The 144,179-nt window shown below is 44.2% G+C and overlaps 1 protein-coding gene across 8 annotated transcripts; it reads right to left on the reverse strand.

The window, feature by feature from the left end:
• Nucleotides 1-21,923: 21,923 nt before the first annotated feature.
• On the reverse strand, nt 21,924-71,411 carry LOC121554508 (peroxisome proliferator-activated receptor gamma coactivator 1-alpha). Of its 8 annotated transcripts, none has more exons than XM_041868115.2 (13): nt 70,362-71,411; nt 66,877-67,056; nt 46,189-46,380; nt 45,074-45,196; nt 41,659-42,976; nt 40,762-40,807; nt 40,483-40,556; nt 35,386-36,649; nt 31,693-31,797; nt 30,880-31,000; nt 27,933-28,057; nt 27,432-27,583; nt 21,924-25,018 (listed from the first exon to the last, which is right to left on the reverse strand). In XM_041868115.2, the coding sequence occupies exons 1-13, from the start codon at nt 70,407-70,409 to the stop codon at nt 24,915-24,917; spliced, it is 3,852 nt and encodes a 1,283-aa protein (XP_041724049.2). In that variant the 5' UTR covers nt 70,410-71,411; the 3' UTR covers nt 21,924-24,914. The 8 variants fall into 8 exon arrangements, with proteins under 8 accessions (XP_041724049.2, XP_041724047.2, XP_041724048.2 ...); XM_041868113.2 differs by having other exon boundaries at nt 46,189-46,383; XM_041868114.2 differs by having other exon boundaries at nt 27,933-28,054; nt 46,189-46,383; nt 70,362-71,410.
• Between the last annotated feature and the right edge of the window lie 72,768 nt (nt 71,412-144,179).

Raw genomic sequence — 144,179 nt, forward strand, 5'->3', positions numbered from 1 at the left:
TCCAATGCTTCCCACAGTTGTGTCAAGTTGGCTGGTAATGGATCTCTACTCCGAATAGCTTGTTCCATCTCATCCCACAGATACTCAATTGGATTGAGATCTGGTGACTGGGCAGGCCACTGCAGTAAGCTGAATTCTCTCATGTTTGTGGAACCATTCCTGGACAATCCTAGCCTTGTGGCATGGGGCATTATCCTGCTGAAAAAATCAATTTGCAGATGGATACACTGCTGCCATGAAGGGATGCATCTGATTGGCAATGATGTTCAGATATCCTGTGGCATTCAAACCTTGCTCCACTTTTATCAATGGGCTCAATGTGTGCCGTGAAAACTCACCCCACACCATCACCACCAGCCTGCAATGTTGACAGGCGGCATGATGGATACATGTACTCATGTGGTTTTCTCCATACCCTAGTCCTCCCATCATCGGGAAACAGCAGGAACCGGGATTCATCAGACCAGGCAATGTTTTCTAATTCTCCAGTGTCCAATGTTTTAGTTCCTTAGCCCATTGCAACCGCAGTTTCTTGTTTTTTTGCTGAAAGAATTGGAACTCTGTAAGGTCGTTGGCTGCCATACCAACATTAGTGTCAAGGTACGACGAGTTGTGCATTATTTTATGGGTCTTTGGGCACCAATGTTGTACTGGACTGTCAATTGACTAACTGTAGCCCGTCTGTTGCTCTGCACAATTCGTGTCAGCCTCCTTTGTCCTCTTTCATCAATAACCCGTTTTTGACCACTGGCCTACCGTTGGCTAGAGGTCCTTTGGATGGTGGACCATTCTTGATACAGACGGTTAACGGTTGAGCGTGAAAAACCCAACAGCGTTGAAGTCCTTCACACACTCAGACCGGTGTGCCTGGCACCTACTACCGTACCCCGTTCAAAAGCACTTCAATATTTTGTCTTGCCCATTCACCCTCTGAACGGCACACATACACAATTCATGTCTCAATTGTCTCAAGGCTTTCAAATCCTTCTTTAACCTGTATCCTCCCCTTCATCTACACTGATTCAAGTGGATTTAACAGGTGACATCAATAAGGGATCATAGCTTTCACCTGGATTCACTTGGTCAGTTTATGTCATGGAAATGTGAGGATGAGGAGGGAGAGATGAAGGGGAGGGACATCCAATGACTCATTGCGGTCTCTCGCTCTCTCTCAATGTGTTGTACACTCAGTGTATGTATATATGAGTGTACAAAACATTAAGATTACCTGCTCTAGAGAGGGGAGGGGGGGGGCTGCTCTGCTGCATTGAGTCATTGGACGTCCCTCCCCTTAATTTCATCCTCACATCACAGGAACATCTGTAGAAAGGCCCATCGGCTGAGGGTGTGTGTGCCTGTGTCATGATCGACTAATTGAGCCCCTTCAAAATGACAGCCTTCACAAAACCAAATGGCATCATCATTCATCTGTGGTGTCAGAGGCTCTTCCATATTTAGAGAGGAATATCTATTTCACTGCAGAGGTGAGAGTCAACGGTATGGGTCACAAAAGGAAACTGCGATGGGTAAATCAAGTCAACAAATCCAATCCTATACAGCCCAACTGTATTCCAGACCAAATAAATGGATTATGCCAAGAAGACCAAACTAATGGTTGACGCTAAGGATAGTGTTGCAGTTAAACCATAAGGATGAAATAATTACACCATCCTTGGTTGTCTTGACAGTTATCTGTCAGGTGGATTGAGCACTATATTCAACTCGGTGTCGATCATTTACAATAACTATCATTTGCAATGCTATATGCAACAGCACGTTAACAAGTGAAGCAGGCAAGGTGTTGTCACAACTGAAACAAGTATACAGTACCAATGAAAGCTAGGTTGTTTGGAGGTTCTAAGCCCCTGTAAGCAAGACTACACACAGCTATGTCGCTACAAACTAAATATTGTACTGCATAATATGTATAGCAGGAGCTACCCAGCCGCAGGACTTTGTTCCAAACCGTTCTACAACACACCTGATTCTACTAATCAGCTGCTCCTCAGGACCTTGTTTAGCTGAATCAGGTCGGTTACAGCAGAGCTGGAGCAAAACCATGCATACCCACTAGCTCTCCCATGATGCAATGCACTAAATAACTGACTCTAGTAACAGCAACATGTGAGTTGAACCCAAACAGGTCAACGTGAATGAGCCGGTGCCTAACATAATAACAAAAGGCTCTCTTGAGGTGAGCGCGTCGCTTTCTGCACACCTCCAATTCAATCATTGGTAAATGTGCCAAATGTGCTATATCAGCGACTCTTCAGTGACAATACTAGGCATAATATTGCATCCAGGGACAGACAAATGAGTGAGTGAGTGAGTGTGTGCGTGAGAGTGCATTTCTGTTTGTATGTTTGTGTGTGCCATTGTAAAATTGTTACTAGACAACAATGTATAGGCTACACCCAGTAAATATTCAATTATTTGTCACAATGCATTGGAGCTGAAGTCGAATGGTGGTACAGTGTGACAAGCCTGCCATGAGAAGGGTATGTTCAGCCATACAGCATCATCGGTTTTAACAGTGTGTGTTTTCACCAAACCTGAATGTACAGTCCTAGAATATGGCATATTCCACTGGGTTTGAGTGGCTTTCTTCAGAGCAGAGTGCACTCAGTCTTCAAGAGCTGTGTGTGTCACCTCTGCAGACTCTATACACAAGCGTGCACACACACAGAAATGCACTCTCACACACACACACACACACACACACACACACACACCCTCTCCGCCTTTGTTTGAGGAAACTACAGTAAGTTCAGTACCCAGAGACCGAGCCTCATGCACAGTTAATGTTTCTCCTGTCTAGATGATTAACGTTCCCTGATCTCCGCTCCCAAACGGTCCCCTCCCGACTCACCTTCTGTGTTCGACACACTCCTGGGCCCCAGTAAAAATAGATCCTCCACCCCTGTTCTTCACTTTGTTCCAGCCTCCTGTCAGCTGCTGTCAATACCAGCTCTTTGTCCACTATGACGGCAGGCCTGGGAGATATCGAGAGAGAAAACAGAGAATGTTTTAAAATGTCACGTTTGTTTGTTTAAGCTATGTGTGTTATTTTGTTTAATGACATACAGTACCAGTCAAAAGTTTGGACACACCTACTCATTCAAGAGTTTTTAATTTTTTAGTATTTTCTACATTGTAGAATAATAGTGAAGACATCAAAACTATGAAATAACACATATGGAATCATGTAGTAACCAAAAAAGTGTTAAACAAATCAAAATATATTTTATATTTGAGATTCTTCAAAGTAGCAACCCTTTGCCTTGATGACAGCTTTGCACACTCTTGGCATTCTCTCAACCAGCGTCACCTGGAATGCTTTTCCAACAGTCTTGAAGGAGTTCCCACATATGCTGAGCACTTGTTGGCTGCCTTTCCTTCACTCTGCGGTCCAACTCATCCCAAACCATCTCAATTGGGTTGAGGTCAGGTGATTGTGGAGGCCAGGTCATCTGATGCAGCACTCCATCACCCTCCTTCTTGGTTAAATAGCCCTTACACAGCCTGGAGGTGTGTTGGGTAATTGTCCTGTTGAAAAACAAATGATAGTCCCACTAAGCGCAAACCAGATGGGATGGCGTATCACTGCAGAATGCTGTGGTAGCCATGCTGGCTAAGTGTGCCTTGAATTCGAAATAAATCACTGATAGTGTCACCAGCAAAGCACCCCCACCCCTCCTCCTCCATGCTTCACAGTGGGAACCACATATGCAAAGATCATCCGTTCACCTACTCTGCGTCTCACAAAGACTAGGCGGTTGGAACCAAAAATCTCAACTCATCAGACCAAAGGACAGATTTCCACCGGTCTATTGTCCATTGCTCGTGTTTCTTGGCCCAAGCAAGTCTCTTCTTCTTATTGGTGTCCTTTAGTAGTGGTTTCTTTGCAGCAATTCAACCATGAAGGCCTGATTCACACAGTCCCCTCTGAACAGTTGATGTTGAGATGTGTCTGATACTTGAACTCTGAAGCATTTATTTGGGCTGCAATGTCTGAGGCTGGTAACTCTAATGAACTTGTCCTCTGCAGCAGACGTTACTCTGGGTCTTCCTTTCCTGTGGCGGTCCTAATGAGAGCCAGTTTCATCATAGCGCTTGATGGTTGTTGCGACTGCACTTGAAGAAACTTTCAAAGTTCTTGAACTGTTCCGGATTGACTGACCTTCATGTCTTAAAGTAATGATGGACTGTTGTTTCTCTTTGCTGGTCTTTTACCAAATAGGGCTATCTTCTGTATACCAACCCTACCTTGTCACAACACAACTGATTGGCTCAAACGCATTAAGAAGGAAATAAATTCCTTACTAACTTTTAACAAGGCACACCTGTTAATTGAAATACATTCCAGGTGACTACCTCATGAAGCTGGTTGAGAGAATGCCAAGAGTGTGCAAAGCTGTCATCAAAGCAACGGGTGGCTACTTTGAAGAAACTCAGATATAAAATATATTTTGATTACTACATGATTCCATATGTATTATTTCATAGTTTTGATGTCTTCAATATTATTCTACAATGTAGAAAATAATAAAAAATAAATAGAAACCCTTGAATGAGGTGTGTCCAAACTTTTGACTGGTACTGTATGTAGTATTAACATATGCAGTATCTCTATTCAGACAAACAATGAATGGAGACTTATTACACTTTTGACTATTTAATAATGAAGGAGGACCCAATAGAAACTCTTGTTTTCTTTGCAAAACGTTTGGAGTAAATGTTTCTTTTGCGAAACGTTTTGTAACAGACTAAACGTTTTGCAACAGAATTGCCGTAATGAATACACCCCTGTTCTCTTCCAACTAGCTGACATCTGACCAATCAGAATAGACAAAAGTAGTTGGTAGGTAGATAATCACTTACCGTTACAATTCCAAACAACTGACTCACCATATTTTTTAACTACACAGCATTGACTTAGAAAATTATACCTCTCCTAAAATTATTCTATACATACTACAATGCAGGGTATGTTAGAGAAGATACATGAAAAATCTGTGTAATTGTGCATCAGTTAGACAATCAGCATTAGTACTCACGAAAGGCTTTAAAATGGATCCCTTGTGATGCATGGTGTAGCTCCATTGAAGTCGACCATATTTCAATAGATGTTCTGAGTGAATATGATAAGAATACAAAATAAATATACATTATACTAGATGGTAGCTTTTATAAAGCCAAAAAAACCAAGATAATCTTGTATTGTTTGAGTAAACCTAGACCATTCATAGATGCTAACTGCCTTTAGTGTCTATTCATGAAGATATCTTCTGGCCGGGGCAGTTTTGTCAAGAGCCCCGATGCTCGGTCTGAAGGTTAACACGCATTGCTTGCAGTCAGGTTTTTGGAAACATAAGAAACATACATATCTTTCATATCAGAAAAAATAAGGAAAAATATAAATTACTACATTTTTATATGGTTAAGGTTAGTGCTCCCACACGGCCATATCTCTATGTTACAACTCTTGTTTACGGAAGAAAGCCGACCACCTGTGCTAATTAAGTATTTAGCGTGCTCGAACACCTGTGTGTAAGTGTAACTGGGGAGGAAGTGTAGCAGAAGTGTGGTTGGTCGGCTGGAGGCACACAGCTGTATGGATCAGACCTGCTACAGTAAGTGCGTATTTTTTATTTGAAGGATTATTTCTCGCTGATATGAAAGGTAAGTTCCATATGTTTCAAAAACCGTATCGCAAGCGATGGTTATTGAAGTTTCTAAACTTTAAAACAGAGTGTCAGGATTGTAGTTCACATGATCCCACTGGCAAGCGGTGCTTATAGCTGAGAACCCTTGGGATTAGGCAGAATGCCTCGTTAATGCCTTGGGTTGTCGAGAGCAAGAGTAAACCTAGCTACTTTTCTATTGCTAACAGCTAGGCCATGCTACTGTCACGTTCGTTGTATAAAGGAGTGGACCAAGGTGCAGCGTGGAATGCGTACATGTTTAATATATTAAATAAACACTTGACAAAATAACAAACACAACAGAACGTGAAGTTCTAAAGGCTAACAGCAACAAGCCTAAACAGAAACAAGATCCCACAACATAGGTAGGCAAAATGGCTGCCTAAGTATGATCCCCAATCAGAGACAACGATCGACAGCTGCCTCTGATTGGGAACCACACCCGGCCAACATAGAAATAGATAAACTAGAACAACATGCATTCACACCCTGACCAACCTAACTAGAGACATAACAGGGCTCTCAAGGTCAGGGCGTGACAGCTACTCAGCTGTCATGCACAGGATGCACTCTCCAATCAACGCTGATGAAGTCCAGGTGTGCGTTTGTCCTTCCAAATATGGGAATCAACACAGATTCTCTGGTCTAGTGGTTGTTCCCATTTACACACTCACATAACTGCATCCTTCTTCTGGTTTTACCTGTCAATGTTTACTGTAGACAGACCTGGGTTCAAATACTTGATTTATTTTTTCAAATACTCTGAGTGTTTGCTTGAGTCTGCCTGGAGTGCCAACTTTTTTTCAAGTATTTGAAACTCAGGTCTGGCTGTAGCCTTCTTTTCATGAAAATGTGCATTGTGAAAAAATATGACAGTCAATTATGTTTTTTTTGTTTTGTTTTGAGCTAGGCTGCTGTAGGGGGCTCAAATACTGTGCATGTTGTCTTGCTAGTGGCACAACATGGCTTCTCATAGGCTATTTAATCACTGAAAGACAACCACATGAGCTTCCTTCTAGTATCCTGATATGTCCTGTCCAGTATCTGTAAAAAGTGAGAAGCGTACTCAAATGGAAGACTGTCTCCGTCCTTCACACTGTCTGATTTGCTTAGCTAAGGCGCTCAAATCTTATGTTAATCTGAATGACACCAGTGGAAATCTTGGCTCTGTTTCAAAGGGCTAGATCTGGGCTGGTCCAACGACCTTATTACTGATAACATGGAAAGTTTGCCGGCTCTGTATGTCACAGCCAGCACAAGCTCAGAGAGAGAACAAGAAATGACATATAAAATGGGTTGAAGCTGTCACTAATGTTTGTGACAGACATGATTGAAGTAGTGTAGTAACTAAGAATGAGTGGCTCATGGCAGACATGTTTAATTTGTTATTTTGATCATATGAACGCCTTCCAGCCATCTCATTGGGTGGGATTAATGTGTCCATTTCCGGCCCATTGGCAAACAAGCAAAACCATTCTTAAATATGAATACAATTTGTCAAAACTTTTAAATAAAGTGCACAACATTTTAAAGATGTGTTAATTCTCTGTTGAGGAAAATTATTGAAAAAATTTAAACATTCGTTAGCATAATTAGCATTGTCATAGACTTAATATTGCGGGTTAGCTAGTTAGCATATTATACTATCTATTGGTCGTTATCCATACAGGCTGTATTGACACATTTCAGTTGAATGCATTCAGTTGTACAACTGGCTAGGTATCCCCCGTTCCTTTCCTTTCCCTTTTTAATCAAAGATCAATGCTTGAAAGAGAAATGTTGTTAGACACAGAATATTAATGACAAAAGACAGAAACGGTGCCAAAATGTATTTATGTGTCACGACTTCCTCCGAAGCTGCCTCTCCTCCTTGTTCGGGCAGGCTTCGGCGTTCGTCATCACTGGCCTTCTAGCTACTGCCGCTCCATATCTCATCATTCCATTTGTCTTGTCTTGTCAATTACACACACCTGGTTCATATTCCCCTCATTAGTATGTGTTTAAGTGTTCACTCTGTCCCCTTGTCCTTGTGGGTGATTGTTCATTGTGAGGATTAGTAGCTCGGTTGAGCTCAGTATTTTGTATTGCCGGGGTATTTTCCCCGTGTGAATGTTTGTTCCAGTTCACCTGTTTTGCACACTGGACTGGTTACGCTGGATTACGGAATAAACTCTGTATGCTGTGATTTACCCTCCTGCACCTGACTCCTTCAAATCACGCATCACAGAATCACCCACCCTTCATTGGAGTCAGCGGGAGAGGAGCACATGCCTGGAGTCGTGGCACGGGTCCAGGAGCATTCAAAATGCTAGCCAGCTTGGGAGAAGCGATGGATCGGGTTCTCCAGGTCGTCCAACGCCTGGAGAGGAGAGGACCCGATCTGTCGAGACCAGCTGGGCAACCGGATCCAGCCACCCACACCCCAGCACCCAGAGGGATCCATATATCCCGACCACGGGAGTTCAACGGGACAGCTGCTCTCTGCCAGGGATTCCTCCTCCAACTGGAGCTCTACTTCTCTAGCATCAGCCCGGCCCCATCGGAGCGGGAGAAGGTGTCCGTCCTCGTCTCCTGCCTCTCGGGGAAAGCCCTGGAGTGGGCCATCGCGGTCTGGAACGAAAGAGGAGCCACATTGGACTACTACGGGGAGTTCGCTCGCCTCTTTCGGGCTGTTTTTGATCACCCACCCGAAGGTCGAGAGGCGGCCAAGCGGCTGGTCCACCTGAGGCAGGGGACGAGGACTGCGCAGGACTTCGCCTTGGAGTTTCGGACTCTAGCAGCTGGGTCCGGGTGGAACGAGCGGGCCCTTATCGACCACTTCTGGTGCCATCTGCGGGATGACGTCCGAAGGGAGCTAGCCTGCCGGGACACCATGTTGTGTTTCACGCAACTGGTGGATTTGGCCATCCGTTTGGACAACCTGCTGGGGGACAGATGACGTCCTGGAGGGGGTCTGCCCATTCCAACACCGGCCGACTTGGATCACGAGCTGATGGAGCTGGGTGGAGCCGCGATCCAAGAGAGCGGAGGATAACAGCGCCAGTGTCACTCTCGTGGCACGAAGGGACATTACACCGCACGATGTCATCAGCGTTCTTTTGGGTCTGGAGATGGCAGGCAGGGCACTCTCGCTTCACCCCAGGTATCGAATACTCACACTTGTTCAGAGCCCTCTGCTGCGCACTGTGCACTATCCATCCACTTTCCTGATCACATTGTAGTTCCCCAGTGTAAGACGCTAGTCGATTCAGGCGCAGCTGGGAACTTTATGGACAGGGCATTCTCACACAGTCTAGGCATTTCATTGGTTCCTCTATCCATTCCACTCCCCATCAGAGCACTTGACAGTCGACCATTAGGGTCCGGGTTTGTTAGGGAAGTTACCGCACCAATCACCATGGTTACCCACGAGACTCATTGCGAGCAAGTCACATTTTTATTATTGAGTCTCCTGCTTTCCCTGTGGTACTAGGGATCCCTTGGTTAGCACTCCACAATCCCACATTCTCATGTCCGCAGAGGGTTCTCACGGGGTGGTCGCGAGAGTATCAGGGTAGGTGTCTCGGTGTTTCCATTGGTGCAACCACGGAGGAAGGTCCAGACAGTACCTCCACCGTGCGCATTCCCCCCGAATACCTCGATTTGGCGCACGCGTTTTCCAAAACGCAGGCGACCAAGTCACCACCTAATCGGGCGGGGGATTGCGCGATAAACCTCCGGGTAGACGCTGTACCTCCCAGTAGTCATGTGTATCCCCTGTCACAGGCTGAAACGGAGGCTATGGAAACATACATCACCGAGTCCCTGCGCCAGGGGTTTATACGTCCCTCCACTTCACCCGCATCCTCAAGTTTCTTTTTTGTGAAGAAGAAAGACGGCGGTCTGCGCCCTTGCATTGATTATCGATCACTGAACAAGGAGACGACACGATTTAGTTATCCTCTCCCCCTCATTCCTTCAGTGATCGAGTCAATGCATGGGGCGCGCTTCTTCACCAAATTAGATCTGCGGAGTGCGTACAACCTGGTGCGTGTCCGAGAGGGAAGACAGCATTCAGCACAACCACGGGGCATTATGAATACCTGGTGATGCCCTACGGTTTGATGAATGCTCCATCCGTCTTCCAGGCCTTTGTGAACGAGGTGTTTCGGGACATGCTTGGTCGCGGTCTACATCGATGACATTCTGGTGTATTCCACTACGCACGCCGAGCATGTGTCCCTGGTTCGCAAAGTGCTGGCCTGACTGATGGAAAATGACCTTTATGCCAAGGCAGAAAAGTATCTGTTTTTCCAGCAGTCCGTCTCCTTCCTCGGATACCGCATTACCACCGGTACTGGCCCACCCCGATCCATTACTACCATTCGTAGTGGAGGTGGATGCGTCCGAGGTAGGAATAGGCACTGTCCTATCTCAACGCTCAGGCACGCCAACCAAGCTCCGCCCCTGTGCCTTCTTCTCTAAGAAGCTCAGCCCGGCGGAGCAGAACTACAACGTTGGTGATCGGGAGCTGTTGGTTGTTGTCCGATACCTGACCGTGTGGAGGCATTGGCTTGAAGGGGAAACACCCTTTCCTCGTCTGGACGGACCACCGTAACCTGGAGTCCATGCGGGCAGCGAGGAGGCTGAATCCTCTCCAGGCCAGGTGGGCCCTATTCTTCACCCGGTTTGATTTCACACAATCATACATCCCGGGTACGAAGAACGTGAAGGCAGACGCATTGTCACGGCTGTATGACACAGAGGAGAGGCCCAGAGACAACACCCCCATACTCCCAGCCTCCTGCATTGTGGCGCCAGTAGTATTGGCAATGGACGCGGATATAGTGCAGGCGTTACGCACAGAGCCATCTCCACCTCCGTGACCAGCTGGGCTGCAGTACGTGCCTGCTCTTATCCATGACCGTCTGATCTACTGGGCACCCACGTCACCCAGGTATCGGTCGTACAGTGCGCTGCCTGACCGGAAAGTACTGGTGGCCTACCTTGGCTAAGCACTGAGGGTGTATGTCTCCTTCTGCTCGGTGTGCGCCCAGAGTAAGGCACCTAGGCACCTCCCAGCGGGTAAGTTAAAACCTTTACCAGTTCCACAACGACCATGGTCTCACCTGAGTGTTGATTTCCTTACCGATCTTCCCCTCTCCCAAGGTAACACCACCATCCTGGTCATTGTGGACAGCTTTTCCAAGGCCGGCCGCCTCCTTCCTCTGCCCGGTCTCCCCACGGCCCTGCAAACTGCGGAGGCCCTGTTTACACAAGTCTTCCGGCACTACGGGATACCAGAGGATATAGTGTCTGACCAGGGTCCCCAGTTCACATCCAAGTTCTGGAAGGCGTTCATGGAACGTCTGGGGGTCTCGGTCAGCCTGACCTCTGGTTTCCACCCGAGTCTAATGGGCAGGTGGAACAGGTAAATCAGGATGTGGGTAGGTTCCTGCGGTCCTACTGCCAGGACTGGCCGGGGGAGTGGTCGGTGTTCTTGCCATGGGCCGAATATGCCCAGAACTCTCTCCGTCACTCCTCCACTAACCTAACGCCATTCCAATGTGTTTTAGGTTACCATCCGGTTCTGGCACCGTGGCACCAGTGCCAGACTGAGGCTCCTGTGGTGGATGACTGGTTTCGGCGCGCGGAGGAGACGTGGGACGCTGCCCACATCCACCTCCAACGCGCCGTGCGTCGTCAGAATGCCAATGCTGACCGCCACCGCAGTGAGGCCCCAGTCTTCGTACCGGGTGATCGGGTCTGGCTCTCGACCCGGAATCTGCCCCTCTGCCTGCCCTGCCAGAAGCTGAGCCTGCGGTTTGTGGGGCCATTCAAAGTCCTGAGGAGAATCATCGAGATTACCTATAGGTTATTACTCCCCCATGATTACCGTATTAACCCCTCGTTTCATGTGTCTCTCCTCAGGCCGGTGGTGGCTGGTCCGCTCCAGGAGTCTGAGGTGCGGGAGGTCCCTCCGCCTCCTCTGGATATCGAGGGGGCCCCGGCGTACTCCGTCCGTTCCATCCTGGATTTGAGGCGTCGGGCCTTCAGTACCTCGTGGAGTGGGAGGGGTACGGTCCGGAGGTCGGCGCGAGTGATATCCTCGATCCCTCCCTGTTGCGGGATTTTCACCGTCGCCATCCGGCTCGCCCTGCTCCGCGTCCTCCTGGCTGTACCCGAGGCCGGGGTCGGCGCACTGTTGGAGCTGCGCATCAAGGGGGGGCGTACTGTCACGACTTCCTCCGAAGCTGCCTCCCCTCTTTGTTCGGGCAGGCTTTGGCGTTCGTCGTCACCGGCCTTCTAGCCACTGACACTCCATATCTCATCATTCCATTTGTCTTGTCTTGTCAATTACACACACCTGGTTCATATTCCCCTCATTAGTACGTGTTTAAGTGTTCCCTCTGCCCCCTTGTCCTTGTGGGTGATTGTTCATTGTGAGGATTAGTAGCTCGGTTGAGCTCAGTATTTTGTATTGCCGTGGTATTTTCCCCGTGTGCATGTTTGTTCCAGTGCGCCTGTTTTGCGCAATGGACTGGTTACACTGGATTACAGAATAAACTCTGTATACTGTGATTTACTCTCCTGCGCCTGACTCCTTCAAATCACGCATCACATTATGTATATAACATTATGATATGTGCTATCTGTTGTGCCACAAAGCTAACTAGCTAACCCGCCATGTTAAGTGTATGAGAATGCTAATTATGCTAAAGCCGGCTTCCGAGTGCTTTTACCACGTGAAAACGCACATTTACATTTTTTCTATAATTTTCCTCACAAGATAATTACCAAATCTTTCAAATCATGTGCACGTTATTTAATAGTTTTTACAAATGTAATTTATATTTAACTACAGATAGGATGATGTCCATAGCGAATCAATGGTCTGTCAAGATAAACAACTGATAGTTCTAGATTACAGAAGAATTCTCAAGACGTAATTATAGTGAGTAAAATAAGTTTTAATCAAATTAGCCTTCCGGAGTAAGTTGAAACAAAGTGTTAAAATGGGGTTAATTGAATTTTAAGCCTTGTCACAGAAGATTATGAAGCCCATGAAACACCACTTTAATTACGTTATTACCATGTGGATTAAGGCGTGGAGTATTTGTAACCAGTAATTAGAGTCACACTGTCCATGCATTTTAATGCAGTTTAGACACATTGGTTTTGGTCTGCATTTCTAACGATCCAAACCTTAAGAGAAGTTCTATTCCAAAATAAACAGCCTCCATGATGCTTTGGAATAATTACATTTCTGTGTTAATTGTAAATGCACCCTCTCAATATCCCTGGATTAAATAGATATTTGGTGTTAATGAGTTATTAATGTGTTGTTGGCCTTGGTTTGATACTATTAGCAACACCAGAGCCTAGAGGACAGTATTATTCTCAAAAGCTGTTATTGCTGTGTGCCCAAACAGCATGTTCAGTCTTCCAGTCCAGGCAGTTCGGTCATAGAATAGTAGGTTTAGTAACAAAGTTTGCCATTCTCATAGTTTTTATATTTTTTCTCAGATTGCATATGTAGCCATTGCCATTGGCACCTAGTGGCTGGTATGAGATGAGGTGAGCAATGTAAATAAATACTGAAGCGTAACTCTCATGGAGCGAGCATTGGTTCCGCCCTGGAGGACAGGGAATGGTACACGTTCCCTGATAACACCGTTTGGCTGTGTTTGTCAAAGTTGGTCGAAGACTTGTGATTATTTTTTTATGTGTCTTCCATCCAGAGGGAGCGGGCACTCTGCAATATGCACCTAGGGACAAGACCTATGACTTTCCGGAGCAGGGCACCATTGAAAGGAGTGATAACTGGAGTGGCGTTAAGTGTTGAGGAGGGCCAACTGAAATGGAAGATTCCTGGTGTCTGCGAATCCCGCCGTTTGGTGTGACGTAGGCCCGGTGGACAGTGTGGTGAAACAGAGAAGACACTGTCTCTCCTGTTGAGTTTCGATGCAGAGTCTTTACCCGACAAAGCCAAGTTAGGATGTGTCAGTCATCCCGTAAGAGCTTTTGTCCCGAACCCATAACAATGTTTTAGGTGCCAAGCTTATGGTGCTTGTTGTAGCAGTGTGTAGGAGGGAGATTTCTAGATGTGAGAAGTATGCAGGAGGGCATGAGACAAATTAATCTGTAGTATCGGTGGAAAAAGCTGTGTGTGTTAACTGTAGGGGTGCCCATGTTGCTGGAAATCAGAAGTGTCTGGTGAGAGAAAGGCAGGTCGAGGTTGCCAGGATCAGAGTAGTACAGAAGATATCATATGCTGAGGCAGTGAAGAGAGTAGTAGAGGAAGATGGGTCCAGGGCGAGGGATCCTAAGAGGCTCCTGTGAGTAGGCCGAGGCCAATAGAGAGTGATAGGAATAACGTGTTTCAGTAAGGTTGGCTTCTTAGCGTTCATAGCCATGTTTATATACTGTACCGCAGAAACAGAACATAAATCACAGAAAATAGATTTTGTGGTGGCAGCTGCAGAGAAGTACAGCACTTGGGTGTACGAGATTTTACTGCAGAGGAGTTATAAGGTTTGTTGAACGATAGTGTCCCATCCTCCCAGGCTGCCGGCCTGGTGTAGGATCAGATAGGGCCAAGTAGTGGAATAGTGGTGAGGTTTTAATGGGTGTAAGGTTAGTCAGTCCTTTTCCCTTCCCTTTTGTGTCACAACGTGTAAGGAATTCACACTCAAGAACAGTAGGTGGAAACACAGGGCTAGATAAGATAAATAGTAGGCAGGGCAAACTGCCTTGGTGATTTTTGGTACATCATCAAAATAAATAAATCGCAGCACATTTTTGGACTCATTCAGCAGTTACCTGATTATTAATAAGTACAATACCATTGGAAATTAATGTTGAAAGTTCAATGCAGAAACAGTTTGTGATATATTGAAAACATAAAAGGTACTATCTACACATACATGTGCAACAATAGTCATATTACTTTTAAAAGAGCACCTTATAAACTGCACATGCACCAAAAACCATGTTGTTTTGACAAGTTGCAATAAATCACTCATATTAATTAAGGGGAAATCAGGTTGTAGGTCCTGTTAAAACTAACACAGCTCAAAATCCACATGGATTCTGGGAATAATTTGTATATCACTGGTAGAGGACAACTTGTAGAAGACAGCCAGCTACATTTTGGACTGTTGCATTTTGATTGAAGTGGGTCGCCAACGTGGTAAGTGTAATGCAACACTTTCTTGTTGATCACTCATATCATTACACGTTGAAATCAATAGAATGGGGACAAAATGTTTGGGTAGTATGCTCTGTTTAAACGTACATTATTCAAAGACCACACGGAAACTTGGAATAACCTATACATGGTTGGTTAGATGAGAATTTGTAGAAGGCTCATATTTATATTTGGCGGATGTTGATTTCGGGAGGCTGCCATCACGTTAAAAAGTTGACAAACCACTTTTACTGTTAGTTAACTTCAAAGAATCATGACCCGCCATAGGATATCAACAGTGACAATTGTTGGCTGCTATTTAAGTGATAGTTTGACTGTCAAATCTGTGTATTGGTGTGTGGCCAGCGACTTTTAGAAAGAGACTGCCCTGAAAGATCTGTGCCATTTGAGAAATAAAGTGGTAGCTGTGTCCTGCATTCCCACAGCACATATGACAAAATCAACAGTATAAAACCAAAGATATTGATCTGTTTTAAGCGTTTGATCTTGGTGACTATAAACTTTTAAACTAACATCACCAATCTGAGGTAAAAAGGATTTGTATTTCCCCCAATCCAATGTGGCCAAACTTCAGCTTGTGTAATGTAGTAACACATACTGTCCACATCATGGAAAGTATTGTGTATAAGTTAATTAGATATAGCAAAATAATATAATATCTTAATTTATAGTGACTGTGCAGCAAGAAAACCAACGTGTGCACAACTACGTGACAAAACAGATGGGGTTGGCTTCGATTGTTGACAACATGTAAACGACATTTATTCTCCAAACGTTTATTGAAAACATAAATACATTTTCACAATGAGCACTTGTTGACGCTGAAATACATTGTTACAGTTGTTGGTTAGCTAGCTAGAGAATTTTAGCCATATTAGCATGGATTTGACATGAGTCGATGCATGCGCATTTATTTTTGTGACGTTGTCAGCCATAGGGAGGCCGTGACCGGCATTACACTCCACATGCCGATACAAATTTAAAGAAGATTAAGAAGTTAGTCAAACTTTAGGTAAGTAAACTTTTGTTTATTGGTCTGTGAATGTTTCACTGCTTGCTAAAGTATCCGACAGCAATGTAAAACAACGATTTGTGTTTCAGTGACGGGTTCAACGTTGTTTTGAGATGTGATCAACACTGTCTGCAAGATGCAGCATTAACACCATTTTGTTGTTTGTGTAGACCGGGAGAGAGTATGGCTTCGCAACTTTAAAGGTGTGCGCTTTTAACTTTTTCATTCACTAATATGAATCGATTCTATTTGATAATGTTGTGTATTTAATGAAGTATAAAAGTTTTGATATTGCTATTTATAATTATGTTTAATTTTTTTCAGAAAGCTTTGGAGAAGCCTTTAGCTGCTTTTACTGTATCAGTTTGTGTCCCTCGCCTTCTAACACACTGCCCCACTTTTTCCTTGAGGCCCCCACACCGGCCCATTTATTTCCACTGGGCTAAAAATGGACCAACCCGTCTGGCATTTGCCCGAAATGCCAGATGGCCCGTCCGCCCCTGACAACAAAGCCAACAAAATGGCAACCATTTTCATGCCCTGGGACATGTTCCCAAGATGTGATGTATCATCTATATATATATATAGCTTGCATTTACTGTACTTAAGGTAAATTGTGCAAACAAAGAGTTTTTGTCCACTTCCCATTCTAATGTAAAGTGACGTCTAGTCCTGCGATGTGTTCAGCTCCATCTGAGACAGTGTGTAAGGATATTTGCTTCACTAGAAGAGAGTAGAGGGGGAGGCAGGGAGAGAGAGAGAGAGAGAGAGAGAGAGAGAGAGAGAGAGAGAGAGAGAGAGAGAGAGAGAGAGAGAGAGAGAGAGAGAGAGTCATGTTATTTGAATTTGGCTGTCTGTACATTTCCAAAAAATAAGGTGCATGAGGTCTCAGCTGGAGAGGAGGTCCAATAATATTATGTATCGCTGGAGCAGGATATTGCATCATCCAGTGTTTAATTGCCTCTAAACTGTCTATTTGCAAGAGGAAATGAACATATTTGATTTGTCAGATTCTTGACTCAAGTCATTAAGAACAGGGTGAGTCATGGAAATTATGCTAATAGCTATTGATGCCACTTGATGATTACCAAATAATTAGATGATATAAATGCACTCACATCACCTCATTTGCATATTTTATTCAACCCTAGCTCATCAACCATCACACTAAGTGAACACTGCTAAAACACCTCGCTATCAATATCATTCGCCTCTCTCACGTGCTACGGGCATTTCGAATTTAAAGTATCCGCGAGGCGGCTAGGCTACGTTACTTTGGCTCGTACAGCCAGGTAGCCCCAAAAAGCACAGGCCTGTCAAGTCGAGTCAATTCCTCTCTCACTCTGTTTCTTTCTCAGGTGATGCGCGCACAAAAAGCACACCCATCTGCGGCCAGAACCCTAATGTCCTCTGTCAGCCGGCTGTCCCCACGGTGGCCGTGGCGACTCATTTTTCTGCTGACGTCCCGGTGTGGCGGAGTTGCCAGCCCCAGCATTCTAAAAGACCTGCGGTGGCCCGGAGGCACGCTAACGCTGTGGTAACAGGCACAGCGCAGGTGCATCTCATTGTGCAATCGGCTCCTCCTCTACCATTCAGACAGCAGCCACAACTGGAGGCCTATCAACAAGGGAGGGTTCTAGCCGCGTCTGGGGCTTTTCGCTAATCCGCTAACGCTTGCTCTTTTTCCTCCCTCTCCACGTACAGTTGGGCCACATGATTCATTCTATCCCAACTTTCCCTTTTATGTTGTTCTAATTAATATGGTACGTCTTGGGCACACTTGAGGTAATTAGCATTGTTTTTAGCCGGCGACAGCAGATGGTGATTGAAAATAGAAGGAATGAGTAGCTCAATCAGCCACCATTTGTCTGTAGCCATTTATTATCTAGGAGAAGTATATGTTCATGGTCCCCAAAGTTGATAGTTTGGGAGGAAGAAGAATACTGTCCATCTGTTGCTCATTACTGTTTAAAAGCACAAAGTGCTGAAACAAAACTGTTGGAATGGGGTGCGTGTGATCATAATAGCGACATCATGGTCATCTCCCCATTACTCGCCATTCAGTAGACAGACGTCTTGAAGGCTTATAAAGGCACTGTTGCTACTGAATCAGTTCTGGAGCCTTTAGGGATTCATGGAGATACTGTATATAACCCTGTCAGTGCTCGTTTTGTGGCCCGAGGTTAGCAGGTTCAAATCCACTGTTGAAGGCTAGTCTAAATATACTTCTCAATAGATTTAGACAAATTGATTCTTTCAAGGGCAGTGATGTGGTAGAGGCCAAAAACATAATAATATACTGCACCAAAATTGTCCTTTGATATGATCCAATGAGAGCAATATGAGGTGGGAATCCCAGTTGTTAGCTCACGATGACATGATATTTCAGGCAAAGACATTTAGCTTCTTCCACCCATTTTGGCAAGACTCGTTGGAACTGGCAAGCACGGGATACGCATGAGTAGAGGTCAAAGAGTGTAGGACTTTGCCTGGTGACAAAGAGGGAACAGCACTGCTTATCAAATCTTCTAAAAATAAAACATAGGGGGAGGGGGGAGGAGAGTGGAGGTTGAGGGCTCAAGCTTAGGAAGCTTTGAAATAAAACAGGAGGCAAGAGAACTACGGAATCCAGGGACCTCACCTCGACCTTTATCTCTCGTTGATGTCATTCCATCATCACTAACAGTTCGCTAATCCTGCTTCTTGTCACACTCTAATTCAGTTTTTTTCCCCCGTACTCCCCAGTCCTAATGTTGTCACTGAACTTATTTTTATAGAATTATACAGGCAAATGATTTAACTAGAATGCCAGTTTCACACTATTAGCAAGAAAAAAAGTTTCCTTCTGAGATAGATTTTTTCAAATGCTTTTTCATGTGCTTCCCTGTGAATAAACTGCTCCTTACACTAAATTACGGGTAGCATTACACGTTCCACCCCAGAGCCTTTAATTAACTAGTCTTGTGTAGCCTTATCTTATTTTCAAGGTTTTTTCCCCCTTCCACCCTGACACTGTACGGGAGAGGTAGAAACGTGTGAGAAAAGGTAAAATGTTGTATATCTTTTTTTATCATCTAGATGTTGTTTGTCAAAAATGATACTGTCTTAAAAAGGTCTTAATGACTTTAACATATTATTGTTATACATTTAATGCAACTGTGATTAGACTTCATTTTATGTTGAAGTTTAATAAGTCTACTTTAGAATGATAAAACAAAGAAATCCACAGAGCCTTTGAAGACAGTACCAACCCTGATACCAGTGCAACTCAATGAAGTGCAGGAAGGACAATGGCTGCCCTGCAACTTTAAATAACATCTCCTGTTTGTCCTGGAGGGAACCAAAGCTGATCAAACCCCATTATCTGCAAGGCTTCCACTTACCTTCAACCACAGTCCAGATAGGTATCTTACTGGTTAATAATAATAAACACATAACAGATCAAGTCAGCCATCCTATCATGACGGGAAGGGAAGGTGGGGACAGGGAAAAAGCAAGGGAACTGAGATTTCCTGGGATAGTTTTATTCTGTGGAAAGGGCAAGCAGAGAGAGAGACCTCCTGCTGGAGTGCTGAGCTGAAATGAAAGCCGGCTGCCTCTTTTTTCTCCGAGGGCTAAATGGCAGCCCTTAATAAAAAACACAATCAGACCCCCAGCCTTAAAGTTTAATGCACATTCCTCCCATATTTCCCCTCACACCCACAGAAAAAGGTTTGGGGGCTCGCAGCGAGACGTCCAGCCACGAGGCCAACCGTTGGCCAATACAACGATGCAATCATCACCTTCGTCAGTACTCCGTCTGCCATTTTGTGACTTAATTAATAAAGTTGAGGGGACAAATTCATTTAACTTGCAGAGTCATGGTGCACTGGGCTAAAGTTGTAGACAACTAGGAGAATATATAGCATTTCTCAGGTGATATGAATATCAAAGAGGGGACAGCTTGGGTCTAATTAAGTTCTTGGTGGAGATTTGTAGATGAGGGAAAGGTATCCAGCACTTGAAGTCATTGAGATGTTATATGAGTAGACTTTCAATTCATATAGTCTATGATGGTAGAGTAACCTAATGCAGATAGATGTAGCTTTGTGAAACCTAAAGTAAATACTAACTACTACAGGCAGCATGGTCTCATTTCCAACATTGCACACAGTAAAACAGGTACAGTGGCTTCAGAGAGTGTCTACTCATATAACATCTCAATGACTTCAAGTGCTGGACACCTTTCCCTCATCTACAAATCTCCACCAAGAACTTAATTAGACCCAAGCTTTCCCCTCTTTGATATTCATATCACCTGAGAAATGCTATATATTCTCCTAGTTGTCTACAACTTTAGCCCAGTGCACCATGACTCTGAATTTAAAATAGATTAAATTGAGATTTTGTGTCACTGGCCTACACACAATACCCCATAATGCCAACGTGGAATTATGTTTCTTTTAAATATTAAATGTCTTGAGTCAATAAGTATTCAACCCCTTTGTTATGGCAAGACTAAATAAGTCCAGGAGTAAAAATGTGCTTAACAAGTCACACAATAAGTTTCATGGACTCACTGTGTGCAATAATGGTGTTTAACATGATTTTTTAATGACTTCCTCATCTCTGTACCCCACACATACAATTATCTGTAAGTAGCCATAGTCGAGCAGTGAATATCAAACAGAGATTCAACCACAAAGATCTGGGATGTTTTACAATGCCTCGCAAAGAAGAGCACCTGTTGGTAGATGAGTAAAAATGTTTTGCATACATTGAATATCCCTTTGAGCATGGTGAAGTTATTAATTACATTTTGGATGGTGTATCAATACACCCAGTTACTACAAAGATACAGGTGTCCTTCCTAACTCAGTTGCCGGAGAGGAAGAAACCTGCTCTGGGATTTCACCATGAGACCAATGGTGAGTTTAATGGCTTTGATAGGAGAAAACTGAGGATGGCAACAGCATTGTATATACTTACTCAATAATACTAACTAATACTCACAATACTAACCTTATTGACAGAGTAAAAAGAAGGAAGCCTGTACAGAATAAACATATTCCAAAACATGCATCCTGTTAGTAATAAGGCAAAAAAAATATCTAACATTTGTGGGAAAGAAATGAACTTTATATCCTGAATACAAAGCGTTATGTTTGGGGCAAATCCAACACAACACATCACTGAGTACCACTCTTCATATTTTCAAGCATGGTGGTGGCTGCATCATGTTTTGGGTATGCTTGTCATCGGCAAGGACTAGTGAGTTTTTTGTAGGATAAAAATAAACGTAATAGAGCTAAGCACAGGCAAAACCCTAGAGGAAAACTTGGTTCAGTCTGCTTTCCGACAGACACTGGTAGAAAAATTCATCTTTCAGCAGGAGAATAACCTAAAACCAGGCCAAATATAGACTAGAGTTGCTTACCAATACAGCATTGAATGTTCCTAAGTGGCCTAGTTACAATTTTGACTCAAATCGTCATGAAAATCTATGGCAAGATTTGAAAATGGCTGTCTAGCAATGATTGATAGAGCTTGAAGAATATTGTACAATCCAGGTGTGCAAAGCTCTTAGAGACTTACCCAAAAAGACTCACAGCTGTAATCGCTGCCAAAGTTGATTCTAACATGTATTGACTCAGGGGTGTGAATACTTATGTAAATGAGATGTTTCTGTATTTTATTTTCAATACATTTGCAAACATTTCTAAAAACATGTTTTCACTTTGTCCGTTTGGGGTATTGTGTGTAGATGGGTGAGGGAAAAAAACGATTTAATCCATTTTGAATTCAGGCTGTAACACAACAAAATGTGGAATACGTCAAGGGGTATGAATACTTTCTGAAGGCACTGCATTTCAATACAGTCAGTTTTAGCATGGAGGGTAGACTTCAAGGATACGCCATTACAGTCATGCAGTGCCGATTTATATTAGTCACAATGATGCTTGAATAACATACTCTTACCATGACAATGAGAGAGGAAGCAGGAGGGATGACAGTAAAGAAAATACGTACATGAAAGGAGGGTTCCAAGTGAGTTTCTTTCAAACACATTTCCCTTTATTGGCATGGTGAGGTTGATGATAATTGCACATAAAAACAAAATTCACAAGAAAGTCATACAATAGGTAGAACCACAAAGGCATTGGTAAGGACTTGGCAGAAGGCAACGTGGATAGGACACAAACAGGTAACAACCCAAAGCAATACCCCCCCCCTCCCACCCCCCTCTGCCCAACACACACACACACACACACACACACCTGCCTATAAACACACACATGCACACACACGCTCACACCATTGTCCTTCCAAAAGAAACATGATCACCCAACAAACGTTTAAGCAGTGGTAAATTCCTCAGTAGTTCACATTGTTAAAAAGTCTGCCACAGTTGACATTTTGAGAACCATAAGGGGTTATAATATATTACTACTCTAGGCAATTTACAAAGCAGATTTTTTTTATTACAATGATTAAAGCCACATCTATCAAATGGGACGGGACACCATTACCCACGCGCTGTACATAAAAGAAGAAAAAAAGATGTTGAAATACAGGTAGACGGGGGGGAGATTTCTCCCCGCAGAATTTGCCTCTTTGCATCAAGGAAATTAGCTAGTTTTCATCTACACAAGTCAAACTTCATGAAAGGTGGCCTGTGATCAGCGAAGCTTTCATACAAAAGAGTTCTACCTCTTGCAATGTAGGCTGGTTTTTCTTGTTACTTAGCTCGCACTATAAACAGGATATTAATTGCACCAGAAAGCACAAGGTTACCTTTAATGTCACGTTGAAGGTGCGGTGATATCTGGCATGTGTGGCAGCAGCGCCTAATAGAAAATGGTGCGGCGGCATGTGGTATTGAGTATTTCTCTAGGCTTATAAGATGTCATTCAAGTACTGCCATTTAGACAGGAGAGCCTGATATCCAAAGTAGTATGTGCTGTATCGGCTGTCATCATTTAATAGCCATGCGCTACACAGACAAATGTTTTGATGCTAGGATGCTTGTTGTTGAACACTACAGTTTTAACACTGTGTTTTCCGTTGTATTAGTTTACATTTGTACAGTTGCCACAAGGTTCTACACAAACTCACAGACCCGAATTCACACTAAATGGGTAAACATGAGTGTTGACTAGAACATACTGTAAGTGTTCTCTATTGGGTGATAAGGTTCATGTGACCATGCTAAGACACTGGAATGGAATCCCTGTATGTAGCCAGCGATTGGGTAATGGGTCAGGTCTAAAACCACACAACAATATCAGCTAAAATATAACTTTGAAAAATAATTTATTGCTTTTTTATATACTTTTTCTTTAATTTATATTATTATTAGTTATTTTTGTAATTATTGTGAATAATGTCAATATTATTATCATCATCATGTATATATATATATATTTTGTACATCAAATACAAGATTTTTAAAAAAATTCAGGAAAGGAAATTGTAAACTTTTGTTTGGCATTCACATAATCAAGCGTGTGTGGAGCAACGACAGCGTGGTACAACAAAAATACCTGCAAAATCATTTTATTGCTTCATGTTCTACTGTGTATAAAGGAACATAATGTGGTAGACATTTTGTCATGGCTGCAAACCACTGTTGTGGAGACAGAAATCACTTGGACAATGAGCAGCATATCTCATGAAGGGCCACTGTCGAGGAGATTATGATTTTTGTTATTGTTTCTGAAAGGCATAGAATGTAATATTCCCCCATTATTGTACACCTTACCCACTGATTGGAAGTTAAATAACAAAAATCATATAACAATATAAATAGCAAAAATGTGTGAGTTACGCCATGTGAGATGGAGAGGATAAATATTTTGATTCAAATATTAAAATAAATAGATAAATATGCATGGTTTATCCTGATTGAACAGATTAAACATAGTAGTCTTTTCTCACAGAGTAAAATTATCAAAACGAGAACCATAAAAAGCATTGAAATCAAAATTAATTGATATATATACTGATTGTTTCAGAAATATTAATAAAAATGGGGTTTGTTTCATTACAATCATGAAAAAACACGTTAAAAATGCATTTTACACTTGTTGTATAAGGGAAAACTGATTGAGAAACTTTATAAACAGATAAAACTATACATGGTTAACTTTTTTCCCCCAACAAAATCATTCTTAAAAAAGGAAATTTGTTCACATGCTCCCTCAAAATGAGCCTCCTACACATTTTTACAATCATGTCATGTCTTCTAAACTTCATGTAGGTGTACAATATGTTTCACATCATTGTAATAACTACAGATCGACATTCTTAATTGAGAAAATGTCTTCATCATTTTAAAAAGGCTGCATTTTACAGTGCATAGCTGTAACAAATAAAGAATTTTGTCTGATATGTACACAAAATAAAAATATTCCTTTTGATAATATCTGTATATACAGGGCTACATTTTTGTCCGAAAATTTTAACAGCAATGTTATCTCCAGCCTCCAAGATACGCTTCCCTATACTCTCGTTAATAATGTAACACCACATCCAAACACCAGATAAAAAAATAAAAAGAATAATCAAGGACAAAAAGAAAAAAGACTGAACAAGCTGCACATGTTCACCACTCAAAGCATAGTTGGGTGTTTGTAGTGCTTGGAGAAAAAATCTCATGAATGTTTTTGTCTTTCACTGACTGTTGTACAGCAGTAAAGCACACACATCTGTGCACAGGGTTATGAGGATTCACTGGCTTTCCCGGGAACTGTCTCTTCCCAGCTTCTTCAGCAGCTATGTTCATGTAAACGTTGTTTTTAATATACTTTTTTGTTATGTTATATATATATATATATATATATATATATATATATATATATATATATATATATATATATATATATATGTCTATATATATATATATTCATCTATATATACTCTCTTACATAGAGTGTAAAACGTCTGGTTGTCTTGTAGTCAAAGGACAGAAACAATAGTGAGGTATCAAGACATCCCTCTTGGTAGACAGCAGGTGCCACAGCACTTGTTACCTTCTCAGGCTGCGCTGGGCCTCTCTCAGCAAGCTGTCAAAATCCATGGAGTCATACTTGCTTTTAGTGGAGGCTGGATCAAAGTCGTCAGAATGGGAATCTGAAACCAGAGATTTATTTGGACATAAGTGGTCTCCTGTAATTCGCTCCGGATAAGAGTGTCTTCCAAATGACTAAAGTGTAATGTAAATGTCTCAAATTGTTGTCGCTGGACACAAAATACCTGTCTCACAGATCAAAGCAAGTGGCACGTCTGCATCAATCTCAAAGAACCCATCTGCATCTGTTACTTTTCAATAAGTCTGAAAGTTATCCGTGCTCCCCTCCAATGTTTCATATCTCTCCACAAATTAGGTCTTTAGACACCATCTTTACATAATTCAAATGCTCAGGGTGGAAAATAAAGCTTTCCTAATACCGAGTGTCAAAAACTCCCAAACTGAGCGAGTGGAAGAGGCATCTATTTTGATTGGTTGGCGCGATAATAAATAAGAGTGTCTTATCTCTCGTGGCAGACAGCTTCACAAATGGGGCCCCCACACAGGCTGCGGCACACTGAGAGCTTGAGAAATGGGAATGACCATGGCAAGCAGGAGATGCCAGTCGTGATCTAATGCTATGGCCAAGGGGTGGATTGTGTCATGCCGCGCACCTTGAGGGATGAAAAATACCCATGCGCACTACTTAGAACTAATGGACAGTGTCTCGGAAAACAAAACAAAAAGTAGAGACGAAAGGGCCATGCAAGATTGAGAGAAGGAACTGAGGCCGCTACTGCATGACATTATTCAAGTTCCCTCGCTTTGGACAGAATGTTTTTGTCTTCCCTTTTTATCCTACCCCCGTCATGGGCAGTTTGGGAGAAACTGAACTATTCTTTCTCTCTAAAAAAGAGAGGAAGCAGAATGAAGGTCTTTCTTTTCATTCTGAGAGACTGATTAGCAGCCTTAGGGCTCCATATCTTTTCTCAAGGACCTGGGAAATATACAATAATGCCTTTGTTCCTTTGAAGAAAATGTGATTTCTTTCCTCTGCCGTGACCTAGTGACCTCCCAGTGGCCCTGTATTACACATTCGCCATCTCACGCTTTGTCATGGAATTCATGTCGAGTGGAAAATGGGAGAAACTATACAGGCCCCACTCGGCATCTTAACCTCCATCATCAAATGGAGCAAATGATCTCGTGGCCACACAGAAGAGCATCTATCTTGATGGACTGACAGACTCTGGCTATTTAAACATTGATGCCAAAATGTCTACCCTCTTATTGATACTGGGGTTATAATATAGGTAGAGGATGAGAACAGGAGGGATGGAGATCCCATTTTCTATTTGTGTTTTCAACATCGGCGTCTATCTAGGGAGAAGCCGAGATTTGTATCAATGCCTTGCATTATTTATCAAATTCGTCATCTCGCACTATAGCCACGTCCATCTGAACATTTGAGTGCGTATACGGTTTCTTTTTCTGTACATGCATGTGTAAGTTGTGTACCATTTCCTCGATGAATCAACTAGCTCTAACCGTGCTTTTAAGTCGCCGGCACTTTGTAGGGCTGCTGTCTTAACGACCCGAGCCTGTGTCAGTGTCTCTGTCTATAAGTGTTGCATGAGGAAGAGATGTGTGATTATTAGTCAAATCAGGCCTCCGCTGTCAGGCTCGTTTCCTCATCTCCCTCGTCAACCCTTCATCCTTCTCTCAGTGGATGACACGCTGCTAGGTACCACAGCGAGGTCTTTCCTCTATTGAACACCACAACAGCTGGCAACAGATGGAGGCTCACCCAGGAGGGATGGGCTGATGGGACTTAACCTTGCCCCCCTCCTCCCTCCCCTTCATCCCCCTCCCCCCTACCCCTTCCCTTCATCCCCCTCCCATCTACCTCTCTTTACCCTCCAAGAGGACCAGAGCATAGAATATACATCCCTGTATAGAGGGTATCAAATCAAACCACAGATAAGCTTTTAAAGGTTATAGCGCTCTTTCTTTCCAATTACATACTTCCTGTGCATTGACTAAAGTACAAAGAAATAGGCTGTGAGCAATCTAATGGAAGAAGGCCTCTCGAATCCTCAAGATATATTCCTATATGGGTGGCGGTAAAAGAGCAGTTCTATTCCTGGAATTACATTTACATTTACATTTTAGTCATTTAGCAGACGCTCTTATCCAGAGCGACTTACAGTTAAGTGAGTGCATACATTTTTCATACTGGCCCCCCGTGGGAAACGAACCCACAACCCTGGCGTTGCAAGCGCCATGCTCTACCAACTGAGCTACAGGGTACACAGATTGAACCATGATGCCTCGAAGGTGAATTCTAAAGCTTGAGGGGGGGTGGTAAGAGTAAATATATGCTCTTTCATTTAAAAAAGCTTCACTTGAGCGTTTTTTGCTTTCCCAGCTTCCCCCCCTCCCTCCCTCCCCTCCCTCCATCACTCCCTTTGACAGTCCGCCTGTATTAGCCGTGGCTCTGGGGTTCTCCCCCAGCAACAACAAAGCAGAACTTACCCAAGTCTGTATAATTCGATTTGCAGAACTGCTTTTGTCCACCGAAGCACAGCTCGAACTGGGGCTCGTTTGACCGGCGTAAGGTATGTCCGTTTTCAAGGGCAGCGAAGGCGTCACAAGTGTAGCGGTAGGTGATGAAACCAAAATTGTCCCTGCGGTCGAGAATAGAAAAACAACGTCAGGGCCTCCTCTGTTGCGGACATCCACACTATTTATTTATACAATAAAATATATCTTTAGGGCTCTTTTTAGGCTAGGAATAGATATGATAAAATACATGATTGGAATGCAAAAAACTCTACACTCGACTTTGGCATAGAAGTCGATACAAAGCCCTGAAAGAGATGCTGCTTTTCTGTGTTCCACCTAACCCAGATGGTAGAAATGAATGAACACAATGTATTACAATGAATCCTATTACCCCCTATATAGCCAACACACACGCATGCACGCACGCACACACACACAAACACACACACAAACACCATCCCGGGGCCTTACCCGTCATCTCTCAGGTTCACGGCACACTCTTCGATCTCGCCAAAGACTTTAAAACGCCGCTTTAGCTCGGTTCGCGTGCTGTCAGACCTCAGTCTCCCCACGTACACCACCCGTCTCTCCTCCTGCTCATTAAAGGAGAGAAAGAGAGAGGGAGAGAGATAAAGGAGGAGTACATCCCTCTCATTTATCCTTTTTTCTTCCCTTCAGGTCCACTCAGTGGCCGTAATGAACTACTCGGAACGCCCGGTGGCGAGCACTGACGTGAGGCCACCCTTTTGTTGCTCCCCTGTTGTTTTGTTCCTCCTTGATTGGTTGGGCTGTGCTAAATATCTCCTCTTATCTGATAGGACAGCGGCTTTAGAACTCGCCTTAGATCTACCTTTTCATTCGCTTGTCTTTTCTGTCTTTGTTTCTGGCCCATATTGAACAGTATATTTTTTAAATCCAGAGACGCATATCAGAAGGAAGCCTTTTCTCTTTCCATAGCTCTTCCTCTTTCGTTACATGGTCTCAGAACTGAAAATGAGTCAATGTGTTGTTTATACCATACAGTAGGCTCCAGTTAATACGCCATTAGAGAAATCTGTACAAAACACCATTAAGAACAACAGAAGGCCATGGGGGGAAAAAACACAATGTTCCTCGAACCACAAAGGATACAAAGGTCACAGCGGCATAATTTTGGACCTAAAGCACGAGGCTGCAATCATGGTTTTGGGAGCAATTTAATTGCGTCTGCTAATCATATAATGCAGAGCAAGCTTTGGGGCTACGTTGTATCACTGGTATTATTTGCTTATTCACTAATTTACTTGCCGTTACTGGGGCAAGTCTATAGAGATCCATTCAAATGTTGAAAGCTACCTCAGGCCACTGGTAACTTATACATGTAAATCAGTTGCCTGGTACTAAAACTTAAAGTTCACCTCCACAAAGAAGCTAAACTAAGACTCTGTCCCAAATAGCACCCTGTTTCCTACATAGCGCACTACTTTTGACCAGAGCGATATGGGCCCTGGTCAAAGGTAGTGCACTATATATGCATCCTAAATGGCAAGACATAAGCTCCACTACTTAGAAAAAGAGAAGAAAAATACAAATTAACCGGAGTGTTTTTTTTCTGGCTCTTCTTCACATACAGTTTGAGACAAATACCTTTGCTGAATTAGTGATTTAATTGCTGACAGCTGATAAATATGTCGGCTTACCAAGACGGCACCCTAGGTAGAGTCCTGCGTCGGGTCTGATATCCGCGGTTCCCCATGTTTGACCCGCAAAAAAGCCGCCGGGTGGAATTAAAACATTATTTCAACCCGCGGGTCGGCTTGCGGTTCAGAACAATTACATTGCTGTGCGAGTGAAATCCCTGTTTGGTTTGGAAGGATTTTGGTTTGGAAGGACAACAACCTGGTAGATGGATACACAGCCTGCAGAAAGCATATATTTGTTTACAATAGGCTAATTCAGTTTATTATCAGTTAATTATAATGTTAATTCAGGCTTTCGTTCATTTAGATCATACGCAGGCCATATCAAGTTTAAACCGGTGCGGCTGGTAAAAGTTTGAGTATAGCATACTAAATAAATGTATTTTTGGCCTCCCAAACCTCTGGCCTCCCAAACCTCTGGGCCCCCCAAACCTCTGGGCCCCCCAAACCTCTGGCCTCCCAAACCTCTGGGCCCCCCAAACCTCTGGGCCCCCCAAACCTCTGGGCCCCCCAAACCTCTGGCCTCCCAAACCTCTGGGCCCCCCAAACCTCTGGGCCCCCCAAACCTCTGGGCCCCCCAAACCTCTGGGCCCCCCAAACCTCTGGGCCCCCCAAACCTCTACTGACAGCTTGGCTTTGCTGCCCATAATTGTCTCGGCTAAAATGTATGCAGGCTAAAGCTGTGCGTGTGCTTAATTTGACGTGTGCATTCATCAGTCTGTGTTAGCATGTTTCAAATGAGTGCAATATTAAACAGAGAGAGAGGTAGAGAATTGATATTCATCCCACTTTGATTGAATTCGAACTAGATAGATTCCTTATTTGAACAGTGTACATTTCCTTGGCGGTGAATTTCCCTTTTTATCCCTCCTCCCTCTCCCCCTCTCTTGCAGCTTCTAACATGTGCCCCTGTGGTGTGATTAATAAGATCTGACACCGTTCCCAGATGCCGGAGACTTTTAAAAATACACAACCTGGAGATAAAGAGAAAACGAGTGTAGCCCTGATAGATTCAGTGACTCACTTTGCATGTATTCATTCATTAGAGAGGAACAGTAGGTACGGCCACGGGCCCACAACTGTCTGCCCTGTCGAGGTAGTGAGACAGCCATGGCTACAGCTGGGAGATATTAATGCCAGGCTGCTGTTAGAAGGATATGAGAGAGAGAGAGCGAGAGAGAGAGAGAGAGAGAGAGAAAGGGTGGGTGGGAACGTAGAGAGATAGGCAGAGAGAGAGAGAGAGAAGGAGAGAGAGAGGGTGGGTGGGAACGTAGAGAGATAGGCAGAGAGAGAGAGAGAGAGAGAGAGAGAGAGAGAAAGGGTGGGTGGGAACGTAGAGAGATAGGCAGAGAGAGAGAGAGAGAGAGAGAGAGAGAGAGAGAGAAAGGGTGGGTGGGAACGTAGAGAGATAGGCAGAGAGAGAGAGTGAGAGAGAGAGAGAGAGAGAGAGAGAGAGTGGGTGGGGAGAGAGAGATAGGGAGAGAGAGAGAGAGAGAGAGAGAGAGAGAGAGAGAGAGAGAGAGAGAGAGAGAGAGAGAGAGAGAGAGAGAGAGAGAGAGAGAGAGAGAGAGAGAGAGAGAGAGAGAGAAAGGGTGGGTGGGAACGTAGAGAGATAGGCAGAGAGAGAGAGAGAGAGAGAGAGAGAGAGAGAGGGTGAGTGGGAACGTAGAGAGATAGGCAGAGAGAGAGAGAGAGATATCAGAAAAGAGAGAGATCAGAACAATGACAGGGGAACTCACTATTGCTTTTTGACTTTGTCTCTCCCTCTGCTCGGCCCTCTCAAACTCCCTCTTCTCGTAGTCCCGGCGGTACTCCTCCCGCTTCAGACGCTCGTGTTGGTATTCCTCGTAGCTGTCGTACCTGCGGAGGGACCAAACCAAACCCATCACTTTCACTGTCCCATCACTTTCACTGTCCTCCACCGCCCTTCCAACATCTGCCCTTCATTTCAATGTCCGCAGTTATGAAGCGTATCGGCCGAAAACCCACCAACGAGAAGGGCTACATTTCTCAGAGGGGTGGGGAAACAAACAAATGCCTTAATAAGAAGACGCCTCCTCCTCGCTGTTAAGGTTATGCATCCCGTAGGAGGCCCGCGGGAGAGGGTGGATAGCGGGAGAGATGCACAGTCGGAAGCTGGGCAGCTGCCACTGTCAGCACTACTTGACGTCATTACTTTCTGCTTATTTAGGGCTTCATCTGGGGGAAAGAAGTACAACTTTTCTCTCTCAACTTCCTCGTCAGATTTGGCCATGCATTGGAGAGATGGGAAGATTTGGGGCTTTCCTGGTGTCGCTAGGCTCATCAATGGCAAATAATTTTGGAGCTGGGAAGGAGTGTCAATATTCTACACTGCCTGTGTTTGTGCATAAGGACATTGTCCAGCGGTGCACAACTCAGGTCCTCAAGTTCCACAATCTTGCTGGTTTTCAATCAATTACTGTTTTTGGTTAAAAGGCAAGGATGAAAACAAGCATTAACTGCAGGGACTGGATCATCAGACCAGAGCTGTTTACCCCTGGTTTAGTGTTAGGGATGTGTAGGACCCTTACCTTGGCCTGCGGCTAAGGGGGGATCTGGACTGAGATCGAGACTGTGAGTGAGGGCTTTTGTGGGTCCTGGATCGGTAAGTGCTGGAGTCCATGTTGTGACGAGACCTGCAAAAACGGAATGTACAATAATCATCAAGATATCATCCAGGATATCACAAAAATGTGTACATATCTGAGATGCGTATCTCTAAAATCGATAATATTGTCTAGATATGCCAGTCACTGTCCCTTGGCATCCCTAAATCATAGCCTTTTCTTACAAGATGACAGACAGCCACAGTGTCAAATCTGACCATAAAAAAAAACACATAACCAAAAGTCCAAATAGGTTCTGCTAATTTTTCTTAACACTTACTTTTTCCTAGTTCTACTGAATTTGACATGCTATACTCTGCTTCTGCACAGTGCAGCTGGGAGATGTTCTCACCTTTCCCCCCACAAGGGCCAGTATATACACCTCGTATCTATGTTGAATGAGGGGAAGGTCCTTAGGCCACACGGCCTAACTCTAAAGCTAGTAGCCCTACACAGAGTACAAGCTCTCATTGCTTAATTATTGAACTGATGCTGATGAAGGGAGACTTGAATAATAGAGGGAGAGAAGTTAGGCTATGGTCAAACGTCCACAAAGTTGAGGAAGACAAGAGTTTGGAAGTAGAGAGATTTGAGAGAGAAAAAATTGATTTGTTGAAATTGTTTCACTTTGAGTTCTTGAGTGAGTTCTTGAGATTTAGGTACTTTTACTCAGGTAACCTTAGCCATAACCTTTTATAAGGTTATTTTTTCAAGTTTTTCTTCTTTCAAGTACTAACCCTGATATCTTTAGAAACCCTTTGACTTTTTTGGTGTACTGTATCATGAGGTTGGTGATAGTCATCAGAGTGAGTGATTTATCAAGGATAAAGGACTACAAAACAGAAGGAAAAGCTAACCTCCATTGAAACCTTTCATTAACCCAGCAAACAAACTTAAACTCACTTATGAGCTTGAGGGAAGTGAATGAAGAGTCTATCCAGTTTGCAAGGCACTCAATGCAAATTTGCTGATAAAAGTCTCCTTATATTTGTAGTCCTACTCAGTACCTATTTCCTTTTTAAAAAACACAGTACCCACTCTGCTCTGATCAAAGGGAACCATGGGAAATGTAGTTCCCCCGAGCTGCTGTGATAATACACACTGTTTTCAGAGGAGGTGGTCCAGAACTCAACTCACTTCCCAGATTTGGCTTTCATCTTCCGGGACAAAGGGGGGTTCTCCTGGCGCTCAGCAAAACAACAGCTGCAGCTTAAAACAACATGCACTGCATCAAACAGAGATCCCAGGAAAGCGGAGAAGGAGATGAGAGTGACAAAACCTTGCCATGGGAAACAAGGCTTTGACAACGTTGAAGCAACCAAAGCACAACGCCTCAGTCGCTTCTCATTTTCCTAGTTGCCTCTTTCTCAGATATACCGTTTTGATGACTAATACACCAAACCTGACTAATACACCAAATGTATCAAGCTTCTCATAGTAGGAGTGCTGATCTCAGATCAGTTTAGCCTTTTAGATCATAATGAATACGATTATGTACATGAGGGACCTGATCATAGATCAGCACTTCTACTCTGAGAAGAGTGATACATACAGCCTCTACTCTATAGTAAAACACTGAAAGAGTTGAGCTTGGCTAGCACAATCCACTGTCCAGTAGTCCAGCCTGTAAGGATTCTCCCTGGCCCTGCCACACTCTCCTATTGTTAAAGCCTCTTTCCTCTGGAACATAATGAGTCTCCCCCATGTTTCTAGTTCAAGCTGGGGATCCTGAAGCAGCTAAAACTAAAGGAGGCCCCATACTGGGAGACTGAAGAGACTCAGACCACAGCGCCTATCCTCTATTGACACGTTTCTGACGGCTGATGAGGCCTGTTGACACGACTGAGCTGTCCACCCCCTGCCGGGAGCACTGTCAGAGCCGCCCACAACCTTTATGCAACGCTCAAACAACGTTCGAACAACAGAGGGGAAATGGCACCCACCAGGAGGGAATAACTTGGCTGTGTTCCGATATCCACACTGGCATACTACTTAGAATGAAGCTAAGTAGTAGATACAGTGCATTCGGAAAGTATTCAGACCCCTTGACTTTTTCCACATTTTGTTACGTTACTGCCTTATTCTAAAATGTATTAAATAGTTTTTTCCCCCTCATCAATCTACACACAATACCCCATAATGACAAAGCAAAAACAGGCTTTTAGACTTTTTTGCAAATGTTTAAAAATAAAAAACGGAAATATCACATTTACATAAGTATTCAGACCCTTTAATCAGTACTTTGTTGAAGCACCTTTGGCAGCAATTACAGCCTCAAGTCTTCTTGGGTATGACGCTACAAGCTTGGCACACCTGTATTTGGGGAGTTTCTCCCATTCTTCTCTGCAGATCCTCTCAAGCTCTGTCAGCTATTTTCAGGTCTCTCCAGAGATGTTCGATCGGGTTCAAGTCTGGGCTCTGGCTGGGCCACTCAAGGACATTCAGAGACTTGTCCTGAAGCCACTCCTGCGTTGTCTTCGCTGTGTGCTTAGGGTCATTGTCCTGTTGGAGAGTCTGAGGTCCTGAGCGCTCTGGAGAAGGTTTTCATCAAGGATCTCTCTTTACTTTGCTCCGTTCATCTTTCCCTCGATCCGGACTATTCTCCCAATCCCTGCTGCTAAAAAAACTCCCCACAGCATGATGCTGCCACCACCATGCTTCACCGTAGGGATGGTGCCAGGTTTTCTCCATACGTGACACTTGGCATTCAGGCCAAAGAGTACAATCTTGGTTTCATCAGACCAGAGAGTCCTTTAGGTGCCTTTTGGCAAACTCCAAGTGGGCTGTCATGTGCCTTTTACTGAGGAGTGGCTTCCGTCTGGCCACTCTACCATAAAGGCCTGATTGGTGGAGTGCTGCAGAGATAGATGTCCTTCTGGAAGGTTCTCCCATCTCCACAGAGGAACTCCGGAGCTCTGTCAGAGTGACCATTGGTTCTTGGTCACCTCCCTGACCAAGGCCCTCCTCCCCGATTGCTTAGGCCGGGCGGCCAGCTCTAGGAAGAGTCTTGGTGGTTCCAAACTTCTTCCACTTAAGAATTATGGAGGCCACTGTGTCCTTGGGGACCTTCAATGCTGCATACATTTCTTGGTAACCTTCCCCAGATCTGTGCCTCGACACAATCCTGTCTCGGAGCTCTACGGACAATTCCTTCGACCTCATGGCTTGGTTTTTGCTCTGACATTCACTGTCAACTGTGGGACCTTATATAGACAGGTGTGTGCCTTTCCAAATCATGTCCAATCAATTGAATTTACCACAGGTGGACTCCAATCAAGTTGTAGAAACATCTCAAGGATGATCAATGGAAACAGGATGCACATAAGCTCAATTTCAAGTCTCATAGCAAAGGGTCTGAATACTTATGTAAATAAGGTATCTGTTTTTATTTTTAATACATTTGCACAAAATTCTAAAAACCTGTTTTCGCTTTGTCATTATGGGGTATTGTGTGTAGATTGATGAGGGAAAAAAGTAATTGAATCCATTTTAGAATAAGGCTGTAACGTAACAAAATGTGGAAAAAGGGAAGGGGTTTGAATATTTTCAGAATGGGCAAGATTTCTAAGCATCGTGGTAGTATGGACATGGGAACCTAAAGATTGAGACTTTACTCACCTGGAGGAGGGGCGTCCGTCAGGTGAGCTGGAGAGGGAGCGCCTCCGGTGGTGGGAGGAGGAACTGCGGGACCGGGACCGGGAGCGAAAGCGGGAGGAGGGGGAGCCCGAGCGGGGCCAGACAAAGTGTCTGGGAGAGAGGAGGAGGGAGGAGGGAGGCGAGACGGAGCCCCGTGAGGGGGAGCAGCTGGACGGCGAGCAGGACGGCGAGCAGGACTCGAAAAGCAGTTCCAGGGGGGTGCCCTCCCAGGGGTAGAGGAAGTGTCCCTCCACGCCGCGGTCCTCAAGCTCAAGTTCCTCGTGGAAGGGCGGGAGGCCCGGGTGCAGGTACCCAGTAGAACCAGACCCAGAACCAGGGAGCTTGCAGTAGTACTCGTCCCCAACAGGGCTCTCCTCGGACGGCTGCGGGGCTACAGCCTTCTCCCCTCCTCCCTGCCCCCCCTCCTCCACCACCAACTCCCCCCCCTTCTCACCCTGGCTGTAAATGGCTTGCTGGGGGCGGCCAAAGTGCTTGTTGAGCTCTGCCCGGATCTCCTGGTCTCGCAAGGGCTGCTTCCTGCTGGTGGAATGCTGGTCCCCTTCTGGGGTCTGTGGTGGGGGTGGTCTTGCCTGGGTGGTGGCGGTCCGGTCCTGCCCCCGAGCCTCCGTAGCCACAGGGGAAGAGCTCTGCTGCTGCTGCAGCTGCTTGGCCAAAGAGGATGAAGATGGAGGAGAAGATGTAGAAGAGGAGGAGGAAGAAAAGGAGGAGGGTGGCATGGCTGAGTCCTTACATGTCACATGCCTGTCCTCCGCAATGGCCGGATTGGGCATCAGAGGGGTTGTTGTAGTAGTCGTCATAGTAACAGTAGCGACAGCTGCATTAGCGTTAGCTGCATTAGCGGCGGCTTCCCGTTTTGTGCTGGCCGCCGTCGACTGACAATAGTCGTGGTCGCTGTAGCTGCGGGGCTGGGCACCCCGCTTGCCGTTGCCGCCGCAGTGCTCCTCCTGGCAACCCCCTGTCGTCGCAGTGACCACCAAGGTGGGGAGGGCAGTGGACACTTTGCTCAGCTGGGCATACAGCTCAGTCTGCTCGGGGCCATTCCTGGAGGGACCCCCGCCTAGGGCCGGGGTTAGGGTCGTGGGGCCGCAGGGGCCCGCCTCGCTCAGCCGAACCCTCTTGCACGCCAGGGCAGATGAGGAGCATGAAGACAACTTGGTTTTGAGTGATGCTTTGAAAGGGTTCTCTTGACTGGCTTTGTGGGGGGGCGTGGTAGGTGGTGTCAGACCTGGAGAGAGAGAGGGAGAGGCGGAGGGAGGAGAGGAGAGAGCGAGAGGGTTGATAAGAGAATGGAATTATAATGCATTCTACCTCTACACCTCCCTCCCTCCCCTTCCATTCCCCACAACCTGTTTATAGACAGTGGATACATACAGGGGCTTGATTAAAATATTCACTTTCATTCCTGCTCCTAATCCTGATCCGTATTTTATTGCAATCTTGACAGATTAATGTAATGCTCTGTGTAACTTAATATGGTGGAGCTGCTACATGGCTCGGCTACCACCGCCATCTCTCCCTCCCTCCCTGACCTTGGACAATCCCTCGTTCAGGAAGAAGAGAAAGCCACACATCCGCAGGGGACAAATAGAACACATCCTCCTCGACCGACCATCCTTTGAAAATATATAGCATCTTGACTTGAACCCTCAAATGTAGCCTAAAAAAAGCGAAGTGTCCTATAGCTCAGGCTTCCTCTCTCTACTGCCAGTCAAGGTAGCGAGATATGTCAGTATTCGGAGGTACATGTTGCTATGGCATGCCACTGCGCTGTCATACGATAGTGTCGGCTTGGCACTGGGGAGATGTCTGACTGGTAATGGAGGCTCAGTGTCTGCTGGGGTAATGGGTTGTCATTCTTCTCAGATCCTGCCTGCCTCTCTGTGGCTCGTGCCGAACCTGACCCCTCCTGACAGATTTATAGGCCGACAGATGGCAGTTATATGGGAATTCCTGAGATGGGCCCGCTTTATAGCACTGTTAATGCACATACACAAACAACCAGCGCTAGGTAGGCAGTCCCTTCCCTCTCGTCTCCCTCTTGTCTCTTCCCCTCCTTGCTCCCCGTCTGTCTTCCTCTCTGGATCAATCTCTCTGTCTCTCTCTGTCTCTCATCATCTCTCTTTCTCTCACTGTCTCTTTCTCTTCCAGACTAATACACAGCACACAGACACACATGCACCTTCACACGGACACATGGACACAGACACACAATAGCCGCGAACAGCCTCCCTCTCTGGAATGTATTTTAGGCACTTTGAACACCTGTCTTTGCAAATTTTATGAATGCACATTCCTCTCCCTCACAGTGAATTGCACCAAATGACAGCTATTAGTATCAAATCCAGTGTAAGAGTATTTACTGGGACGGCTCGGAGCCAGGAAAGAGAGCGTGAGAGAGAGACACGGAGAGAGAACAAGAATGAGAGAGGGAGAGAGAAAGAGCGAGAGAGAGACTGATACATTAAAAAAAATCTGTTTCGGGGCCATTTCCTGAGGCTGTCTAATCCGACCAGCTTATCATCTAGAATTATTATCTGGATTTTACGTTAAACCGAGCCGCAAACCCCCGTCCCACTTTAACAGTCAGACGTGGTACACCGATAGCGACACAGAGACTTGATGCAGCATTTCAGCGAGAGAGAGAGAGAGAGAACTGAGAAAGAGGGCTATATTTATCATTATGCCAATGAAATGAGCTATGAAAAGGGAAGGGAGGGAGGGCCAGCGCGGTGCCTGAGGAACTTCTGTTTCGCCAATGGAACGCCATCTGTGCAAAACAATGCGCACTAGGGTCATAAACTAGGAGCCATTAGCGCCGTGTCGAAATAAATCAGAATTAGATAAATATGCGCCTCTCAGTCAAACCAGTTGGTGATGGATGCTCGGCAGACACAAACACTTATCATATAGCCAGTTTTTTTTTGTCTTTTTCTTCATTTTTTTCCTAATCTGTTTCTGTCCGGACTGTAAATTGCAAAGAGACTTCCAAACGAATGACTCCGACTCGGGGATTAAAGAGTTGATCCGGTGGTAAGCCATGCAAATAGCAACACATAGACCCAAACCCCGGTGTCATGAGATACTGTAATTAAAGACAACACAGTGCAGAGTAAATCTATTAGTGAGAGGAGATTAGTCCTTCCAGTGAAATCCGTGGGCTCATTCAGAGTAGTGGGGTTGCCTCAGGTTTACCTCAGTGACAAAACAATAACAACTAAGGGCCTAGTGTACGGTTAGCGGTATTAAATCCTACTACGACAACGACTACTGCTACTACTAGTATTACTACTACTACTACTACTACTACTACTACTACTACTACTACTATGCCTACTACTACCATCACTACTGATAATGAAGAAAACCTTTCCCACCCCATGTCATGGAAAAGTTTACAACTGAAATGTTTATCTACTACTGGCCTACTATTACAACTCCTAATAAAGATATAAAAATGTCTCTCCTTCAACTTGCCACGGATAATTCCCTGTCCTGAAGGTGGCCCCTCCCCCTTTGTCTTATCTCCTTTTTGTTATCAATTAAATAACCATAATCTCCAGATCTACTTGAGCGGGGCTATTGGGCAGACATTAACTCAAGGGATCACAGAGATTTCATTCCCCACGTTTCTCCATATCCAGAGTTCCCAAGTCGCTTACCGCACGGGACTAGACTAATCCTAAAGCGGAAGGGGCTCAATATCCATGAGTTTTTCCTTCTAATTGCTTTTCCCTAATATCTAATCTCAAATCTGCAAAGGGCAGTGGAGTCAGAGTTTGGCTTTATTAACTATGGCTGGAGCAGGAACACAGGGACATGAGGAGAATGCGACAGGATTTAAGCCAGCAGTCAGAGGCACACCCACACACAGTAAAAATAAAGAAATATGAACAGTTTGATTGCTCCACAGCTCTTAATTCCCTATGGGTGTCCCCTCTGACCTCTGATGCTCATATACACACAGGGTTAAATGGCAAGTGGAGCAAGGTCAATTGGAGGACCCCCCTTGGGGCATTGGTGTCCCACAAATGTACCCCCTTTCCAACTCTAAAGAGACTGCAGATAATTCCTATTGGTCCTCGTTCCCAAACAAAACGTCACCTTGAGTCTCGGGGGCGAGTCTGGCATGTTACATCGTGGCCCATTTCTTTTCCCCGCTAGTAAATGAATACCAAAAGGCCCATTGCCGCAACACATTGTGAAGAAGAAGAAAAGGGCATCCATTTTGTTTTTATTGACCTGGGATGATTAATCTCAGGGAAGGAGGGGTGGGGGGGGTTGTGAAATAATTACCTGCATAATTCAGAGAGAGAGAGAGAGAGAGAAGAACTGCTGAAGCCTGGTGTTTTAGCTTTGGCTGACATTCTCTTTGACTGGCTTTTAATTACCTTTTGTCTGTAGCTTCTCACCGACACACTTAATGAATAAGTATATAATACACAGGGATAATGACAATAATACTACTAAAATCACCCCGCGTTGACCCCGTTTGGAAAATGGCATCCTTCCCATAAATATCAAGCCTTACCATTGGACATTACCTTCCATGTCTCTAATCAAATTACCAGACTGTCTGAGGAAAAAAAGAGACAGATAATATCGGTCGAAACTGAATTACGTGACAAAACCAATTAAAACAATAATAATGACACATCAATTGTCAGTGATGTATTGGTGAGCATCACAGTCAAAGGGCATTAAGATCGAAACTAGAGAGAGAGAAAAAAGGAGTGGCAGTATATTAACTCTTCACCGAGAGGGGGGATCTGTCTAATAAACCCAAAGGAGATTGGAAAACTTAATCAATAGTGAGGCATATAAAAAATGTCACACCGTGTCCTAGTCCTTCACCTTCAACTCTGAACTTTTATGGAACTATCAAGATGGTGTGAAAAGCCTTGAGGCAGTGACTGTAATTGAACCCCTAACTGGCTAAGTGAGAGAACTAGGGTTTCCATTATAACACAACACATTTTGTGTGAATATTTGCATCAAGCCCCACTCATTCATATATGGATCTTAATTCATACATTTCCTGAAAACACATGAGATGCTTACCTGGGGTTCCAGAGATCTCCACACTCAATGTGCGTTCAATGGTTTTGTTCTCAAACGGTGATCCCTTGTGGTCACTGAAAGACAAAAGGGATTGAACACACCAATTTACTCAACACAGGAAAATGTGACTTTAATAAAAGGGCTTTGTGATCTTAGAAATGGAAATGAGAGTTAACAAAATGCCTCATCTTGGTGCTAATTCTTTGTCTTTTTATTTGTCTTTGTTCTTTTTTGTTGTTGTCTGGTCTATGTAGAATGTTGAAAAACTCTTGCACTTACTTTGGAGACTCTGGGGTCAAAGGAAGTGGCAAGGTGGTTGGTTTGGCTGCAGAACACAAAGGAGCATTGGTAATTATTTAACTAGATAGATAACAAGTTGAGGCAGAAGAGATCAGGTCCACATCTGCAAATTGATCTCAGATTGGGGCATTCAAATCAGGTAATGTTACAAAACCCAACCTAGTACGATTAGAATAATGCTCTCTTGCTATTGGTTTAGAAGAGCAAATAACCAATAGGCTTTCTCTATTGACCCCATCTGTTCTTTTGGTTGACTGTTCACTTTGTGAGGCAGGATGAAGTGATGGCATTAGCACATGTGTTCAGAGTACACCGTTTGACACAGATATCCCACTCAATACCAAAAAAAAAATTGGGCACAAACAGTACACATGGCAATGAGAGGTGGTGGTGGTGGTGACCCCCACCCCCCATGAAGTAATTGTCGCATGCATTTGGAACCAAAAGCAGAGGAAGAAAGGAGAGTCAAGGAAGCTTGTGCAGTTGCCTGAGGCTCTGGCTGTCTCCAACTGCAGCTAAAGAGTGAAGCTCAGTTAGACATTAGAGCAGTGCTCTGCCGAGTCTAGCTAGGTAGACATTCAGAACACTCAGCTTGATCCAGCCAGATAGTTGTTTATTTAACAGATGCCATAATGTATCAACGCGTAACAGGCTACTACCCCTCTCCCACCTCCCCTTAAGTCAATCTTGAGGCAAGGGTCTGTACCAATTAGAAAGAATGCCTTTTGGAATAGATCGTGCATCTAGCAATTTATTTGTTGTTCTCAGAGTGATAGCTAGCGTCGAATTAGCATAGGGGTTAGTGTGTAGTCAAACTGGAAAGTGGTTAGAGCAGGAGAAGAGAGAGAGAGAGGGCGGGGATGCAGCGATGATTACCTAACAATGGCAGGCCCTGGTCATCGGGGTGCCTGCAGACTGCCTGCCTGTGTAGGTGCTGCTGCCCTTGTGTGATGGAGGGCGTGGGGTCTGGAATTCTAGAATCTGGGAAGAGTGGGCTTGGCAGGCCCTGTGAGAGCGCCATGGGGCTGCACATGGCATCATCATTGCGGACCTCCTCCCTGAAACAGCCAGCCTGCTCCACCAGGCCAACCTCCGGCCAACCGAAGCCCAGCTCCAGCCCCAAATCTAGCCCCTGGTCTGGCTGGCTAACCCAGCTGCCTAGGCCTAAGCTCTCGGCCAACAAGGGGTCCGAATCAGGCTCCTTGGCCTGTCTGAGACCCCTGCTGCCGGGATTGATATTGACAGTCCCTCTGTACTTCTCCTCCACCTCAATAGCCTGGCTGGGACACTGATCCCTCTCCAGGACTCCAGAGCTCATTCTTGATGAACTGCTCTTGCGGGGCTGAGGGGTAGTAGTGGGCGGGAGCAAGTGGGCCCGATAGCGGGCGGGCCTCTGCTTGGAGGTCAGCAGCTGGCTAAGCAACGGATGCCCCGGCTCCCCCTCTCTTTTCTTAATGGTCACTGTGATATGCCTACACGCCGCCGCACCACGGCCATGCCCGCCCCAGCACTCGCTAGCCTGAGTGGCAGTGCCCACCTCAGGGCAACGCCCACAGCTGCCTGTCTGACCCGTCTCTCTAGGAGGGAGAGAATAAGAATGCATGTACCTAATGAACCTAGCGGCTGCCAGGCGCCCCGCGTCCACCGCAGGCTGCGGACCTGGCGGCCTTCCTTCTTCACTGGACGGCCTGCGCTCCAGTTTGGGGCGGGCATGGGCACTGCCGTTCCTACGTGTTGGGGGGACAGGAGCGGGTGCCGCCGCGGGTTCGGACTGTCCCTCAGTGCCACCAGCCCCATGAGCGCAACGACGCCACTTCCCAGCCCCCACACCAGCCACACTACACTCGCCAGCAGCCCGGCTCTCACCTCGCTGGTGATGCTGCTGTTGCTGCTGCGACACGACGGATGACGAGGACGACTTCTTCTTGGAGGCGATCGAGGAGGAGGAGGAGAGCGAGGAGAAGGAGGAAGTGGAGGAGGAGGACGGCGACGAGGAGGTGGAGGAGGCGCCTAGCAGGCCGCCCTTGTCTTTGCCGCCGCCCCCCCAGGCGCTCTTGGCTTCGCTGGCTTTGGTCTGGAGGAGAATGTCGTCAGTGGCAGTCAGGTACTTGAGCAGCTCGGTGCACGGGCGCCTCACTAGACGGCTCTGCTGCGGACAGCCCCCCCTCGGCTTGCTGTTCCAGGAGATCTCCGTCTGCAGGGGGAGGTAGAAAGAAAGAAAGAGAGTTAAAAGAGATTAAGGAAGAGAGAGACTCTCAGATCCACCTCTACGCAGACGACACCATTTTGTATACATCTGGCCCTTCATTGGACACTGTGTTAACAAACCTCCAAACGAGCTTCAATGCCATACAACACTCCTTCAGTAGCCTCCAACTGCTCTTAAACACTAGTAAAACTAAATGCATGCTCTTCAATCGAACGCTGCTGGCACCCGCCCACCCGACTAGAATCACTACTCTCGACGGGTCTGACCTAGAGTATGTGGACAACTACAAATACCTAGGTGTCTGGTTAGACTGTAAACTCTCCTTCCAGACTCACATTAAGAATCTCCAATCCAAAGTTAAATCTAGAATCGGCTTCCTATTCCGCAACAAAGCCTCCTTCACTCATGCTGCCAAACATGCCCTCGTAAAACTGACTATCCTACCGATCCTTGACTTCGGCGATGTCATTTACAAAATAGCCTCCAACCCTCTACTCAGCAAATTGGATGTAGTCTATCACAGTGCCATCCGTTTTGTCTCCAAAGCCCCATACACTACCCACCACTGTGACCTGTACGCTCTTGTTGGCTGGTCCTCACTACATGTTAAGTCGTCAAACCCACTGGCTCCAGGCCATCTATAAATCACTGCTAGGCAAATCCCCGCCTTATTTTAGCTCATTGGTCACCATAGCAGCACCCACCCGTAGTCTGCGCTCCAGCAGGTATATCTCACTGGTCATCCCCAAAGCCAACACCTCCTTTGGCCGCCATTCCTTCCAGTTCTCTGCTGCCAATGACTGGAACGAATTGCAAAAATCTCTGAAGCTGGAGACTCTTATCTCCCTCACTAACTTTAAGCATCAGTTGTCAGAGCACCTTACCGATCACTGCACCTGTACACAGCCCATCTGAAATTAGCCTACCCAACTACCTCATCCCTATATTGTTATTTATTTTTGCTCTTTTGCACCCCAGTATCTCTATTTGCACATCATCTATTGCACATCTAGCATTCCAGTGTTAATACTAATTGTAATTATTATTATTATTATTATTACACACACTGTATATATATTTTCTGTTGTATTTTTTTTGACTTTATGTTTTTTTTACCCCATATGTAACTCTGTGTTGTTGTTTTTATCGCACTACTTTGCTTTATCTTGGCCAGGTCGCAGTTGTAAATGAGAACTTGTTCTCAACTGGCTTACCTGGTTAAATAAAGGTGAAATAAAAATAAATAAAAAAGAGAGTGAGGCTCAGCACAACGGGTCTGCCCAACTGTTTGGGAGGCGGTGGTGGGAGCGTCGCCCGCCCATCATCTTAATTGCGTGGCCCCCGAGCGGCACCGCAGCAGCTCTGTGCGCTCATCCCCTGTCCTGGGGGAGTCCTCATAGCTCCGTGCTCCAGAAATGGATGAGTCAAAAGCACGGTTTAAAAATAGACTTTCCAGAGATGTGTTAGCTCTGTGTGTGCACAACACAACTGCTCCCGTATGCGCTGTTTACTAGACAACAATGCTACCAACGCATTCCAGAAGTTTCTCTGAACAAGGACGAGTAATCGAATGCATTATTTATGTGCTATCGTACTAAATAAAAATCTAATCTTCAAGAGCATCCATCATGTTCCAATGAAATGCGGCAAGCAGCAAAATACTGGAATCACCTATTTCATTTAATTTGTATTCCTGTGCCCATTATACACCCAATAAAATACTACATTAATCTAAATGGAAAACCCATTCCCTCTACAGAACACTAACAGTAGATAGAGGGTAACCTAATGGAAACAATGAGACTGTATCACTAGATATTTTTGATTTAGTCATCAGCAGCAATCTTACTACAAGGAGCGCTTTGATTTTCGACCGACACCGTTACAGTCCCGATGCCTCGCCTGGAAAGCTGAACAGGCAATCAGCCTGTTTTTATTACGAGATGGCAGTGGAGCAGAAGTTTAACATCTTCCAAGGCCGGCAATGAAAAAAAAGACGAGAACATAGATGATAAACAAACATGGAGGGGCCCACGGAAGCGGTGCCTTTGAAGTGAGCGAACGGTGCAACTGGGTAGCTACCTTGACAACAGCAGGTGTTGGTCTGATCCGAAGGTTGCTGGCTGCATGGTTTTGTGCCTTGTCGCCTATGTATTGATTATAGCTGAGCTGGGAGTTTGCGGGTGCCAGAAGGAGCTTCTTCAGCTGCAAAAAAAAAACACACAGAACAGAGAAGAAAGGAGGGAGGAAGAGAGAATAGAGAAAAAAGCAGTGAGTAGAGTTTACCCAAACTGCCGTTGCCTCTGAAATTTCAACATTTCACTAAATTAAATGATCAGAGAGAGAGATAGTCAATGCTTTTGTAAATGTGTGACTGAGGATGTTCGATTTATCTTGGTGTAGTTGTAACAACAACACAGAAGCCCTCATGAAGACAAACTCATTACTATCTATCAAGCAGGTCTTCTTTCTCTTTATTTACAGTGTTAAAAGGACAAGTCAACGAGAATTACTGTGGCAGTTGTTTTGGAGTACACAATGGCCGTGCTTTACTAGTGTGGATAGGTTGGTCAAACGGAGCCAGCATGAAATACAATGGACTAGAACTGAACAAAATAAACATTCCTGGTCAAACCCCCTCAGGAAAGGCCAAATCAAAGGGGTTACGTAGTCATGTTGTGTGTTTCGTAACAAATACACCGGTATGACCAACTTTCATCAGGAAACAGTCTTTCTCCAATGATGGCTCTGGGATTAGTATGGCCCACTGACATTAGATGAGATGAGATGGATTTCCCTTTTCTCATTACATCCCTAGCTCGATTTCGAGGCCCGTGGCATAGCGTCGCCCATACCAGACCCAGCACTGTGAATGTATCATTACATTGGCGCAGCTAGTACACTACAATGTAATTAGCACCTCACAGCTAACACTGATCAATTTGATTTACTCTTTCATCCATGCATCTGCATCATGGCTCATCTCAGCCCACAGACCGACATGCACAAGGGGGGGCATGGGGGGTGGCGGCGGCTGGGCTGCCAAAGCTGAAGGCCTGCAAGGCACATATACATTTTTGGTCACCGGCCTGCTTCGCTCACAGCGCCTTATCTGGTGTCGACGGAGGCCCTGGCAAAGGGGGTGAAGGGAAAGGGGTGTGCTGGGGGATGAGGGAGGGGGCGGAACAGGGTCTTACCAAGGAGGGCTCCTCTGGTTCGGGGGTGGGTGGCGAACCGTCGGGGGTGCAGGGACAGCTCTGGTCGCTGGCATTGGTCACGTCCCCATCTGCCAGGGCCTCGAACGAAGGCAATCCGTCCTCGTCCACCGGGATGCTATCCAGCGTTTCTGTAAGCACTGCCAGCAAGTTGGCCTCATTTTCCTCATCTATCTTCTTAGGAGGGGAAGAGAAGAGCGAAGAGAGAGAGAGAAGAGAGAGAGAGAGGAAGGGGGATGGAGAGAGAAATAGGACATTTTAGTTTGGAGAAGTTGCTTTACCAGCATGTGTATTTTTTTGCAGAGGGGGTTGGGAGGGTGGGTGGTAACACACTTCTATTGTTAATAGAGTAGGCCAGTTTTGCAGCAGAGCGGCTCTTTTCTGGAGTCCTATTTCTTTTAAAACCACAATTCTCTCACTGCGCGCATGAGTCAGGCCTGTCACTCATATTTTAAGCATGCAGCTTACTGGACCAAAATAATATCTCCCCCCAAAAATCCATTAACAAGGGTGACACACAGCAAAGTATCTAGGGGGGAGCAGATAGGGACGAAGGGATGTTGAGTTGCTTCAATCCCTCAACTCTCCCCTCAGAAGAGGGAACGATAGGCTTGTCGACAAGATGTTTGCGAGCAATCCTCCGATAAGGCGAATTACCGCCTGCTAATGCTAAATTAATGGGGGGTTTTAAGCGTCGGGAAAAGACAACTGACGTCCGTCGAGAAGCGTGTGCGAGGGGAAAGTTGCCGTCAACATTTCTAAATAAAGTCCTGTTCTCGCCTCTTGTTCCCCTTTGAAGTGGATGTTGTGAGTTTGCTGCAGCTGTTTCCCCAGTTAAATGGGTGAAGAGAGAGAGAGAGAGAGAGAGAAAGAGACAGAGAGGGAGAGATGTGAGCTGCCTAGCATTGACAGGGGAGGTGTGTGAGAGAGAGGGGTATGGAGGGAAGGGGGGAGAGACGACAGGCACTGGAAGTTCCAGGACAAAACCCAGGGGAACCGAAAAGACAGGAAAAGATAAACAGCAATCGCCCCGGGACGCTCCACGGCGAGCCCAATAAGAATAAAATCAAATCCCTTTATGCCACACAGCAGGATTAGCATCTCTCGCCGATAGCATGTTGCGATCATCCCGCCGAGGGGGAACCATCCCTTCAGATAGCGCCACTTGCCTGCTCTGGCTTGGCTCCCACGTGCACACAATTACCCCGGGCCGCTTGCTCCCATTCAACCCCTATGAGTTTCTCACGATTACACACCACCGTAGATAGCTCTTCACAGGAGAAGCTTTAGAGCTTCTGAGATAGCGGCCATTTATATATTTTTCTCAATATTTTGGGAAGATGGCACAGATAGCCTAAGCATTTGTGTTAGCTAGCTGACAGTGAGGAGAATGTGAATCCAATGCCCATTCAGACAATATTTACCCTCTAACAACGTGCTCTCAGTCATTATTATAAAATTATAAAAAGGGACATAATTTCACAGAGATAACAAAATGGTGACTGGGGCCACGCCAGCACTGGCAGTAAACGGTTAGCAGGAAATTGCTCCCGAAGTGGTACCATGCTGTTTAATTACTTGCAAAAGAGCTTCAATTCAGCGTGCCGGAACCTATGTTGCCGTTCACAGTTTTCCGACATCCCACTTTATTAGCCGTGCGCTAAGCGGGTGGGTAATAACAGTTGATACAGCCTGATCCTTTTCTTAGAACCTAACATGCACTCCTCAGCTAGAAAATTGTAACTGGGATAATTTCAGATTATCTCAAATGAGGCTTTAAATGGAGAACCATCTGTTTGGATTCAACTTAAACAACATTTCACTGAAGGCTTGGGTGGCGTTTTTTTTTAACCTCCTTTCCAGTCTAAAGTCTTTTCCAGTATGCATATGCTTTGCGTGCGAAATCAAGACCACTGTCTGACCTAGTGCCAGTAGAAGTTCAAAAGGCCACCGAGCCTCATCGGAAGGGAGTAGTATCAGGAATTTTTACAAGGCTCTGGTCGAGTTAGAAAAAGTATTGCTAAACTTGAGAGGTAGGCCGTGTCCCACAAGATAACCCCCTGGGGGACTGTAATGCTGTGAAAGGGACACTTGTAAAAGCTCAAGTTGTGACGGTCATGCTACAGGCCTTGCTAAAGCTCCGGCTGGTGAGAGTCCCAGGCCAGTCAGGGGATTTTCAGGGGCTGGGGGGAAAAAGGAGACCTGAGAAAGTGGTTCTCCTCTTGAGAGAGCCCCTGTCCAGCAAAGCCCAGCTTTGCCATGCTAGCTTAAGACCATCCTCTCACCGCTTCACTGGACCAAAGTCAATCCACTACCCCTTGACTCTTCACCAGCCAAAAGCACCCTCTTGGGAGAAATCTTTCACTTGGACCGATTGGGTTGAGATATTCAACCGCAAAGGGGGGAGGCCATCGGGGCTAACCTGGCAACCCACTGACAGCCGAGTCCTCTTTTATCGATTACCACAGCAGCTGTTGAGAGAATGAAATGGGGGTGGCAGAAGAAAAGAAAAAGAAATGGCCTCGGTGGGAGCACCATCTCTCCCATCCTGGTTAATGGACCTCACTGAATTAAAGAGATCTTAACAATCCAAGGCTAATTGTGGGATCACGATATATTAACCCGCTTCAATTCTAAAGGGTGCCATTCATGGCTGTTTTACTCCAAGCACTTCAATTAGCCATAAAGCATGCTGGCAAGCGCCGGCAGGACCATTCCATCTCTCTCCCACCTCCCTCCTTCCCTCCCCTGCCTCAGAAAAAAAAGCAGCACACCAGTCATTATCAGGTGAGGTCCTTTGTTATCAGACAGGCTGTCTTTGAAATCGTCCTTGCTTTAACTATTTTATTGAGTTCCGCCGAGCCATTGTGTTCCAGCGATATTATTCATGCCACTGATAACGGGGTGTGTGTGTTTAAAAAAATAAACATACACTTTTGAACTGCGAGGCAAATAGCCAAATTAAATGGACTAATTGCTTCTTGAAGATTTGAAGCCTCCAAGCAATGCGCCAGGGATCACATTTCAAGTGCATCTTTACATCTTTGAAGGTGGGGAATAAAAAAAACACTCTAAAAGTTTCCACAATTGGAAACCTGATCATTCAATAAGAGAGAGGTGAATTTTATACAGACAATCGTGCACTGCTGTTATCTTAAAATGAAAGACCGTTACAACAGCCACTCAGGGAGAAGAAAAAAATCCTCTCATTCTAAATGGGTCATATGTTATTGAAAGTACTGTTTAGACTCTCTCCGCAAATAAGGGGAGAAATTTAAAAAAAAAGTCAGTCCACACAGACAGAAAACATTTCTTAATAAATTGGCCTGCGAATTGCTCGGGGTTAAATCCGCGCCTTGACAATTTAATTGTGCTGCTTTGTCTAATCAAAGCACAATCAGAAACGGAGGGGAATCCATGCTAGGAGAGGGGAGGTGAGTCGCTTCAACGTCACAACTCCACCAAGAAAGCAGCATTAGATTTGATAAACAAATAATGTCATTCTGTATTATTGCCCCAGATTTCAGAGGAAATAAATCAGTCAGCCGCCACTAAGGCGTTAGTCGAGCTGACAAGTCAGCTGGTCACAGTGGCGCAACATATGGCAGGAGAGGGGGGAGGGAAAGGGCCGATTTATGCTTGATCCGGCAATGTGGTGCGGAGGCTCCGTACAGAGAGTATGACGCAATTGAGGAGCCTCCGGAGGCTTGCGGAGGCCAAATCAAGCTCTGAACGGTGATGCCATGCACCTCCCAAATTTTATAACAATGTGGAGGGCTCCGTATAGCTCCGCATTTACATGATTGGTTGATGGTAGGTGGGGGCAGTAGGTCCTGTATAAACACAAACTCACTTCCTTGACAACTTCCATGACAACAAATATGGAGAACTTTGACGAAAGGCTATCAGAACAAGTTTGCAAATATAAACATCTTTATGATACCTCGTGTAGGGATTTCAAAGACACAAAAATGAGGGAGAAAGAGATCGGGGAGGTAATGGCGATGGAAGGGGACACTTGCCATAAGAAGTGGAGGCAGTTGTGGGACAAGTCCGTAAAGCAAAAATTCTTAAATGGTCTAAGTGGAGATGCAGGTGGGAAAACAGTGGCCCTTAATTTTTTTGTAGGGGGTAGATCAGCTTTAATATTGCAGATAGATTGTAACTTCCATCAATGTAATTGTCTGCATCACTTCCAATCCCCCATATGTTTTTTTCCCCCCTCGCATATATATATATATACATACATATATATACATACATATCCTTTAAAAATATATATATTTCCCTTTATTACCTTCCAACCCCACCATCCCTTCCCCAATTGGAGTAAACTAGCGAACAACAACGCTTAGGCCTCTACTTTATGCTCATACATACTATATAAATTTTATGGACACAGTCAATAATTATTTTTGTTTGTTTTTACTCCTGAACTTCCTCCGATCATTTTCATGATGTCCATCTGTTATGCTTCTATATGCCATATCTTTCTAACTGTGCTCTTTCAGAAAAGCTCACAATATATAACCTATATACTTATTATGGACACAGCATATCTTACACTAGTTATCTTGTTGTTAGTAGTTGTTGTTATTAGTCCCATCCTTCAGCTCCATTCAACACCTCCCATCTATCTCTTAACACCATCCATATTGGATTTCTATTTGCCATATATTTTTCAACTGTACTGTGATGTTTTACAAAAGTTCTGAACCTTTCTATTCTCAATGTTTCTACAGTTTGTGAAATGAAAATAAACATTTTTGCTAAAAGTATTATTATATTATTGATCGATTGACTATGACTTTTCAGATCACCCAGTAGTGCTATCTGCAGGGTCAGCTCCATGCAAATATTGCAATCCTTCAGCCATTCCTGGACCTGTGTCCAGAAACAAGCTACAAATGGACAGTACCAAAACAAATGATCTAATGATTCTGTCTCTTCACAGCCAAATCTGCAGAGCTGGGAAGATTGTATCCATTCTATTGGTAGCAAGAATTTTATATACAGTGGGGAAAAAAAGTATTTAGTCAGCCACCAATTGTGCATGTTCTCCCACTTAAAAAGATGAGAGAGGCCTGTAATTTTCATCATAGGTAGACGTCAACTATGACAGACAAAATGAGAAAATAAATTCCAGAAAATCACATTGTAGGATTTTTAATGAATTTATTTGCAAATTATGGTGGAAAATAAGTATTTGGTCACCTACAAACAAGCAAGATTTCTGGCTCTCACAGACCTGTAAGTTCTTCTTTAAGAGGCTCCTCTGTCCTCCACTCGTTACCTGTATTAATGGCACCTGTTTGAACTTGTTATCAGTATAAAAGACAACTGTCCACAACCTCAAACAGTCACACTCCAAACTCCACTATGGCCAAGACCAAAGAGCTGTCAAAGGACACCAGAAACAAAATTGTAGACCTGCACCAGGCTGGGAAAACTGAATCTGCAATAGGTAAGCAGCTTGGTTTGAAGAAATCAACTGTGGGAACAATTATTAGGAAATGGAAGACATACAAGACCACTGATAATCTCCCTCGATCTGGGGCTCCACGCAAGATCTCACCCCGTGGGGTCAAAATGATCACAAGAACGGTGAGCAAAAATCCCAGAACCACACGGGGGGACCTAGTGAATGACCTGCAGAGAGCTGGGACCAAAGTAACAAAGCCTACCATCAGTAACACACTACACCGCCAGGGACTCAAATCCTGCAGTGCCAGACGTGTCCCCCTGCTTAAGCCAGTACATGTCCAGGCCCGTCTGAAGTTTGCTAGAGTGCATTTGGATGATCCAGAAGAGGATTGGGAGAATGTCATATGGTCAAATGAAACCAAAATATAACTTTTTGGTGAAAACTCAACTCTGCTGAGTTGCATCCAAAGAACACCATACCTACTGTGAAGCATGGGGGTGGAAACATCATGCTTTGGGGCTGTTTTTCTGCAAAGGGACCAGGACGACTGATCCGTGTAAAGGAAAGAATGAATGGGGCCATGTATCGTGAGATTTTGAGTGAAAACCTCCTTCCATCAGCAAGGGCATTGAAGATGAAACGTGGCTGGGTCTTTCAGCATGACAATGATCCCAAACACACCGCCCGGGCAACGAAGGAGTGGCTTGCAAGGTCCTGGAGTGGCTAGCCAGTCTCCAGATCTCAACCCCATAGAAAATCTTTGGAGGGAGTTGAAAGTCCGTGTTGCCCAGCGACAGCCCCAAAACATCACTGCTCTAGAGGAGATCTGCATGGAGGAATGGGCCAAAATACCAGCAACAGTGTGTGAAAACCTTGTGAAGAGTTACAGAAAACGTTTGAACTGTGTCATTGCCAACAAAGGGTATATAACAAAGTATTGAGAAACTTTTGTTATTGACCAAATACTTATTTTCCACCATAATCTGCAAATAAATTCATTAAAAATCCTACAATGTGATTTTCAGGATTTTTTTTCTCATTTTGTCTGTCATAGTTGACGTGTACCTATGATGAAAATTACAGGCCTCTCTCATCTTTTTAAGTGGGAGAACTTGCACAATTGGTGGCTGACTAAATACTTTTTTTCCCCACTGTAATAATTTAAATTGAAAAATTCTAAGTTTTGAATCCGGTGTCGTTTTGCGTATCAGTTCATAAACACTATGCCATGGAATCGGTACGTCAAAAATGTATTCGCAAATATTTTGCAATCTATATGGGACGGCTGTCAATCTTTTGGTCCTTAAATGAAACTGGTAAACTTTTTTATTTATCACAATTTTCTTTAACCAATTATGTTCTGTAATGCAAGGCCGACAGACAAGTTCCTTACTTTTTCCCCCTTCCACTTTCCTCTTCCATTTTTGCGGTAATGCTGCAATTATTTGGTTGTAATTTTGGGTAGAGCAGTCATTTCCATATGTTTTTGTTAGCTGCATGTGGGACATAACTCCACCATTCCTACCGATAATATAATTTACGAAGGTTATACCTTTTATAAACATTTTCTCAAAAAAGAACGTTTTTTTTTCAATTAGTATATTTGAGTTTAACCACAATATTTGTTGCAATGCAACAGTGCCACTTTTTACTTCATGCTGTCTTGGCTGAGCTCCTATGTCAAGCACCGGGAAACCAACTCCAACATCTCAGAAGAGGTAAGGTCATGTCTTTTAATTTAGCCAGCTGCTTGTAAGTAGCTGGCTGGCTATAGAGATTAGCCCTGAATCACTAAGAGTGGTGCGTTTTAAGTGGTGCAGACCAATTTATTGGATGCGTATGACACACTCTGCTCTGCGGAGGCCGCATCGCCGTAAATGCTGTACGGCCACCGCATTTTCCGGTTTGACCATGAATAGGCTTTAAGGTGCAGCACGATGCACTGCGGGGACAAATCGTGCAGCCACCAGATATGCCAGTCATTTAGCACATTTACTGGGAGGGAGAGAGAAGGTGATTGTAACCTATAGGAACAACACAATACATAACAGTGCTGTATAGCTCTTTAGTGTGTGTGTGTGTGTGTGTGTGTCTGTGTGCATACATGCGTGTGTGTCTGGCTGCACTGTCTGTCTCAGTGTTACGAGTCATAAAACTACATGTTAAAACTGTCAAATTTGTCAAGGCCATGATTGGCCAGGTAACAGATGCCAGAGCTGAAGGCCGGTCTCGTTTTACCGTCTGGATACTGGAGTCAACAGTGCATCGGATTATTCAAAGTCCATTTCCCAAGCAAACGATCCCAAGCAAGAGACTGGGGTCTGCTTGCTTTGGACACAAGGCTCACCAGGTGGCATCGGTCAACACCTGAAATGGTTGTGAGCCAAGACTGTTGCCCATCTCCACGCCACACACAAAAACACACACACGCACACACACACGCCACACACAGAGAAATAAACACACGTATACTGCCCATTTACCCAGCAATAAAATTCCTTGACCGTCTGGGTTTTACATACAGATAAGAGTGGTCAAAACTGTGGGTCGTCCACTCAGCTGAAATCAGACCATTTCCCTCTCTGCTGAGCTAATGCCATAAGAGGGCTCATATCCTAGCTTGCCTAAGCTCTTAGGAATGTACTACTAGAGATCCTGGAGTAGTATTATGACCACTGACCGTTTGATCCAAATCAGAAATCTTGGCCCTACACACAGTTTTTCAGTGATGTCAGGAGTGATTTCAAAGGCAGGATATCACTGTCACGTCACTCCCATTGACAACCAGTGTGACAACAGTGGAAACTACATTCTGGCCTGTCGGTGAAGCCTTGGACTGTGTGAGGTAGAAGTGTATACCCTGAGGCCAGCACTGATGATGTGTGTCCTGGGAGCCATTTCAACCGTTAGAGTGCTATGTGTTGAGAATGGAGAGCGCGAGAGAGAGAGCGCAAGAGCGGGATAAAATCCTTTTGACCGATTCTCTGTCGAAGACCATCAAATCAGACACAACTCACTCTGATTCTGAGAGTAACCCAAACGTGTTTCGAAGAAAACGTCTCTTTATTCTAGTTTGTAAAAGGTTGATGGACAGTCTTTGACCGACAGCTCCAGCTGTCCCACCACAACTCTTGACCGAAACCCTGATGCAAAACATGCCCAGGTCTCGAAAATCTGCTGACGCCACCTCGTCCTACGGCAATTTTTAGACTTCAGCCTTACTGGTTGTGCAGTACCTCTGGGTCAAAAGTCAGGGGAGTCAGCAAAAGCTACGCCACCACAACAACATCAGCAGCCATGAAACAAGCCTGAATCCTTGCTCAGGATTCTCTAAGCAGGTGTACACATGACAGAAACAATCAGACATAGCTGCTCGCACACCGCCAACGGTGGATCTCTAAGGAGATCGGACTGTTGGACACCAACAAATGAAGAGATGGACACCAACAAATTAAGAGAAAGCCAGTGGTTGGTTCCATATGCCTCTAGCAAAGAGGGGGTGGGAGGGGGGGGGGCTGAAGGCCTAAAGAAACCCTCCCCTCCCCCAGGAGGTTTGGACTAGTCTGCCCACCACCACTGCTGAAGACAACTGGAGGTCTCCAGTGACTAGACTTACTAGAGTCTGAGGAGAGTCTTAGTCACAAGCGTTACAGGCCCAGGAGAGTCCCCGATCACCAGACAGCTGAAGCCAGACCATGAGGGGGGTTTATATGAACAGTGTGATTAGAGAATCCACATCTAAGGCCTAACGCAGAACTGCTGTTGTTTTTCGTCTCTCTCCTTCTAACAGATGGTCAGAGTGTTCCGAGCCTGTTCTTTTAAAAAAATAACGTAATTATACACCATCAAAATGTTTGGATGGTCTTTCGTGTGGTGGTTAGGGGTGGGGGTTTTCTGTATTAGCCAGGTTGACACAAGAAATGTAGGTGCTTGCATTCCTACTTAGTTGAAATGGGACTTCAGACACGAGAGCTTTGATTGTATCAAAAATCCCACTATATACAGAGTGAGAGGTGGGGAATATTTTCTGTCCTTTTTTCTAATGGCATGCAACTAGCTGTTTGCTTAAGTAGGCAGCTATGAATCTGCAGTGCTAAGCATCCCTCGGTACGTGTCGGCGTGTAGATGGTGATGGTCAGTAGACAGAGAGTGTGTGTGGGTGGGGCTCTGAAGTCCAAACCTTGTTAAAACGGACATTGTCACATTTCCTCCACCAAAGCGCGCGTTGGTACCTGTTACCATTACCGTGCGTGTAGCAAGACGAAACAAAAACAAGACACATTTTGTGTGGTGTTAGGGGAGGGTGTTTTGTCATGACATTTACAAGGAGAGAGAACAGCAAAAGCTTCTCCTTTTCTCACAGAACTGCCAAGGATAATATCCGCTGCACCCCTCCATCCTTCCCTCCTTTCCCCTCATAACCTTTCAGACCATGCCAAGCTCATCAAGAGCAGCGGGCCTTTTCATTTGTCACAGTAATATCTATGGAGGATACATGCCAGAGAAAGGAGAGAGCAAGAATGGGGTGGACAGATACAGTGGTGTTGTGTACCGGGACGCAAACAGGAAATATTTGGTATGCAGGGAAGCACACTACTGCGTCGATTGGGTGCGTGTGTGTGTGTGCATGCGGGTGTGTTTCTATGTATGCATGGGTTTGCGTCTATGTATGTGCGTGTTGGGAAAGGTATGGACCCAATATCACAAATTTATGGTAATTGAACCCACAGAAATCTTTTTGGAAAATGCAGTCAATTTGATTCTGTGGCAAAAGGTCACCCTATTCAATTTACACTCTATGCTGAGTACAATAAGGAGAGCAGAAAACACCTGAAAGCAAATGATCTTATCAAGCCTAGAGACCTCAGCACTTACCTACTGCATAAAAGCTATTTGCTGATTACTAAATAAATGCATTATCTTTTACCTTGACTTCTGTGCATGTGTGTGTGTTTTCCCCCGTTGTTTCTGGTCTGGGTGCTGCAGCAGGTAACCCTGGTCCGTGCCTTGACTTTGTGAGCAAGTTATCAGAGTCACGTTTCATCCACTGGCAATCTGATGCCCTTTCTGGGATGGCGGCACACTAGGCAGCAGGTAAACATAAGAGGACCTACAAAACCTTCACCAGTCTGAGTGGGACTATTGAGGGATATTATGTCTCCTCAACTGTGGAGCTACACAGACCAAACTAAGTAGAGAAAGTCTAAGTCCTCAGCATCAATACAGATGGGTATTAGGAAAGATTTCATAGGTGGACTTAAATAAATTGAAATACCCTTTATTGAAATACCTGTCAAGGAGTAGCCTTCACTGTAATTTATATGAATGTATTTTTGTGTGTTTATATATCTAGGATCATAAAATGTCAATTCATTATCACAGGTAAATCCAGTTAATAGATTTTTCCAATTTTTCCGGTTTGTTTGAATGTTAGATTGAGTGGAATGTCCCTTTAATTGTCAGCTGACTGCTTGCAAGCATTGCTAATTAGCTAAATGCATACTGACACACCTGTGGCCTCCTGCCTCAAGTGCTTCAGTTTCTTTAAATGGAGGATGGTGTTAAGTGTTTGAAGGTTACTGCTGGTATTTATTATGATATCACCGTCTCTGTCTCATAAATGTGGGAGGGCATCGGCCAGCTATCTAACACCATCGTTTATGAACTCTCCAAAGCTTGTACTTTCTCCCAAAGCACCTATTCACCTACCTTCATGGATTTGAAGGACAATTACTGGTACATGGAAACGCCCTCTAGCCCACGCCTACACCAATCCAATGCTTTTCAATTTGTGGGGAGTAGTGAACGAGTGCACACTTCAGCATGAAGGAGAGATTATTGGGATGCAGTCTGTGGATGTTTTGACATGACGTTGCCCATTGATATAGGCCTAGCTTATTCTGCTCCGCTAGCAATTGGCCAGCATAATTGACAATACTAGACAAAATTGTCTGGGTACAAAGCCTACAATCTGCCAGTTAATATAAGTAATGACAACACTAACGTGGTATTGGACACAGACAGGGATGGAGGAATAGAGGGATTTCGAGCTAGCACTCATTATTTTGACTGCTTAAATTAGGTCAACAGTCCCATCGGAGGACACGCACACTTTTCCCGAATGTGCTTCATAACAAATGTGTTCATCCTTCCAGTGAGAACGAACCCACTAATCTACCCCATAAACACAGCACACACACAGAGGCAAGCAGACAGGCAGACCCCCCCTTCCCTTTTCCACACACACACACACACACACACACACACACACACACACACACACACACACACACATACACCATCAATGTCCATGCTGCAGCTTTCTGCTTAGCCTACTGTCTGTCAGTGGTAATGATTGTCAAGCCAATGTGAGTCATCTCAGCAGCCACTCACTCAAGCACAAGGAATTACTTCAAGAGCTTTTTCAACTATTTAAGGCCCTGCCTGAGCCCAAATGTTCAAATAGAGAAAACAAGCTTGAACCATAAGCATGCAGTTCGCATAGCTCAATTGGTCTGAACGTAGTTCCGGAATGACCAGGGTTGTGAGTTTGACTTCCACATCAAAAGCATACAAGAAGAAGAAACACCGCTCACTCTGTGGAAGAACAAACAATCAAGACCAGCTACTTTTTAAGAGACAGAGTCCAATTTTTTCTATCAAGCCAATTATACATTTCCAGTGCAGTCAATAACATCCTATTCTATGAGTAGGGCTAGGGAAGAGAGAGGCGCTAGTGCAGAAATGCTAGCTGGAGCAAGGCAGGGCTGCCAGGCTGGGGAGGGCTACACACCTCTGATCGATATGCCTCTCCTGGAGAGGAGGATCACATAGGACTGATAGCACTTCACATCTAATCACTGAACCCATGGATTGAAGGCCTCACTCCTTCTTTCTATCGTTCACTTGCTCTCACTCTCTCTTTAATTCACTTTCTCTCCTTTCTCTTCACTCTGTATTCTCACTCTCTCTCTTACTCTACCTCGCTCTCTCTATCCCTCTGAAAAGCAAGTGTTTTTAACTCCCACCCGCTTGAAAGTATACAGTATTAAATAATACAGGAAGGCTTGCGGTTTGGGTTCATTTGTGTATTTGTGTGTATGTATTGTGTGTGTGTGTATATGTGTGTGTGTGTGTGTGTGGTGCGTGTATGTGTAAGTGTATGTGTGTGTGTGTGTGTGTGCGTGCAGGGGGCTTATTGGCTTAGCATTTCCGGCCAGGGTAAAGAGAAGCGGTCCTGAAAGGCTCTTAGTACAGATTACCCTCTCGCACTAAAAATAGCCACATACACACACACACACACTAGCTACTAGTATAGCTTGAGGAAGTGTGAGTGCCTACTTATTGCAGCAACAGCATGCCAACTTTACTCCTTACTCTTACAATAACAACAACATACACACACATTACAACCTCAGAGGAAACACAACCTATCCTGATGTAACAAATACAATAAACCAGCTATGGGGGCTTCACTCCAGTGGCTGGCGACCAGATTCTACTTTGACGAAAATGTGAGGTGGATGTGACCTCTTCATGGTTAACCTTTACCCCATGTTCTCTTTAGGGGTTCAGGAGGGAGACATACAGGACACTAGGTCACATAGCTGACCCAACCTGTGTTGGGACCTTATACAGTATATGGTGTCGTCAGATGATACTGTTGCTGGGTTTTCCATCCATGCACAGTACAGTACAGTTCTCTGTGTGAGATGGGACCCAAAGCTTTTTATCATTAGATACACAGACCCCGAAACATTAGACAGACAGTCCGGCTAGCGCTCGCACACATCCAAAAACTATTCGCCGTACCTCTGCAGTCTGATTGAACAGAATGGTGTGTGTGTGAGTGAGTGCGTGCATGCGTGTACAGGTGTCTTGTTAAGCAGAAATCAGCCAATATGTTTGAGGAGGCTCAGGTTGGGCACTTACAGTGGCTTGCGAAAGTATTCATCCCCCTTGGCATTTTTCCTATTTTGTTGCCTTACAACCTGGAATTAAAATGGATTTTGGGGGGTTTGTATCATTTGATTTACACAACATGCTTACCACTTTGAAGAAGCAAAACAATTTTTATTGTGAAACAAACAAGAAATGACAAAAAACTGAAAACTTGAGTGCGAATAACTATTCACCCCCCCAAAGTCAATACCTTGTAGAGCCACCTTTTGCAGCAATTACAGCTGCAAGTCTCTTGGGGTATGTTTCTATAAGCTTTGCCCATTCTTCAAGGTAAAACTGCTCCAGCTCCTTCAAGTTGGATGGGTTCCTCTGGTGTACAGCAATCTTTAAGTCATACCACAGATTCTCAATTGGATTGAGGTCTGGGCTTTGACTAGGCCAATCCAAGACATAAATGTTTCCCCTTAAACCACTCAAGTGTTGCTTTAGCAGTATGCTTAGGGTCATTGTCCTGCTGGAAGGGGAACCTCCGTCCCAGTCTCAAATCTCTGGAAGACTGAAACAGGTTTCCCTCAAGAATTTCCCTGTATTTAGCGCCATCCATCATTCCTTCAATTCTGACCAGTTCAGTTTCCCAGTCCCTGCCGATGAAAAACATCCTTACAGCATGATGCTGCCACCACCATGCTTCACTGTGGGGATGGTGTTCTTGGGGTGATGAGGTGTTGGGTTTGCACCAGACATAGCATGAGCTCCTGAGTGGCGCAGTGGTCTAAGGCACTGCATCGCAGTGCTAACTGTGCCACTAGAGATCCTGGTTCGAATCCAGGCTCTGTCGCAGCCGGCCGCGACCGGGAGACTCATGGGCGGCGCACAATTGGCCCAGCGTTGTCCAGGGTAGGGGAGGGAATGGCCGGCAGGGATGTAGCTCAGTTGATAGAGCATGGCGTTTGCAACGCCAAGGTTGTGGGTTCGATTCCCACGGGGGGCCAGTATAAAGAAAATATGTATTCACTAACTGTAAGTCGCTCTGGATAAGAGTGTCTGCTAAATGACTAAAATGTAAATGTATAGCGTTTTCCTTGATGGCCAAAAAGCTCAATTTTAGTTTCATCTGACCAGAGTACCTTCTTCCATATGTTTGGGGAGTCTCCCACATGCCTTTTGGCGAACAGCAAACGTGTTTGCTTATCTTTTTCTTTAAGCAATGGCATTTTTCTGGCCACTCTTCCGTAAAGCCCAGCTCTGTGGAGTGTATGGCTTAAAGTGGTCCTAATCTCCGCTGTGGAGCTTTGCAGCTCCTTCAGGGTTATCTTTGGTCTCTTTGTTGCCTCTCTGATTAATGCCCTCCTTGCCTGGTCAGTGAGTTTTGGTGGGCGGCCCTCTCTTGGCAGGTTTGTTGTGGAGCCATATTCTTTCCATTTGTAATAATAGATTTAATGGTGCTCCTTGGGATGTTCAAAGTTTCTGATATTTTTTTTATAACCCAACCCTGATCTGTACTTCTCCACAACTTTGTCCCTGACCTGTTTGGAGAGCTCATTGGTCTTCATGGTGCACCTTGCTTGGTGGTGCCCCTTGCTTAGTGGTGTTGCAGACTCTGGGGCCTTTCAGAACAGGTGTATATATACTGAGATCATTTGACAGATCATGTGACACTTAAATAAAGTCCACCTGTGTGCAATCTAACTAATTATGTGACTTCTGAAGGTAATTGGTTGCACCAGATCTTATTTAGGTGCTTCATAGCAAAGGGGGTGAATACATATGCACGCACCACTTTTCCGTTATTTATTTTTTAGAATCTTTTGAAACTTCACCAATTTGGACTATTTTGTGTACGTCCATTACATGAAATCCAAATAAAAAGCCATTTAAATTACAGGTTGTAATGTAACAAAATAGGAAAAACACCAAGGGGGATGAATACTTTTGCAAGGCACTGTATTTGCTCCAACCCAGCCCTCAATCAGCAGTGTTTCTCTTTTGGAAGACATACTACAGTCAGCCAGCCTGCCAGCCAGCCTGCCAAGCAACCACCGAAGGATATTCCCTCTTGCTCTTTTCCAAACATGCCCTGAGGGGACTCTTTTCTGGGCTGCCTCTCTCACCTCACTCCCGCTTCCCTCCCCCTCCCTCAGTCTGAGGGGAGAAGAGTCTGGGGGTGAATCCATATCTTTATGCCCACTGGATGTGAAGCGTTCTAACGGGGCTGTTTGCGGACAGCCTTTAGGGAGAGTGTATGTGTGTGTGTTTGTGAGAGCCAATGGAGTGTTGTGCCAGGGAGAGATATATAGAGAGAAGGATAGGATAGAGGGAGGAGTATCTCTTTACTGTGGAATGAATCTGACAGATGCTCAGAGACACTCAACCGTGTGTGTGTGTGTGTGTGTGTGTGCGTGCGCGCGCCTTTGCTTGCCTGTGTGTGTGAGTGAGTGCCTATACGTGTACATTTGAGTGTGCCTGTGTGTGTTGGAAGAAGGGGGTATTGGAACATAACATTTTGATCAGCACATTTGCAACACCCCTCCCAAAAAAATCCCACAAGGCTACTTTACAGTCAGAATGGCAGATCTGTGAGTCTGTTACACTGTTACAGAGACTGCCTTTGTTTTCCAGAATAAGGGGAGCCTTGCTTTTATCAAACTACAATATATATGCACAAATTAGAGGTCCTAACAATGAGGGGAAGTGTGTTTTCTTTTAATAGGGCTCACTTGAGAGAATCATATTATACAGTACAGTATGATAATTCAGGCACCCTCGCTGAACTGCAGAAACAGTGCGGGTGCTGTGCTCTCAAATGTCAGCATAAATTTGCAAAATAAACGCAGCCAGCGTTCAGCGGGGACTGGTAACAGGGGGTGATGAGGGTCTGTGTGTGTGTGTGTGTCAGTGTGTGTGTGCAAGTGTACTACTTGTGAGTGTCTAAGGTGATGGCGGGAGGGGGGACTATTAAACAAACATTTTGACACGTTCAGCACTTCCAAACGTACACACACACACACATCCCCCCCTAATCAATCCGGGCTGTCTTCCTCTTTCTCGGCCCGCTATGAGTAAGCACAGCATCTGCCCAAGGAAACATTTGAACAACACAAAAACAAACAAACGAGAAAAAAGCAGAGGGAACTCTCTCTCGGAGGCATAATACCATCTTGCTTTAACAATCCCAATGTAAGCAAGATCGCCCACCTCCGATGACTAATCTAGCGTGTGTGTGTGTGTGTGCGTGCGTGCGACCGACACAGAAAAAGCCATTGCATATGCATTACCTGGCTAATGCCCTAAATCCTCCACTCCCTCTCTCGCCAGACTCACTTGTTTTTAATTCATCAGTGGGGGATTTCCGCTGGCACTCCACAGCGGGATTCTATCCTCGCCGCGAAAATGACGCCGATCACTCAATCCGCGGGATCAGCCACTTGTTTCAGACAGAGGCACGCACACTCACAGACGACGCACTCGACATCTTGTTTCACCTCTAGTGATGTTGACTTCCTCACTATCGTTGTTAATGAGAGACTCTGTTAATGGTCTGATATCTTTACTGGGTAATGTTGAGTAATTGACAGCTGGGGATAGAGTCATCATTAAATGGCTTGATCAGTGTGTTTGAGACCGGCTGTCATTGAGCTAATGTTACTTCCACTCCTTCCTTACAAGGAGACGGCAGCCATATTTGATGGAGTGGGTAGAAAGTTGCTCCTAACCACTGATATAGGATCAGGTCTTCTTTAATCTGCGTAATGTTTGAGGTAGGGATTGAAGGGAGCATCATTTGATCCTAGATCTGTTGATATGAGTAACTTTGGGCTCCCACGTGATTCTCAGTCCACATTGGCAGCCGGTTGGGGAGTTTTGGACATAATCTCACTGGCAGACCCAACAACCACAGCCCGATATAGAAAGTGTTGGCTTAGTGGCCAAGCCTTGTTGAAGAGGTGTTAGAGCACACTGTGGTCCAGGCTGATAGCTGGCCTGGTAAGAGGCTGTGTGTCATTCTCAGCATTGTCCGGATCCCGCTGGAGTAACACTGGCAGAATAGAGTAAAAGAGGTCGCCCAAGGGACAGCATACACATACAATGCACATGAACAAGCACACCTGCAAACACACACAACAAGTGCACTCACAAGCAGACAGTCACACACACACACTATACCAAACACTTGATAGTAGTCACACATACCACACACAAACAGGCCATGAGCAGGATGTAAACAATCACCCTAGTCCATTAATGATCTAACCGACTTCACGCTAGATGTCACATTATTGACAGCCAGCGACTTTTTCAATTCTAGCTGTATAATAATAAAGCTGTTTACACATTTGCCACTTCCTGTCACGCGGCCGGCAGCATCTGCATAAGTGCCAACGCAACAAAAACAATACTTGTTCTTCTTTCCAAGTAGCGTGGGACCGAGACTGAAGTTCATCCAACACGACCAGTGTGTCCATTTTAGGAAGGATTCTCAGAGTCTGTTCTTAAAGAAGGAAAGACAGAGCTTTCTTTCTCTGGCATCGGTCTCTCTCTGTCTCAGTCTCTCTCTATCTCTATCACTCTGTCTCTCTATATCTGTTTATCTCTCTCTTTATTTCTCACACTCTCCCCCTCCCTCCAGAAGTGTGCAGTAGCCAGAGGGAGCCCAGCATAGCACACATCCCCCTGTCTTGGTTCCCCCTCCCTACCACCCACACTCCAGAAAGGGGCCCCACGGTGACAGCTGCACCCAGCTTCCAGGCACCCTCCCTGGGAAGCGGCGCAACCTCCACTCCCCTACCACCTCCAGACTCAACTCCACCATTTTAGCCCCGGAGATGGGCCAGATAAATCATGGCCAAGCGAACTGACACTGAAGGGCATCAACCGTCAAGTTCACAACAATCCACTGTGCCTTTTCTGCTGCTGCTCCCTGATCCTATATCTCTCTGTCTCTCTCTCTGTCTCTCTCTCTCTTTCGATCGCTCTCTCTCTGCTCATCTGCCTGCCAGCCAGGGCCTGTTCTGTTCTGTGCACACTAGAAGAACTCTATGGCAAATCACACATGCGGGATAAAAACAGAGCAACGGGCCCTTCAGCACTGTGTGTGCGTGTGTGTGTGTGTGTGTGTGGCGATACTACGATACCAGATTTTCCTTGGCAAGAAAGTTAATGCAAAGCAGAAAAAAACATGGTCCTTTAAAAACCTACTTTATGTAAAATATTGTCTGCCATAGCTTGCAATATAAACAAATGTGACTCTGGGTGACAACAGAAGGCTGTTTATTTTTGTTTATATTTGTTTTCCTCGAGAAATTAATTTTGTTTAATTTCCTTCCTTGCTTACTAGTATCTCGATACTGCTATCGTGACAATACTAGCTGTGTGTGTGTGTGTCTGTGTGTGTGTGTGTGTGTGTGTGTGTGTGTGGAAAAATTAAGAAAATTAGTGAGTGAGATAGACAGAAAGAGAGTGATTGAGAGAGAAAGAGAATATGTGCATTTGTGTGTGCAGTAGTTATGTAAGTATGTGTGTGGATTTGTATGCCTATGAGGTTGTGTGTGTGTGTGTGTGTGTGTTCATTATTTTGTGCATTGCTTAAGGTTAGGGTAGAGACGACCTACCACGAACACCCATTAACCTCTAGTCAAGTAGTTTAAGAAAACATTGGCAGTAGATTGTGAGAGAGGAAGAATAAAAAGTCCAACTTGTTTCACACAACAGCTGGCCAATCATTAACCAGTTCTGAATCCTGACGTTATGATTGGGCACTGCAGTGCCCCACACAGGCCAATCAGGGAAGTGCAGAAAGTTTGTGCGGCAACCCCCAGCCCCAAGCCTCTGATCTGTGAGCGTGCACACACACACACACACAGAGAGAGAGAGAGAGAGAACCAACCATTTTCCCCCTGTCAGATTAGTAAGCAGTAGAAATAACAGAAGCCAACTCCCAGCGTTGCTGTATGATGTACTGAGCACTTCGTATGGCAACTTGAAAACGTTCCACTTTCCAATTCCAGATAGCAACCGACAGTACAAGTAATACATTCGTTGATTGTAAAGCCATCTCATTTGAAATGCATCACATTCATTACTGCTCAGATGTTTTCAAACGTTATAGCTGTTTTCTGATCGTCTCTCATGGAAAGGCAGAACCAGCGGTGTAGTATGTGTGTTGAAATAATGTAGTATCCTACACACACACTTCGTACATTGCTGGTTTCTCTATGCTGGCTACCTCAAAGAGTGCCTTGTGTTTTAAAATGTGACACACACACGACAGACATGTTAGCTTGTATTTTTATCCATCCCCTCATCGGCCGCAGGCCATATCACTCTGAGGGTCCGGCGTCACATGACTAGCACTCAGGACCCCCCGAGCACAGGGGACTGTCTAGGGGCCCCTCACTGGCACTAGGTTGAAAAACCAGAGGGAGGGGTGTGTGTGTGTGTGCGTGGAAAGAATTCTGTCCGCTATCAACCTCTCCCCTACTGGGGCCATTGAGACACACACTTTCCGCTTCCGAAATGTGACAGCATGACAAGACACAGACACACAGTGGCATTCCCCTCCAGCATTCTCCTCTCTCCAGCCAAGCCAGCACCAATCTCTGTCTTCCTCGCCACTGATCAACCAGTAATGAACTGTCTCTCGTAGCTTACTTGTCCCAAATGACTTTTTTGCTCCGCCAGCATGCTACTTTCAGTGGACTTTGCCTCCCTGAATGAGAGAGAGTGCAGCAGATTTAAAATTGAATGTTTTACTCCCAAACCCTCTGGAAAAGGGGGCTTTCGCAATATGGCCACAATATGGGGGCCAAGGGGGCAAGAGCTGGGTTTAATTACCTCTGCTCCTTTAGATGCCTGCCACAGCAGAGTAGAGCTGTGGCTGGACTGGACTGGAATGAATGACTTGGGGGATTGATAAAGTACTGTCAGGGAGAGAAGCCAAAGGGCAGTACAAAGGTCTCCAGGCTTATCGCCGAACCCCTGTTATCTTGACTTTGTACTTTTCAGGGGAATATAAACTCCCTCTCTCAATACAGTCGGTACTACTACATACTGTACTAGGCGGGAGGTTTTTATCAAGTACCTGGAAGGCTTTCAACAGATAGCGAACTCAGCGTACAGTATGACGCATTTTTTTTTTCTCCTCCGCTGACTGAGCTCAGGCTGGTGACCTCTGATGAGTTCATTTACCTAGCATCAACTTCCTAAATAGAAAAAAATTGAGTCAAGGCTACCATAATATCTGTAAATAGTTAACGACCGTGTCATAAATCATGTGATATTGGGGCAAAGGGGAGCAGAGGCGCTTGGGAAATAAAAACAAGCTGTTGTATGATATGCTCTCTTACCTCAAAGAGGTTGGAAGCCTCGTTGCCATATTGACTGGAAATTATCTCTGATTGGTCACTGTACCACTTGAGCCCGCCCAGGAAGCTGTCCGCATCCAGGTCGCTGACATCAAGCTCTGAGAGGTCGAGTTCGGGGAGGTCCGGACAGAGGGGTTGGTCTTCGCCAACCAAGGCAGCACACTGGGGAGACAAGAAGATGGGAGGTGTCGAAAACCCATCAACACACACAAAGGGGTGCAGACACACACACGTACGTACCAATGCACACACACACAAACACACACACTGAGGCAAATTATGGAAGACACTTTTTCACATGAATTCACAAGGCGTTACCCCCACAGGTAGTATTTTATGGTTATTATGCAATATCTGTACACTACATCCTGGCCTAGAGGACATTCATTGCTTATTCGATGGCTCTTTGATGATAACAAGTTAACTTTATTGATAGGCCTACCTTGTTATATTTCTCATACTACATGGTTAGTTTCAGTAGACCAGGAAAGCCTGCTAGGCATATTGACCTAATAGGTCAGACATTCATAAAGCCTGATAATTCATTCAAAATCGTGTTGCATGGGTATTCTTCCTATGGCTCTATGTCCATGTCACTGATAGGCTGAACGTCATTTGAATGACAGCATGGCTAGACTTGCCACCTGACTGGCTGCCCTGGGCAAGCGGGTGCGTCAACACAATGGCAGCAGTAGCCATGGCACAGATTTCACTCTGAGGCAAGGGTCGTTTTCCACACCATGCTGCCTGTTGACATTTCATTCTTCACTGTCCGCTTTTATATAGGGGCCTATGCGACAGCTGCTCTGCCGCTCTCCAGACACAAATCATCAGCTTCATCGAACTGCGTTTGAGGGGATCCACAGACTTTAAATATGTCAACCCGCTTGGTGTGGAGAGAGGAGGAAGATGAGGCAACGAAGTTTGACTCTGCGCCAACGGTTGCAAGCTCAATGTAAACAAGTTCCAGGAAGGCGCTTTCCTAAACTACATTTCTTATTCAGGTGCCAAGATGTTACAAATGTTAATTGCTTCAGCGGCCCGTGCTTGCTTGAGGCAAGTTTATGCCAGCACTGCACGCAATGCATCTTGTTCTGGAACATGGCAGTCACTTCTACTCGATAGAGAGAGAAACGCGCACAACCCCAAGGCAAGCAAGGAGAGATCAGCTCCGAGTGAGCCAAATGCAGGTATTTTTTTTATCCCAAATTTACTCCCGGGTCTTCTCACTGACACCCTAGTTATGCATAGATAAACAGGCGTTTTAAGTGTGGCAAATGTAAATTCGAACCCCACGTCATAAATGTTGGCTAGAGAGCTGTCAGGATTCAATGTATGCATATCAGACTTAAGGGAGCGTTAATGGTGATACCCTCGGGCATACCCGGGAGGCGGTTAGTTGGCCAAGGAGCCAGAGAGAGGGAGAGAGAGCATCTGGCTGGAGAGAGATGGGCCCAGGGTTCGTCTCAGGGCAACAGAGAGACAGATAGCCTACTATGACAAGTGGGAGGTAGGCTACAAAAAAACGAAAAACGCCCCGGCCGAAACGTGCCATAGTTGATCCGCCCTCTGGTTGCGCTCATGCGATGACATAGTCATAGGCTATATTTACGACACAACTCCCTCTCCTTTGCCCATTAGCTAGGATAAAGATGCAAATGCATCAGTCTCTATCCCTCCTAGCCCTGCAAAATGCCTCACTTTATCAAGATATACGAAAAAAGAAATCAAAGAGAGATCTGACATCTCATCTCAATCTTCTCATCGTCTTCCAAGGGTGTTAATGAAATAGCGCCGCCAGACAGAGCGAGGGGGGAGTGCGCTAACCGCCACTGCGAGCCAATGTGATTTACGCACACAGAACACATAAAAGCACCTGCTATGGTGAGATTATTAGGAATATGACTGGGGATTTGGAGTGCAATTATCTGGTTGTAAAGGGGGGGGCTTTGGGAATTTCACGGCATGATTTATGCTCAACTCAGAATAAACTGACGCACTCAGAAAATAAAGAATAAAGAAAGCATGTCTGTCACAAGCAGGTCAGGTTCTGGAAAAACACGCACCTTCATGAGGGGGTATAGATAGGCACTATAGATAGGCAGCAGCTATCACTACGCTGATGTACTCGAAAATGCCCAGACGAACAAGAAAACATGATTAAAAAATATATATATATTTGACAGGCTGGCTCAGACGACCGAGCATCCATCTATCTCTATTAATAATTTAAGTTAAAGTGTAAAGGAGTGCTACTGGTGCATAAAGTCATTCGCCAGACTGTCAAGGAAAGCAAATAAATACATGCGTAGGACAATGATCTTGGTCAATAAGTAATGGATTAAACTGACATTTCCAGGCATTTTGTCAAGCGAATTACTGTCATTCAATCTTGCCTTGAGTGGTGATAACAGACAAACGGAGAAAAGCTGATAAACCGACAGCAGCTTCATATCGAAGATGAGCTTCTATCCCATTAATGCGTAAGTCAACGGTATCTGCAGACAACTATAGCCTACAGCTCAATGCCTATAACAAACTGCATAGACATGCATAACACTAATAACATAGTTATAGTCTATTGTCAATCTCTAAATCACTATTTGCATTATTTCCAGTTATTCTATTCAAAATCATTGCATTGAGTTGTCAATCTACCCCGTGCGTTTTAAATCAAGAGCTTACCAAGTATGCTATGGGAAAAACATCCCCGATAGCAATTACGCAATTTTTTTTATTAACGGGTAAAAACATTCCCATAGCCTATTTTGTAATATGCAACTAGGCTACAGATATGTCTTTACTCTCCTCCAAAGGGATGTTGCTGGCACAAATGTCAAGACGCGCCCGATGACATGTAAGAGAAGATTCTCCTCCGTAATATCAAACCTCCGTGCCTGTGATCACCTCTGCACTTTCCAATGAACAAATCACGTAAAATCCCGATAAAGCCCCGATAAAAAGACGTATATCGTCCGAGTGTACAATACCTGACTTAGAAACATTTCTGTCATTCTGACTTCAAGAGCGGACCCTTCTCACATCAGCACAAGAGCGAATACAGACAGTGACTGGAAAGATCTCCACACGCATGTAAACATTCTTTCCGACTGCACGACCTCCTAGGGAGACGCGACCAGCAGCAAACTCCAGCGCTGCAAGAGACGCACCGCTCCTGCAGCCTACACCATTACATATAACGACTTAAACACGACACTATGAAGTAAAAACAGCAATTTTGCTTTATCCCCTCCACTTGTCATATATTCCTGTGCTTTGTATTTCCCCCGTATCGTATCCTCAGCGCAATCGCGGCGATATTACGCATCCCGTGCCAACACCAGCAATGGAAAAGCCGTATTCGCTATCGGAAATCACGGTCTTGGATGTTCTGTGAGGTCCATCATCCCCAAAACGTTCCAGAACCGTACAGTTGACAATAAGTTGGATATTTTAGAACTGCTCACCTCTAATTCTCTCCAGACCGAGTCCTGGTTACACCTGTCCCACGCCATCCAGGCACTAAATGACGGTCCGAAAGAAACAAAAAAAGAAATCAGGCAAAAAGAAATCCACTCGCGCTCCACTCGCTCTCGCACAGGCTACTGCCCCTTACCGAAAATGAACTGAGGGTACCTGTCTTACAACTGCTTTCCATCACATGACAAAGCTATTAAAAGTAGGCAGGGAAGTGACTCCCTTCACCACCTCCCTACTACTCGCCAATGACGTACTGTGAAGCAGGCGGGATCTAGCACGCGCATAGTAAATATTTTCCAACTATAAAATCGCTCAATTCTAATGACACGGTGAGATAAAATATATTTCTAACGCAGCCCACATAAATTGTCGCTTTGCTTATCAAGACGCTGCTATACCCAGACCGCTCACCGGTCTATAGGCCTTCAAACATTTGACAATCGAATCACCACCATGCATGCAGCATATTCAAGATATCAAAATGTACAGTGATATCAACGTGCCTTGTTGAACGTGTCTACTTGTAACCTGTCCTAAGAAGCTATTCCAAACATGGTAGAACAATGATTTTTAAAAGGAACCTGCGCCATAAGCATATTATTATTCTCCATAGCCTACTAAATATAGTAAGGGATAGGTTCAACAGCGTTGGCTACTATGAAATCACGCACCCTGTTTAGTTTGTAGGAAATTACTGATGCTCATCTATTGAAAAGGGGTGCGTTGTGAGTTCCCATATATTATAAGAAAATAACGGATCATGTGAAGAACATGGCGACAAACAAAACAAAAGGTTAAACAAACGAACAGGTTTAAGTGTAGCCAATTGGTCTGACTTCAATCACATTTCCCAGATGTTCCAACTATGTTACTGTAACGTTTTCTGATATCTCAAGCCTAGGCTACTGCATTTTCGTAGGGTATAGGTTTCAGAATCCTCTGGGCGACGCGAGGCTTGTGCGTAAAGTCTATATCGTTTATATAACTCCCAATGTCCACAATATGAATATGCATGTTGTTTGTTGGATGTTTTGCCCGCATTTTTCGTACTTGATGAACATGTGCTTCGCTTTTCCATTAGCTAAAAGCTAGCTAGTTGGAGTCTGTGTGTGTACTTCTGTGTACCACTGCACAGTAAAGCAACCGCACGAGTTGAAAATATTAAATGCATGTGGGTACACAGAACTCACCGCAGCCTAGTGCGGCATCCCCAACGTAGCGTTGCAGACTGCTCCATTAACAATTCATGACTTCAGCCGGAACGCAGTTTGATGCATCTGGTTGACATGAGGCGTCATGTCCACACTGCCAGCCTGCCTGCATGCTAGGCTACTCCAAAACTAACGTTAGACACATTTCTTGAATTTCCAGTATTCTTTCCTAATAACAGAAGAATGAACGGAAATTGTGCAAGTGTTGACATGATTCGTCCCCCCATCTCAAACTAAGTTACAGCTTTAGACATTTTAGCCTAGGCTGTAATTTAAAGACAAAGACCTAATACATGTTGGCGCCTACTGAAAACCTCCCATGTGGTTCCTATCTGTTTAAAAACTCGAGATGTACATTTAAGAAGACATGATGCGGCAGGTGACAAGTATCAACCATGTGTACAGTGTCAACAGTGCATGTATACGAAACAGCAGCACAGACAACCAAAAACACAAGCTCTGTGTAGACATTTCAAACAAGCCGGTCATCAGTTCGTTTGTGCCTGGGCGAATACCTATTGTTTGTGGTATTCCTTTCCACAGATAATCCACTTGTTGTAAAACGCTATAGGTATGAAATGGGATACAATTCTCATCGAAGGAAATGAAGGTAGTCAAAAGTATATTTTAGCTAAATTCACAAATAAAAGTGTAACATTATTACCTAGGATAAATCTCATAATTCCAACAATTTAATTAAGATATTTTATCAGGTTAAAAAGCAAAACAAAATGTGAATGTAGCCTCTGAGGCGTCAATTATAGTCTTAATCTTTTTCAAATTTAAATGGCCCTTCCCACTGGGCACACCATGTCATTTCAACGTGGATAATTGGGTAATCTCTCGTGGACAGATTCACGTGTAAACGGCGAGAATCTGTCAAAACTCATGTAGAATTATGTGATTACGAGCAGCAGCAGTTCCACGTTTCTTGATTGATTATTTGGAAGAATCAGGATTAGGCGAAGGCGGTGCTTAAACTGGGGCGGTGATTTCAAGCCATGTGCGCAGTAGTTATTGTACCCCTGGGGAAACACTAAAGACAGACCGTTCGTTCTACATTTATATTTTCATTAAATGCCATGTTTCACATTAGCAACCCCCAAACAATAATGTGTAGTGCATATACACTGAGTATACCAAACATTAGGAACACCAAAGGCACTTCAATCTTTTGTCTTGCCCATTCACCCTCTGAATGGCACACATACACAATCTATGTCTCAATTGTCTCAAGGCTTAAAAATCCTTCTTTAACCTGTCTTCTCCCCTTCATCCACACTGATTGAAGTGGATTTACACTGATTGAAGTGACATCAAAAAGGGATAATGGCTTTTCACCTGGATTCACCTGGTCATTCTATGTCATGGAAAGAGCAGGTGTTCTTAATGTTATCTATACACAGTGTATGTGTCAATATGATGTCACTTTGTTTTTTCATTCAACATTGGACATTTGAGATAAAGGTGATGCTGCTGTGTCGGTGAACAGCTTTGGAACACTGAGCCATTGACTGCACCAAGTGTCCGTGTAACGAGTGGGTTGCTTTTTGACAATAAGGCATCAGACTGTCTACAGTCATAAAGTTTTGAACATAGAAGAAGACAGAGAGACAGGAGTTGGCGAGAAGGAGTCAACCGGGATTGTGAAGAGGAATGTCGAGTTGTCCTGAAAAGCATGATAAGCTAACCTTACAGAGTGAGTAAGCTAGCTACAGTAGCTAGCTAGCTAGCTTGTTGTTTAGCTAGCTAGCTAGCTAGCTAGCTAGTTGTGTTTTACTGCCCAACTGTCAGTTTCACACATAGCTAGCTAGATAATGAACTAAACTGCAATTATCATAAACCATGGTAGCTACACTACCAGTCAAAACTTGACACACCTACTCATTCAAGGGTTTTTCTTTATTTTTACTAAAAACAAATTACATTGTAGAATAATAGTGAAGACATCAAAACTATGAAATAACACATATGGAATCATGTAGTAACCAAAAAAGTGTTAAACAAATAAATATATTTTATATGTGAGATTCTTCAAATAGCCACCCTTTGCCTTGATGACAGCTTTGCACACTCTTGGCATTCTCTCAACCAGCTTCATGAGGTAGTCACCTGGAATGCATTTCAATTAACAAGGGTGCCTTCTTAAAAGTTAATTTGTGGAATTAATGCATTTGAGCCAATCAGTTTTTTGTGACAAGGTAGGGGGGTACACAGAAGATAGCCCTATTTGGTAAAAGACCAAGTCCATATTATGGCAAGAACAGCTCAAATAATCAAAGAGAAACGACAGTCCATCATTACTTTAAGACATTAAGGTCAGTCAATACGGAACATTTCAAGAACTTTGAAAGTTTCATCAAGTGCAGTCGTAAAAACCATCAAGCGCTATGATGAAACTGGCTCTCATGAGGACCGCCACAGGGATGGAAGACCCAGAGTTACCTCTGCTGCACAGGATAAGTTCATTAGAGTTAGCAGCTTCAGAAATTGCAGCCCAAATAAATGCTTCACAGAGTTCAAGTCACAGACACATCTCAACATCAACTGTTCAGAGGGGACTGTGTGAATCAGGCCTTCATGGTCGAATTGCGGCAAAGAAACCACTACTAAAGGACACCAAAAATAAGAAGAGACCTTGGGCCAAGAAACACGAGCAATGGACATTAGACCGGTGGAAATTTGTCCTTTGGTCTGGAGTCCAAATTGGAAATGTTGGGTTCCAACCGCCGTGTCATTGTGAGACGCGGTGTGGGTGAACGGATGATCTCCGCCTGTGTAGTTCCCACCGTAAAGCATGGAGGAGGAGGTGTTATGGTGTGGGGGTGCTTTGCTGGTGACACTGTCTGTGATTTATTTAGAATTCAAGGTACACTTAACCAGCATGGCTACCACAGCATTCTGCAGCGATACGCCATCCCATCTGGTTTGGGCTTAGCGGGACTATCATTTGTTTTTCAACAGGACAATGACCCAACACACATCCAGGCTGTGTAAGGGCTATTTTACCAAGAAGGAGAGTGATGGAGTGCTGCATCAGATGACCTGGCCTCCACAATCCCCCGACCTCAACCCAATTGAGATGGTTTGGGATGAGTCGGACGGCAGAGTGACGGAAATCAAACCAAATCAAATGTTTATTTGTCACATACACGTGTTTAGCAGATGTTATTGCGGGTGTAGTGAAATGCTTGTGCCTCTAGCTCCGACAGTGCAGTAATATCTAACAAGTAATATCTAACAATTTCACAACATATACCCAATACACACAAATCTAGTAAGGAATGGAATTTAAGAATATATACATATATGGACAAGCAATGACAGAGCGGCATGGACTAAGATACAGTAGAATATTATAGAATAGAATACAGTATATACATATGAGATGAGTAGTGCAAGATATGTAAACATTATTAAAGTGACTAGTGTTCCATTTCTTAAAGTGGCCAGTGATTTCAATAGGCAGCAGCAGCCTCTAATGTGCTAGTGATGGCTATTTAACAGTCTGATGGCCTTGAGATAGAAGCTGTTTTTCATTCTCTCGGTCCCAGCTTTGATGCACCTGTACTGACCTCGCCTTCTGGATGATAGTGTGGTGAACAGGCAGTGGCTCGGTTGGTTGATGTCCTTGATTATCTTTTTGGCCTTCCTGTGACATCGGGTGCTGTAGGTGTTCGGCAGACCGCACCACCCTCTGGAGAGCCCTGCGGTTGCGGGCGGTGCAGTTGCCATACCAGGCGGTGATACAGCCCGACAGGATGCTCTCAATTGTGCATCTGTAAAAGTTTGTGAGGGTTTTAGGTGCCAAGCCAAATTTCTTCAGCCTCCTGAGGTTGAAGAATCTGTTGCACCTTCTTCATCACAATGTCTGCGTGGGTGGACCATTTCAGTTTGTCAGTGATGTGTACAGCAAGGAAAAACAGCCAACAAGTGCTCAGCATATGTGGGAACCCCTTCAAGACTGTTGGAAAAGCATTCCAGGTGAAGCTGGTTGAGAGAATGCCAAGAGTGTGTAAAGCTCTCATCAAGGCAAAGGGTGGCTATTTTAAGAATCTCAAATATAAAATATATTTTGATTTGTTTAACACTTTTTTGGTTACTACATGATTCCATGTGTTTGTTCATAGTTTTGATGTCTTCACTATTATTCTACAATGTAAAAATAAAGAAAAACCCTTGAATGAGTAGGTGTGTCCAAACTTTTGACTGGTACTGTATATCTGTCAGATAAGAAGCATCGTGGCATGTGTCAGAAACATTGCATGTTGACTAGCTACCTCACGTTAGCTAGATCCCATTAGCTAGCTAGCTATAACCTACAGATGTAACTTGGTGTAGCCTACTTAAGCAACAGAGTTGATACTTATAGAATGAATAGGGTTGTCACTTAGCTAGCTAGCTAGCTACCTAGGCATATTTTTCTTTAACACTTTACTTGACACCCAGCTTCATAGCACGTTATGACACGGTCATAACCATGTCATAGTTAAGTGATAATGCCAGAGAAGCCGGTGTTTGGAGGATATATTGTATCCATAAAAAGGATGCTGATTCAAGATTTTGACTGGCTGAGAAAAGCTGCCTGTCTGTCGGTCTCATCCCGACTCCCGACACGTTCATTACTATGCGACAGCTGGAGATTGAATTTGAATATTGAAACAATGTTGCAGATGTCGGAGAGACAGACAGCAAGGCTTATACAAATCACCGCTGTTGAAAACGAAATGTTAGCCTAAAAGAAATGTGAGATAATGTTTAAATGCTTTTTATAGTTTATAAATTGCCTGGCTGGGCTGACGAGACAGTGGACTGCGCAGTCAGATGGAAAAGAGTAAATAGGCATTTTAACGTCATAGATTTAGCCGGTGGTAACTTGTGGAATAGACACCGGCTGTAATGCGGTTTTAACCAATCAGCATTCAGGATTAGACACACCCATTGTATAATATGTCATAATATGACATAACTTGTCATAACCTGTCATAATATGGTCATAACACTTTCATGACCCATATATTTACACCTGTTGTGACATATATATATATTTTTTAATTAAAAACATTTTGTGGCTGCTTATGACACCTACATAAGAGTGTCAAAACCCACATTTATTCAAATGTTTTTTTTCCTGCCAAGAAGTTTCCTTTCATTTAAAAGTTTGTTTCTCAAGTTGTTGTTGAATTCTTAACAGTCATGTTTTTTTCATCAGATTTTAAATAACTTGTAGAAAATACACTTTATGACACTGTCATAAAGCATTATGACCATCCTGTGTCACTTTACTTGGACTAATTAAAATACACTTTATGACATTGTCAAGAAGCATTATGACCATCCTGTGTTATTTTACTTGGACTAAGAAAATACACTATGACGCTGTCATGACGCATTATGACCATCCTGTGTCACTTTATTTGGACTAAGAAAATACACTTTACGACACTGTCATAAAGCATTATGACCATCCTGTGTCACTTTACTTGGACTAATAAAATACACTTTATGACATTGTCAAGAAGCATTATGACCATCCTGTATCACTTTACTTGGACTAAGAAAATACACTATGACGCTGTCATGACGCATTATGACCATCCTGTGTCACTTTATTTGGACAAAAAAAAATACACTATGACACTGTCATGACGCATTATGACCATCCTGTCACTTTATTTGGATACTAGAAAATACACTTCATGACATTGTCAAGAAGCATTATGACCATCATAATCATATAAGCCAGATAGGCCTGTCACATACATGCCCTTATGTCAGACATCAGTCACAAAGAGGGTGTCTTGTCCTGCTCCTGAAATCTGCTCCTGCATTCATCCCAGTCATCAGAAACAGAGCATTGGGGTAGGTGCATGTCTGACATTAATGTGTGCGCAATTACAATGATAATTTAATATGGCCAATTTCAGAAAATGTTATATAACATAAACATACTGTTGACAAGTAGGCTATGGTGTAATGGCATGTTTTGCCTTGTGTGGTAGGTTTAGTGGGTTTTGACACTCTTATATAGGTGTTATAACCAGCCATAAAATAACACAATATGTCACAACAGGTCTAAATATATGTCATGATAGTGTTATGACCATGTTATGACAAGTTATGTCAGCTGCTATGACATTATGACATTATGACATGTTATGACGGTGTCATAACGTGTTATGACGCTGGGTGTCAAGTAAAGTGTTTATCATCTTTTAAGCAGTTTGGCTGCTAAATCAGGTCTCAACAATCACAGGCATCTACGTTAACAGCTAGCTAACTACAGTACAATATGGAGGAGCATGATGTTGTCATGATGGAATAAGTTGAGGTAGCAATTGTTAGTGAGATGAGACGTGGTGCCATAATTGAATTCACTTGGATGGCATGTCACGTTTTTTTTATCAGCTCTATTGTTTTCATTTACAGACATGAATCATGAAATAGGCAGACTGATAGATGAATCCTAAATACAGGTACCATTTACCTTTGTTAATCTCTGCAGGTTTGTCATCTGATTTCTTGGAGCCTGGTAGAGATAGATGCCACCATTCTACAAGGCAGGACATTTCTCTGCATCCAGGTTGAGGTTTGCTACCAGCAGGAACATGCAGCGAGCCATGTCAGTAAATCATGATGTTATTGTTTTCCTTTACATTGCATGGAACTATTACAAGAGCATCAAGAGTACTAATACTCCACTCATATGAGCGGAGAAGCCCTAGGCACCATACACCTGTATAATCCTGGAGTAACTCACTGTCAGAGAGACTGTGATTAGAGGATTAGGCAGGTGGCCAGTGGGAGGTCAGGGGTGAGGGCTCTATTTCAGGAACACTCACTACCTCTATCAGGCTCGCTCCAGGTGCTACAGAGACAGAATGGTCCAAGGACCTCCAGAGCCTTCTAACCAACTTCCTACGATCTCTCCAGAGCACAGAGAAGTAAGCTCCACTCATAGTAGTATACTTGATGCACTCTGTAAATCTCTTTTACTATGGCAGTCTGCCTGTGTGACTGCACAGCATATTATCCAGGGCCACTGGTTGGATTGGATTTAATGTACTCACTCAAAATCATGGTCTCTCCTCCCTGTAAAAGTCTCCCAGACTTTTATAAAACTAACATGTATCCATCCCCCTATCCGCAGGTGAGTCTTCTGGGGTATGGAACTCTAGAGCAGCACATAAAAAAATCTGCCACTGTTGTCAGCTATCCGCAGACAGTTCCCTGAGGAAAGATGCAACTAACTAACCCTTTCAATGGCCACATTTTGGGGATGACCAAATGCAATAAAGTTTTGTATAAACAACACTTTTTCATTTTTCAATTGTTAGATTACAAAATCACTTTTTAATAGCACTTATGATTCTAAAGGTGTAAAATAAGTGCAAGTCTCATGTCCAGGTGAATACCTTTTCCAGACATCACAAAGGTCACAAAGGTGTGTCAACTAAAATATACATCCCAGTCAAGAAGAATGGGACAAGTAGTGAATATTAGTCAGTGCTTTTGCCTGGTGTACTTCGTATGAATTTGAGTGGTTACATACAATACAGTGCCTTCAGAAAGTATTCACACCCCTTGACTTTTTCCACATTTTGTTGTGTTATAGCCTGAATTTAAAATTGATTACATTTTGATTTTTTCTCACTCGCCTACACACAATACCCCATAATGTCAAAGTGGAATTATGTTCTTACTAATGAAAAGCTGAAATGTCTTGAGTCAATAAGTATTCAACCCCTTTGTTATGGCAAGCCTACATAAGTTCAGGAGTAAAAATGTACGTAACAAGCCAGATAATAAGTTGAATGGACTCACTCTGTGTGCAATAATAGTGTTTAACATGATTTTTGAATGAATACTTTATCTCTGTCCCAACACATACAATGATCTGTAACGTCCCTCAGTTGAACAGTGAATTTCAAACACAGATTCAACCACAAAGACCAGGGAGGTTTTCCAATGCCTCCAAAGAAGGGCACCTACCTGGTTCAGTCTGCATTCCACCAGACACTGGGAGATTAATTCACCTTTCAGCAGGACAATAAACCTAAGACACAAGGCCAAATCTACACTGCAGTTGCTTACCAAGAAGATAGTGAATATTCCTGAGTGGCCAAGTTACAGTTTTGACTTAAATCTGCTTGAAAACCTATGGCAAGACTTGAAAATGGTTGTCTAGCAACAACCAATTTGACAGACCTTGAAGAATTAAAAAAATAATAATGGTAAATATTGTACAGTCCAGATGTGCAAAGCTCTTAGAGACTAACCCAGAAAGACTCACAGCTGTAATTGCTGCCAAAGGTGATTCTAACATGTATTGACTCAGGGGTGTGAACACTTATGTCAATGAGATATTTCTGTATTTCATTTTCAATACATTTGCAAAGATTTCTAAAAACATGTTTTCACTTTTTCATTATGGGGTATTGTGTGTAGATGGATGAGAAAAAATATCAATTGTAACACATGAAAATGTGGAATAAGTCAGGTGGTATGAATACTTTCTGAAGGCACTGTACATGTTGACAGAATGGCTGTGAGAGAGAGAGATAGACTGTTGCTGTGCTCCCAGGTAAGGCCCTTGCTTCTGGTACCACTGAAGGCCCCAGTATTCAGTCAGGCAGCTTGAAGATGATGTGTCATCATCCAGGCCCTTGTCACAGCATGCAGTGTTCTGATAGGGAGACGACAATAAATGCATTTCATCACTAAAGCCACGCTAGCATTTACTGTAAGTTGCTGAAAACTGCAATCTATTTGTTAGTGTCATTGATATATGGAAATTCACTTATATTCAGTTCATAAGCATTGACTGTAATACCTCTAGGTTCCTGTGGTGAAACGACTGCTGTGCAAGGTATTGGGCAACAAGCTTTATTCCAAGGCCTGTATTCACAAAGCGTCTTCAGAGTAGGAATAGTGATCTAGGACCAGCTCCCCGCCCCTTTTGCCCTCAGAACAGCCTCAATTCGTCAGGGGGAAGGACTCTACAAGGTGTCGAAAGCATTCCACAAGGATGCTGGCCCATGTTGACTCCAATGCTTCCCACAGTTGTGTCAAGTTGGCTGGATGTGCTTTGGGTGGTGGACCATTCTTGATACACACGGGAAACTGTTGAGGCTGAAAAACCCAACAGTGTTGCAGTTCTTGACACAAGCCGGTGTGCCTGGCACCTACTACCATACCCCATTCAAAGGCACTTCAATCTTTTGTCTTGCCCATTCACCCTCTGAATGGCACACACACAATCCATGTCTCAATTGTCTCGAGGCTTAAAAATCCTTCTTTAACCTGTCTCCTCCCCTTCATCTACACTGATTGAAGTGGATTTAACAAGTGACATCAATAAGTGGTCATAGCTTTCACCTGGATTCACCTGGTCAGTCTATGTCATGGAAAGAGCAGGAGTTCCTAATGTTTTGTAAACTCAGTGTATAGTTACAGTGGCAATGGATGTGTTACTCATTTCAAGGTTGTTGTTACATTAGTTCGTAAGATTTACTGTAGGCCTATTACAAAAGTAATATTGAATTGTGTTTAGTTGACAATGCAACCAAATATCAACATTTAAAATAGATATATCTACTGCTTGGATAGTTCCATCTGAGCCACTGGCTTAATCCCATTCCTTAACTAAATATAATTACATTTAAAATCAAACAGAGCTTGAAACTCTAGGGTAGCGTTTCCCAAACTAGGGGTTGAGAGAAACTGAAATAAAATAAATCACTGTCACGACTTCCTCCGAAGCTGCCTCCTCTCCTGGTTCGGGCAGGCTTCGGCGTTCATCGTCGCCGGCCTTCTAGCCACTGCCGCTCCTCATCTCATCATTCCATTTGTTTTGTCTTGTTTATTACACACACCTGGTTCATATCCCCTCATCAGTACCTGTATAAGTGTTCCCTCTGCCCCCTTGTCTTTCTGTGTGATTGTTTATTGTGAGGAGAGTGGGGCTCGGTTGAGCGCCTTGTATTTTTGTATTGCCGGGTTATTTTCCCCGTGTGCCTTGTTGGTTCCAGTTCGCCTGTTTTGCGCACTTGACTGTTTTGACGCATTACTGCGTAACTCTGTATTCCGGAATAAATGCTGTTATTCTGTGATTTACCCTCCTGCGCCTGACTCCTTCAAATCACCCATCACAATCGCGCTTGGTTTATAGAACCAGGGTTACATCAGTAACCTCCGGTAGCCGCTAGATGAGGTTGTAATAAAAATAGAGGTTTCTGTTTTCTTCCTATAAATGTGGCTCTATCTTTTGAACGGTTTAAGCTACAAAATATTATACCTCATCACTGAAAGCTAAGACTCTCAGGAACACGTTTGTGTCTTCTAGAACAGAGTGGACAAGACCAGGCACTAAATCAGACTGGTGGGAAAGGAACATCATCAATGATGATGTTCTTTTCTACACAGAAGATCATACAACATTATTGCCTGATGATCTGCTGAACTTCCCAATACATTTCTGATGCATTTCAGTCACTTCAAACCATACTTCCTTCAGATTGAAATACTGTCAAAAGTGCTGTCAGACTGATTTGTAATAAACTGTCATAGCCCCAATTTAAAAAAACGAAACATTGGCCGTTGATTACGTCACTTTCTTTACATGGTGGGGTCGCATCTTTAAAAAATATATCAAAATGGGGTCGCGGGCCAAAAAAGTTTGGGAACCCCTGCCCTAGACCTATATGTATTATTATTATTTTTTGAATTCTGGGTTGAGATGAAACAATAGCTGTTGATTACTTTGCAAATGTTATATAGGCCTAAATAGCATCATTGATGATATATGAGTGATAAAGTATGATCAGATTTCATTTGCTCTGTTAAACCTACCCTTTGGAATGACTTCGATAGCAAAAGTGAATTTAATTAGTTTTTAAGTGAAGATCTCTCAACAATCATTCTCACGATAGCACATTGGTAATAGTCTGTGAGAAATGTCATGGCTGGGCTTGGTTTAAACCCTGTATGGGAGACCAAAGGGTAGCTTTAGATATATCAATTCTCCAGTAGGAGGTGCTGCCCAGCCTATAGTTTTTGTTCTTCTGATAGTTGATATAACGCTGTTTTAAAGGTACAAATTCAACATATTTCATACAAGGTTTGTCTAAGTTGAAATTTGGATACCATGATGACATAATCCTGTGGTTGAAATGTCACACTCAAAACAACAGTTGATGCCTTTTTTCAAATCCAGTGTATTTTCCACGTAGATTCCACATCACAATACGTTAAAAAATGTAGATTGAACGTTGATTCAACCAGTTTATGCCCAGTGGGTTGTGATGGTATTGAACATCTGTCAGAATAATTCAAGGAAAATGTTGTATTGTGTAATACCACTTAACTCCATTACTATTAAATTACAAAGCAATTACTAAATTACAATGTAACAAAATTCATACATTTGTTGTTACTATAAATGCACCATTACTACACAGGTATAAGAGCAACGTAATGTAAAGTGTTACCAATGTATTCTTTAGAGGTACACATAGATAATTCCATACAACACAACACACACAACCCAAACAAGGAATAACAATTCACTCTATGGAATAAACCAGGCTCAGTCCAGTTTTGTTGTCAAAGGTCTATTAACTCCACCTGAGCATGCAAGGAGCAATTGTCTCCCTAAATTAGCAAGCCACATAAGTCTCATTAAACATGAAATCGCACAGAAACCTGTAAAAAGGCTTCCGAAACCTGGAGCTGGGGACATGCTTTGAAAGCGGTGGTGACACTGTGTCTGCTTGGTGATTATTGCCATCCCAGGGGCTTTTCTACCAGTAAACCTACACATCTGCTTCGCCATGCGTGCCCAGTGCCCACAGACGTTACCCAGAAGCCATGGCGAAACCTTATTTGAGCAGGTGGTGTGCGATGACCTCACTGGGCCCAGATGGACCAACATCCCCCTCATACACACATACACACACACACACACACACAGAGCAGGGGACCTATGGAAGTGACACGGAACATGATAGTAGGGGCTCTGGAAGAACGTCAGATTCACACACCCAGGCTTATCTGATTGTGTTCTTCATGCCAATTAAGACGGCCGAGCTTAAAAATAGACACGACTATGTTGGGATTTTAATTTTGGATTGCAAGAGGCTTTTGTTTCTGATTAGTTGGTTTTTCTACCCTTTTCTTTCTGGTAGATGCATCATATTACATTTTATTTTGTTTAGTGTCACGGTGGTTGATAGATTTAAGGCTAATCTTTGAAAATGGAGTCTGTCCAGCCTTATTTGGAGTAATATTGGGTAGTGTGTTAAAGATATAGGTAGTCTATTTAACGAAGTGGTCTATCAGTGGTCTGTGTGTAGGCCTATCCCACTGACAGCGGTGACTAATGCATCGGAAACATGTATTGGCCAAGATTGGAAGGGAGATTGGGGGGCGGCTCACTGAAAGCAATGCTTGTGGCAATATCACAGCTACTCTTATATAAAAGGATGGCCGCAAGTCTTGCTTTCACACAGTCTTTACATTAAGGCCTCCCCATAGACATGCTTCCATGTGATCAACCTATAGTGGAAGATGTGTGAAAAGTTGTTCACACTCATTTGCTGCATAGGGTATTGTGGTGTGATGGACTTGGTTACTACGAAGCAGAAGCATTGATATATACCGCATGATGATGACCCCAATCTGACAACTAGATGGTTGTGAAGCCTCCATTCATAGTTCAGCATTTTTACGTAATTTAGTAGATTATTAGAAAAATGTCAGTTTTCATGGCAAACTCGTCACTCGCTAGCTCCATTGTTTTAGTCTGGCAATCCTTTACCAGTTGGAAAACTGGAGACTGTTCCATGAAGCCCTTTGGTGGACAAGATTGGATTTTTGTCTGCTGATGGCATTTCACAGAAATGGAATGCCCTAAATGGTTAAGTGATTTGTCTGAGAATAAGCGGACAGGTGCGTCATCTGGAATTCTCATATCCGAAATGACAAAAATCCATATTTATCTGAGTTATGAACATTGAACTTTCAATCTTGCCAGAATATTACTGCATTTAAGCCTTCATCTGAGGCAGTTATAGTCAAATATGCCTATATTACATGTTTACCCTTGATGAATTAGCTGCTTAGAGGTTGGCCTGGTACCACAGCACTTGGTCCCCTGCCCCACTTACAGCTATTACATGACAGGAAATCCTGGCAAATTGTTTACCCCTGAATTTTGCATATATTCTGAACTAGAAAAATAGAAAGTTGTTCTAATCTAAATGTTCTGCACCCCCTATGATCAGGAAGCTTAGTTTGAGACCATTGCTACCATTTTCACCATCATGTGTTACAGGAAACAGTTCCTTTAGGGAAGTTTGAGTACTATGTTAATCATTTTGGCAAAAGTGACCATTAATCCAGAATATAGGAGCCTATGAGAATATGTTTCATGGGGCTCACGCTTTTGGAAGGTGATTCATATCACTTTGTCGCATGTCACACCCTCCCAACAGAATCTATCCAAGCATCTGGCCAGTTTGATGCGTAACAGATGCATTTATATGAATTAATCGTGAGCAGAGGTGGCAGGAGAATGAATATCTATTTGTGTATTGTACAGGAACACAATAAGATACACTATCTCTTCTTTTGATTATCATTTGACGTCCTTTCAGATGCTCCAGAGCCCCGGACATTTTTCCTTTGATAAATGTGTTGTCCGCTCTGGAGCAAACATTGGGGGACAAAATAAGGAAGTGTTCACGTTTCAGGTTGGGCCGCGTCCCCGGCAATGTCACGCTTCGACACAACGTTGACCACAGGAAATGTAAAGGAATACATGTGCTATGAACACGCAAGCCCATTGTGTTGATAGCACATGATAGCACATGGCTTCCTTAGATGTAAGATACACCATGGAGAAATAACGATTAGGCAATGTTACCAATGCAGAGACCACCATGTTCTATATCTGATGCGCATGATGTGGTGTTTAATATTTTGGACACAAGATTGTAATGCCTATCAAAGCATGACAAGCAAGCCATCACACAAGTGTTATTGAAAGGATGGAACACATATCCTACAAATGGAATGAATTCAAAAATAAGTTAGAGGACAGGTGACCAACATCCCATTACAAATGGGATCCCATAGGCTTTTTCTGTGAAGAACACTACACAAGGAGTGCATTACACATGGATAAATAAATCAGCTCACTCCCTTTGACATCTAGGTGAGCCACCTCTTCCCTTCAAACATGATCCATCGCCTTTGTGTAGTGCCCTTCATAGAATATGCCAATCAATCAATCAAATGTATAGTTAAAGCCCTTTTTACATCAGCAGTTGTCACAAAGTTCTTATACAGAACCCCAGCCTAAAACCCCAAGGCTCAAGCAATGAAGATGTAGAAGCACAGTGGCTCGAAAAAACTGCCTAGGAAGGCAGGAACCTGTCAAGAAACCTAGAGAGGAACCAGGCTTCGAGGGGTGGCCTGTCCTCTTCTGGCTGTGCGGGGTGGATATTATAAGAGTACATGGCCATTAAGGCCAGATCGTTCTTCATGATGCTCAAACGTTCATAGATGACCATCAGGGTCAAATAATAATCACAGTGGTTGTAGAGGGTGCAACAGGTCAGCACCTCAGGAGTAAATGGCAGTTGGCTTTTCATAGCCGAGCATTCAGAGGTCGAGACAGCAGCTGTGGTAGAGAGAGAGATAAATATAAAGAGAGAGACAGAGGGTCGCTTCGCCACGCGCCCTGTGTGCAAGCATGTAATCCTTTCCATCAATGAACTTCAATGTGGCATAAAGCAGGTCTCAGGGTTGCGCCAATTCTCCCTGTCGAGAGTCAAGCACACGTCCTTACTTTCGAGCAGCGAGCCTCGCTCCCCCGCCGACGAATAATATCATGGTCGCTTGGCGAAGCGAGTTGTAGTCACCCGTCGGTGGTCCCTGTTGTAAGGGCTGTTATTGGGCCTGTTTAAAACCACCAAGAGTCATGAAAGATGCATGGGAGAAAGTGGCAGCGGAGGAAGAGGGCAAAGAGCCAACGCGGGCGTGGCGTGAAATGCTCTGGTTATAGAGAGCTGTGGTAAGCTAACTCTCTGGGCAGGCACCCGTAGGGGCGCTTTGGGTTTTGCCTGGGTGGGACTTGAGAGGAATGCTAAAACTGATGGAACATAAGGGGTGGGACTGACACACACACGCATGCACACAAACACACACGCATAACTTTCCATAAACGTACATTTTAAGACAGTTGTAAAATTCCTGCAAATGTCAAATGATGCAACATACCTCAAATGTGACAATAGCTGACAAAAATGATTAGCTTGAAAGAGCAAAATAGAGATTCAAACTGCATTGTCTCCCAGACTGTTACAAAGAAGTCTGGGAAATGTAGGCAATATCTATGAATTTTGTGGAATAGTTTTAGACTTAAATGCCATGGAGTCACTATAACCGCCCAAAAACATAACAGATGTCGTTTAATTGTCAAATACTAGAACGGCACCTCTCGGAATACCTTGATAGTGAGTCTCATGCTCCATATGTACTCGTAGCATTGGAAGTGTGCCAGACAAGAATTAGGTCAGACGAAGTGCAGTGTACCTTGTGGAACTCCATGCTAAAACCACACCAGGGGAGGAGGGGAGGTGTCACACACAGGTAGAATTTTCTAGATCAGTACAAACTGGCTTCATTTTTTTCTTCTTTTCGTCGCGTTTCACAGAAACGTGAGCAGAGGTGTTCCGCCCATGAGTCCAAACACTGGCCTGATTATTTTGGACAATGAAAAGATGGAAGGAGAAAAAAAAGCATGTGAATTGCAATTATTTCCTAGTGGCCTGCATAGAGCATGTATACGGGGTGTGTAACCACAAGTGCATAAAAATCATTACGGCACAATAAAACTGATTGTATCATCACCTTTTCTCCCTTACAGGGTGCATTTCTACTCTACTCATTTCATCCACTCCCTAAATGAGCATGTACCATTGTGGCACGCCATTAAGAAAAAAAAAGAGTGTGGGGACAACTGGGAAAAGAAGGCACAGTCGAATTACATTCTCACTGAGGCATCCCACCGTCACAGAGAGAAAGAGAAATAAATAAAAGATGATGGAAATGGATAGAGAACCCTTACCCCCCCCCAATCCCCCCACTGAATAAACCGGAGATGACAGAGTGCCTCACAACCCCCCTCCACCCCACTGCCCCCATCCCTCATCTTCAGATAAACACTGTCCCCCCACCCCCACCCCTCAAAAGGGTTGGACTCAGGCCCCAACCGACAGAGGACCAGCCAGACTGCCATCTACGCTATTGCCAATGCTAATCTAAATACTTCCCTCTCTCATTCCCTCCCCACATTCATGAGACAAGTTCTTCCTGCTTACGATGTGTATCTGTCTCACATGTGCTGTGTATTTATTTACAGGGAAATCTAGATTTCCATGCATGTTCACAACAAACATACGCACGCGCATACACACAAACACAGCCTACAGAGTGATACACATGCCCATTTTCCAATGCCAACATGACCTCACTGCCCACTGAGGAAAATGCCATTCTTATTTGCAGTCTTGCTATCTCCTTTGTTAATATCTACTGGCACTAGGTAATGAATTGTGAGTTCTATTCATGGATGGCACATCGGGGTTGGCGTCAGATGCTGACAGAGGTGGTTAGACTTAGACTACTGTACATAGTATTCAAATACCTTGGCAAGCGTCCCTCCGCTTTGTGTGTGTCTAAGCATATCGTTCTTGGAGCTAAGCATCAATGTTTGACCTTTCCCCATGAGTGGGTAACCTCAGAGTCGTTGGCACTGACACTTTGGTGGTCTTCTCTGGCCTCTTTTGCCTCACCCTGTCTACTGGTGGCTAGTCAGTTACACCTATTTGGACCTCCATTACCAGCACACCCATAGCCCGTCTGTCTCTCTGTCTGTTTGTCGGTCTCTACCCATCTCTCTCTCTAATCTCCATCTCCCTCTCTCTGGTGGCCAGCTGAAACCACAGGGACTCGTTGCCGTCGCCACGGTAAATAGGATTAATCAGTGCTGGCGACGGGCACTCTGGTCCAGATGACGTGTGTAATTAAGGAATAATTGTCACGTCATCTATACATGAGGAAAGATGACATGAGGGGAAAACTGGCAACTGGCAGCGGCGGTGGCCATAACTGCTCCACTGAAGAGTCTAACTTCCTACTTCCTTATTACTGAGGAACACTTCTCCACTGTCTTTATTTTCTCCACTAACTCACTCCGTGGCATTGTAATTCACTCACTGATTCATTTATTTCCCCACTAACTCGCTTACACACTAATTTGCTAACTTATTCATTTATCCACATCCGAGATGACACAGTCGCTCACTTGCGTATTCATTTATGCATGTTTGGAAGTCACTCGCATTCATGCTCGCTTAATTGCTTAGACCTGTCTTTTCTTTTTCATACAAAGAAGAGGGTTTTAAATGGCTCAATATACTGTAGCGCCACAATGTGAGATGGTTGAGATGCGCTTAGATGTTTTGGGTCACTCTGGCCAATACAATGGGCTGCTCTGCTCTTATATTTGCTTGGAAACTTGGAGCTGCGGGATAAAGTCAGGGCCCCATTTCATGGCTCAGCTGGGAGATGATAGGGTGAAACCATAGAGATACATAGCGGACTCTAGTGCCCAAAAGCCTGTTTTAGCATGGGCAGCGCCATTGAGGACTTTGAAGTAGTCACTTGGGTGGGACTTACTATTGGTTAAGGAAGGATCACATAATTTCATCCAGGTCATCAGGAGGGATCAGCCAATTAATTATACTCATGAGCAAACATTCCATAACTGCAGGCCCCAGTAAATCGCCAACTTTGGCTTGATACCTATTCAAACAACACATTCCAGGTGGCAATATGTACCCTTTGAGTTTGTTTACCAACTCATAGAAGTGGTAGAAGAAGAAAATGGACTACTTAAAAATGGATTGGCCTAAATGGCGCTTCCCCTGTTCTAATGGACCATAATGGGACACAATGTTGCATCATCTAACTATCTCTATGGGTGAAACATAAGTGGAGGGGGTCTGGGGGTTCACATGGATTCAATGGGGAGTTTTGTTGAAAGGACAACGGTATTGCTGTGGTCTATGGTGGTACTGTGAGCTCATGCATCACAGTCATGTTTCAGTGTTTTATTAAGTCATCGATGGAGGTTTTGATTTGATCACGGTCTTTGTTTTAATGTATCTGATTCTGATCTCACAAAGAGACCCTTTATCACAATGTGATGTCTTGGTAGTAAAAACAACCACAGTAACAACCACCAAACTCGATCAATCAAACACTTTGGTATCGTTAGCAATCATACCAACACTATCCACTATTCTCCACCTAGCCAGTCAACTGCTGCCAAAGCATTCTGAGAGGAAAGAGCAAAACAGCTCAGCCTTCTAGTGAAGTTCTGCTGCTTCGCTGGTTTCCAGATGGGGGAGAAGTTTGCAGGGAGGGGGTCGGCGGTGGGCAGGCCTGATAACCTGAGATAACTGCTGGGTAATTTGCAGTGTGTTCCCTATCACAGCGGATGCCCCGGCATCGTGCTGAGGGGAGAGAGGGCTGCCATAATGGCAAAGCAAATAGCTCATAGAGATATCCCAGTTGTTTTTCATCACATCAATTTCACACCCGCACCGCCGGGTTTCTGAGGAACGTGACAAGGTGAGGACAGACAGACGGAGAGAGAGAGAGCGAGAGAAAGAAAGAGATTAAAGGAAGAAATGGAGAGCGAGATAGAAGTGTTCCTTTTAGTGGGTCTTTGGAGGTGTGTGTGTGTGTGTACACAGGACGTGTGTGTGTGTACACAGTGCGAATGTATGCACATATGGACCGCATATAAAGTAGGTGAGGGTTTTACCTGCATTCTTATGTAAAACAAGCTTTAGGTATTCTCAGAATTCGCTTGAGAGAATAATTATTCTACATAAACATTTTTGTGTATGGAAAAATACAGTAATACCTTGACAGTATGGAAATAAACTTTCTTTCACATGAGGTCATATTTCTTCAGATTTCAGTTATTGCAAAGGTATTTCATATCTGAAGGAATATCTTAGCTGCCATTTCTGCCTTCAAGGGAAACTTATTACCACAACATTTTCCCTTTCACTGACTCTTTGTGAATGGCACAGTTACCTAGTGATCTCATCCGTAGTGCAAACAAACCTGTTTACCCAAGATTAATATCACTACCAGGGTCTAAGAGCACCATTCCAGCATGTTTGCAAAATGGAGAATTTTTAACCTGACTACGTTTTATTTGTTTCTTGACCTGAAGGTGTTTTATTGGACCCTGGATCAACGATTGGTGAACAGGACTTTCTGTAAAGAGTGGTTATCTTGGTGTGAGCTTTGGAATGTATACACACAGAACTCTCCTAATAAAGGAATATGACCTGTCAATGAGTGTTGACGTCATTTGTCCAAACATGTTCAGATAATTCCCAATGTTAGCTTAGAGATGCTAAGACATTATGTTTGACAATTAACTTTTTAACCCTATGGAAATTAATTGCATTCAAGAACAATTATAACTTCGACAAAAAGGTCTTATATCTTAACAGATTTCTCTATGACAAAGAGGGACTTAGTGGACTTTCAGAAATAGGGAAGCTTGGGGGCTAACCTTGACATTCTAAAGATGAACAGTAGACAAAGACTAGCATACAGAAACTGAAAACTATAGGCGGTCTAACCATAATGTGACTAGAACACTCAGTTCTCTCGCCGTGTCGCAACCAATGGGTAAAACTTAACCAGCGACGTGCCCATAACTCATCAGATGATCTCTCGCTCTGACATAATTAATGACACCGCTTTTTTAATTGCCCCCGTGCGACAAAGGGGCACTACGTCTTTTGTTTATCGAGCCCCGCTGATTCCCATATTAACAGAGTTAAGTTAATGATAGAGGTATTTTACTTAATAGCATTTTTATTACTCCCGGTAAGTATACAAGCAATTAGCGATGGGCAAATTATGTTCCCCTTCCTGCAATGGCCTACCAACACAGGACATCAGGACCAATTTCTGGAATAATTCATAAAGCAACGAGTCAGATGGTACCAACAGTGGAGGGGGGATATAAAATGAATATTCCCCCCGCATAGATTAGATTTTTCATATTATAAAGGATTAAATTATGTATATGGCCTGTCAGCGGATGGGATGCACTGGTGATATTGCATGCAAAGTAAACTGCATGGCTCAAAGATGGCTGCCATTAAAAGTCACGTGTAAACTGACAATACATGCATAGTGGTGGGTGATGGGCTTACACTGTGTTTGAATAGCCTGAATTAAAGATAGATGGATAAATTAGTGAGCAATTGAGAGAGAAATAGATAGGAGGGATGGAAGAAGTGAGGGAGAGGGTTCACTCTATTCTATACGAAATGGCATCAAATAATGGACCACAGAGACATATATGAAAGAGCATAATCTTTTAAGCTTGAATCTAAACGTAATTCCATTAAAGAATACTAGCCATTTCTCTGTGAAAAAGAAAATGCACAGACAGCAGAATTGATGGGTACTATTGGTTTGACTCTTTGAATGGGGAAAAGATTGAAATGGCAAAGGGTGCAGTCTCTAAGGCTATGGACTATTGTCACTTTAATTCCAAATGAACTACTAAAACAGTGTTAACTTGAATACAGTGTGAGACACACACACACAGACACACACAGAACAAGAGACAGAGACACAGACACACACACACACACACCCAGAGCAAGAAAGCGAGAAGCATACACACACAGATTGAGGTATTCATTCAGACAGAAGAGATGAGACCCAGGCATGGATTCAGAGTGAATGTGTGGGGTTATCTTCTCTGCTGCCTGGCTGCCATGTCTGCCATCTGTCCTCTGTTGCACTCAATATGCAAATGCAGAATAGGGTCACACCTTGTGCCCCTCCATATCATCTTGTAAACTCTTGTTTTTCTTCGATAAGCTCTCTCTCTCTGTGTGTGTTTGTGTGCAATTCCACCCACCTCCAACAGGTGCAGCGCTCTGTGCAGAGGTGGCGAATGCCAGCTTATCCATGTGCACAATTTATCGTGCTCGCCCATATATGTCTGTGTGTCTGTTTACCAATCTGTGCTTGCCTGACAACACACGACGAGTCAGAGATATACATTTGTCTGTTTTGGCTTTGTAGCGGGCCACACTTAGCTGGGCACACCAGCCAGCCTAGCTGGCTTCACGTGGGTGCCAGCTGGCTGGGAAAGGGCACCGTTTCGCCCCATGCCAGTGTCACAAACGGCGAGAGGGAGAAACGAAATGGAGCCACACCATATAGAAATGTAGCCTGGCAACCTCCAGGGCTCATTAAAAATGCACTAACACTGCACGCTTCCATTAATCTAGCCCTGCCTGCATTTAGTGTGGGTAGCCTTGTGTACAGTCTATAAAACGGAGCAATTAAACGCACGTACTTCTGGCTTTGTGGTGCTTCAGCCCAGCATACTGTGTTAGAATATTTAATTTGATAGCAAGCCAATGTGGCTAAAAACTGAGGACAGTGTGTGGCCTACAGAAGAGGCAAGATATGAAATTGGATGATGGCATGATTGATTTGTTCAAAAGGTTTTTGGTCAAGGCTTGATAATGGAAAGAATAGTAGCTATATGTTAATATCATATCTACAATGCTGCAGATAATCCATTCTGAATCCATTTCCTATTTTGAGACATCAATCATCCTAATGTGTATTAGAATATGAGGCGTAGTGCTATCGTGATGAAAGTAGCATATCAGCAATATGCGATGGTATTGGACCTCCATGATAATGCTAACACGTTAGCGTAATACTTGAGTAGAACCCTTTGACACAATGACTACATAACACTGTAAAAATGATGACATACAAGATGCCATACAGTCATGACAACTGATTTTAGAATTAAGATAAAGCTTAATTAACAGCTATGACACAAACTGCTAGTTGTTAGCAATCTATCTCATCTATATTTACGCATCTGTATAACATATCATAACATATCACCTGTTATGACTATTTATGCCATCTGTTATGGTATCATTATGACAGCTTTATGTAGTTCTGAAGACTGAGGGTCCAAGTCAAGTGCCACCCACATTAGCATGGGAGGATGCAGAGGGAGCACCCCCCTACCCACATCGACAGGACCACAGTGGAGAAGGTGGAATGCTTCAAGTTCCTTGGCGTACACATCACTGACAAACTGAAATGGTCCACCCACACAGACAGTGTGGTGAAGAAGGCGCAACAGCGCCTCTTCAATCTCAGGAGGCTGAAGAAATATGTCTTGGCACCTAAAACCCTCACAAACTTTTACAGATGCACAATTGAGAGCATCCTGTCGGGCTGTATCACCGCCTGGTACAGCAACTGCACCGCCTGCAACCGCAGGGCTCTCCAGAGGGTGGTGCGGTCCCCGGGGGCAAACTACCAGCCCTCCAGGACACCTACAGCACCCGATGTCACAGGAAGGCCAAAAAGATCATCAAGGACAACAACATTTTTACATTTACATTTTAGTCATTTAGCAGACGCTCTTATCCAGAGCGACTTACATGAGCAATTAGGGTTAAGTGCCTTGCTCAAGGGCACATCGACAGATTTTTCACCTAGTCGGCTCGGGGATTAGAACCAGCGACCTTTCGGTTACTGGCACAACGCTCTTACCCACTAACAACCACCCGAGCCACTACCTGTTCACCCCGCTATCATCCAGAAGGCTAGGTCAATATAGGTGCATCAAAGCTGGGATCGAGAGCCTGAAAAACAGCTTCTATCTCAAGGCCATCAGACTGTTAAATAGCCTTCACTAGCACATTAGAGGCTGCTGCCTATATACATAGATTAGAAATCACTGGCCACTTTAATAAATGGAACACTAGTCATTTTACATATCTTGCATCACTCTTCTCATATGTATATACTGTATTCTATACTATTCTACTGTATCATAGTATATGCCGCTCTGACATTGCTCGTCCATATATTTATTTATATATTCTTAATTCCATTGCTTTAGTTAGATTTGTGTGTATTGGGTATATGTTTTGAAATTGTTAGATATTACTTGTTAGATATTACTGCACTGTTGGAGCTAGAAACACAAGCATTTCGCTACACCCGCAATAACATCTGCTAAACACGTGTATGTGACCAATAAAATTAGATTAGATTTGTATTAAGGCATGCTTTTAACTCGAGTAGGTTTTCACACATAAACTCAAAAGGGAAAGATCTGAAGATCAGACTGACCATAGGTCCAGGCAGAATGGCACATTATTTTCTTTCCCTAGCAACAAACCCTTTTTTCACACACACACCCCTAACACCCCTTTACCCCAACCGTCCCCTGATGGCGCCCCCACACACACATACTCATTGCTCTAGGTGGGGGGGGCAGTTGATGTTTCTAAAGATATTCAAAGCTATGTTCGTCACAAGGAGGGTGGTGGTGCAAGTGACAACACCGTATTCAGTGCCCTTTTCCCCAAGCCCACCTGTTAGGACACTAAGCGCTAGTGACCGCATGAGCAAAGTCCTGGCATAGCCTTCCAACGGCACATGCCGGCACGCCTTCCATCTTGACCAGAGAGGGATTGACGTGGTATAGATTTATGTATACCAGAGCTAGTAGTACAGAGGGGTGGCATACTAGCAAAGCCATACGTGTAACATGTCACAGCAAGGTGTAATGTCACAATAACCTACAAGCTATTAATGTTTCATGGTCGTAGTGAGTCACGCTGGTTAACGGTGTTGGCGACATACATCCATAATGATGAGATCGCTTGGGTTTTTAATGGGACGCATGTTTCACGAGGCAGCGCTGCGGTCCAAGGAGGAGGAGAGATGAAGGGAAGGAGGGAGGGAGGCACGCTTCCAAATTCTTGTGAAATCGCTCCAGAGACCTCAATCTCAGTTGAAGCACTCCTCCACATAAACAGAGGTGGGAGGGTGTGTGTGTGTATGTGTGTGTGTGTGTGTGTGTGTGTGTGTGTGTGTGTGTGTGTATGTGTGTGTGCTGGTAAAGCTCAGGAAATGCTACTCACACCTTCTTGTTAATTACTAAGGGAAGTATTGACTTCAGATAGCAACTACTGAAATACAATTACAGTCAATGAACTACCTACTTATTTCCTAACATTACAGTGCTGTAAATTGGTTGTTAACTTGTGTATCAAGAAATGGAGTTTGAGGTTGTTTGACATCACCTTTTAGTAAGGAATTGTGGTTATATCATTGATTCATAAAGGCCTGTAGAAATGTCCGTCATAGCTTATGAATGACATTCTCACTATAAGTCTCTTACTACGAGTACAACTTTCAGATATCAGTCTTGAGTTGAATATGGGATTCATTCTTGTCTTGTGTGAGAAAGACAATAGATGTATCCATTTGTCTTTATCTATCACAGACCTGAACATTATCGCTGCTTGAAACACCAGTAAGAACCAAACCAAAACTGTTCCCAAACCAACCGACAATGTCTCCACACACTGCGGCAAATTTATTTGGCTCCATGGTTCGTCTGTTCAGTACAGCTCAGGATGGAAATGGATTCTGAGATTCCAATATATTTTTTGTATGTTGTGCTCTTTGTCTACATTGTGAGGACTTTTGGAAAAACAAGTTTGACCGTAGCACAGTCAATTATCTCCCAGGTGTCGGACGGCCACGGTTGTAAGCGATCCCGCCGGTTCCCACAGGACCCGGAATGAGCCGGCTTGAATTAGCTCGGAACAAAACCCAATTCAGCAAGAAGTGAAGAAACAGCAGTTTTAAATAAGACGAGGAAGAGAATGCAAAGGAAAGGATCGCTTGCGCTCAATAAAGTTGAATCTAGTCTCTTTTTTTCTCTCTCCATTCCTTCCCTCCTATCATATAGCCGGTCCTTTAACAAACTATAGCTGTGTAATTGTGTCTGTGGCAGTTTCCAATACCTTTATGTACCCAAGGTTAATTACTGGCTAGGTATGAGAAAATTACATTCTCAAAATAAAGTATTATGATTGGCTCCCTCCAGGTGGCTATTTTAAGTCCATGCATGGTTTTCATATTAGATTTCTGGGAAACCGGATTTGCAGACTTGTCCAATATCAAGTAACCTCATTTTAAGTCCCTATTAAAATCATTATTCTGACATGCAAATTACAAAATAAATTCCCACCCATCCCCAAACATGATTTGCTCTCATGAAGATGAAGTTATCCTGTGTACTTGAGCACCACACAGTATTATAATAACACAGAGTTTTCTGAATGATAGCAGTGTGTTTTCTCTGTGCTATCTCTCTCCCTGGGAGGACTCTGAAGGAAGCGTAGCATTTCTATATGGGGAAAGACATACAGGAGATTGACATTTGTAAAGGAGGAAGGTGGTGGTGGATTCTGTGGATTCTCATGCATAACCTCTAATGCCGTAAGCTAACCCAAGCCTAGCGCTACAGGGGGTCCATACCTTCATACCGTCAATTCTTAGACCAGGGGGAGAAAACAGAGAGAAACCTAAGCACAGTGAATGGTTAACCAACCAGCCGGTGGTAACTCAACCTTTGTGGACAGCGAGAGCTGGAGCCAACTTGAGTTTACATGGATCTCATGACAACCGGGCTCCGAGGCAATGATTGTGTGTTTTTCTCCCCGCTGGAATCTTATTTACCCTCGCCTTCCACATGAGATGGCGACGTCAAGCATGGTTTGCGTCCGCCATGCTTGCGGACGGCTGGTTGTGCTACACGCCGGCTCGCACACATCAAGGCTAATAAATACAGGGCAGGGTAACAACACTGTCGGGCATAGCTTTACCACAGGGAAGCTAGAGGGGAACTGGGAACTTGCGTAGGCACGGAGCTTGCTTTTTGCTTATAGGGGACCCCAGTCGTCATGTGAGAGTTAACATTGTTTTAGGCTGCAATGAGCATGTAATCAACAACCGGCAACCAAGACTCCAAGGCTGTAGCCCATTGGGAAAAGTGCACAGCCCCCCTCTGAACCAGGAAATGTCAGCTACATTGTTTTGTAAATAATGAATGATCATGTAGTCATCGATGTCATGTCATTAGGTTATAATTAATATAGTCTAATAGGTCTATTTGTTAACCGTTTACACTTGTGGGAATTGGCCTATATGCATAGGGCTAAATTGAAATGTTTCTTACGGAAGAAATATGAAAAGCATTTGCATAAGCATGGTAGCAAAAGGGAACAGTTTGGAGATTATGGGGAAATTATTAAATTGAGGACACAACAGTTCACTTGACACAAGACTGCATCCAAACATTACACTATTGATTTTATGTGCATTGTACATTTACTGTACTTTTTACTGCATTTATTGATACTACTCTGGATACATTCAGTAACATGATAAGAATATTCCTGGAAAATGTTGGGCAAGTGCAAGATGACAAACAAATGACAAGGGTTTGAGTGAGAGGGCTGATGTCTCCAAGTGGCCACACACCTCTCCAAGGTGTGCACAGTTCCTAAGCAATACACTGTTATGACTCAAAGAACCTCCCGAGTGGCGCAGTGGTCTAAGGCACTGCATCGCAGTGCTAGCTGTGCCACTAGAGATCCTGGTTCGCGACCGGGAGACCCATGGGGCGGCGCACAATTGGCCCAGCGTCGTCCAAGGTAGGGGAGGGAATGGCCAGCAGGGATGTAGCTCAGTTAGTAGAGCATGGCGTTTGCAATGCCAGGGTTGTGGGTTCGATTCCCACGGGGGGCCAGTATAATTTTTAAAAAACAATTATAATAATAATAATAATGTATGCACTCACTAACTGTAAGTCGCTCTGGATAAGAGCATCTGCAAAAAAAAGAAAAAAAAAGAAAGAAGAGCCTTCAACTATCAGCTGCTTTTTTGAGCTCTCTTAGCTGGCACTAGAGGAACCAAAGGAACTAGAGCAAGCACACTTGCAGTTGTTTTGTTTAGAACACAACCCTGCATCCCCGCCATCACACAATTACTGTTGTTGTTTACGCAATCCAAAAACTGCCCATTATAAATCACAATCTGGATCAGGTGGGCATCATCTGAATCAGGTGACCATCAGGTGGGCTTGTTCTATTGCCAACATGGCTAGCTATGTTATAAAATACAATCTTACTTTCACAAGACAATTCAGAGAAACAGATCGTAATTATGGTGCACATAGAAAGGAGTCATGAGTGCATTCAGGTGTGTGTTCAACAGGGAATTTTCTTCACAATAGACAAACATAGGCTCATTCTGTTCAGAACAACCCAGGGTATGACGCCATGTCATCTAGTAACTGTACATCAAACATAGTGATCCTAAACGTTGACACTGTATATGACAAGTTTTATGATATGGAAATGTGAACTGCACATTTGGACTAACGGGCTTGCTTGTATGACTTCAAAGCTGTATTTATTATAATCCTCAACGTCTCATCTTTCAAAATACATTCTCTTAATTTACAACATTTCCCTCTCTCAGACAACAAAACATTTGCAAAAGTTGCCCAATTAGCGGGAGGGATGGGGCAGCTTCTTTAGTGTGCGGTGCTCAAGTTCAGAACGGCTGTCAGTCAAAACCCACACAGCACTGTGAAGCGCAGAGCCTGAGCTCTAATGTAATTTATAGCATGTTACTATACAGCCACTGCATTCCTATTTAGCCGCTTATCAGTCCCCCCCATGTCTACGTCAGAAAGAGAGAAATCTGAAATTTGGTTTACTCCACACAGCTTAGGCTGCATTTACACATGCAGCCCAAATACTGATATTTGTTCCACTAATTGGTATTTTGACCAATCACATCAGATCTTTTTACCTGTGTAAACGCAGCCCATGATGCACAAATGTGTTCATACGCTCTTCACCAAACATGAACGCCTCAAAGTGAGAGAAGGCTCTCAACATTAGCAATGTTAGCAAGATTAGTGACAACACCAAACCTATTTCACAGGTCCCAAAGTACAAAGCTAATTTTAGTCAATCAAAATGGCAAGGAAGTCTCACATGGAGATCTGTGGGACCCTACTCTGAGAGGGGAAGATGAAAGATCCATATGCCCCAGGACCACAAACCTTGACAGGGCCAGCACTGTAGGAACCGCCCCTTCCGCTTCCCTCCCCTAAGCATCCTCCACTATAGGCCTCATCAGGTGTCACTTCTGGCTGGCGGTGAAGTGTGACATCCCCAATAGGCAGATCCTTCCTAATGACCCTCTCAGATGGAAAGGAACCTCTCTCTCATGAGGCTAATTTCAGTTGTTTGGTCCCATTTTCACACTTTAGGAAGATTACAATGCCCTGGCTTGAGTTGTAAACACAATGTGGCAGGGATCCAACTAAAGATCATCTTACATCACCTGCCTCATCTGAAGCCTTTTCTTTTAGGGTGCTGCTATAGGCCACCAAGTGCAAACTGTCAGTATCTGGAGAATATGTGTGGGGTGTTAGATAAGGTCTCTGATGCTAACAGAGACGCACAATTAGCCCAGTGTCGTCCAGGGTAGGGGAGGGAATGGCCGGCAGGGATGTTGGTAGAGCATGGCGTTTGCAACGCCAGGGTTATGGGTTCGATTCCCACGGGGGGCCAGTATGAAAAAAATATATAATGTATGCACTCACTAACTGTAAGTCGCTCTGGATAAGAGCGTCTGCTAAATGACTAAAATGTAAATGAACATTGACTGGTTATCATCTTGTTGTCCTCTCAAGAGGAAGCTTCTTACTGTGACTAATGCCTGTAACATGACCCAGGTTATCACTCAACCAACTAGAGGTATACCAATAGTGTTGGATCTGTGACATCTACTTGTATTGATAATATCGTCACTAATGCTGCAGAGCTTTGCTCCAAAGCACTATCAGTTCCCATTGTGGCAATAACAAGGAAAGCCAAAGTACCAAAGGCAGGGCCTAAAGTTATTTATAAGGGCCCCGTGTAGCTCAGTTGGTAGAGCATGGCGTTTGCAACGCCAGGGTTATGGGTTCGATTCCCACGGGGGGCCAGTATGAAAAAAATATAATGTATGCACTCACTAACTGTAAGTCGCTCTGGATAAGAGCGTCTGCTAAATGACTAAAATGTGAAATGAACATTGACTGGTTATCATCTTGTTGTCCTCTCAAGAGGAAGCTTCTTACTGTGACTAATGCCTGTAACATGACCCAGGTTATCACTCAACCAACTAGAGGTATACCAATAGTGTTGGATCTGTGACATCTACTTGTATTGATAATATCGTCACTAATGCTGCAGAGCTTTGCTCCAAAGCACTATCAGTTCCCATTGTGGCAATAACAAGGAAAGCCAAAGTACCAAAGGCAGGGCCTAAAGTTATTTATAAGGGCCCCGTGTAGCTCAGTTGGTAGAGCATGGCGCTTGCAACGCCAGGGTTGTGGGTTCGATTCCCACGGGGGGCCAGTATAAAAAAAAATATATATAACTCCGAGCGTCTGCTAAATGACTAAAAATGTAAATAAGAGATCATACAAAATGTTTTCTCAGGACTCTTTAATTGAAGATGTAAAACATTTATGTTGAGGCCTCCCGAGTGGCGCAGCGGTCTAAGGCAGTGCTTGATGCGTCACTACAGACCCAGGTTCGATCCCGGGCTGTGTCGCAGCCGGCCGTGACCGGGAGACCCATGAGGCGGTGCACAATTGGTCCAGGTTAGGGGAGGGTTTGGCCGGCCGGGATGTCCTTGTTGGTGGGCCGGGCGCATGCACGCTGACACGGTCGCCAGTTGTACAGTGTTTCCTCCAACACATTGGTACGGCTGGCTTCCGGGTTAAGCAAGCAGTGCGGCTTGGCAGGCTCTGGTTTCGGATGGCGCATGGCTCTCGACCTTCGCCTCTCCCGGGTCCGTACGGGAGTTGCAGCGATGGGACAAGACTGTAACTACCTATTGGGGGTAAAAAGTACCAAAAAAATTTATGTATGTTGGTCTGATGTGTATAAGGAGGAGAATCCAGATGCAGCACCTGGAGTATTAGTAAAAATATTTCTGGTGGCTGGAGTCTTTGACAATTTTTAGGCCCTTCCTCTGACACCGCCTGGTATACAGTGGGGAGAACAAGTATTTGATACACTGCCGATTTTGCAGGTTTTCCTACTTACAAAGCATGTAGAGGTCTGTACTTTTTTATCATAGGTACACTTCAACTGTGAGAGACGGAATCTAAATCAAAAATCCAGAAAATCACATTGTATGATTTTTAAGTAATTCATTTTCATTTTATTGCATGACATAAGTATTTGATCACCTACCAACCAGTAAGAATTCCGGCTCTCACAGACCTGTTAGTTTTTCTTTAAGAAGCCCTCCTGTTCTCCACTCATTACCTGTATTAACTGCACCTGTTTGAACTCGTTACCTGTATAAAAGACACCTGTCCACACACTCAATCAAACAGACTCCAACCTCTCCACAATGGCCAAGACCAGAGAGCTGTGTAAGGACATCAGGGATAAAATTATAGACCTGCACAAGGCTGGGATGGGCTACAGGACAATAGGCAAGCAGCTTGGTGAGAAGGCAACAACTGTTGGTGCAATTATTAGAAAATGGAAGAAGTTCAAGATGACGGTCAATCACCCTCGGTCTGGGGCTCCATGCAAGATCTCATCTCGTGGGGCATCAATGATCATGAGGAAGGTGAGGGATCAGCCCAGAACTACACGGCAGGACCTGGTCAATGACCTGAAGAGAGCTGGGACCACAGTCTCAAAGAAAACCATTAGTAACACACTACGCCGTCATGGATTAAAATCCTGCAGCGCACGCAAGATCCACCTGCTTAAGCCAGCGCATGTCCAGGCCCGTCTGAAGTTTGCCAATGACCATCTGGATGATCCAGAGGAGGAATGGGAGAAGGTCATGTGGTCTGATGAGACAAAAATAGAGCTTTTTGGTCTAATCTCCACTCGCCGTGTTTGGAGGAAGAAGAAGGATGAGTACAACCCCAAGAACACCATCCCAACCGTGAAGCATGGAGGTGGAAACATCATTCTTTGGGGATGCTTTTCTGCAAAGGGGACAGGACGACTGCACAGTATTGAGGGGAGGATGGATGGGGCCATGTATCGCGAGATCTTGGGCAACAACCTCCTTCCCTCAGTAAGAGCATTGATGATGGGTCGTGGCTGGGTCTTCCAGCATGACAACGACCCGAAACACACACCCAGGGCAACTAAGAAGTGGCTCTGTAAGAAGCATCTCAAGGTCCTGGAGTGGCCTAGCCAGTCTCCAGACCTGAACCCAATAGAACATCTTTGGAGGGAGCTGAAAGTCCGTATTGCCCAGCGACAGCCCCGTAACCTGAAGGATCTGGAGAAGGTCTGTATGGAGGAGTGGGCCAAAATCCCTTCTGCAGTGTGTGCAAACCTGGTCAAAACCTACAGGAAACGTATGATCTCTGTAATTGCAAACAAAGGTTTCTGTACTAAATATTAAGTTCTGCTTTTCTGATGTATCAAATACTTATGTCATGCAATAACATGCAAATTAATTACCTAAAAATCATACAATGTGATTTTCTGAATTTTTGTTTTAGATTCCGTCTCTCACAGTTGAAGTGTACCTATGATAAAAATTACAGACCTCTACATGCTTTGTAAGTAGGAAAACCTGCAAAATCGACAGTGTATCAAATACTTGTTCTCCCCACTGTATGTCAGGGCAGATATTATGGGCAGAAAACCAAATTCATCTCCATCGTTCTCCAAGTTCATGGGTCATTTATAACAAAACCTGTCACACCCTGATCTGTTTCACCTGTCTTTGTGATCGTCTCCAACTCCCTCCAGGTGTCGCCCATCTTCCCCATTATCCCCAGTGTATTTATACCTGTGTTCTATGTTTGTCTGTTGCCAGTTCGTTTTGTTTCATCAAGCCTACCAGCGTTTTTCCCCTTGCTCCTGTCTTTCTCAAGTTCCTGTTTTCTATTTTTCCCGGTTTTGACCATTCTGCCTGCCCTGACCCTGAGCCTGCCTGCCATTCTGTACCTTGTCACACCACCCTGGATTATTGACCTCTGCCTGCCTTGACCCTGAGACTGCCTGCCGTTCAGTACCTTTTGGACTCTGATCTAGATTACTGACCTCTGCCTGCCCTTGACCTGTCGTTTGCCTGCCCCCTGTTTTTGTAATAAACTTTTGTTACTTCGACACTGTCTGCATCTGGGTCTTCTCCTGAAACAGGATAATCCTTTTGCCATAGCCAATCATTTCAATGACTATTTCACTGGTAAAATGGACAAACTGAGAAGTGAAATGACAAATTTGAACAGTGAACCATCATATTTGTGTATTGAAGATCTAATAATGAAAGAAAATGATTGCTGGAAAATTGTTTGAACAAATACAATGCTATTTTTCAAAGAACAAGCTAACTACTGACTTTCAGCATGCATATAGGGAACGTGTACTGCACTGAGTCAGATGACTGATGATTGGCTAAAATAAATGGATAATAAGATCATAGTTGGAGCTGTATTGTTCGATTTCAGCGCAGCCTTTTTTTTCATTCTTTTTTTTAGGGGGTAGATCAGCTTTAATATTTCAGATATATTGTAACTTCCATCAATGTAATTGTCTGCATCACTACCAATCCCCCATATGTTTTTTTTCTTGCAAAATATATATATATATATATATATATATATATATATATATACACATACACATACACACATACAGTGAGGGAAAAAAGTATTTGATCCCCTGCTGATTTTGTACGTTTGCCCACTGACAAAGAAATGATCAGTCTATAAATTTAATGGTAGGTTTATTTGAACAGTGAGAGACAGAATAACAACAAAAAAATCCAGAAAAACACATGTCCAAAATGTTACAAATTGATTTGCATTTCAATGAGGGAAATAAGTATTTGACCCCTCTGCAAAACATGACTTAGTACTTGGTAGCAAAACCCTTGTTGGCAATCACAGAGGTCAGACGTTTCTTGTAGTTGGCCACCAGGTTTGCACACATCTCAGGAGGGATTTTGTCCCTCCAAGTCATTAAGGTTTCGAGGCTGACGTTTGGCAACTCGAACCTTCAGCTCCCTCCAACAGATTTTCTATGGGATTAAGGTCTGGAGACTGGCTAGGCCACTCCAGGACCTTAATGTGCTTCTTCTTGAGCCACTCCATTGTTGCCTTGGCCGTGTGTTTTGGGTCATTGTCATGCTGGAATACCCATCCACGACCCATTTTCAATGCCCTGGCTGAGGGAAGGAGGTTCTCACCCAAGATCTGACGGTACATGTCGCCGTCCATCGTCCCTTTGATGCGGTGAAGTTGTCCTGTCCCCTTAGCAGAATAACACCCCCAAAGCATAATGTTTCCACCTCCATGTTTGACGGTGGGGATGGTGTTCTTGGGGTCATAGGCAGCATTCCTCCTCCTCCAAACACGACGAGTTGAGTTGATGCCAAAGAACTCCATTTTGGTCTCATCTGACCAAAACACTTTCACCCAGTTCTCCTCTGAATCATTCAGATGTTCATTGGCAAACTTCAGACGGGCCTGGATATGTGCTTTCTTGAGCAGGAGGACCTTGCGGGCGCTGCAGGATTTCAGTCCTTCACGGCGTAGTGTGTTACCAATTGTTTTCCTGGTGACTATGGTCCCAGCTGCCTTGCGATCATTGACAAGATCCTACCGTGTAGTTCTGGGCTGATCCCCTACCGTTCTCATGATCATTGCAACTCCACGAGGTGAGATCTTGCATGGAGCCCCAGGCCGAGGGAGATTGACAGTTCTTTTGTGTTTCTTCCATTCGCGAATAATCGCACCAACTGTTGTCACCTTCTCACCAAGCTGCTTGGCGATGGTCTTGTAGCCCATTCCAGCCTTGTGTAGGTCTACAATCTTTTTTTCCCTGACATCCTTGGAGAGCTCTTTGGTCTTGGCCATGGTGGAGAGTTTGGAATCTGATTGATTGCTTCTGTGGACAGGTGTCTTTTATACAGGTAACAAGCTGAGATTAGGAGCACTCCCTTTAAGAGTGTGCTCCTAATCTCAGCTCGTTACCTGTATAAAAGACACCTGGGAGCCAGAAATCTTCTGATTGAGAGGGGGTCAAATACTTATTTCCCTCATTAAAATGCAAATCAATTTATAACATTTTTGATATGCGTTTTTCTGGATTTTATTGTTGTTATTCTGTCTCTCACTGTTCAAATAAACCTACCATTAAAATTATAGACTGATCATTTTTTGTCAGTGGGCAAACGTTCAAAATCAGCATATCACACATATCCTTTTTTAAATTATATTTCCCTTCATTACTTTCCAACCCCACCACCCCTTCCCCAATTGGAGTAAATTAGTGAACAACAACGCTTAGGCCTCTACTTCCAGCCCATACATACTATATACATTTTATGGACACAGTCAAATTCTACAATAATTATATTTTGTTTGTTTTTACTCCTGAACTTCCTCCAATCATTTTCATGATGTCCGTCTGGTTTGCTTCTATATGCCATATTTTTCTACCTGTGCTCTTTCACAAAAGCTTTCAACCTATAACCTATATACTTATTATGGACACAGTATGCTTTACATTAGTTATCTTGTTGTTATTAGTTGTTGTTATTAGTCCCATCCTTCAGCTCCATTCAACACCTCCCATCTATCTCTTAACCATCCATATTGGATTTCTATTTGCCATATATTTGTACTGTGATGTTTTACAAAGTTCTGAACCTTTCTATTCTCATTGTTTCTACAGATCGTAAATTGAAAATATTTTTTTTTGCTAAAAGTATTATTATATTATTGATCGATTGACTATGACTTTTCAGATCACCCAATAGTGCTATATGCAGGGTTAGCTCCAGGTAAATATTGCAATCCTTTAGCCATTCCTGGACCTGTGTCCAAAAACAAGCTACAAATGGACAGTACCAAAACAAATGATCTAATGATTCTGTTTCTTCGCAGCAAAATCTGCAGAGCTGGGAAGATTGTACATTTACATTTTTACATTTTAGTCATTTAGCAGACGCTCTTATCCAGAGCGACTTACAGTTAGTGCATACATTATTTTTATTTTTCATACTGGCCCCCCCGTGGGAATCGAACCCACAACCCTGGCGTTGCAAACACCATGCTCTACCAACTGAGCTACATCCCTGCCGGCCATTCCCTCCCCTACCCTGGACGACGCTGGGCCAATTGTGCGCCGCCCCATGGGTCTCCCGGTCGCGGCCGGCTACAACAGAGCCTGGATTCGAACCAGGATCTCTAGTGGCACAGCTAGCACTGCGATGCAGTGCCTTAGACCACTGCGCCACTCGGGAAGTATCCCCCATATAAATAACAATCTATTGGTAGCAAGAATTGTATATAATAATTTAAATTGAAAAATTCTAAGTTTTGAATCCGGCGTCGTTTTGCGTATCAATTCATAAACACTATGCCATGGAAACGGTACGTCAAAAATCTCTTCCCAACTATTTTGCAATCTATATGGGAGGCTGTCAATCCTTTGGTCCTTAAATGAAACTGGTATACTTTATCACAATTTTCTTTAACCAGTTATATTCTTTAATGCAAGGCCGACAGACAAGTTCCTTACTTTTCCCCCTTCCACTTTCCTTTTCCATTTTTGCGGTAATGCTGCAATTATTTGGTTGTAATTTTGGGTAGAGCAGACATTTCCATATGTTTCTGTTAGCTGCATGTGCGACATAACTCCACAAGTCCTACCGATAATATCATTTACGAAGATTATACCTTTTTAAAACATTTTGTAAAAAAAAAAAGTTTTTTTATCAATTAGTATATTTGAGTTTAACCACAATATTTGTTGCATTATTTGTGCTGTCATTTCTGGAGGATTCTATGGCTTCTTTTAGAAATAGTGATATTTGGGAGATTATTTCCTTTTCAAATAATTTAAAGTGAGAGGTTGTAATCTGAATAAAGGGGAAAAGGCCATTCTTCAACATTGGGTGAGACAATCTTACTAATTTACTAGAGAACCAGTTCGGATTTAAGTATAACTTTTGTATGACTGAAGCTTTTAGTGATAGGTCTAATGCTTTAATATTTAATCATTTCTGTCCTCCAAATTCATATTCATTATATAAATAGGCCCGTTTAATTTTTGTCTGGCTTGCTGTTCCAAATAAAATGGAATATTTTTTTCTCATATAATTTAAAAAACGGTTCGCTAGACCATAAGCAAATAGGTAAACTGGGATAATACTAAAGAGTTAATCAGGGTGATTTTTCCACAAATTGACAGGTATTTACCTTTTCATGGTAGCAAGATCTTATCTATTTTTGCTAACTTTCTATTAAAATGTATTGGAGTGAGATAATTTATTTCATTTGGGATATGTATTCCGAGTATATCCACATCACCATCAGACCCCTTTATTGGTAAACTACATGGTAATGTATTTATTTTTATTTTTTAGTGATCCAATACGTAATATAGTACATTTATCATAATTTGGTTGAAATCCAGATAGGTTAGAAAATGTATCTAGATCCTCTATGAGGCTGTGGAGGGATTCAAGTTGTGGATTTAAAAGAAAACATGAATCAGCGCAGCCTTTGATGTTATTGATTATAATTTGTTGTGCATAAAGGATGTGACCATTAAACAAGTTGAAGAAGTTGACCTCCTAGGTGTAAAATGGATAGTCAGTTATCATGGTCAAGTCATATTGACAAAGTTATTGTTAAGATGGGGAGAGTTATGTTTTTGACACAAAGATCAACTGTACTAGTTGTTCAGGCTCTGATCTTGTCCAAACTTGATTACTGTCCGATAATATGGTCAGGTGCAGCAAAAAAAAACGAACTAAGTTGCAGCTGGCTCAAAATCAACCAGCATGCCTTGCCCTTAACTGCACACACACAGTTGAAGTCGGAAGTTTACATACACTTAGGTTCGAGTCATTAAAACTAGTTTTTCAACCACTCCACAAATTTCTTGTTAACAAACTATAGTTTTGGCAAGTCGGTTAGGACATCTACTTTGTGCATGACACAAGTCATTTTTCCAACAATTGTTTACAGACAGATTATTTCACTTAGAATTCACTGTATCACAATTCCAGTGGGTCAGAAGTTTACATACACTAAGTTGACTGTGCCATTAAACAGCTTTGAAAATTCCAGAACATTATGTCATGGCTTTAGAAGCTTCTGATAGGCTAATTGACATAATTTGAGTCAATTGGAGGTGTACCTGTGGATGTATTTCAAGGCCTACCTTCAAACTCTGTGCCTCTTTGCTTGACATCATGGGAAAATCAAAAGAAATCAGCCAAGACCTCAGAAAAAAATGTGTAGACCTCCACAAGTCTGGTTCATCCTTGGGAGCAATTTCCAAACGCCTGAAGGTACCACGTTCATCTGTACAAACAATAGTACACAAGTATAAACACCATGGGACCACGCAGCCGTCATACCGCTCAGGAAGGAGACACGTTCTGTCTCCTAGAGATGAACGTACTTTGGTGCGAAAACTGCAATTCAATCCCAGAACAACAGCAAAGGACCTTGTGAAGATACTGGAGGAAACAGGTACAAAAGTATCTATATCCACAGTAAAACAAGTCCTATATCGACATAACCTGAAAGGCCGCTCAGCAAGGAGGAAGCCACTGCTCCAAAACCACCATAAAAAAGACAGACTATGGCTTGCAACTGCACATGGGGACAAAGATCGTACTTTTTGGAGAAATGTCCTCTGGTCTGAAAATAGAACTGTTTGGCCATAATGACCATCGTTATGTTTGGAGGAAAAACGCGGCAGCTTGCAAGCCGAAGAACACCATCCCAACCGTGAAGCACGGTGGTGGCAGCATCATGCTGTGGGGGTGCTTTGCTGCAGGAGTGACTGGTGCACTTCACAAAATAGATGGCATCATGAGGAAGGAAAATTATGTGCATATATTGAAGCAACATCTCAAGACATCAGTCAGGAAGTTAAACCTTGGTTGCAAATGGGTCTTCCAAATGGACAATGACCCCAAGCATACTTCCAAAGTTGTGGCAAAATGGCTTAAGGACAACAAAGTCAAGGTATTGGAGTGGCCATCACAAAGCCCTGACCTCAATCCTATAGAACATTTGTGGGCAGAACTGAAAAAGCGTGTGCGAGCAAGGAGGCCTACAAACCTGACTCAGTTACACCAGCTCTGTCAGGAGGAATGGCCCAAAATTAACCCAACTTATTGTGGGAAGCTTGTGGAAGGCTACCCGAAATGTTTGACCCAATTTAAACAATTTCAAGGCAATGCTACCAAATACTAATTGAGTGTATGTAAACTTCTGACCCACTGGGAATGTGATGAAAGAAATAAAATATGAAATAAATAATTCTCACTACAATTATTCTGACGTTTCACATTCTCAAAATAAAGTTGTGATCCTAACTGACCTAAGACTTTAGACTAAATGTCAGGAATTGTGAAAAACTGAGTTTAAATGTGTTTGGCTAACTTCCGACTTCAGCTGTCGAACTAACATCAACAACATGCATGATAGTCTTTCATGGTTGAGGGTTGAGGAGAACTTGACTACTTCTCTTCTAGTCTTTTTAAGAAACATTTGTGTGTTGACAATGCCTAACCACTTGTATAATCTATTTGCATACACTTCAAACAGACATACATACCCCACCAGACACGCCACTATTGGTTTCTTCACTGTACCCAAACCAAAAACAGATTTAATGCATCGCTCAGTTATGTATAGAGCCATGTCATCGTGGAATGCTCTGCCACCAGAGGTTACTCAGGCAAAAAGCAAGTTTAGCTTTAAAAAACAGATAAAAAGATAACATATTGTATCCTCTTTCTAACTATCTAATTTAACTGTATATAAGAAATTGAATATGTATATATGAATAGTGTGTTAATAGTATTTTTGTTGACTCTTGGTGTCTTTCCAATGTATAACTCTTAATAAGAATAAGAATAATATTATTAAATATATATATTTTTTAATGTCCTTGTCTATAACTGTTCTGTACTTTGCCATGTATTTGTACATGTTATGTGGACCCCAGGAAGAGTAGCTGATGCATGTGCAGTAGCTAATGGGGATCGTAATAAACTAAACTAAACTAAACATAATGCCTGTGTATTAAAAATACAACAACCATGATGTAGCGGTAGCCTACAGTAACTGATATTGTCTCTTTTTCATTGGCGTACACACCCTGGTATGTTATTGCATAAGACAAGGGGTTATGGTGGATAATGTAAACAAAGATCTATGCATGCCTACACATGGTTCGCGATTAAACAAATAGAATGAAACCCGCGATGCATGAAATTGCCAGAGAAAAGTAACTTGCTGCTATTGTGATCCGGGCAAAATGTAACAGTGACAATGATTGTTGTTTTGTCCCTTTTGTGTGGCGGTTCACTTAAGGGCGAACCCTCAACGCGATTAAAAAGGGCTGCCGATATCGACACCTCTCTTCCCTCCCGCTCAACAAAGGAACAGACAACCGATCAATCCTAAATGGATTGGAATCACGGCACCCGCCACCATTCTGCCACTGAGCCTCTAGCCTTTATTCATCGTGAGGGATGGATGGAAAGAGAAAGGGGGAAAGAGAGAGAGAGAAAGCCATCACAAAGGCTTGTTGGCGGAGGCTCAGTGCTTTTAGGCCGGTGCCAAAAACCTGTTTTTCTAACATCTCACTTCCAGGATACGCCGAGGGTCTCCGTGTGCCATGCTTTGGAGCCACTCACCGGTACCCCAGGAAAACAGCTAGGGTCTTCTGATCTTTCTGACTGCGGTCCTCTCACATGCAGGCCTGACTCGGGGACGAAGGATGAGCGTCCCCGTCTCTCTCTCTGTCTCTGTCTCTCTGTCTATGTCTATGGTCAGTGTGAGAGGAGGCTATAGTGTAGAGTGGCTCTTTATTGAGTGTCACGCTAGCCGATGATTGCTGTTTAGTGGTTATCACCCTTCAACACCAGGCCAGTTAATTAGGCTTTAATAGTCTGAAAAGCAACTCTTGAGATGCACTCGTAAAGCAAGAGGGCTGCGAAACTGTAGGCTGGGGTATATGGCCCACTGTTCTTCGTGTGTGAGTGTGTGTGTGTGTGTGTGTGTGTGTGTGTGTGTGTGTGTGTGTGTGTGTGTGTGTGTGTGTGTGTGTGTGTCGGGGAAGGGGGCAAGCGGGTAGCGTTGTGCTAGGCTAATCAGGAGAGGCCTTTGTAAGTGGCATGTCCATGGTCTATCTCATCGATGATGTGGCAGCCAAACAATGCAGCGAGAAACAATGGACAGGGACTGTGTCAGTGGAGATTACAAACGTCTGTGGGAGAAGCATAGACCCTGGAGACTGAGCATCACCATATGGCAGGCTAATAAGATGCCAATGCACTGTACACAAAAGTGTTGTAAACTCATTTCAGAGTGATAGCTCGGGGTGGCCTTGGGTGACATTTCAGCACGGGTCATATTGAGGTGATAGAGGATGACTAGCTCGTTGACATTAGCTCACCTTCTAAAGAACATTAGCATGAAATGACTTTCTTTTGTGGTTTCACTAATCAGACAATACATTGTGTTTGGAGAAACATTCTTATCCTATAAAATCCGCAATGTGGAGAATGTAGACGGAATCAAGACATTAAAACGGAATTCAATAATATTCAAAAATGTATTGGAACTTAGTAGAAAATCAACTAAATGTATTGAACTTATTAGAACAGTACATTAATGAATCTGCCCAAGACATGAACAAAATGCATTAGTGGTTCGTAATGTCCTTCAACTTTCTAAAGACGCAACGTGGGAAATTAAATGTTAACTACAAAGTAGCCTATGCTTACCTGGCAGAACGATATCATGATAACTTGCATCAATCCAGTGGCGATTTGTTTAGCAAACTCTGCAGTCATGTGCCCTACAGAAACACAGCTAACCAAACAAGTCTCTTGCTGGTGCTCACTTGAATTAAAGGGTATCTGCACCTAAAAATTAAAATGTCTTAGATTTTTCCCAAACCTTAAAAGTTGTCTCCTGATGTGGTTTGAGCATTGTTGTGGACTTACAACATCCAATTGTGTTGTTTTCTATTAAAAAAGTGTGAGTTTGAGAACGAAAACCTGAAAGAACAAGGACAAATCCGAAACTTGGAAAAACAAAACGGAGAAAACTGAATTTGGGAATAAACAAAATAGAATTAGGCAATAAATGTAACAGATTTGATAGAGCCCTACATTATACATTGCTTTGTTATTGTAAATACACTTTGTCTACATGTGTGCCTGCATGCATGATTCAAATGACTTCAAATCTTCAATACATGTAAACACATGCCATCCTTAGTGATAGAACATGCAATATTCCTCAATGAGAAATTCCAATGACGAAAGTGCAAATATTTGCAAATGGTATCAACCGGCTTACATCCCAGACACAACATACTTAAACAAATATTGGCAAAAATGTCGGAAGGGATTTGTTAATTGATGCCGTCTTTCTCCCCCTTTTAATCGCATAAGCTTATCTAAATCTTGGTTTAATGCGCTGATAACCAAGCCTTCGGCACTTCTTTTCTTTTTCTCGGGCACGTGCCCCAACCCGAACAGATCACGGTCAAACTCAAACGTACCCTGTTCACCACCAGGTATGTCTGGAGATATGGGAAATAGGAGCGTTGTTGGGTGACTCTTTGTCGGAGCGCATTATTCCACTCTGAGGATCCCATCAGGCGAGTCATGACATGTTCAGGCGGAGATCTCCTCCCATCTGAGCTTGCCGGATACAGAGGTTGCACTGTATTATCAGTTTGCATTACATTTGCTTCCCTGGAGGTTTAATTAAAATATACACAATATCAGTGTGTGATAAATATTGAATTCCTCAACAACTGCCCTATATCAATGCTTGTTTTATTCAATTGTTTTATTGAGAAAAACTGAGCATTGCGGTTTAGACTTGATTCAAGGGCCAGACCCTTTGAATTCAACATCATAGCTACTCTATCTCTGTTCAAAGCAACACAATTATGTCCAATCCCCCTCCATTTTGAATCATCACATCCCTGAGTGATGATTCCTATACGGGCGCAAATATGACATCTAACACTCCACCGTCCACCCTCCAGAGCCAACAGAAGAGAGTCATTTTCATGCGTCTCTCTCTGGCTCTGATGTTCATGACTCCTCCAAGGCCTTTGGTGTCTCTGCAACCGGTAGAGAGGATATCTCTCAGAGAGGGGACAGCCACAAGCATTAGCTGTTCCATGATTAGCTTGGAGAGGGAAGGTTATGGCAGTCCTGTCCCTGACCCCTGGCAAGGTGTAATAATGTTTCGGATACCCTGACCTTGTTGATAGTGCTGTGTGAACCCCCAGAGGTGAGGACTGCCCAGAAAGCTGCCCGACTGGAAATCTGATCCGCCTGGCACCTAAATTGACCATCAACGTGTATGTGTGTGTGTGTGTGTGTGTATATATGTGTGATGAGAAAGAGAGAGTGAGAGAGAGAGAGAAATTGAGGGCAACTGGGTGTGTATGTTTACATGTTACTTCCGTGCCACACATTTGTCTGTGCTTATTGGCACATGCCTGTGTGGAACATACTGTACACTGAGTATACCAAACATTAGGAACCCCTTACTAATATTGAGCTGCACCCCCCCCCTCCCCCCCTTTGCCCTCAGAACTGCCTCAATTCGTCGGGGCATGGACTCTACAAGGTGTCGAAAGCGTTCCACAGGGATGCTGGTCCATGTTGACTCCAATGATACACATGAAAACTGTTGAGCATAAAAAACCCAGCAGCGTTGCAGTTCTTGACACAAACTGGTGCGCCTGGCACCTACTACCATACCGTTCAAGGGCACTTACATTTATTGTCTAGGCCCATTCACCCTCTGAATGGCACACATACACAATCCATGTCTCAATTGTCTCAAAGCTTTAAAATCCTTCTTTAACCGGTCTCCTCTCCCTACATCTACACTGATTGAAGTGGATTTTACAAGTGACATCAATAAGGGATCATAGCTTTCACCTGGATTCACCTGGTTAGTCTATGTCATGGAAAGAGCAGGTGTTCTTAATGTTTTGTACACTCAGTTAGATGGCCATGTTTGCCAATGGCTACATTGGAGAAGAGAATCGGAACGCAGCCAATGTCTTTTTGTGATTTCTACAGTATATGTCAAGGGTTGTTTGCGGAGGCATCCCTCATTGTGTACAGATGTACTATCTTAATTTGATCACTCTGTTATCGCAGATCATTTTCTAATTGTAGTGTATTCAAGGTTTAAAAAGGCTTCTAAAGTTTGTAATTTTAACTTTAAAATGTCAGACTTGATTTGCCCTAACGAAAAATGTATCAACCCCTACAAAAATGTCCATTCATTATAATTCACATAAACATTTCCTGTTGCTGCAGGATTATTTTAATGCTGTGAGAAACAGGGTCATATTAAGATAGCAGATCTGTAGCGCTCAAGATGATGGTTTGGGGTGGCGGTAGGGTCAGAGCTGCTAATTACAGACAATACAAAGTACAGGTTGTCCCGTCTTGTCCTGGCAATTATTTTCCTGTACTGTCCCGATCCTGCAAAAGTTATATAACCCTGATAACTTTCCTGTCCTGTCCTGATAAAAATCACTCCCATCCCTTGTTAATTTTAAAGCGCAGAAATCTGAAATAAATTATTCTGTCAGCTGCTCGTCTGTATGTCCCCCCGCCATGCACTCTGCTGCGTGTGAGTTTCTATAGCAACGGCCCCATTTTGGGCTGCATGCTCACGTTAGCTAGCTACTTTTCGTTGCCTGCCCAGCTGATAAACACCTTTTCATAATTTTTTTATAGTAAATGAATACTGAAGAACACGTATTACTGTTTGGAGGAGGGGCAGGGCGAAAAAACATTCAAAATGATATGTCCTTGTGAAACTGCTTATAACACAAAAAGAAGTGTGGACTGTTCATCCTGTCCCATCCTGTCCTGAACTTGACTCTCAAATTTCCCTCCCATTCCTACAAGAATCCCGCGGGACCCGCAAGACCCACAGGAGTTCTGTTCCATTGTCAACCTCTAGTACAAAGCGTATTCAGCCTTGCTCTTCTGTCTTCTTTATGGCCTACAGCCTTATGGCCTGTTGTCACCCTCATGGCCATGTCACATTCCCTGACCCCTGACCCCTAGCGCTGCCCCCAGCCCAGGCAGCTGTTGGCTCATAAACCCCCCTCTATTCCTGTGTAATAGACCACGTGTTGTCACCTACATCATCCCCCCGAAATCCTGCTTCAAAGAAATACCATTAAGGGGATGTCTTAACGTCTAACATCTTAAACAGGGTGATTGTGGGTATTGGTACAGTGTTTGGTGATGAATTGTATGGGATTGTCATGCTCTGATAACATTGGGAATATTGGCCATACTATGATATCTCCTTTTGCACTCATTGTTGATCGATAACAACTTTCAGAGGAATGCGTCAGCAAGTGTTGTAAATTTGCGGATTTTAGGTGTTGCTCTATTGGCACTTTTCTGCTACATTGTAGTATGACAATAAGGCAATCTGAAACAGATAGGACAAAGCTTTTACGATTGGACTTGCAATTTCTTCCAGTTGTCAAGGAAGACCTATAGATCGAAACCTCTCGTCATCCGAGCCGGAAAACAGGGGGAGCTCAACAGTGGGTTTTCAGGGAACATGGACACAGCCTCACAGGCAGGGGTGTGTGTGAGAGGGTGTGTGAGAGGATGTGTGAGAAGGCGAGAAAGCCTGAGGGGAGTCTCCACGGCTGGACTGAACTGTTTGGTTAATCCCATTGTTGTTTACAAAAAACACACTATATACAGCATTTAACAATATGCACGTGCGTCTAGAGACTGAACCAACCGTTTTAAGACCCTGAAAAAACGGTTGGCAAAATGGAAATGCCTCTGACACAAAGGTGTGTTTGCCCCATAGTGTTAATAGGCTTTGTGTGTATGTGTGTGTGTATGTGTGTATGTGTGTTATAGTGTGTGTGTGTGTGTTATAGTGTGTGTGTTTTAGTGTGTGTGTTATAGTGTGTTTGTTATAGTGTGTGTTTGTGTGTGTGCAGTGTGTGAAGGGGTTGGGGGGCTAAATCTGTGCGAAAACGTCTAATCCCTGGATTGCTGAAGCCTCGGAAATCCTGGAAATAGATTAAGAGCTGGCCGGCCTGCTTAAATAATAGCACTGCCCGTTTGGCTCTGAAGTCATGAAGCAGCACTTGTGTAATGTGCAAAGCCACCAGTTCTTGTAATTATCATTTCCCGTTTGGAAAATGATTCAATCAACACTGATCCGAGACATCCCGCGCATACTGACAACCGTCGTTGGAACGCCAAGGGCCCGGCCCGGCGGACACATGGTGAAGGGATTAGCTATGATGCTACCGGCGTCGGGACGCTAATCAAATGAGCATTGACACGATATTGACGGGAGAATCTCTCGGTGTTTCACTCAAACGGCGAGACATTGACCAGTCTGAAGCCTCTCGCCTTGTCAACAACGTTTTAAAAAGTCTTGTTGTTTTCCTCGCCCAAGTTTATCAGTTTTTTCACATCAGCAAACTTTGCTATAGCCCTCGGTTTTCCCATTTAGCTGTCTCCGACTGCTGTCTGTGTGATATCTTGCTGGATTGAGCAAGCAACTAAAGTCTGAGAGAAATAAGTCATCTGTATTTGCTCACAATGGATTTCATTAATTTTTTTCTGCTGAATGTGTCTGTATTAGACCACGTCGTTTTGCTCTGCATTGAAAGCAGTGGGTGCTGCTTGGATCCAGTGGGTGTAGGGATAGGGAAACAGTCTGACTGCCTGCTATTGTATATGGAACAACATCTGCTTTGATTTTCTGTGTTTGCGTGGATAATGTGAAATACATCAATCCAGAGATAAAGCAGGGATATGGGGTAAACATTGAAACTTCTAAAGGAGAGATTGATCGTCAACAGTGAACAGATGCTACTGTAAGCTACTGTATAGAATCACACAATATTGTATACAGATGGTAGTGTTTGTGTGTGTGTGTTCCCGCGAATAAGTGAAGTAGAAAAACAGCCTAAATCACTTTGCTACAGATTTATTGTAATCTATTGACAGAGGGAAGGCTTGAGTGGACAACCCCATCACTGTATTTGACATATCACAATGACAAATATTTGCATGCCCCTCCACCTGATCAATTAAGGAGGGGCGGCAGGTAGCTTAGTGGTTAAGAGCGTTGTGCCAGTAACCGAAAGGTCACTGGTTCTAATCCCCGAGTCGACTAGGTGAAACATCTGTCGATGTGCCCTTGAGCAAGGCACTTAACCCTGATTGCTCCTGTAAGTCGCTCTGGATAAGAGTGTCTGCTAAAATGACTGAAATGTAAATGAAATGTAAGAAAACGGGTCAATGACCATCAATGGGAATAAGATACCAAAAAGGGGGGGGTTGGGTTGGAAGACTTGGAGAGGAGGGAGATCACCTCAACCTAATGAAAATAATGGCCTCCCCCTTTCTCTCTGCCACCAAAATGAGGCTAATGTGCTATGAAAGGTATCACAGATTTCACACCTTCTGGAGCCTTGAGAGAGCGCGGCCCAGCTGTCCTTATCACAGCACGGGTGTTGCTGTATACCCCCAGCCAGAGAAAGTGATGGGCAGGCGGGCGGAATGAGAGAAAGAGAGGGCCGGCCAGCTGGATGCCTGCTTCAAAATCCAAAAAGCTCCTTCAACGGGTTGGTCTCTTGGGGGAGGGAGGGAGGTGGGGTTGATGAGAGGGGGGTGGGTGGGAGGGGCAAAGGAAATGTGCAGCTATAGCCAGGTTCTCTGTCCACTGGAGGGTATGATAGTCCAGTAAGACCACACACACACACACACACACACACCATGGCTGCTCCCGAGGGGTCAGTTCAAGCTAGGATTGCAGAATGCAGCAGCCTAAGCATCCCAGAGATAGTATTAAATCGCCCAATATCATGGATCACAACACCTCGACACCCCTTTGAAGTCTTTCAAACATCTAATTTCATTTATAGACCTGTTGGGAAAAGACTGGGCTCCTACACCAAACACACCAATCTTGTGCCGGTGCCATGATGCTAGTGTGGTGTACTGCTCTAGGGCATAATTTTCCATAGACTTCCTTGATATTGCCATTCTCCACTGTATAATGAGAGATCTATCAAAACGGAGAGATTTCAATTGCAAACCTGAATATTGCTATCCAGAGAGTTCACCAATGGCACAATTTGGTGTCTACTGTCTGGGTAGCCTATTCATTTCAGAGTAACAAGATCTATACTGTTCTTTATTATTGCTCCTCTGTCAGTGTATTCTATACCTGAGACCATGTAGTTCCTGCTGTGTACCATATTGTGGCTGCCTTCTGAAATAAAACTATGTAAGTTTGATGTTCGTTTCACTTGCCGTTTGTATGAAATCTTCCTTAAGTAGGATTACCACGCGTGGCAATTTATTGATTCGTGTAAATCAATGGAGGCTCTACTTGGTCCATATGGGAGAGTGTTCATTGGGCTAAATCTGTAAATGATTGACAGTGCAGGGTAATCCCGCCCACCGTGTGGTTCAGGGAGCCTCATTTCACCCCTCACAAGTTTTTTCTTGGTGATAATTTATGTCTCATTTTTAACTCAACATCATTTCAAAATGAGAGAGAGAGAGTCACAGAAAACCTATCCCAATATTTGAAGTCCTACAAAATAAATTGTGTGTAATCATCCTATTCTATTCTAAGCTTGAGTGCCAGAAATACAGAACAAATAAGCCTTGGCAATTATTCCTCAAACAACAAAAACTATTTTTCAAAAACGTACGGTTTTAAGTCTGCCACAAAAGGTTGACAAAAGCAAACTTTAAAGAGGGAGGAACTGATGCCAAAATTCCCCCAATATATGCTATTCTGGTTTCCTTTCATCACTCTGCAAGCTAATGAAAGCTGAGGTAGCCATTTTGCTGGGCAGCTAATTGTGCTAGCGATAGCAACAAGCTTTACCAATGCATGTGTTCCACATAATGACTCGCTGTGCCTCTATTGCCACCCCTGCTACGAGCGCTAGCAGTCATGTGTGGTGTGCTGAAAAGCTGCACAGCTGGGCAGCCGAGTTGAAAGCCAATGGTGTGGCCCTTGACACGTGAGCGCTAGCTCCTTAGCGTTAGCTATGTGGTGCTTGGGTCATGGGGCTGCCTGCCTGAATTCCATCCCCCCAGTGTGGTATCTTTAAAAGGGAGCAGCGGCGGTGGCTTGCTTTTTATATTTAACTGATTACACTGGCTATTTTGATTCCTCGGGTGCCTGAGCCAGGCATCCTGCTGCTCGCTCCAATCACACACATATGCTCCAACATAAGAGGCCATTTTGAAGGAAGCTTCAATCTGGGAAGGAATCAAGAGAGGTGGCCATTGTCTTGATGATGGGCTGTAATAATAGTGAAAAGCCAATTGGAGTGCTTTTTGGGGCTGGTTGTTTTTCTGTCCCTTTCTTGTCTTACCGCATTGTTGTTTAAAGGAAGTCTCCTTCTAAAGGGGCGCTCGGAGCAATGCTCTAGGAAATGTGATGCACGGTGAATCTCGGAACTTGATAACATTGCCTCTCTGCAGTGCAGTGGCGCGCCAGGTCCAGAATCCCAACCAAGAGTGCCAAGGCCCTTAAGTGGCTTTGCGATGTAAGAATTGATAGCGCTAAGCCCCTAATAGCTATTTCTCTGTAATCTTTCCTATGAAAGGCTAAACTATGGGCTGGCTATTGATTTGTTTGAGAAAAAAAAGAGAGGGTGAGAAAAGTACTCCATCAGATTGAAGCATCTTGAAGTGTGTCAAAGCTCTTTATAGGAAGAGGGAGATAAGCCACAAGATTGAGCTGTTTTATCCGAGAAATATCTGGAAATGTTGGTGCGCGTAAGCAGAAATACAAATGAACTGAGGGAAAAAAAACACCAAGTGATCAAAAAACAGACAGCTAACAATAATGGCTTGGTCTTTGGCTTTTTTGTTGTCGCTATCTCGGCCCACTCACAGCTCTTGAATTTGGAGGTGGCCAGTTCAAAGACTCTCGCTGTGACTCGGACCTCTTGTACTGCGTTGGAGATCGCTCCTGGTCAAGTGCTCCCATGACAACAGCGGCCATTGTAGTGGAAGGGCCCGTAGAAAGCCATTGAGGAGGCTGGGATGAGAATGTGCCATTTGGCAGTGCAATAGCAGCCACTAATGTGCCTGTGCCATAGGCCTGGGTGCAGTGGCATTATCAAGAGCCCATTGCTATTCTGTTCAACAGATCAGCTGTCCCCTGAAGGCAAGAGGTCCATATTATTTCCAGCCCTAGCTGTGTTGTGTTCGTTCACTTAGCTTAACCTACACTGGTTCTATAAAAACACAGCCGGGCTGTCTGCCTGATCAGTGTGTTCCCTAAAAACACACACTTCACTTAAAAGCAGTAACACCATCATTAAGAGAAGAGTGTTTACACAGGCTCCTTCTATGTATGGAACGTGACATAGACTAAACACGGGGGGCAAGGGGCAGGATACTCATTAACAATGGGGGCCAAGGGGCAGGATACTCATTAACAATGGGGGCCAAGGGGCAGGATACAAGCGGAAGCCCTGTGTCTGCTGGAGTGGACAGTAGTCTAGGACAGTGGTTCCCAAACTGTGGGGGGCGCGAAGGGTCGACCCCTCTGTCAGGCTTTCAACTTACTCTTGAAAGTTGTAATAGTAGAATAGTAGAATCAGTTTTCCTCTTGTCATGTCAGTCATTGCATACGTTAGAGAGCTATTTATAACTTGTCTAGATCAACTAGCCCCATGTCAGCTAACGTTTTTTGCAAGGTTTTTTAGCCCATAGATTTTGTTGTAATGTTTGAGTCACTCAAATATCACATGAATACACATTAGACATGGCAACATGTATAGAATTGCAGGAAATAAGCTTTAAACCTGCAAAAGCTTCTCTCCGCCAACAAGATAGGTGTGAACAGTTTGTGTCATGAACAGTGCTTGTGCCCATAGAAATAGACGTGGCGCGTGCATCTGCTCAGGGGGGTGCGGAATGTTCCTCAATGCTGGAAATGGGGGCCTGAGTGAAAAAGTTTGGGAACCTCTACTCTACGACAGGGGTGGGCCGGTGTGGGTGGAGGCTTTTGCTCCAGCCCAGCAGTGACACACCTGGTTCTACTAATCATCTTTGATTGTACCAATCAATTAGTCATCTTGTGTGTTATTGCTTGGATGGAAACAAAAGCATGCACTGCATTCACACCAGCCTGTGCACCCCTGTCCCACCACTGGAGTCAATAGTCAGACCATGCATGCTACCACCTGACCTGCAAACAGTAGGTTGAGCCTCGGACGTCACTCATTTGGTAAGGTTTTACTTTACTGACCTGTTCTACTAAACTAGAATTGACTAAGAAATCATGTTGATTAACAATACTAACTGGTGGCCTACTAACCTGGAAGAATACAACACAACTGGCAAATGGTACAAAGCTATACTTGGTAAATTAGGATCTATGAAGTCATTATGTAATTTCTAAGTTAATACCAGTGAATAAAGGACTGTACAATACGGTCTAACTAAGGGTTTATCTAAAATCCAAGTGTCAGTGATTTGAGTTGTGCGGTCATGTCTATGTGTAAAGCAAGGGTGTGTGGTTGTCTCCTGGTAAAAGTCCACGAGAGAAAATTCTCAGACTGGGTTATAGTCCGAGTCGATATTAACGTAATAATAAGGAATTCCCCCCAACCACGCCCACAAATTGGGGAAAACAAACATTGTTTCCCATTGATCCCCAGTCTAAAAGAGCAAACTTCGTAGTCATTTTTATTATTATACAGAAATAACAAAACATGCCAAAAAACTGCTGTGTATAGTCTGTTTGTAACTCCACTCACTACTTGTAGCTGTATAGTCTATTTGTGTTTTTGGTTTTGGCTAGCTTAATGTTCCGGTCGGTAGCCAGTCGGTAGCACTCACATAGAAAAGGGTCATGAGGGAAGCCCTACAATACTGTATTACGTTTTTCTAAGTAGTGAGAACGCTCTGGAGCAGGCAATGTTAAAAAGTAATCTTTAGACATGTTGTACTTTTCTTGAATTTAGTTTTGTAATTTACTAAAATAAGCAGACAACAAGAAAATTGCATTTGAAAAATGTGAAGTTTTTTGCTGTGAGCCAATGGGGTAACCTACAGTGAGGGAAAAAAGTATTTGATCCCCTGCTGATTTTGTACGTTTGCCCACTGACAAAGAAATGATCAGTCTATAATTTTAATGGTAGGTTTATTTGAACAGTGAGAGACAGAATAACAAAAAAAAATGCATGTCAGAAATGTTATAAATTGATTTGCATTTTAATGAGGGAAATAAGTATTTGACCCCCTCTCAATCAGAAAGATTTCTGGCTCCCAGGTGTCTTTTATACAGGTAACGAGCTGAGATTAGGAGCACACTCTTAAAGGGAGTGCTCCTAATCTCAGCTTGTTACCTGTATAAAAGACACCTGTCCACAGAAGCAATCAATCAATCAGATTCCAAACTCTCCACCATGGCCAAGACCAAAGAGCTCTCCAATGATGTCAGGGACAAGATTGTAGACCTACACAAGGCTGGAATGGGCGACAAGACCATCGCCAAGCAGCTTGGTGAGAAGGTGACAACAGTTGGTGCGATTATTCGCAAATGGAAGAAACACAAAATAACTGTCAATCTCCCTCGGCCTGGGGCTCCATGCAAGATCTCACCTCGTGGAGTTGCAATGATCATGAGAACGGTGAGGAATCTGGGACCATAGTCACCAAGAAAACAATTAGTAACACACTACGCCGTGAAGGACTGAAATCCTGCAGCGCCCGCAAGGTCCCCCTGCTCAAGAAAGCACATATACAGGGCCGTCTGAAGTTTGCCAATGAACATCTGAATGATTCAGAGGAGAACTGGGTGAAAGTGTTGTGGTCAGATGAGACCAAATTCGAGCTCTTTGGCATTAACTCAACTCGCCGTGTTTGGAGGAGGAGGAATGCTGCCTATGACCCCAAGAACACCATCCCCACCGTCAAATATGGAGGTGGAAACATTATGCTTTGGGGGTGTTTTTCTGCTAAGGGGACAGGACAACTTCACCGCATCAAAGCGATGATGGACGGGGCCATGTACTGTCAAATCTTGGGTGAGAACCTCCTTCCCTCAGCCAGGGCATTGAAAATGGGTCGTGGATGGGTATTCCAGCATGACAATGACCCAAAACACACGGCCAAGTCAACAAAGGAGTGGCTCAAGAAGAAGCACATTAAGGTCCTGGAGTGGCCTAGTCAGTCTCCAGACCTTAATCCCATAGAAAATCTGTGGAGGGAGCTGAAGATTCGAGTTGCGAAACATCAGCCTCGAAACCTTAATGACTTGGAGAAGATCTGCAAAGAGAGTGGAACAAAATCCATCCTGAGATGTGTGCAAACCTGGTGGCCAACTACAAGAAACGTCTGACCTCTGTGATTGCCAACAAGGGTTTTGCCACTAAGTCATGTTTTGCAGAGGGGTCAAATACTTATTTCCCTCATTAAAATGCAAATCAATTTATAACATTTTTGACATGTGTTTTTCTGGATTTTTTTTTGTTATTCTGTCTCTCACTGTTCAAATAAACCTACCATTAAAATTATAGACTGATCATGTCATTGTCAGTGGGCAAACGTACAAAATCAGCAGGGGATCAAATACTTTCTTCCCTCACTGTAGGTAACCACAGGTTGTTTTCCCCACTTTCTATCTATTACCGAGTGGGACTATTGGCTAAACACTGAGTTTGCCTTGGCTCCCACAGACGTTACCACAGCTTTAGTATGTACCGTATAACCCCCATAAACAAACACTGACACACACTCTCTCTTTCTCCCACAACCACCCAAACACACACATACAGTGGGGAAAAAAGGATTTAGTCAGCCACCAATTGTGCAAGTTCTCCCACTTAAAAAGATGAGGGAGGCCTGTAATTTTCATCATAGGTACACGTCAACTATGACAGACAAATTGAGAAAAGAAAATCCAGGAAATCACATTGTAGGATTTTTTATGGATTTATTTGCAAATTATGGTGGAAAATAAGTATTTGGTCACCTACAAACAAGCAAGATTTCTGGCTCTCACAGACCTGTAACTTCTTCTTTAAGAGGCTCCTCTGTCCTCCACTCATTACCTGTATTAATGGCACCTGTTTGAACTTGTTATCAGTATAAAAGACACCTGTCCACAACCTCAAACAGTCACACTCCAAACTCCACTATGGCCAAGACCAAAGAGCTGTCAAAGGACACCAGAAACAAAATTGTAGACCTGCACCAGGCTGGGAAGACTGAATCTGCAATAGGTAAGCAGCTTGGTTTGAAGAAATCAACTGTGGGAGCAATTATTAGGAAATGGAAGACATACAAGACCACTGATAATCTCCCTCGATCTGGGGCTCCACGCAAGAGCTCACCCCGTGGGGTCAAAATGATCACAGGAACGGTGAGCAAAAATCCCAGAACCACACGGGGGGACCTAGTGAATGACCTGCAGAGAGCTGGGACCAAAGTAACAAAGCCTACCATCAGTAACACACCACGCCACCAGGGACTCAAATCCTGCAGTGCCAGACGGGTCCCCCTGCTTAAGCCAGTACATGTCCAGGCCCGTCTGAAGTTTGTTAGAGTGCATTTGGATGATCCAGAAGAGAATTGGGAGAATGTCATATGGTCAGATGAAACCAAAATAGAACTTTTTGGTAAAAACTCAACTCGTCGTGTTTGGAGGACAAAGAATGCTGAGTTGCATCCAAAGAACACCATACCTACTGTGAAGCATGTGGGTGGAAACATCATGCTTTGGGGCTGTTTTTCTGCAAAGGGACCAGAACGACTGATCCGTGTAAAGGAAAGAATGAATGGGGCCATGTATCGTGAGATTTTGAGTGAAAACCTCCTTCCATCAGCAAGGGCATTGAAGATGAAACGTGGCTGGGTCTTTCAGCATGACAATGATCCCAAACACACCGCCCGGGCAACAAAGGAGTGGCTTCGTAAGAAGCATTTCAAGGTCCTGGAGTGGCCTAGCCAGTCTTAGATCTCAACCCCATAGAAAATCTTTGGAGGGAGTTGAAAGTCTGTGTTGCCCAGCGACAGCCCCAAAACATCACTGCTCTAGAGGAGATCTGCATGGAGGAATGGGCCAAAATACCAGCAACAGTGTGTGAAAACCTTGTGAAGACTTACAGAAAATGTTTGACCTGTGTCATTGCCAACAAAGGGTATATAACAAAGTATTGAGAAACTTTTGTTATTGACCAAATACTTATTTTCCACCATAATTTGCAAATAAATTCATAAAAAATCCTACAATGTGATTTTCTGGAATTATTTTTCTCATTTTGTCGGTCATAGTTGACGTGTACCTATGATGAAAATTACAGGCCTCTCTCATCTTTTTAAGTGGGAGAACTTGCACAATTGGTGGCTGACTAAATAAATTTTTTCCCCACTGTATAATCCCCCTGGCCCTGTGTAGCTCAGTTGGTAGAGCATGGCGCTTGCAACGCCAGGGTTGTGGGTTCGATTCCCACGGGGGGCCAGTATGAAAATGTATGCACTCACTAACTGTAAGACGCTCTGGATAAGAGCGTCTGCTAAATGACTAAAAGTGTAAATACCCCCCCCCCCCAACACACACACAAGAAAAGACAGAAAATCAATAGTGATCATACGGCCAGCTGTTTTAGTAACATCCTACGTTGTGTATCCGAATGTGAATTGATTCACACACTCCAAAACATCACGGAACGAGTGATGGATCCCTCTCTCCTCCCTCTCTCTCTTTCCCAGGGTCTGAAATGATGAGAATGTCCCTTCACAAAATGGGCTTTATGCAAATGAGCAAACCGATCCAGCCCCCTGGTCATTTGCATGTCCACACAGCTGACACATTACTGATGCAATGGGTCTATCACACGAGCCCACCCAAGGACGTCCCCAGGCAAGACGGGCCCGATGCAAACTGGGAGGAGATGTCATTAGAGACAAAGACAGGATAATTGGCCAAAAGATACAGTATAGGATATTAACTCCATTTAAAGGCCATGTAGCAGCTATTTCTCAATGCCAGTAACCTACAGCACCCCAAGAAAACATTCCCAAATTAAACACTCTTAAATACATTTTTATAATACTGTAATATTGTTCTAATAGTTGGGTTTGAGGTTCTCTCCAAATCAGCTCTAACTTCAGAAACAATCCCACAACGCCCCCCAGTCAGTGTCACACAGTGAGGAAATAAATATCATGCTCACCCTTCATAAAAAAATAATAATAATAATGATAATAACTTGTGGGTTAGTAGTATGGAGCTAGCTAGCGATTGCATTTCTCTTTCTAACTGGCAAAATAAGTGAGCTAAATTTTGTTGGTGTCCTGCCATATGTCGATAATATACCCAAGATTGTCACTGGTATAGGCTAGTAAATATCCTAAATCTAGCCAGCTGTCACACCCTGGCTCTGGGGACTCTATATGTTGAGCCAGGATGTGTAGATTCATTGGTTTTGTGTGCTGTATTTGAGTGTCTAGTTGTTCTATTTCTATGTTGGCCTGAGTGGCTCCCAATCAGAGGCAACGAGTGTCAGCTGTTGCTGGTTGTCTCTGATTGGGAGCCATATTTAAACAGTCTGTTTCCCTTAGTGTTTGTGGGATCTTGTTTCCGTTTGGTTTGTCTCCGTGTTGGTTGTGTAAACCGTAGGACTGCACGTTTCGTTTGTTGTTTTGTTGTTGATATTATCACGAAAGATAATAAAGTTTAAGTATGTTTGCAACTAACGCTGCGCATTGGTCTACTCTCTACGACGAGCGTGACAGAAGATCCCACCATACCAGGACCAAGCAGCGTGTCCAGGAGCAGGCAGCCTGGACATGGGAGGAAGCGCCGGGAAAGGAGCTGGAGAGGTTGGCGATGGCCCAGGTGGGCAAAGTGTGGTCCTGGGAGGACATGCTTGGGGGAAAAGGACCATGGGCTAGGATTAAGGCCCTGGCGAGAGAGGAGCAACGGCGTCAACAGTGTCGTCGTCGGATGGACGAGAGGCAACCCCAAAACATTTTTAGGGGGGGGCACATGGCATGGACGACGGGGCTGCTGGAGGCAGATAAGGGGCGAATTCAGAAGGCCACCAGGTTACGGGAGCCATTGGTGAGAAGAGGGAAGGAAGATGTAGAGGCGCGGCGAGTGGTACTGAGGTGTATTGCCAGTCCGGTCCGGCCCGTTCCTGATCCCCGTTTAAGGCCAGTGGTGTGTGTTCCCAGTACGGTCCGGCCTGTCCCTGCCCCTCGCACCAAGCCTACGGTGCGCGTCGCCAGCCCGGCCCGGCCTGTTCCTGCCACTCGCACCAAGCCTACGGTGCGCGTCGCCAGCCCGGCCCGGCCTGTCCCTGCCCCTCGCACCAAGCCTACGGTGTGCGTCGCCAGCCCGGCCCGGCCTGTTCCTGCCACTCGCACCAAGCCAGGGGTGCGAGTCGTCAGCCTGGTAAGGCCCGTTCCTGCTCCACGCACCAAGCCAGGGGTGCGAGTCGTCAGCCCGGTAAGGCCCGTTCCGGCTCCACGCACCAAGCCAGGGGTGCGCATCGTCAGCCAGGTCCGGCCCGTTGCTGCTCCACGCACCAAGCCAGGTGCGCGATCGTCAGCCCGGTCCGGCCCGTAGCTGCTCCACGCACCAAGCCAGGGGTGCGCATCGTCAGCCCGGTCCGGCCCGTTCCTGCTCCACGCACCAAGCCAGGGGTGTGCGTCGTCAGTCCGGCACAACCCGTGCCTGGGTCACCGGTGACTGGTCAGGTACCGGTCAGCTGCTCCACACCGGAGCTGAAGCTATCCGCTCCTACGATGTCCAGTTCAGCTCCAGCCAGCGGGGCCAGACCGGACCAGGGGCGCTACGGGGGGACTATTGGAGGGTGGTGGTCTAGCCCGGAGCCGGAACCGCCTCCGAGGAGGAATGCCCACCCAGCCCTCCCCTGGGTTGTTGATGTTTTGGCGCGGTCGCAGTCCGCGCCTTTAGGGGGGGGTACTGTCACACCCTGGCTCTGGGGACTCTATATGTTGAGCCAGGGTGTGTAGATTCATTGGTTTTGTGTGCTGTATTTGAGTGTCTAGTTGTTCTATTTCTATGTTGGCCTGAGTGGCTCCCAATCAGAGGCAACGAGTGTCAGCTGTTGCTGGTTGTCTCTGATTGGGAGCCATATTTAAACAGTCTGTTTCCCTTAGTGTTTGTGGGATCTTGTTTCCGTTTGGTTTGTCTCCATGTTGGTTGTGTAAACCGTAGGACTGCACGTTTCGTTTGTTGTTTTGTTGTTGATATTATCACGAAAGATAATAAAGTTTAAGTATGTTTGCAACTAACGCTGCGCATTGGTCTACTCCGTTTAACGATCGTGACACCAGCTAGACAGTGATAGCCGCTAGCTAAAACCAGGGAGAGAGGGAGGGAGATTTCACTTCCTGTTTCATCTGCTGCTGGCTTGATAATGTTCACTCAAATACATTTTCCCACATGTAATTGATTAAATTAGATTTTTATTCTATAAAGATTGTAATTGTGTCAATATGTTGTGAATATTGTAGAAAAATCCTCACAACTGTTTTCCATACTAAAACGTGAAATACAACTTGGTGCGCACCAGCTTACCATGTACAGTAGGCAAAGTTAGGCTCACTGTGTGAGTCATAAAAATTACGATCTTGCTTTCAGGCCTATCTGGCAGTCTTCGTTGGTTTTACTTTCGGGGAGCATAAATTGTACAATTGTAAACTGACAAATAATTTTTGAAGTTAGAACCCATGTACAGTATATCAAACAATATACAGCATCAACTACATACAGTGGGGAGAACAAGTATTTGATACACTGCCGATTTTGCAGGTTTTCCTACTTACAAAGCATGTAGAGGTCTGTAATTTTTATCATAGGTACACTTCAACTGTGAGAGACGGAATCTAAAACAAAAATCCAGAAAATCACATTGTATGATTTTTAAGTAATTAATTTGCATTTTATTGCATGACATAAGTATTTGATATAGCAGAAAAGCAGAACTTAATATTTGGTACAGAAACCTTTGTTTGCAATTACAGAGATCATACGTTTCCTGTAGGTCTTGACCAGGTTTGCACACACTGCAGCAGGGATTTTGGCCCACTCCTCCATACAGACCTTCTCCAGATCCTTCAGGTTTCGGGGCTGTCGCTGGGCAATACGGACTTTCAGCTCCCTCCAAAGATTTTCTATTGGGTTCAGGTCTGGAGACTGGCTAGGCCACTCCAGGACCTTGAGATGCTTCTTACGGAGCCACTCCTTAGTTGCCCTGGCTGTGTGTTTCGGGTCGTTGTCATGCTGGAAGACCCAGCCACGACCCATCTTCAATGCTCTTACTGAGGGAAGGAGGTTGTTGGCCAAGATCTCGAGATACATGGCCCCATCCATCCTCCCCTCAATACGGTGCAGTCGTCCTGTCCCCTTTGCAGAAAAGCATCCCCAAAGAATGATGTTTCCATCTCCATGCTTCACGGTTGGGATGGTGTTCTTGGGGTTGTACTCATCCTTCTTCTTCCTCCAAACAAGGTGAGTGGAGTTTAGACCAAAAAGCTCTATTTTTGTCTCATCAGACCACATGACCTTCTCCCATTCCTCCTCTGGATCATCCAGATGGTCATTGGCAAACTTCAGACGGGCCTGGACATGCGCTGGCTTGAGCAGGGGGACCTTGCGTTCGCTGCAGGATTTTAATCCATGACGGCGTAGTGTGTTCCTGATGGTTTTCTTTGAGACTGTGGTCCCAGCTCTCTTCAGGTCATTGACCAGGTCCTGCTGTGTAGTTCTGGGCTGATCCCTCACCTTCCTCATGATCATTGATGCCCCACGAGATGAGATCTTGCATGGAGCCCCAGAACGAGGGTGATTGACCGTCATCTTGGACTTCTTCCATTTTCTAATAATTGCGCCAACAGTTGTTGCCTTCTCACTAAGCTGCTTGCCTATTGTCCTGTAGCCCATCCCAGCCTTGTGCAGGTCTACAATTTTATCACTGATGTCCTTACACAGCTCTCTGGTCTTGGCCATTGTGGAGAGGTTGGAGTCTGTTTGATTGAGTGTGTGGACATGTGTCTATTATACAGGTAACGAGTTCAAACAGGTGCAGTTAATACAGGTAATGAGTGGAGAACAGGAGGGCTTCTTAAAGAAAAACTAACAGGTCTGTGAGAGCCGGAATTCTTACTGGTTGGTAGGTGATCAAATACTTATGTCATGCAATAAAATGCAAATTAATTACTTAAAAATCATACAATGTGATTTTCTGGATTTTTGTTTTAGATTCCGTCTCACAGTTGAAGTGTACCTATGATAAAAATTACAGACCTCTACATGCTTTGTAAGTAGGAAAACCTGCAAAATCGGCAGTGTATCAAATACTTGTTCTCCCCACTGTACATATCTGATAGGGTCCATTATCTGCTAACTGGACTTTAAGGCATCTCTGTTCATTGTGGCATATGAAAGCCAATGGTTTTGATCTCTTGGAATTGCCTTGACATACAAAGCAGCCATTGGTGTAAATACAAGCCCTGATGTATAGCAATTGTATTGAAAATATAATGATCTAACAACAATATCAGTTACATGACGTGTGTGAGGTGGCAGGTTTGTGCCCTTAGGGGTAGGTATGGGGGGAGGGAGGGACATTTCACAACAGAAATAACTGAGTGAACACAATACTCACAACTCTATGCCTGTTACTGAAATGTTATGTTATCCAACGCCTGCATGCACTATGGGTCAGACAAGCTAGCGTTGACATTTGAGTGTCGTTTGATTTGGTTGTTTTCGATACCACAGCAGCCCCACCTGTGGCCACGATGCCTGTGTTTGGGGCCCTGAAGGTGTCATACTGAGTGAGGTGGCGAGGGAGATGCCAGAGGCAAAACCGGTCCATGTTGCAGGCCCACAGTGTGCCTTGTAATTGGCAAAACACAGCGAGGCCCTCGGCCATTTGTTCGTTTGAATAATTGATAGGCTGAGCGGTCATACAAGCAAACAAGCAACCCACATTAGACCATATTTTATATCCTTTTTTTCTCTCAGCTCTGCTCTTGGTATCTCAGTTCTTAGTTCTTTATATGCAATATTATGATCTTATTAATGATGTATTCAGTCAACTTTTAGATTAATATCTAAAAACATAGGCCTGTGTGCTATTAGGCAAGCTAATCAATTATGAGATTTATAGAAGTAAGATTAAATCAGTGAGATAGGCAGTCAAATTAACGCCTGGCTTGTTAGGGAGGAGAACGTCAGATTTTGTCTCAGCTTTCTTACAGTTATTGGCGTTCATTAGCGATAGTTTCATAATTTTCATTCAGTCATATTGATCTCCAGTGGCAACCGTCAATCATAATGCAATCCTATCTAGCGTAGGCCTATACCCCGATCTAACCGTCAATGTTGCTGCAACTCTTTTCACGCTGTGCAATCAAGGGACTGGATATGGTGATCTGTGTCTTTTGCTCTCCTCCTCTTCTCTCCCCCTCTCTCCTCTCTCTCTCTCTCTCTCTCTTTTTTTTTTCTCTCTCTCTCTCTCTCTCTCTCTCTCTCTCTCTCTCTCTCTCTCTCTCTCTCTCTCTCTCTCTCTCTCTCTCTCTCTGACAAAATGTGGAAAAAGTCAAGGGGTTTGAATACTTTCTGAAGGCACTGTATGCGTGCCACAAATTGAGATATGGGGAGGGGAATGGGCAGGGTATATGCAAATATAGTGTTTTCGCAGACATTACTATAGTATTTACTACAGTGTTTTTTTGTGTGTGCGGATAATACTGCAGTACTACAGAATACTACAAAATTATACAATAAAAAAATTATATAGAAAAAGCGCTGCCGGAGCCTGTTGACTCCCTTTCGGGAGAACATAAGCTCTGTCACGGGAGCTGCGGAATATTCCTCCCAGTTTTAATCAGCCTGGCTGAGATGGCATCAGCATGAGGCGTCAGTGCATCACTCCACTCTGTTTTAGATAGACAGGGCGAAGCAGGGGGACACTTTCACATTCAGAGTACATTACTGTATGTTGGTTGTGTCAAGACGGTTTGCAGCATCCGGGTGCCAGTATGTCTGTGGTGGTGATGATGAGGAGGTAGGTGTGTATGGTGTATATGGCCTTTGATTGCGTGTGTTTTTACTTTAGTTGGCATGTTTATGTATCACTATCAATACATAGGGGGAGGAGGAAGCATTATTAGTGTGCAATTAGAGAAGGTGTGTTTTAGTGTCTCTCTATGGTACCTCCTTCGAACATGCTGGAGTTTGTGTACAGTATACATACCAATGAACAGTGTGATTTTATGCATCAGTAGCATGTGCACGTCAGTATGGGTACGTGCGTGTGTCTAGGCTTTTCTGTGTGCGTGTATGAGTCTCAGCAGACACACTTCCCGCTGTCTGGCATGTGGGCCTCCGTCTCGCGTTGTCTCGCCGTGATCTTTGCTATGCCTCCTGTCGGCTCCTCGGCTCTCTGTTTTGGCCTGCAGCTATCTGTTTTGATTGATTGGGGTTTTGTTTTACACCCAGACAGGGGAGAGAGATAGGGAGAGAGAGATAGAGGCCCATTCACTCAGAAGTTGATTGTTTTCCCTTCACCAACATGGGCAAATAGAAAACAGTCACTCCAAAGCCAAGCCGCCTTTATAGCCTTGAATAAGTGAAGGATATTAAAAAGAGAAGGCTCGCTCTGCTACTTTTCTGTCACTCCTTTCTCTCTCTCCCTCCCTCTCTATCTCCCCTTCCCTCTCTCCTCCCCCATCTCCCTCCCTGCTCACTCTCTCTCTCTCACAACAGGAGAAATGCCTTGCAGTGATTAGAAGGCGTCTGGGTAGAATGGAAGTGCTGTTCCCATAACCTGGCCCCCTGTAGCTGTCAACAGCAGCTTTGGGAGAATTGAATCAGATAAGATGGGGGGTGAGGATGAGGTGGGAAGGAACCAGAGCCTAGCCAAGTGAGTGAAGTCTGCCACTGCTGTCCACCATCTACCCTCCACTACCCGCCAGCCCAGCTACCCAAGACACATGACTAGCTACTGTAAGTCAAAGTTTGCCCTTCAGCTGAACTTTGGCTTAGTTGTGCTAAAGCGCCAGGAGTAGAGGGAGAGATGGGGGGAGGCACACACATACCATTATTTCCTCTGAGAGAGGGAAGGAGAGAGGGAGGGCGTAAGAGGGCATGCGCGAGAGAAGGGGGCAGCCAGAGTAGTCTGGCTGACTCCAGTGGGGAATAGGGGAGAAGTGGCGGCACTAGCGTCATTGTCACATGCTGCAACCCCATGCCACTGTGTCTCTGTGTGCGTTAGTGGAGTGACCCTCAGTCACGAGGCTTTGAATGAGTGAGTAACTGGGCTAGAGGGTTTGTCTGCTTGCGCGTGTGGGTTTCCATTTGTGCTAAATTAGTATTTGTGTCTGTGTGTGTATCCAGGACTGGTTGCACATGCAGGCACAACGATTGGACATTCTAACTAGTTAAACCTGCTCTGACATCTCTTCTCATGGTGTAACTCCTAGGCTGGAGTGGGAATATGTACATGTAACCCTGATGCATTCCTTCTTCATTGGTAGTAGCAACACATATTTTTGCTTAGGTAAAAAAATCAGGGTGAATTCTCAGAAAATCAAGGTGACAATTCCCCATAATAGTATAGTGTAGTGAAAAGCTTGTAGTGTGTGTGAAGGGAAAGAGCCATGGTGTGTGTATGTGTGTGTGTGTGTGTGTAAAGTCTCTCCACACTAAGGTGCTGCAGTATCACCTCCCACACACACAGTTTCTCCATCTCCCTGTCTCACACACACACACTCTCTCTCTGTAGCGCATCAGAGCTGCTCGTGTTTACAGGCATTAGTTCCACACACACACACCCTTCCCATGATTCAGGATGACAGAGGAGAGGAGAGAGAGAAAAGCTATTCTTTCACTCTGTGGGAGTGGGAGGGGTGGGTCGGGACAGGGCCCGAGACTGCAGCACCATGAAAGATTAAATGCTCTCACTGACTCTCTCATCTACCCGCCGTTTAAAGAGAGAGAGAAGGAACAAGATATGGGAAGAGGAGGCGGGAAAGACCTAGAAAGGTATATTCCCTCCAGATAATGCACAAAGACCCACAGTACATGGATGAATCAATGTTTTCATCCACACCTGCACACATCCCCACAACCACACAGGCACATATATCCAGCATGTGGAGGGGGGTGACTGGGTGGGGGCTGTGGGATTATTTAAGATGGTTAGGGTTTCAGATGTTTTTTGAAGATGGGCAGGTGGCTCCACCATGGCTCCATCAAGGGGAAGCTGGCTCCACCATTGAGGTGCCAGGACAGAGAAGAGCTTGGACTGGGGTGAGCGGGAGCGGTCCTCCCGTAGGGGTGGGAGGGCCAAGAGACCAGAGGTGGCAGAACGGAGTACTCGGGTTGGGGTGTAGGGTTTGAGCAGAGACTGAAGGTAGGGAGGGGCAGTTCCACTTGCTGTTCCGTAGGCAAGTACCATGGTCTTGTAGTGGATCCGAGCTTCGACTGGAAGCCAGTGGGGGTGACATGGGAGAATTTGGGAAGGTTGAACACCAGGCGGGCTGCAGCATTCTGGATAAGTTGCAGGGGTTTCATGGCACAAACGGGGAGCCCAGCCAACAGACGGGAGATGACAAGTGCCTGGATTAGGATCTTCACCGCTTCCTGTGTGAGGTAGGGTCGTACTCTATGGATGTTGTAGAGCATGAACCTGCAGGAGCGAGTCACTGCTTTGATGCTTGCAGAGAACAACATTGTGTTGTCGAGGGTCACGCCAAGGTTCTTCGCACTCTGGGAGGAGGATACTGTGGAGTTGTCAACCGTGATGGAGAGGTCTTGGAGCGGACTTCCCGGGGTTGAAAAACAGCTCTGTCTTTTCGAGGTTGAGCTTGAGGTGGTGGGCCGACATCCAAGCTGAGATATCTGCCAGGCACGCAGAGATGCATGTCGCCACCTGGGTGTCAGAAGGGGTGAAGGAGAAAAGTAGTTGAGTGTCATCAGCATAGCAATGATAGGAGAGACCATGTGAGGATATGATGGAGCCCGAGTGACTTGGTGTATAGAGAGAAGAGGAGAGGGCCTAGAACCGAGCCCTGGGGAACACCAGTAGTGAGAGTGCGTGGTGCAAACACAGAACCTCTATACGTCACCTGGTAGGAGCGGCCTGCCAGGTAGGATGCAATCCAAGAGTGTGCAGAGCCTGAGATGCCCAGCCCTGAAAGGGTTGAGAGAACGATCTGATGGTTCACAGTGTCGAAAAACAATGGATAGATCCAGTCTGTAGTTTTTGACATCAGAGGGGTCGAGTGTTGGTTTCTTGAGGAGGGGAGCAACTCTGCCCATTTTGAAGTCAGAGGAGACATAGCCAGTGGTCAGGGATGAATTAATGAGGGACGTGAGGAATGGGAGAAGGTCTCCAGAGATGGTCTGGAGAAGGGAGGAGGGGATGGGGTTGAGCCGGCAGGTTGTCGGGCGGCCGGACCTCACTAGTCGCAGGATTTCATTTGGAGAGAGAGGGGAGAAAAAGGTCAAGGCGTAGGGTATTTCTGTGTGAGTGGAACTAGTGGATTCAATTGGCTGAGTGAATGAGGAGCGGATGTCGTGAACCTTCTTCAAATTGGTTGACAAAGTCATCCGCAAAGAGGGATGAGGGAGGGGGAGGGGTGGAGGATTAAGGAGGGAGGAGAAGGTGGAAAAGAGTTTCCTAGGGTTAAAGGCAGAAGCTTGAAATGTACCATGATAGAAAGTGGCTTTAGCAGCCGATACAGAGAAAAGAGAAGATAGAGAGGAGCGAGTGAAAGGATGATAGGTCCTCATGAAGTTTAGTTTTCCTACAATTTCGCTCAGCAGCCCGCAGTCCTTTTCTGTAAGCTCGCAATGAGTCACTCAGCCACGGAGCAGGATGGGAGGGCCGAGCCGGCCGGGAAGAAAGGGGACAGTTTGAGTCATTGGATGTGGAAAGGGCGGATAGTAGGGTAGAAGAGGCACAATCAGGAAAGAGAAGCTTTTAGCAGAAGGGAGATATGATAGGATAGAAGAGGAGAGAGTAGTGGGAGAGAGAGAGTGAAGATTGCGACGACGCATGACCATCTGGGTAGGGGCTGAGTGGCTAGGGTTGGAGGAGCGGCAGACAGAAAAGTAAACAAAGTAGTGATCGGGGGGGGGGGGGTTGCCGTGAGATTAGTAGGTGAACAGCCTCTAGTAAAGATAAGGTCAAGCGGATTGCCTGCCTTGTGAGTGGGAGGGGACTGGGAAAGGTCACAAGAGGTAAGGAGGGGAAAGAAAGAGTTGGAAAGACATTAACTGAAGGCAGAAGTCGAGAGGTTGAAGTCGCCCAGTGCGAATAGCGGTGAGCCATCGTCAGGAAATGAGCTTATCAAGGTGTCTAGCAAATTGAGGAACTCTCTTAGGGCACCTGGTGGGCGATAGATGACAACAATGTTAAGCTTAAGTGGACAAGTGTCAGTGACAGCATCGAATTCAAATGAGGAGATGGACAGATGAGTGAGGGCGCAAAGAGAAAATCTCCACTTAGAAGAAATTAGCAGACCTGTGCCACCACCGCGATGACCAGATGCTCTTGAACTATGAGAGAAAACGCAGTCAGATGAAGAGAGAGCAGCTGGAGTAGCAGTGTTCTCTGGGGTGATTATGTCTCAGTCAGGGCTAAAAAGTCTAGGGACTGAAGAGCAGCATAGGCTGAGATGAACTCAGTGTTCATGACCGCAGAGTAGGCAGTTCCAAACGCCTAGAGGGAGAGGAGCGAACTGGGATAGAAAACATAGTCGCTAAAGCTTCAAAATAACAAAATGAGATCATCTGAAAAGAACTAGGTAAGATAATAAGTGAGAGAGTGATGTGGAGGCTTCCTCTCTTTCCTTCCTCGAATAACTCGGCAGAACCATCTTTGTTTCGACGACAGTCTTAGTTTTGACGACGAGGCCGCCACTGACACTGATTACCATAACCTCAACACACACACACACACACACACACACACACACAGTGAATCCAACCATACATGACTCATTAGCACACATATGGGCTCACTCCTAACTACTGTACACTCTCCCATTCACACAAGTACACATCCCCCAATACACACGTATGGTTGCTGCATAGCTTAACTGGCCTCATTTGTGGGGTTTTGGAGGTTATATTAAAGGGTCTCTACTTCAATTGCAGGTTGTGGAGGAGATGGTGGAGATGATGGTTCATTCTCCCTACAGGGAACCGAGTAGTCCGTCAACAGGCCTCCTTTATTGGATGGGGGTGTTTAAATCGAATCAGGACCCCTTACAATGACACTACCCCGTACATGAACCTCTACAGACACCCTAGACTCACATAACTTCGCGGTCCACCCATCGAATTCTGACGTGTGGTTTTGTGGAATTGTCAGCGGGCCCAACATTGAGCATTGAAGAACTCCTCTCATCCATTCATCTAAAGCCATGCCCAATAAGAAACTAAACCTTATTCTATGGGTGCAATGCACTCTGGGAGATTTCTCAGGAGAAATCCCTTTCCCTCACTCTTTGCTGCTCTTTCAATATTATACATCCTCCGAGACTAGTGGGTTTGGAACACGTGTCTGCATCTTGTTTGCATCTTTCTCATGAGTGATAGGTGTTCCCAGTGGTGACTACTCACGTTTCTCTTCTTTATTTCTCAAGATGCAAAAGCACTGCATACTTGCAATTTCACATGCATGCATGCACGCACGCACGCACGCGCGCGCACGCACACATATAAATAATTAAAAGCGCAATACTTTTCTGAGAAGTGCAGAAAAACCCAGTCCACCTGAGTCCGGCTGCAGATAGATCAATCATATATCGCAAAATGTCAAGGGAAGAGCGAGGGAAGAATGGAGAAAAATAAGAAAGAGCAAGTGAGAGAATGAAAGGGGCAAGAGAGGACTTCTCAGCCTTGAGTACCCCGAGGCAACAATGCCTCATGTGGGGAAGGGTCTTAGGTTTGTGTCTCTCTGTGTGTGTGTGTGTGTGTGTGTGTGTGTGTATGTGTGTGTGTTTGTTTGTGCATGTACACTACCGGTCAAAAGTTTTAGAACACCTACTCATTCAAGGATTTTTGTTTCTTTTCTATTTTCTACTATTATAGAATAATAGTGAAAACATCAAAACTATGAAATAATACATTTGGAATCATGTAGTAACCAAAAATGAGTTAAACAAATCAAAATATATTTTATATTTGACATTCTTCAAATAGCCATTTGCCTTGATGACAGCATTGCACACTCTTGCCATTCTCTCAACCAGCTTCATGAGGTAGTCACCTGGAATGCATTTCAATTAAGTTTTGCCTTCTTAAAAGTTAATTTGTGGAATTTCCTTCCTTCTTAATGCGTTTGAGCCAATCAGTTGTGTTGTGACAAGGTAGGGGGGTATACAGAAGATAGCCCTATTTGGTAAAAGACCAAGTCCATATTATGGCAACAACAGCTCAAATAAGCAAAGAGAAACGACAGTCCATCATTACTTTAAGACATGAAGGTCAGTCAATAAGGAACATTTCAAGAACTTTGAAAGTTTATTCAAGTGCAGTCGCAAAAACCATCAAGCACTATGATGAAACTGGCTCTCATGAGGACCGCCACAGGAACGGAAGACCCAGAGCTACCTCTGCTGCAGAGGATAAGTTAATTAGAGTTACCAGCCTCAGAAATTGCAGCCCAAATAAATGCTTCACAGAGTTCAAGTAACAGACACATCTCAACATCAACTGTTCAGAGGAGACTGTGAATCAGGCGTTCATGGTCGAACTGCTGCAAAGAAACCACTACTAAAGGACACCAATAAGAAGACGAGACCTGCTTGGGCAAAGAAACACGACCGGTGGAAATTTGTCCTTTGGTTTGTAGTCCAAATTGGAGAGTTTTGGTTCCAACCGGCGTGTCTTTGTGAGACGCGGTGTGGGTGAACGGATGATCTCCGCATGTGTATTTCCCACCGTAAAGCATGGAGGAGGAGGTGTTATGGTGTGGGGGTGCTTTGCTGGTGACACTGTCTGTGATTTATTTAGAATTCAAGGCACACTTAACCAGCATGGCTACCACAGCATTCTGCAGCGATACGCCATCCCATCTGGTTTGGACTTAGTGGAACTATCATTTGTTTTTCAACAGGACAATAACCCAACACACCTCCAGGCTGTGTAAGGGCTACTTTACCAAGAAGGAGAGTGATGGAGTGCTGCATCAGATGACCTGGCCTTCACAATCACCCGACCTCAACCAAATTGAGATGGTTTGAGATGAGTCGGACCGCAGAGTGAAGGAAAAGCAGCCAACAAGTGCTCAGCATATGTGGGAACTCCTTCAAGACTGTTGGAAAAGCATTCCAGGTGAAGCTGGTTGAGAGAATGCCAAGAGTGTGCAAAGCTGTCATCAAGGCAAAGGGTGGCTATTTGAAGAATCTCAAATATAAAATATATTTTGATTTGTTTAACACGTTTCTGGTTACTACATGATTCCATATGTGTTATTTCATAGTTTTGATGTCTTCACTATTATTCTACAATGTAGAAAATAGTACAAATAAAGAAACACCCTTGAATGAGTAGGTGTTCTAAAACTTTTGACCGGTAGTGTGTGTATATATGTATGTATGTGTGTGTGTGTGCAAAGGGCCTACAGTTTAAGGCTACGACTCTATGTACACAATGAATAATGCATCAGGCCGCTCACCCATAACCGAAGGGCAATGCGCGACAACAACAAGCAATCCCCTCCGAGGCCTAGAGGGGATGGAGAGATATGCGAGCATGTGTGTGTGTGCGCGATGGTGTGTGTTAGAGAGAGTGCCCAGAGAGCATATCGTCAGCTATGCCACAATATCTAATTGTAGACTACTTTGTCACTAGCTAATTATCTTGGCTCTTACTACTTTGTCACTAGCCAACTCTCTTGGCTCTTAAGTTCTCTCTTTAAAAGGGGTTGTTTGATGTAACAATTATGGCTGGCACAATTACCGTATAACCGTGTAACCGAAGGTTATGGATTAAAATAAAATGTTTTTAATTTTCTAACAACAGTTTGAATTGAGGTGTGTTCCGCCTCCTCATTAATTCACATAGAAGTAGCCCATTTCACTGTTGTGGACAATTTATGTTTGAGGCTTTACTAAGCTGGACAAAATTCTCTCTTCGATGAGAGCCCAAGCACTTCCCCAGTGTTTCCCCAGATCAAGTATGCAGACATTATTTGCGCATCTCCAGTCAGTACAGGCCTTGCGCAAACTTTTTCCCCATGGCACATTTTCCGTCTGGCGCCCGCATTGCCTTCATTGTTGTTTTCCTTACAAATAATAACTTTGGACATGTGTTCGTTCCTATCATAGTAAGTGCCTAATTTTCTGTATATTGGGATGTCGTTTCTACTGTAGCATACCGCATATACAGTGCATTCGGAAAGTACTCAGACCTCTTGACTTTTTACACATTTTGTTATGTTACAGCCTTATTCTAAAATTGATTAAATAAATAAATAAAAATCTAATCAATCTACACAAAATAACCCATAATGACAAAGCGAAAACAGATTTTTAGAAATGTTTTTAAAAAACAAACAAAAAAAACGTAATTACATAAGTATTCAGACCCTTTGCTATGAGACTCGTGCATCCTGTTTCCATTGATCATCATGAGATGTTTCTACAACTTGATTGGAATACACCTGTGGTAAATTAAATTGATTGGACATGATTTGGAAAGGCACACACCTGTCTATATAAGTCCCACAGTTGACAGAGAAAAAAACAAGCCATGAGGTCGAAGGAATTGTCAGTAGAGCTCCGAGATCTGGGCACAGATCTGGGGAAGGTTACCAAAACATTTCTGCAGCATTGAAGGTCCCTAAGAACACAGTGGCCTCCATCATTCTTAAATGGAAGAAGTTTGAAACCACCAAGACTCTTCCTAGACCTGGCCGCCCGGCCAAACTGAGCAATCGGGGGAGAAGGGCCTTAGTCAGGGAGGTGACCAAGAACCCGATGGTTACTCTGACAGAGCTCCAGAGTTCCTCTGTGGAGATGGGAGAACCTTCCAGAAGAACAACCATCTCTGCAGCACTCCACCAATCAGGCCTTTATGGTACAGTGGCCAGACGGAAGCCACTCCTCAGTAAAAGGCACATGACAGCCCACTTGGAGTTTGCCAAAAGGCACCTAAAGGATGTTCAGACCATGAGAAACAAGATTCTCTGGTCTGATGAAACCAAGATTGAACTCTTTGGCCTGAATGCCAAGCGTCACGTCTGGAATAAACCTGGCACCATCCCTACGGTGAAGCATGGTGGTGGCAGCATCATGCTGTGGGGATGTTCTTCAGCGGCAGGGACTGGGAGACTAGTCAGGATTGAGGGAAAGATGAACGGAGCAAAGTACACCGAGATCCTTGATGAAAACCTGCTCTTGAGCGCTCAGGACCTCAGACAACGACCCTAAGCACACAGCCAAGACAACGCAGGAGTGGCTTCGGGACAAGTCTCTGAATGTCCTTGAGTGGCCCAGCAAGAGCCCTGACTTGAACCTGATCAAACATCTCTGGAGAGACCTGAAAATAGCTGTGCAGCAACGCTCCCCTTTCAACCTGATAGAGCTTGAGAGGATCTGCAGAGAAGAATGGGAGTAACTCCCCAAATACAGGTGTGCCAAGCTTGTAGTGTCATACCCAAGAAGACTCGAGGCTGTAATTGCTGCCAAAGGTGCTTCAACAAAGTATTGACTAAAGGGTCTGAATACTTTTTTTATTTCATACATTTGCAAAAATTTCTATAAACCTGTTTTTGCTTTGTCATTATGGGGTGTTGTGTGTAGATTGATGAAGGAAAAAAAAACTATTTAATCCATTTTAGAATAAGGCTGTAATGTAACAAAATGTGGAAAAAGTCAAGGGGTCTGAATACTTTCCGAATGCACTGTATTTATGAAGCACAATATATTTACTGTTTTATTCACATTTTCAAGTACTGGTGACAAATCATGCATTCCGATTCTTGCATAGATTGTAATGGACACGTATGATGTGCGTAAAATACTTTTTTGAAGGTTGTACTGATTGTGATGAGCTAATGCTAAGCTATTTGCCAGCTATGTGTGGTGACATGTTTGTTGACATCATACAATGCATTCTGGGTGTCACGTAAACGTCTGTCAGACCAAAGATGCTATAACAAAATGAAGTGAATGGATGGTTCACTCATCTTTCGAGTAAACTTCCGGAAGTGAATGATGGTGGACGACACATCCCCTTCAACATGCATACTGCAAACAGACCAAACTCATCTTGTCTCCTCTTCTTATCTTTGGTTGACGCGAAAAAACAAATATGGCGGCGCGCACAAACTAGGAAGTGTTTTACTCAATTATTTTGATCAATGGTGAGCTCACCCGTGATGTGATGAATTGTAAATAGTAATTGCTATTAGCTAATTCATATTATGGTTTCTGTCAGCCGAGAGTTAGCTAAATATGACCGCTTTCCTCAGTCAGCGCTAGGACTAATATACAGTGGATTACCAAAGTAAAGTTTGCTCTCCCCAGGGCAACTGAACTGATTCCAGCGGCTGACCCAAAACATCGCCGGCGGAGGAGAGGCACTCAGAGCGGCCTGCTGGTCCGACTTAGGAGGCGCGCACACCACCCACCACTTCCAAGTATTCTACTCGCTAATCTTCAATCTTTGGTTAACAAAGTCGACGAACTACGGGCAAGGCCGAGACCGGCAGACCCATGGGGCAGCGCACAATTGGCCCAGCGTCGTCCAGGGTAGGGGAGGGAATGGCCGACAGGGATGTAGCTCAGTTGGTAGAGCATGGCGCTTGCAACGCCAGGGTTGTGGGTTCGATTCCCACGGGGGGCCAGTATGAAAAAATAAAAAAATAATGTATGCACTCACTAACTGTAAGTCGCTCTGGATAAGAGCGTCTGCTAAATTACTAAAATGTAAAAAGTAAATGTGACTGAAAATAGCCTCAACCCCTCCAAAAGACTGAACTAAATCAGTATTTTTCAACCCTGGAATGGGGCCAAACCAGCACCAGATTCAACACATCAACTAACCTGGGACTTAGACCAACACTACTATGAAAGCTTCAAGCATTCGGAATACCCTCAGTTCCCAGTCCCACTACATGCTGTGGGCATTACCCTCATCCAACCACACCAGGCTGGCAAATGTGTTTCGCCCTTCCCAAAGTATCAGTCTCCCTTCCTGGCCTGACTGGGGAAAGGTGGGAGAGCATTCCTCAAAAAACGAGACCTTGCTGCCTCCATTTTCTAATGTCCCGGCAGGACCAATCTGCCCCGGAGACGGAGCGAGCAGAGCAGTCATCCCCGGAGTGCCGGGCCGTGTGTAGCCTTATCCTCCTGATGGATGTCAACCGGGCTAGCTTTTAATCCAGGGCTAAGAGCCAGCTCTCTCTCTGGCCTCTGATTACAGCACAGAGA

The sequence above is a fragment of the Coregonus clupeaformis genome, chromosome 39 (genome assembly GCF_020615455.1).
Source record: "Coregonus clupeaformis isolate EN_2021a chromosome 39, ASM2061545v1, whole genome shotgun sequence".
NCBI classification, from domain to species: Eukaryota; Metazoa; Chordata; class Actinopteri; order Salmoniformes; family Salmonidae; genus Coregonus; species Coregonus clupeaformis.

Excerpts from the sequence above, each read along its gene's own strand:
- LOC121554508 (XM_041868113.2), bottom strand. The coding sequence starts at position 70,409 with ATGGCGTGGGACAGGTGTAACCAGGACTCGGTCTGGAGAGAATTAGAG. Across the intron at positions 67,057-70,361 it reads CGGTCTGGAGAGAATTAGAG|TGTGCTGCCTTGGTTGGCGA; the intron begins GTGAGCAGTTCT and ends TTGTCTCCCCAG. Across the intron at positions 40,808-41,658 it reads CCAGGGCCTGCCATTGTTAG|CCAAACCAACCACCTTGCCA; the intron begins GTAATCATCGCT and ends TGTGTTCTGCAG.